At 43.2% G+C, this 111919-nt stretch overlaps 1 protein-coding gene and 1 long non-coding RNA gene across 4 annotated transcripts; one reads left to right on the forward strand and one right to left on the reverse strand.

The window, feature by feature from the left end:
• Positions 1 to 428: 428 nt before the first annotated feature.
• Positions 429 to 82854, forward strand: PTPRC (protein tyrosine phosphatase receptor type C). Of its 3 annotated transcripts, XM_053391503.1 has the most exons (31): positions 429 to 485; positions 572 to 690; positions 41017 to 41049; positions 45461 to 45589; positions 47829 to 47930; positions 52078 to 52095; positions 55016 to 55246; positions 56144 to 56269; positions 57033 to 57179; positions 57955 to 58092; positions 59280 to 59429; positions 61381 to 61580; positions 61927 to 61990; positions 62166 to 62274; positions 63526 to 63566; positions 64396 to 64505; positions 64909 to 64999; positions 65132 to 65208; positions 65330 to 65366; positions 66894 to 66991; positions 68769 to 68894; positions 70435 to 70592; positions 71623 to 71758; positions 73306 to 73455; positions 74188 to 74278; positions 74406 to 74542; positions 75419 to 75553; positions 75778 to 75900; positions 78942 to 79123; positions 80421 to 80556; positions 81387 to 82854. In XM_053391503.1, exons 2-31 carry the CDS (start codon positions 627 to 629, stop codon positions 81657 to 81659), a joined length of 3612 nt encoding a protein of 1203 aa, XP_053247478.1. In that variant the 5' UTR covers positions 429 to 485; positions 572 to 626; the 3' UTR covers positions 81660 to 82854. The 3 variants fall into 3 exon arrangements, with proteins under 3 accessions (XP_053247478.1, XP_053247479.1, XP_053247480.1); XM_053391504.1 differs by lacking the exon at positions 45461 to 45589; XM_053391505.1 differs by lacking the exons at positions 45461 to 45589; positions 47829 to 47930.
• Positions 17644 to 29756, reverse strand: LOC128415384 (uncharacterized). The gene is made up of 3 exons (XR_008330925.1): positions 29433 to 29756; positions 22344 to 22422; positions 17644 to 17864 (listed from the first exon to the last, which is right to left on the reverse strand). It is a non-coding gene; the product is annotated as an uncharacterized LOC128415384 (long non-coding RNA).
• Positions 82855 to 111919: the final 29065 nt, after the last annotated feature.

The following is a 111919-nucleotide window of genomic DNA, read 5'->3' on the forward strand; positions in this document are numbered from 1 at the left end:
CAAACCTTAAGTGAAGCCATTTTTGGAGAAGGAGAACATTTTGCATCATCTGGGACTTCTCCAGGTCTGTTTTAAAGCAGCGGACACTTGAGATATTAGCTATGATCAACGGTGGCCTCGTCAGTTAAGCATACTGGCATGCAATTTTCTTAACATTACCCGACATCGTTGTAGGGGTGGGACTTTCTCCACAGCCACGAGCATTTTAACTCTTTCAGCATTTGACAGAGAAACCCGTCTCAGTTCCTCAGAAATTCTGGCGGCATCTGCTTTTCAACCAGGAAGTCACAACAAGTGCAACAGCTTCAGAAAAACCTCTGACTTCCTGGAAACTGAATTCAAGAGAGAAAGAGAGAGAAGAGTGGTTTTAGAGAAGTCGGTAAAAATTGTCTGTGACATCACTTTGCTGTGAAGTGTGTGTGTGTGCACTTAGTCTCTGGGTGTCAGAGGAAGCTGCTCCCTGAATGATAAGGACGCATTGCAATGTACGTGCGCATAGCCTATTCTACATTTGATTTGGACCTTGGCAAGTCATTTTGCACAGGGCGATAACCATTATTTTGCTTTCCAGAGACTGACACACACATGCTGTTTTGTGAGGATACACATGAGCCCTGGATGTAACCATGTTTTTGTGGCTTAAACTCTTGGCGTTTGGCTTGGCCCTCGTTGTGGATGGACAGGACTCAGGTAGGTGGCCGCTCCTTGTTTGTTCACTTTGCTTATCGTGGAAACTTATTTAAAAGAACTATCCTAAACCCATCTTGACAAGATCTAAGGGTTGGGTCTAACGTCTTAGGTCTGTGTATTTCATATGCCTGAATGCCTATGATGATTGAGGTGTGTCAGGGTCTTAAGAATATCAGTTACAGCAAACTAATTTATCTGAATGGTGACGTAGTCATCATTACCACTGGGTAGGAAGAAGTTTCTGGCCCACACTCAGTTGAGATGGAGTAATTGAGACAAGACCTTCAGGTCTGTCCAGCACTTATTGACAGCTCCTGTAGTACGGCTACAGAATCCTCTGTAGTTACTTGGGTTAACAATTCAACACAGAAATAGTTTGTTAGGAGTTAGCTATTTGAAAATGACTGCTTTAAGATAACCTGCTCAACGGTAATCTCAAACACGCTGTTTGGTTTTTCATTGCCAGATTCCCTTCCATCCTGAATCTTGGGTTGTCAAGCAAGTAGTAATACCAAGTGTCCCTCTTCATTTGGAGTTTGGGTTGTCTGCGTTGTGAAAATATTCACAATGAATCAAGGCAATGCTCCTTTTGAACGTGGCGAGCAAGGATTCCCCATGATGCAAATTCTGAAATGCTTCACATTTCAGAAGTCGCAATGAGTTCAATGAGATTTGCACCCAGGTGCATGGGTATACAATTGCAGCCTCAATATATAGTTTTTTTATCTAAAAAAATAAATAAATAGATGCGTTTAGCACCCTAGTCTGAAAATGTTTAGAACTGGGACAACTTTATAAAGAATGTTTAGGATTGTAGCACTAAGTCACTTCTTTCAAATAATACATACCACTCAACAGGATTGCATTTTAACGTTACGTAAGGAAACACTTTCTTTTAATTTTCTCAGACTTTCTAAAGCAATGATATTACAGCTGGGTTTGTCTCTCCTCCCCTTTAAAATGGACTTCTCCATTGACTTCTGAGCCACTCCCTGATCTCAGATCCTGTATTCAGTTCCTCAAATTTCAAGCTCTACTGCATCAAAGTTTCTTTTTTAATGTGTTTAACTGATACTATCAGATTGTAGGTGTGCGATATTGGATATAATTGCAGATTCCCAGAGCCAGTGGTCCAGTTAGGTAATTTCAGTCCCTGGATTTAATTGTTTTAATGTTCCCCCTTTTTAGATGACAGTGTGCTTCAAATGGTGGTAATGCAATCACGCTGCATTTGTGTGTGTGCCGGTCAGGGCGGGAGGATGACTCCTGCTTATTCTGCTGAGTGGGGCCCTGGACTTAGGACCATAGGAAGCTGCCTTATCCCAAGCCAAAACACTCATCCATCTAGCTTGGTACAGTGGTACCTCGGGTTATAGACGCTTCAGGTTACAGACACTTCAGGTTACAGACTGTGCTAACCCAGAAATAGTACCTCAGGTTAAGAACTTTGCTTCAGGGTGAGAACAGAAATTGAGCGGCGGCAGCGGGAGGCCCCATTAGCTAAAGGGGGATAAGAACAGTTTCAGGTTAAGAACGGACCTCCAGAACGAATTAAGTTCTTAACCCGAGGTACCACTGTACAGTGAACATTGACAGCAGCTCTCCAGTGCTTCAGGAAAGCATCTTCCACAGCCCTACCTAGAGATACTGTGGATCGAACGATGTGCTTTTCCACTAAGCTATGACTTGTTGTTGGTGTTGTTTAGTCATTTAGTCATGTCCGACTCTTCGTGACCCCATGGACCAGAGCACGCCAGGCACTCCTGTCTTCCACTGCCTCCCGCAGTTTGGTCAAACTCATGCTGGTAGCTTCGAGAACACTATCCAACCATCTCGTCCTCTGTCGTCCCCTTCTCCTTGTGCCCTCCATCTTTCCCAACATCAGGGTCTTTTCCAGGGAGTCTTCTCTTCTCATGAGGTGGCCAAAGTATTGGAACCTCAGCTTCAGGATCTGTCCTTCCAGTGAGCACTCAGGGCTGATTTCCTTCAGAATGGAGAGGTTTGATCTTCTTGCAGTCCATGGGACTCTCAAGAGTCTCCTCCAGCACCATAATTCAAAAGCATCAATTCTTCGGCGATCAGCCTTCTTTATGGTCCAGCTCTCACTTCCATACATCACTACTGGGAAAACCATAGCTTTTACTATACGGAAAAAGCTATGACTACCTCTGTCCTAAAGTCGGGTCCTAACAGTACTGCTGCCCAGAGCTCAAGGAACCTCATTCAATCATCAGCTTCGTAATCATTGACATGTCTTGCACCCTCTTTCTCCATTTATGACCTTCCGCCTTGTGCCTTTCCAAAACAGAACCCCCACTCCCTTTATATTCCCTGTGCTGCTTATTTCCCCCCTTTCATGGTCCTCCATGCACGCTACCTTTCTCAACATTACTTGCTACCTAGTCCCTTTCCACTCCACCAAATTATTTGTAAATGCAGATCTGGAACCCAGGGCACTGCTTCTTAGCTGCAAAGCTGTTGGAGGGGCATGATTTGCAAGGTTCAAGTAACAGTCTCTTTCGCCTACTTTATTAATGGATGTTTAAGGTCTTCCATGCAAAAATACCCCAGGGTGATTCAGAAGAAGTAAATAAACATGCACTGGGGAACTTTCGCTGCGGAGATGCTTACCTGATGGATGGGCTTGGAAGAGAAAGCAACGGGGGGGGGGGAGTATGAATTAAGTGTCTCCCCTGGAAACGGTGCTCTGCTTTGCAGCAGAAAAATGGTAGCCCAGGTTTCCAGACCTGGGTTGCTGCTGAGTGCATAGTTTAGTCTTGACAACAGGGGCCTTGCAATAGTTGGAGATGTCGAAACTATTCTTTGCTTTCAGAAATCCCAATGGAGTTGTGATTCTTTGGGGATGCTTAAGCCTCCATAGTTGGTGAGCCAATGGCCAGTAAGGGAGACAAAATTGCTTTCCCTTCCACTCAGGGTTGTCCAGATGTTGCTGGACTATGATTTCCATCATCCCAGCATCACTGACCATGTTGGCTGGGACATCATCATCATCATCATTTGTTATTTATACCCCACTCATCAGGCTGGGTTTCCCCAGCCACTCTGGGCGGCTCACAACAGATTAAAAACAGAATAAAACATTAAAACTTCCTTAAACAGAGCTGCCTTCAAATGTCTTCTAAAAGTCAGATAGTTGCTTATTTCCTTGACATCTGCTGGGAGGGCATTCCACAGGGCGGGCACCACTACCGAGAAGGCCCTCTGCCTGGTTCCCTGTAACCTCACTTCTTGCAGTGAGGGAACCACCAGAAGGCCCTCGGCGCTGGACCTCATAGTCTCTCAACATCTAGGCCACCTGCCCCCCCCCAACCTGAAGGGATTGTGATATTTCTGATGGGGCAAAAGATATTGATATTTAGGAAATACCTTCACAGCTTACCACAAAATATATGGCAGGGAAGTAGTAGAGATGTATTATTATTATTATTATTATTATTATTATTATTATTATTAATTAAATTTGTATACCGTCCTTCATCCAAAGATCTCAGGACAGTGTGCAGCATAAAAATACAAAACGAACTACATAATAAAAATGAGCAAAAACAAAGCAAACCAATAGCACCCCCCCCCACACACAAACACAATTAAATAGACATAGGATATTAATCAGCCCAAGGCCTGGTTGAAGAGGAGCATTTTTGCCTGGTGCCTAAAGTTGTATAATGAAGGTGCCAGCTGAACTTCCCTGGGGAGAGCTTTCTGCAAATGGGGAGCCACTGCAGAAAAGGCCCATGCTCATGTTGCTACCCTCTGGACCTCTCTCTGAGGAAGCACATGAAGAAGGGCCTCAGAAGATGATCGCAGGGTCTGGTTTGCTTCATATGGGAAGAGGCAATCTTTGAGGTATCGTGGCCCTGAGCCACCTAAGGCTTTATAGGTCAAAACCAGCAGTTTGAATTGGGTCCAGAAACTAATTCTAAGTCTGAGATTTCTAACACTGGTGGAAATTAGTACACATGGGCCTGATTCTGCATTTTGCTAATATAATGAAACTCAAGAAGGCAACTTGTAGGGAAGTGACAGTGAGTGGGCACAGAATGCAAACAATCTGCTGGTTTTCCTGAATCTGGTTTCCCCCACCCACCCCAGTGTGGTTCACTTCCAGTTTTGAAGCTTAGCTGTGGGGGGAAAGGCAGTTTTCAAGAGAGAGGAAGGGTTAAGCACAGCATTTCTGCTTATTGATTCTCCCCGGTAAGTCTGTGTCTACCCCCTGCCCCCAAAGTTAACATTATGGGGGAAAGACTTTGCCCAGTTCTGTCCAGCAGCTACTGCCAAACGCAGTAGAATTTAGTGTTTTCTTGCTTCATATGCATATTAAAAACATACAGACACTAAAGAGGTTCTGCCATTCGTGCTCATCACTATACAGAGCAACAGCTTTCCCTTTATCAACAAAGAAAGAATGCTTTATCTTTCCGAAGCTGTCACTCGCAGTATATTTTAGATTTTCCGGATTTTAAAATGTTGCGTCTCCGTCAAATCTTAAAGCGGTCTCTGAACCAGCATCCATTTAAAACAAAGGTTCTCATTTATTTATTTTTTGAAGTCCACAATAGCGTAGAGACCAAATGTGAGCGGGGGGAAATGGTTTGTCACCGTTTTCATACTCAGGATTTATTCTTTTGAGCATTTATGCAAAGTGGAAGTTCAGACTTAGGATGCCCATTCTCAGTTAGGGTGCTCACTTCGATTTGTGCGCATACATTTCCTCCCTTATTTTTAAATTAAAAGAGCAATAAATAGAGGCAAATGGTAGCTAACTCTTGCATATGATAAAAAAACACACCAAGCTGCTAAAGAACAGGATTCTTTTCTTGTGAATTTTTGTGTGGCTGTTCTTCATTTTTATAACTGACTTCCAACAGCTGACTGCTGTTCTCCTTTCTTTAGAAAGAGTAGGCTAGGTTCTGTCTCGGCAACTCACCTCTTTTGTTACTTTATGCAATGTCTAACAGAGAAGGCATAGAAGGGGGGTGGAGGGGAGAGTGTGCGACAATAGTTTTCTTCAAAAGGCAGATTTTCATCTCCTTTGCCTGCATGAGGTAGATGCCTGGGGCATGTGCTATCCTAACTAATTGTTGCTATAGAAATCCTAAGAGTTACCAAGATTTAGGAAACGTTGCGGCGCTGAAAGAGCATTACATTATTTCACAACTGTGAAGCAGATAAGAAGGTAACTTTCCCCCTTTGTTACCAGTCCTTTTTTGAAGGGAATGTTTTTACCTAGTGTGCTTGTTCTTAAGCAGGTCAACCTGCCTTTTTTTCAGGGACTGTGTGTGTGTTTTATTCTCTAAAAATAAAGCCCTTCGTACCTCTTCCCAGGCAGTCAGACAGCTTCATGTAAAAGAGGCTTGTGTGTGAAATTATTGGCACAGCAGAACCCTATGCGTGTTTACTCAGAAGTAAACACCACAGCGCTCATAAGGGCTTATTCCCAGCCCAGTGTGCATAGGATTGCAGATGCACAGTTCAATCCCAACTAGGTCTACTCAGAGGATTGCCCTACTGAATTCTGTAGAAGTTCAGCCAGAAAAGCGGGGTTAGGACTGCAGGCTAAATTACTCAGCTAAATCATATATTAGAGCTGAGCTCAATCCCTCCACTCTGCTCTGAGAAAAATTCTGAGATTTATCTTCCTCCCCCCACTTCCCCAACTAGAAAAAAGAAGTCCGTTTTGCAGTATTTTCTTTAGGTAGTCTCTTTTTAAACTCAAATTTATTAAAGGTTTCCAACATATAATACAATAAAAACCCAAACAAAGGTAATATCTAAAGAGAGGAAAATAATAAAACGAAGAGAGAGTGGGGCAGGGAAAGAAAAAAAGAAACACACCTACACAAACACACATTTTTATATTCTATCAACCTCCTATCTTAATCTTCAATTCACAAACAGAGATCTCCATCTTCCCAGCCCCCACCTGGGACAGCTTCCATCTTTCTCAGCCTCATACCCTGAGAAATACCACTCTATTTTGTCTCTCACACAGATCTCTTCTATCAGTCTTCTCTCTGTAAGTTCATATCATGCCATTCATATCATACTTACAAGTAATATTATTGAACATTAATTAAAAATATCAAAAACTAAATAAGAAGAAAAAGCAGAAATAGAAGAAAAAGAGATACTTCTACTCTTCTATCTGCCAGTTTTCTCTAGGTATTCTCCACCATTTGTTTTGTGGCAGCTGCCATTTCCCAGCTCACCTCCCCTCAGAGTGACATGAAATCAGGGGCCTTGGAAAAAATGCAAAATGGTAGACTAGGCCGCCCAAAATGTCGCTGCTGTTGCCAATTGAAGCAGCAGCAAAGGAAGAAGAAAGGGGGGGGGGGAATAAGCTGTTGGAGAATTCCTCCTCTCCTTGGATAGCTTTGGTGAAATGGTGCTGCAAACAACTCTGCCAACAAATTAGGGTGGAGTATATCAAGAGTAAGGGACACGGGTGGTGCTGTGGGTTAAACCACAGAGCCTAGGACTTGCCGATCAGAAGGTTGGCGGTTCGAATCCCCGTGACAGGGTGAGCTCCTGTTGCTCAGTCCCAGCTCCTGCCAACCTAGCAGTTCGAAAGCACGTCAAGGTGCAAGTAGATAAATAGGTACCACTCCGGCGGGAAGGTAAATGGCGTTTCCGTGCGCTGCTCTGGTTCGCCAGAAGTGGCTTAGTCATGCTGGCCACATGACCAGGAAGCTGTACGCAGGCTCCCTCGGCCAATAAAGCGAGATGAGCGCCGCAACCCCAGAGTCGGTCACGACTGGACCTAATGGTCAGGGGTCCCTTTACCTTTACCTTTATATCAAGAGGACATTTGCACACACCTCACCATGTATATCATACTCTCCAGCATTTCGCCGATGAACACAGGGACCTCCTATTCCATAATAATAATAATTTTGTTGCTTATACCTCACCCATCTGACTGGGTTGCCCCAGGCACTGTGGGCAGCTTCCGACATATATAAAAACATAATAAAACATTAAAACTTTTAAAAAAGGCCCGATACAGGGCTGCCTTCAGATGTCTTCTAATGGTTGTAGAGTTACTTATCTCCTTGGCTCGGGGGATCGCGTGACTCCATCCCCTCTAACATTTCTCTGATGAAAATATGGACACCCTAAGGGATCAAAGGACATTCTGGGATCAAATCAGAAACTGGGATGGCTTCTAAAAATCTGGGACTGTTCCTGGAAAATAGGGACACGTGGAGGAGCTGGTATACATATAGATATATCAGCCAGCACCTCACTTCATACACTCTGATATGCTTCAGGTTTAGCACAATGGGACTGGCAAATGATCAGTGTGTATCTGTGTATGTGTGCGAGTGAGGCCTACAGTGGTATCTCACTTCCTCAATTAACTCCTTTCCTCCATCTACACAGCACACAAAGCTCTGTGTGCTTAGGGTGGCAGGGGTGATGTAGGGGAGGGGAAGGGAGATAAAGAAGTATTGTGCCCTTCACTGAGTCATTTCACCTTGTCCAATTGCATTTCTCTCTCTCCATGCTGTGTTCCAAACCCAACAAATATGGCGGAAGTGGAGAAGGCAAACACCGCTACCTCACTTTCTCTTCCTGACAAAACCACAAGGAAAATATACAAAGGTGCTGTGGAAAAATGGTTTTATTTTTAGAAAAGGGCCTGACACAACTGTTTCCAGAGATGGAAAGTAACACCACAAGCATGCCTACCTTTGCAAACACTTTAGTGATCCCTTAAGGAATCTCCCTGATGTAGGCTGCAATCCGAAGTAGGAACCTAAGTGTGAATGCGTGGCATTCTCTTGTTTCTGTACTCTCCTCCTTCCTTCTCTCTCTCTCTCTCTCTCTCGGGAGGGGAGAATGAAGGCTTCCTGGCCACTGTGTGGTCTAGCATTGTAACCCTCTCCCAAAAGTGGCAAGGTGGACCCAGCATGTTCACAGCTCTAGAAGCTGCATCCAGAAGGTGAGATTTGAGAAGATGTGCCTTGAATAGATGAAAGAGTTAGGACTATGGAGAGGTGTGTGTGTGTGTGTGTGGCGGGAAGAGCTGTGAGGGGGAAATGAACAGAAAGTTTGGGGAAGAGAGGCAGGCATCAAGCTACAATGCTAGATCATTCACCATCCTCCATGCCCATCCACCAGTTTTAGTAGCTGCTTAACTATGCACAATTAGTGATGAGCAAATCCATACTTTGTCATCCTGTGTGTAGTCTGGATTCCTTACCGAACCTCCCAATTTGTACAGTCCCATATATGAAAGTAAAATTGTTCCTGTCCCTTCCCTGTCCCGCCCCGCCCCCAGAAATTATACATTGTTTTTGCGCTGTTCTTTTCTTTAACATTTAGACACGTTCATTATATAATGAAGGATGTTCCACATCCTGTTTACTTAGTTAAGTAGATAACCTTTCGTTGAGTGGATCCCCAATTTGTTTTGTTGCATTGCCTTTGGTTGTGGGAATGTGGCTTTTGCATAACTGAAGGGTTGGTGAGGTACAAGTGATTTGCAGACATAATGGTCAGAGATAACGTCATCTGGAAGCAGTATTGTCAGCATATTACACAAAGAGGCTTATTTGCTGAGATCCGTTAACCCCTTAAAAAAAGAAAGAAAATGCTACACAGTTGCAGAATCTTGTGGGTGCTGCACAGATAGAGTGCTATATGGTTGAGGTGCACCAGCAAGGCTGTGCCTGTTCTTCACACTGTGGAGTCCAAGATGTAGCACTGACCACCAACTTTAGCTTTAAACAAGGATTGGACAAATTCATGGACGATAAGGCTTTCAATGGCTACTGGTCATGATAACCACATTCTTCTTCCACTGTCCAAAGCAGCAGGCCTCTGTCTAAGACTCTGCTGCCAAGAATCAGAAGTAGGGAAAGAGGTTCTGCACTGAGGTCCTGCTTGCTGGCTTCTCAGAAGCGTCTTCTTGGCACTGTGGGAACAGGATGCTAGACCAGATGTGTCCTTGGCTTGATCCAGCAGGGCTTTTTGTATGTTCTGCTAAGACTCGTGAGCCCCTCTCTCTTTCTTTTTTAATGCATCAACCAATCCCATCCACCTCTGCAAATTTATAGCTGTTAAGATTAAAGTCCTAGAAGGGGAGGAATTTACACCATCCATGGCCAGACCAGTTTCTTTCATTATGTAAATAATGTGCCACATTCCCTTATGTGGGGAGAAAAAGGTTTCCTTTTTTCGTGGAGCCAAACACCACTCACTAATTCACCAAGAAGATTGAAGAAGAATACAGTATAAGCTAGTGGAGGTCATTCTGGGCTGGACTTCAGGGTACCAGAACACCCCAAATCCATGCATAAATGTGGATAATATCTCCAGAATCCTCGAATGAAAGTAAAATAAATTCTACATCTCCCTGGGCCTGATCAAAGATATTTCAGGTTGTGCCAGAGATTTATTGTCAATCTGCAATTCTTTTTGGAAATTAAAGTGAATCAAATGCAATCAAGATTAGTTGCTCACTCTCTGAACTTATTCTGCCCTGTGTTCTTTCCTTCTATTTTGCTTTCTTGGGTGGGTTCAACAGAGCGGGTGAAAACATTTATAATAATTACTACTATAAATGAATTACTATTTTAAAAGTGGTGATTTGAAACAATGTCAGAGGCTGGAGCAGAGAATGAGCAGGGGCTGACATAGGAAGAAGCGACAATTGCCAAATACACTGAGAGGGGAATTGGGAAAAGCCTGCATACTTGAGAACTTTTGAAGCAGCCATAGAGATCTGTGCACTGTGTAGATGGAGGAAAGGGAGTTAACTGAGAAGGTGAGATACCTCTGTATACCTCACATACACACACTCGCACTCACACACATACACCAGATACACACTGATCATTTGCCAGTCCCATTGTATCCATATCTGCTTTTCTCCTTGTTAAAACTGGTTTGTGTTTTTGTTTTTTTTTAAACAATTCTTCGGGGTCTCTCCACCCCTGCTTATCTCAAACCTTTAAGGTGTTTAAAGCCACAATTTTTGTCTCAGTATTACTCTCTTCTCGCTTTATTCACACTTCTGTTCTTGTGAGTACAGCAAGAAAAGGGGCACACTGAAATGACTGTTTTAAACTTTTCCCTTTCATTCTTCAGCAGCCACATGCATGAGAGATAAGAGCCCTCAAATAGTCCATAGTGCCTTCTCAGAATGTATTTAATTCCTGTTACCATGTTTTGTCTTCAACCTGAAGTTCTAGATTCAGTGTAGTAATTTAGAAGAGATGTTTTATTAACAACCAAGCACGCATACATGCACAATGTCCATTAACTGAACTCCACCTTCTCTAACTGAACAAGCCAACTGCCATGCTTTGTCTCAAGAGTCTATTCATCTTAAATGATGTTGCATACATCAGCATGGGTTGTGTGTGCGCGCAAAGGGGGCTGAAGAATAGGAGTGCTGAAAAGGCATGGAAACCAGGTGGTCTGTGCACAAGGGGCAGCTGAAAGCAGGCGGAGGGGGAGGGAAGGAGCAAAGGTGAAAATGTGAGTGCAAAGGGGGTTGTGGAAGAGGGAGCAGGAGGACTGGGATGGGGGTTGAAGAGGGAAACCAGGGGCACAAAAGGATCTGAAGAACAGGAGGGGATGGTGGCTTCACAACTGGACAGAAGGTGAAAAGTTTGCTTAGCAGTTGCAATCTGTGAGAGGAGGAACATGTAGGTTTCCATGAGGGTGGTTTGTGTGGAAGGTGAGTCGAAGGCATGGGCACGGGCTTGAAAGCAAAAACATGGCAGGATAATAACAAAGAAGATTTAAAGAAGGGACTAGTGGACACTCAAAGCAGTAGAAATATGAGATGATTGGACCCCACTGAACCTGAAGCATGGAAACCCCCAACAAAAAAATTATAATTTGGCAAAGTATTTGGACGCTATGATATATATTTGTATAATTTGGAATATTTAATGTGATTTGATTAGATTGTTAAAATGGAAAACTTAATAAAAATTATTATTAAAAAAAGAAAATGAAAACAGGGCTGTAGAATAGACGAGAGAAGAGGCTTCAGAAAATGGGTTGGGTTGGTGAAAAGTGAGCTTAGCTGTCACACAGGGTGGGAAGGGGAAACACTTGAGGGTTAATACGGGGAAGTTGGAGGGGGCTGGCAAGGGGGGTGAGTAGAGCATGGCCTCAAATAAGAATATGGTATGAGCCTGCCGGGTTGGTCCAAGAACCCATCTAGTCTGAGAGCCAGTTCTCACAATGGCCACTCAGATGCCAATGGAAAGCCAAAAAGTTGGATCTGAACTTTTGAACGTTTACAGTAAAAGAATGAAGAGTCCTTCGAGCCACATTGGTGGTTACCTTGGTATGGGGGATGCAAGAGCAGTGGGTATGAAGAAACGGAAGTCGAGCATAATTTCCTTCCCCTTTGCTGTGTTTCATAGCTTGCATACTTGAGAACTACTGAAGCAGCTATAGAGCTTGGTGCAATAATATTTATATATCATACCTAGTTTCTGTAAAGTGTGTGTGTGAGAGACAGAGAACAAGAGAGAATAAGGGAAAAGGAGAACCAGAGAACAAGAGCTATGTCAGGGAGTGTGTGTGAGAGAGAGAACAAGAGAGAATAAGGGAAAAGGAGAACCAGAGAACAAGAGCTATGTCAGGGAGAAGCCGAGGCCATTTGTCCCACAGGAAATAGTGGGAGAGAAACTTCATTGTTCAGGATGCTGAGTAAAACAGACACCAGGCATAATCTGAGGGCCACAAATACAGCAAAACAGTACCTCATGATCAGAGGGCCACAAATATAGCCACTAATAGTGACCGGGAATGCAGTTCTGACAAATATTTCTAGCAGATTCCACCAAAAGAATATATTTTTCAAAAGCAGAAGGAAGAAAGTGATCTTTCAAAATGGTGTTGGGGTGTGTAAAGTAAAAGCTAAAGGGACCCCTGACCATTAGGTCCAGTCGTGACTGACTCTGGGGTTGCAGCACTCATCTCGCTTTATTGGCCGAGGGAGCCGGCGTACAGCTTCCGGGTCATGTTGCCAGCATGACTAAGCCGCTTCTGGCGAACCAGAGCAGCGCACGGAAACACCGTTTACCTTCCCACCGAAGTGGTACCTATTGATCTACTTGCACTTTGATGTGCTTTTGAACTGCTAGGTTGGCAGGAACAGGGACCGAGCAACGGGAGCTCACCCCATCGCGGGGATTCGAACCGCTGACCTTCTGATCGGCAAGTCCTATGCTCTGTGGTTTAACCCACAGTTGTAACTAAACACACTACTGCCACCTCTGCTCTTGGTATCTCACCTCCTGATCCATAGGTGCATCACTGAGATACCCAATACTTTGCCTCTGTGGAGCGTGAAGAGAGAAAGCTGAAAGCGGGAGCATTGGATTGGCTCACCTGAGGGCAAAGCTCCTCATAGAATAACAGAATTGTAGAGCTTCAAGGGACCCTGAGGTTCATCTAGTCCAATGCAGGAATTTCAACAAAAGCATCCATGACAGGTGGCCATCCCGCCTCTGCCTAAAAACCTCCAATGAAGGAGAGTCCATCACTTTCCTTGCCCCGCCCCTAGCCCTCTTGGTAAGCTCAAGCAACCCAGTGTCTTGGAAAGCAATTGGGCTGCATCCATGCCACGTCATTGGCTGCTGTTAGCTGAGCCTGACTAACCCCTAGAGTCAATGGCCAGCTTTCAATTCCTCTAGAATTTGTGGGGCCCTGCATGATACCTGCTCTGGTCTAGTGATGTTAAAAGGTTTCCTTGTTGGTCCGGCTCCTTCCCTGGTGGCCCCCTCCTTTAACTTGGTTGTGGTGCACAGGCTGGAATGTCTGTTGCCATGCTGTGAGTTTAAGTCCCAAAATCCACGTTTAGAAAAATAAGTGTTGGGTCAGAAGGTCAAATCTTTCTGGAAACAGTGATTTATGATCAAAAAGCTCTTCCCTATGAGAGACAGAGATTTGCTGTATTGTTCTAGTTCCCTGGCATTGAAAGCAGGTCCTGGAGTGGAGACTTAGGGAGTCCTGCTTGACACGAAATACAATTTGTCTCAAATTATTATCTTATGGCAATGCTTACACCAATCCTTATACCATTATTCTCTAGTCCTACATTGTATAGCAGTGGCTGAGGATGTAACATAGGACTTTGAAACCTAACGGCTTGCTTTGAACCCAATGGCTGAGATGAAATTGGAACCAATACCCTTCCATCTTATGGTTAACATGCGCGCGCATACACACACACACTTGAACAGAATATATACAAGTAGTAGACACTGCTTAAGTTTTGCACTTCCAACACCCATTTTTTATTACAGCAGAATCCTCCACATGCCTACTCAACCAGTGAGTCCCATTCAGTTCAATGGGGTTTACTCCCAGGTACATGGGCATAGGATTACAGACTTAACCACCTGATGACATCACAAGGAGTAAACCAAATGCTCTTCTTATCTCCACCATTGTCAGGGTTTATGATGGTAAGAGCTGCATTACTGCATTTGCCTCTGATGTGCAGCAGAATTATTTGACTTTCAGACATTTTGCTTCTCTTAAATAAGGGGAATAGCCTATAACTTTTTCTTCTTTTTTAATATACAAATTTCAATGCCAAAGTCACACGCCTTTGTGCAGTGGTGCGAAACTCAGGAATAGCAAAATATAGAATTGCTAGAAGGTGTGTGCATATGTGTATATATCTATATAGATACAGATATTAAATGATGGGAAAGCTGCCCTTTCTGGCTTTAGGAATTTTATATTTGCAACTAGTGCTTTTTTCTTAAAAAAATGTTTAGTGGGTATTCTCATTTTGACTCAAGAGGAGGGGAGGTTTAGGTTGAATTTGGGAAATAAAATAATATATGGGACAGCATAGGATATGATAGATTCTTATTGAATAGTAATTTATTGTAACCTGAATAGAAGTTGGAAAGGGGAAGTGAATGTATTTTTAGTATTTTCATTATTGTAATAGTTATTATTATTTCTTATTGGTAAAAGGCAATGTTAATTTAGGCTTCTTCGTTTTGCTGTCTGTATAATTTTCTTAAGTCAATAAAAAACCGCACCATTTTATATTTCAAATTGGGAAAAATAAATACAGTAAATGAACAAAAGTACAAAGATTAACAAAATCTTCAGGGTGGTGTTGGGGAGATGCAGGCAGATTTCCTGTGTATCTCTCAGATTTCCATATCATTTTAAAAAATCATCCTGTTTATTAACTTTAAAGGGGTTTTCTGAGTCCAAGAGAAAAGGCTGTCATAAGATACAAACGGGAAAGCACAGCTGGATAATAAATTTCTAGCGAGAGGTGCCGTCTGCTGAGTTCCAACTGCATATATCAATAAAACAGAACCCTTGCAAACAGGTCATGCTTGCTGGTCTTTCAAGAACTGCTAAACCATTTATCTATTTTCAGACATTTTCTCCAGTCTTTGAAATAAAAGCCAATTGTGGCCCCGGGTATCAGGATTTAATAAAAAAAACTAGCTGTGAGTGTTTCAGACCAGTCCATAATGTACATAATGTTATACTGAAAAAGGAGCTATTTTCTAGCTTTCCTTTTGATAATTCCCTCTTTCAGTGTTCTGTGGTTGCCATTATTCCCTCTGTGTCAACATGTCCTCAGTTGGAATGCTTGCTTGGCTTCTATTTTGTAGATTCAAAGACTTATAATCCTTTTGCTCCTCATTCACAACTCTACAGAGAAAGTTATTAGCGTCAGCCATATCTTTTATTGTATGTAGGGGGCATGAATTCTTCTCTTTTTCAAAAAAAAAAAAAAACCACACCAAAAAAACCTCTCACAAAAAGATAGATTCTGCAGAGCAATTTTTTAAATCGCCTTTGAAATATGCTTTATTTGACAAATGGTGGAGGGGAAAGAAAAAAACCCAGACTAACATCCGAAGAACTGGTAGGTGAGGAGAGAAGGCCAGCAGATCAAAGCCATGTTCTGTATTACCTATAGCAACTAAAGTTCATTAAATGAACTAGATGGATCACAAAGCAAAATGTTATTAGGGAAATTTATGCTGGGAACACAATTTGCTCCTACCAAGATGGGTTTGTAAGAAGAACACAGATATTAATAATGCTGTTTCTGGGAGGTTGTATTTTGATGGACATCAGTAGTGAAGTGTGTTTTGAAGTAATTAGGGGGAAGGAGATTGGTTGGGTTGTCAATAAATTGAAGCGCAGAAGGATATGGTGTCATGCTCTCTGTTTAGGGCTCTTCCAAGTTTGGTCTGATCTTTTGTAAGAAGCAAGAGCCCACTCGCAAAACCAAAATTTGAAAATTGTTCCCTTTGGTTCCAACATAGGATTAGCGTGGCATGGATAATGTCCAAAGGGGCCATAGAAAGCAAGGAATAGACGGTCATTTTGGATGGAGTATGCCGGAAGAGACCACAGACTGTCTCTTTAGATTTTCCTTTCCTCCCAGCCATATGTGGGGATATGGAGAACCAGGCCAAACTGTGTGTAAAGCTATCTTTAGGTACCTGCATCTAGTGGATGGAAGCTAGGGATATGCCTGCAAACTTTCCCCAACAATCCTCATGTGTTTTGTCCAGGATGCTCAGTCCCTGATGTTCCCATGGGGTGTACTAATCCGTCAATTTTGGTTCCCCAAATTTCACATTTTCCCAGTCATAATTTCAATTCCTCACATTCTGTAACAATTAGTGGGTTAAAAAAAAAATCCCCGTGAAAATTCACCAGCTAATTTCTCCTCATAAAAACACTTTTGTATGCAGCTATTTTCACAAATATATGCATTTTTATGCACAACCGCTTGGCTGGAGAAGCACACTGCCAAATTCGGAGAAGTACAAATTTCAAGGCATGGCTGTGCTTTGGCTCACAAACTGTTTCAAAAAGCGTGGATTTGGCAGATTCACCTGTGAACCGAATGAAATTTCTCCTCCGTTGCTAGTTCAGCAGGGCCTGAAGACACCTGGTGTTATGGTGTGTGGTTGCTGCGTCTCTAACAACTTGCATGCCCGGACTCAAGGAGGGCATAATCAAATAATGTCTCATAGCCAGAAAACCTTGCACTTTGTGTGATCATTGGAGGCAATTTTGTACGGCCATCAAGTCATCAAGTGTGGTGGAGCCACCCATTACTGCAACTGCTGAGAAACTGCATTCCCTCTATACTTATCACATGATTGGTTTGGTAATCTCAGTTCCTCCAAGGGCAAGTTGCTACCAGGCAGTTAATTATAGTATCACAGGAGACTCACAGCTTCATAGCTTCCTCTGAGCTTTAGGTCTTTTAGTTTCTTCCTTTGCTTTTCTCTGCCTACTGATTGCATAGATCGCACTTGGTTGTTTTGAGCTGGTTAAGTCTTAACTGACCGTGCACCAAGACATTTTTGAGTCCAGCTCAGCCTCCATAAGGTTAGGCCTTTGTGGTTTCAGACTTGCTGAGTGTCTGCTGAGCTCGGATGAGGTCATTCTTTGTGGGCTTCCCAGCTTCTGAGTCCTTTAATGCACTTCCTGTAAACTTCTCAAGCTATTTGAGATGAGCACCGCAGAAGGAGAAGTGTTGCTGTCCCGACAGAGAGTCATGGCACAATAGACTCCACAATATGCCAACATTTTAAATAAGGAAATGGGATTTAGCATATATGTGCAAGGCAGTGGGGATCTAATGATTTTATATTGAAATGGACAACAGGAAAGACGAAATGGCTTTGTAGGAAAAATAGTGTTTTGGACATTCAGGTCAACCAGTCACACAGTCTAATGAGGGAAGGTTCTTGTTTCGTGAATTTATACGAGGTATGTACATTGTGTTGTTTTCAAGGTACGGAAGTTGGCAGTTTTACTGAGTAATGAAAAATGGCCCAGACATCCCTTTTGAGTGCAGCAGAGGACATATCAAACCCACTGGAACTTTGCATTAGAATCAGGAAATTCATTTACATCGATACAGACAATGCTACAAGAGTCAGGAGGTCTTTATTCTTAAACAATAAAGAAAAGGAATAAAAATGCTGAAGCTCCATTTGTCTTCTTTTCATGATTAATTGTTGACTTCAAGATTGCTCTGGTAGTGAGACAGTATATGCTCTATTGTACAGTATATAATAGAATCACAGAATTGTGCAGTTAGAAGAGACCCCGGGGTCATCTAGTCCATGCAAGGGAGAATCTTCATTATCTGCCCTGCTATAGAACTAATCGATCCAAAAATAAATAGATAAGTGAATAAATTTATCTATATAGTACCAGCAAAAATTAAGCAATACAGAAAATAAAGCTTTATAATTCTATAATAAGATATTGCAGTGTTGCTTTTTATAAGTAAATATTTACAAGATCAATGTTATAATATTTGATCCTGCCTGATCACTACCATGTACAAGGATCAGATGGAGAAGTGACTTGTGTGAACAATACATTCACCATACATTCAAAGCACATTTAAATAACAGAATCCCGGCTCAAGTAGTTTGCCCCTCACAGTACTACAATTCCCAGCACCCGTAACAAACTACCGCTCCCATTATTCTTGTTTTGGAGGGGAGAATGTGATTTAAACGGATGGCGTGCTTGCTGCCTAGAACTCCCACAGATGTACTCTCACTTCTGTTTCCATGAGCAGAGCACTTTCAGAAATGATTCTTCAAGATAACATATGTTTCTTTGACAATTGTCACATTGGCTATATTCACCCCATGCTTTCAAAGCACATCCCCACTCACTCCCAAAGAATCATGGGAAATGTCATTTGGTAATGGTGCTGAGGATTTTAGCTTCCCAGAGAAGCATAGCCTGGAGTTCCCAGGATTCCTTGAGGGGAAATGTGCTTTCAATGACATGGTGTGCATGCAGCAGCCTGCCTCCATCAGTTGCGTCTAGTCATTGATGGGGTACCAGGGTGTTATCTATCTATTTTTACAGGAGGCATGCTTAACATTTTGCATCCCATGCCTGACTGATCTTCCCAGACCCTTCACCTCAGCCACATCGAGAAAGCGCAATGTGCAAGGGTGTGTAGGGCTTTACATAACACCCCAAAGCAGTGCTGACCTTAGAAAACACTACTTAGCTGCATGGCTTGGATTGACTCCATCTTTCGTATCACAACTATCAGGTTTAGCTTTTCAACTTTCCATACGTTTGTCAGGAAAAGAACATCTGTATTTCTGTAATCTGGCCTATGTGACAATGCTCCGTTGCCCATGACCCCTCATTTTGTTTCCCTGACCCTAATTAGCATAGTCCCCCCCCCCGATATCTTCCTAGAACCCTTCTCCCTGACATCTAGTTCACACTAGGGTTTAAAGCCTAAATCAATTAAGCCCAAAATATCGGAAAGACCACCTTCTTTCCTATGTTTTATGAATGGTAGAGGGGACCCTCTTGGTAGTTCCACCTTCCTCAGGAACTTGGGGTGGCGGCGGCCCAGGAGATGGCATCCTCTGTGGCAGCCCCTAAGTTGTGGAATTCCCTCACAGAGTTATGACTTGCATAAATCAGTTGGCTCATAGTAAAGCAGGGGTTTCTTTTCGTTTTTGCATGGGATAAGAGCATTGAATCAGGTGAGTCTGACTGAACGCAACCCAAAAGAGTCCCACTTACAGACTAGTGAGCTTCCTGTTCCTGCTTTAACGTCATGCTACTTCCTGTTCTTTTCCGTTCCTTCCTGTTTCTGAATGTTCCAAAGAGAAGATGGGGAAAGCCCAGTCTCTCCCATCTTCTCCTGAAATAAAACTACTGCCACTTTGCCTGCACTAGAGCGATATCGCCAAGAGCCAAGCAATGGTAGACCTTCCATAGATATTTTTGCCTAGTAATTAATTTGACAGTAGAGTGGCCCACATATTAGGGCACTCTGACTAGTGTGATTTTTGCATCCAAGGGTCCTCATTTTAAGATTTTTAAAATGCAAAAGAATGACTCATTCGTGGCTGAGGGTGCTACTTTGAATATTTAAAGAAGAAATGAATTGCACTGGGTATTATGAAACCATTTTAGCGCTCACATTTCTGCTTCGTGTGCTAATCTCTCCCTTTTTGTCAGCCTGACCCCCTGTATTAAGAGATGTCCATAATTTAAAAGAATCCACCATTCCATAGAAAATGATGAGCTGTCACAGCTCAACCATGTCCCCTATTTTAATATAACATGGTGACAGCCCTATGAGTATCATACTTCCCTTATAGACATATATTTATCCAGTACTAAGGGCATGACATTTCTGTACTAAATCTAGGTTTTGGAAATTTTTGCAGCCCCGGAAAGTACCCACTATCATCACATTGTGCTCCTAAGTCTCTGCCCTGCACTATTCATCTATTCAAGAAGACCACGATATACCATACCCCAAATGGGTCTCCTGCCCCCATCCTACCAATAATAACCTCAGGGATACAGGGTACATAGGTATAGATAAAGGGACCCCTGACCATTAGGTCCAGTCGTGACCGACTCTGGGGTTGCAGCACTCATCTTGCTTTATTGGCCGAGGGAGCCGGCGTACAGCTTCTGGGTCATGTGGCCAGCATGACTAAGCCACTTCTGGCGAACCAGAACAGCGCATGGAAACGCCGTTTACCTTCCCGCCGGAGCTGTACCTATTTATCTACTTGCACTTTGACGTGCTTTCGAACTGCTAGGTTGGCAGGAGCAAGGACCGAGCAATGGGAGCTCGCCCCGTTGCGGGGATTCGAACCGCCGACCTTCTGATTGGCAAGTCCTAGGCTCTGTGGTTTAACACACAGTGCTACCCGCGTCCCTCTACAGGGTACATAATACTGCACTAATAACAACCCAATGAAAAAAGCCCATATTTCATATTTTAGTGGGTTAACTATATGGCAGGTATGCAATTAGTCACTTGCCTGGTCACCTGGAGTAAGTGGGAAAATATTCCAGGTAACCAGACAGACCCAATCCCCACCACTAGCAAAAAACCATTTCCTCCCCCCCAAAAAAAAGTGTTTCCCAACCTGTAGGTCACAAGCAAACCCAAATAATTATTGCCTATAATCTTAAACCGGTAGGATGAATGCCTCTTACAACTGTTTGTTTTGTTGGCATATTATAAAGCTGTGTTGCCACTTGTAACCGAATCTCAGAAAGGCTCGAGCCTTAGCTTTTAAAAACCAGAGAACGTTCTCCAGTGGTTGGCAGGAGAGAAGACCTAAGGCCCAAAATTCACATGACTAAAATCCGATGGGTCATTGCATGAAGTAAATTTGGGCTTGTGGGTCCATACCAAAAGAGTTTGAGAATCATTGTCCTAAAGGAGCTTCTGGAAGCTTTCAACCAAAGGATTAGTGGGCCAACTCATATTGTTTTTTCCCTCACCGACCCCTTAGAACAGGCTCACGGTATTGTGAGTAGCGTTGTATTGACAGTAGAAGCAACAACCGGCAAAATATTTCTGTATAGAACGTATATATAACATACCTGTGCCCTGTTCCCTACCTGGGCTCCAGTCTTCAGTTTTGTAAACTTCCCTTTCTGAAAATAGCACCAAGCTTCTGCTGTCTCTGAGTCCTATGCTCAGTTTCGTTTGGGCCCTACTTCCTCCTCAGCTTTCTGCAACACGGCTCCACCTTAGGTTCCTGATTTTGAGGGCACTGCCAACTTTGGCCCACTTGCTTTAACTGCAGTGCCTCAGCCTCTGTGATGTTAGTGCTTTTTTGTAACAGTACAGAATACTGCCAGCTCCATTTTTGTTGTCTGTGGCAGTCATTTTCTGCTGCTGCCCATGAAGCTTTCATCAAGTACTCGCACCAAATTTTATTTTTTTTTACTCACAAAAAATGTTGTTGTTAAGATTTCTTACCCACCCTTAAGTATAGGGTCTCAGAGCAGGTAACAATAGTTCATAAAAACACATTATTTAAAACAGTGAAAACAATTTGCAACCAGAAGACTAGGGTTGGTCCTAAAATCTCTCTTTCTCTCTCAGGTGTAAAAGGTACATCTTCAGCAAGGAAGGACAAATCTGTCGATTTTTGCTTCTTTTAAGTTTCTGGGGTCCCCCCCATCTTTAGTTCAGATCACATTTCCACATCCCTTTGTGATTTTAAAAAAATAAATCCTCATGAAAATTCATCCACTGAAATTTCTGAATATACACATTTAGTACGCAACATTGCATATTTCCCCGAATATTTCTATTTTCCCTAATATAATGCAATTGTGTATATTAACTTTCACTCATACATGATTTTTAATGCACAGTTCAACTAGCATATGCTTCCATGTGCACATTACTTGACTGGAGATCTGCACTGTGAAATTTATAAAAGTGCAAATTTCTAAGGTTGCTTCACAGCGTGTTTCAGAAAGTATGAATTAAGTAGATTTGCCTTTACGTTTGAAGTGAAATCAAATTTCTGCCCAATCCACCGTCTTTGGCATATGACAACAGCTATACAATGTAATTGGCTTTCTTACAAAGGAGAAAAGTATTGCACCTTGCTTTTAAAACATGTTGCTTCCCCCAAAGAATCATGGGAACTGTAGTTTCTGAAAGGTGCTAGGAATTATGTGTGAGGGGAAACTACAATTCCCACGATTCTTTGGGGAAGTTGTGTGCCTTAAATGTGCATTAGAGACGCTTTAAATGTATGGGCTCTGTCCTAGGCAGACTTGCCTGGAAAGAACCCCCATTTAACACAGTGGAAATTACTTACAAGTAGACATGCCTAGGAATGTGGTGTAACTCTAAAAACGGCTTTAAAATGTTTTCTGTGTGGTTCCTCAGAGCTGTATCTGTTAAGAAAAACATAAGATAATCATAAGTAACCGTAAAAGCAAGCAGCAAGCAACTGTGATTTATTGGAATGTATTTCTGTCACACAGATCAGGCGAGGGGAAAAACCTTAAAGAATCTGTATGGTTTGTTAGCATATATCTGAGACTGAACCATTGCCAAGTGATTCAAAATCAGGCTGTTTCGTATTAAATATGAAATAGCAAAACTAAAAATACATTATTTGGTGAAACATGCAGATTTAGGCCTAGAAAAATTCTTAGTTCTGGCAATTCAGAGCTGAACTACACGCGGTGCAGAATCTTGATCTACAGTTTTTCTTGGATGTAATCTTTTCAGATGACAATGAGTGGGTAGGAGAAGGGAACTGCTGTTCCACGTAGCCATTATTCCCCACAAAACAAAACCTAGTATGAAGGCTGGAAGGTTCGTTTCCACTACATGCTAGTTTATTGTATGGGGACCATTTATTCATACATTCTATTTCTAGACCATACATCAACCAAAATTATCTGGTTTCAGTAGTTGAAACCCAAGAAGCCATATGAATTCTGGGAAGGGAATGTGGCACTGAATATTGGAAAGGCAGAAATGGTAACATGCACAGGATCCAAGAGAAGACAATGACAGTGCATAAAAGAAGGAAATAAATACATAAAAATCAGGCGGCCGATGTATGAATGGGTCTCATGATTCACTTCCGTGAAGGGCCTCATGTTTTTTTCTCCCTCCAATACTTCCCAGACCTGGTGTTTGAGTCTGAAATGGCCTCAGGACTGCCAAATAGCAGTGACAGCTGCATCTTCATGTAGATACTTCCTTAAAGCCACATTTTCCTAGATTTGCCTTGAATGTGTGTCTAAACCACCAACAACAACAACTTTCAGCTTGTTTCAACAACACATTTACCTGTTTTAAAATTCAAATATTGTGATGTAAGTGGGAGAAGTGAAGGAGCTGTTGCTACAGGGCTTGCACTCCTTTCCTTTCCTTTCCCCTCCCCATTCCTCTTTCCTTTTGTATCATTACCAATTTGATCTTTTATTCAGAACTGGTCCGTGGCATTTTGCTTCCTGAAGCAAAAGACAAGAGGGAGCCCATTCTCAATTCCAGAACAATTTAGGTAGTATAGAAGTGTGAATAATAACAAGAAACTAACAAAACAACAAACATAACAAAACTTTGCTTGCATGACTATTTGAGTACTTTGTGATCAAAAAGTCTTCCTCTGGTTTATCAAGTCAGGCATTTTTTCTGTACCTGAATGATAATGGGTTGTTGTTTTTGTCACTTGATAGATACTGTGATAATGTCAGACAAATAAAGCTATGATTGCTTTCAAGAAAGTGTGGGTAGAACAATCCTGCACCTATGATTTTCATACAGGAAGGATGTAGGTGGCACATCTAGAAACCTTCTGAGACCTCTGCATGGCAACTGTGCTTAACTTTTCAGCAAAATGTGCCATAGTGCTGCTGCTTCGACATGCCATACAATGCCCAAATCATCAATAATGTACTTTAATGCAGCAAACATTTGGAAGTTTCGACCTTTGTCCAACAAGAGCTATTTTGGTGAAAAGGCACATTTGAAAGAATGTCATAATGCAAGTCTCCACAGATGGAGTATTTCAGCAGATAAGCAGTAACTGCAATGTTTAGAAAGAGGGACACCCACCCGCCATGATACAGTGGTACCTCGGGTTACAAACACTTTGGGTTATAGACTCCGCTAACTCGGAAGTAGTACCTCGGGTTAATAACTTTACCTCAGGATGAGAACAGAAATTGTGCACCGGTGGTGCGGCGGCAGCAGGAGGCCCCATTAGCTAAAGTGGTGCCTTAGGTTAAGAACGGTTTCAGGTTAAGAACGGGCCTCTGGAACAAATTAAGTACATAACCAGAGGTACAACTATATTAGGGAGGGACTATAGAATGATCTCTGACCTGGAAGTTCCTCCTTTCTTAGTACATCCTTCCTGCGACAGATTAGAGAACTGTCAAGGGTCAGAACTGTGTGATCATCCCACGATAATGATAAAATACAGTGGTACCTTGGTTCTCGAACGTAATCCATTCCTGCACTCAAGTGGAAGCTGTGTTGGACGTTTGGCTTCCGAAAAACGTTCAAAAACCAGAACATTTACTTCCAGGTTTTCAGCGTTCGGGAGCCAATTTGTTTGTTAACTAAGCCATGCGAGAACTTAAATGAATACAGTATTTTATATAATGGCTTCACAACATGAAGTGTTTTATTTGTAATGCTACATCATCTCCTCTAAGGGGGTCATATTGAAGATCTGGGCTCAGACTGAGAGAAAGCTGTCTCCCTAAGACCACCTAGTTGAATTTATTTTATTTATTTCATACAATTTATGAAACCTGTGATAGAGCTTTGTTTGTTTTGAAATGCTGGAAGATTCAATCATGTGAGCTCCCACTTAGAATATGAAGTGGTACCATCAATATACAGGTTTTCCATCTCAGCTCCCATTTGTGAAAATGGGCCTATGTCACATCCTGAAGTTGTTCATGATATTATTATAAAATACCCCTCACATTCTGCTTGAAATGCAGTGTAAACCATCATATAAACCCTCCTAAATTGTAACATTTAGCTTTAACTAAACTGTCTTTCTTTCCCAATTTTCAAAAGCTTCCCCTTTAGATTTTAGTACAGTGACAGCTCTGGTTACGAACTTAATTCGTTCTGGAGGTCCATTCTTAAGCTGAAACCGTTCTTATCCTGAGGCGCACTTTCGCTAATGGGGCCTCCCATTGCGCATGCACCTCCAGCGCACGATTTCCATTCACATCCTGGGGCAAAGTTCGCAACCAGGAGCAGCTACTTCCGGGTTAGCGGAGCTCGTTACCCAAAGCGTTCGTAACCAGAAGCGTTCATAACCAGAGGTACCACTGTACTGGGCTTTCTTGCAGCTTGATGGCATGCCTGAGTTGTTGCTTTGTCATGCCTAGAGCCCCCAGGAACCCAAAAAATCACCCATTATTTCCACATTTTCTTTTGTTTCCCCCCCTCCTCCTCTTTGCTTTTTTTACTTTCTGTATCAGGTTGCCATAAAAATGGTAATCGTGTTAGGGAGGAACTATACATAGTCAGAATTGTTAGCATGGTCACTTGATGGAGTCCAGAGAGAAAAGAACCTGATTATACATTATTGGGTAAATTGAACAAAAACGGTATATAATTTGAGGTGACAGGAACACAGAGGTTTTGTCTTTCTTACTTCAGGCCTTGTACGTAGCAGGAAGTCATTCAGCCAAACACACAGAGAGGAAGAAGCCCCCAGAACTATGCAGCCAATCAGGGCATGTGCCACTTCAGTACGCATCACGCCACTCAGCGTGGTTGCTAAGCAGCAGCCATTCTGCTCTTAGCTAGTTGACTTTAACACATTCAAAATTAACTGTTAAGTTACATATGTAACCATCTCTGGTGTTGCACTTCTTACAAGAACTATGTATTTCATTGCATGGACAGGGGTTGAGAAGGTGCAATTGATCAGGACTTCCACTGTGTTTATACCAACCATCACATGGCGTGAATAGCTTGTAAGATTCATGCTGTTTTATTCCTGGACGCCCTTCTCATGAAACCTTAAAGTGCTGGCGCACTGCAACAATTCACCCGTCTCGCTGTCAAAGATATTTATTCATTTGTGAGCTTACAAGCAGCACAATGTGGGAATGAGACAACGGCTTGCTAAGGACTACAAGCTGACACATGCTCTTTACGACTGCGTAGGGTCTGCAAGCGGCAGATAAAATTAACATAGCCACATCCGGCAGCCCTTTGCCGCTTGAGCTAGAAGTCATGTGTCAGGAAACAAAACCAGTTCACATGCGAAGAACCACATACACACATATGAAGCTACATTTGCTTCTTCAGTACGGTGTTCAGTGAAAATGAAATATTCCTCCATTTGAGCTCCTCATTTCACTTTTTTCTAAAGTGTCCCACTTTATATTTTACCCAAATATTATTTTCATTTCATATCTACAGTAATCTAAGTAAGCTGTAAGAATGTGTGTGTATCTTCTGTTGTCTAAATGATTATAGAACCCACCTGCAGGTGATATCTCCCCCCCATTGCTTTTTACCGAAATGCATAACCCTTCCCCTGTTTATTTACATCTGGGCAGCGGAGCAGGACTTCCTTGTACTGTGCTCAGGCGGGAACTATTTGCAAAAGCTGCAAAGTGATTTGTGAACTGGTGACGTGCCAATGGAATTCTTTCTTCTCTTTCTCCTCCTCCTTCTGCAAAGCAAGGCCAGAGCTTTGCAGAGCAGACAACTGAAAATTTAAAATATCTTCCTGAAAACTTAAAAAGTTTGAGTAATGCTTGATTGTCCTCTTTAGTAAGCTTAATCGGCAGAGGAAGAGGCTAACTCTCAAGGTGACTCATCTCAGTAGGAGATGGGACTGGGCCCCTTTGGCAATTTTTTGGTTGTTCCTTCTCTCAATTTTGAGCTAAGAAGAAGAAGAGGGGCGATCCAACCAAAGTTAAGCACTTGTAAGGTCCACTGACTTCAAAGAAAGAAGGCATAGCCAACCCATTGAAATGAATGGGATTTAGACAAGAACATTGGCTACGTTGTAGTCTATACTGCTAACCCTCTTACTTGTGGAGTTGGAAAAGGAAATATATAGGCAAGTATCCTTCGGGAAAGATACTTCAAATTGCTCTGTGCCTGGCACTGAATTGAAATATTTGTTTGATTACAGTTATTTAACTTGAAGCCATTTGCTTGTCTGCTTTTTAATTGTTTTGCACTGACTTTTGATGGCATTCCCCATCAGCACCCAGAACACCCAGCTGAATACCAGGACCAAAATAGACAGACGAGGGAGTGGAGTGTTCAACATTGGTGAGAAGGCCTGTGGAACTCCCTGCTGAACCTCTATTGTCCCTTTCTCCATACAACTTTTTGGAAAACCATATCATTCAGAAAAGGCCTTGCAACATAACTTTTCTCTTTTTAACGAATCCGTATTTATTGACGTTTTATTGATTTCTTAAAGTAAGGTTTCCTGGATACATTTTTGCCAATTTCATCCTTCTATGTTACAGACCACCAGGATATATTTTTTTATGAAAGCGTAGATTGCAAATATGTAAATGAACTAAATCAATACATAAAATCAACTAAGCCATAGGCAGGCTGCATTTGGAAAATACCTTTTCCTTACCTGATAATTTCTGAATTTTGTGCAATCTTTCATGCAACATGACAGCCGCTTCTGAAAATTTAGTGAAAGTTTAGCACTCATTTCTGTGTTGTTTCCGGGGGGGGGGGGGAGAGGAACGTGTTTGCAACCCCATTAACTCAGAAAATTGCAGTGTTTTCATGTGATCAAATTTGGGGTGATATACTGGCACACGTTTCTTTACTGATCAAAAAGCCATTGTTCCGTAACACAACAGATTACTGGCAGTGGTGTGCAATCAGTGAACTAGGGGAATTAGGCTAGTCCCCTTTAATATTCCCTTGGTGCCTCCTTCCCAAAGCCCTGGAAGCTTCTGCCCAGCTTAGGGAGGGAGGTGCAATGCTCTGACATGCTCAGGTGTGCGACATCAGGATGTCACGCACGCAACGTCCCCCTCCCCCAATTGCCCTCGCAAACTGGGACCTCTGGCCCTAACCGTTCCCCTATGGGAAATTTCACTGCACGCAACTGGATGCTGCAGTGTACAGTGGTACCTCGGGTTACATACGCTTCAGGTTACATACGCTTCAGGTTACAGACTCCGCTAACCCAGAAATAGTGCTTCAGGTTAAGAACTTTGCTTCAGGATGAGAACAGAAATTGTGCTCCTGTGGCGCAGCGGCAGCAGGAGGCCCTATTAGCTAAAGTGGTGCTTCAGGTTAAGAACAGTCCTCCAGAACGAATTAAGTACTTAACCCGAGGTACCACTGTATTATTATTATTATTATTATTATTATTATTATTATTATTATGCCTCAACTATTTGTCTTTCAAACAGAACCAACAGGTGTGAGAGATCTCAAAGCGGACTTATCAAACGAAGCAAACAATGCTGTTAAAAGCAAATGCTCAAAGCCAGAACAAATAAACGGCCCCAAAGGTTAAGAACTTTGCTTCAGGATGAGAACAGAAATCGCGCTCCGGCAGCGCGGCGGCAGCAGGAGGCCCCATTAGCTAAAGTGGTGCTTCAGGTTAAGAACAGTTTCAGGTTAAGAACGGACCTCCAGAATGAATTAAATCCAGTGGTACCTCAGGTTAAGTACTTAATTCGTTCCGGAGGTCTGTACCTAACCTGAAACTGTTCTTAACCTGAAGCACCACTTTAGCTAATGGGGCCTCCTGCTGTCGCCACGCTGCCAGAGCACGATTTTTGTTCTCATCCTGAAGCAAAGTTCTTAACCTGAAACACTATTTCTGGGTTAGCGGAGTCTGTAACCTGAAGCGTATGTAACCTGAGGTACCACTGTACTTAACCCGAGGTACCACTGTAGAAGGGACCTTAGGAATCAGGACAGAAGTGCTAGCATTACCATCAGCAAAAGTAACCCAATAAACTCCACCTCAGAATGCAGCCACAGTGCACCTGTATGGCCTGCTGGGTGTTTAACATCCTCCCCGCCCCCTGGTTTTTTCCAGTGCTGAGCAAACAGGAAAAGCAAGAGTTTTATCATTTCCTGGAGGAGGCCTTGCATATAGCAGCTCACCAGTTCTGCAGGCCTGCCCTTTAAGAGCAAAGCGCTCGCTTCTTCACCGAATGTTCCCACACATTCTTACTGGGAACTAACACAAGAAAGATTTGCTTGAAGCTGTTCCCTTGAATCAGAGTGGCCTGCAGTCAAACCTCCTCAGCTTTAATGAAGAGAAGCATTGCAAGTCCATTAAGACGAGAATTTGTAAAGAAGTGAATATTTTATATATATGTGTGTGTGTGTGTGTGTGTGTGTGTGTGTGTGTGTATATATATATATATATATATATATATATATATATATATATATTTACCTGCTTAGGATAGTCAGGAAAGAACTTTAGTCCTCCACAGATGTTCCTCTGCTGTTTTATGGCAGCATTTTATCAGGGTTTATTTTCTTGGCAGTCTTACCGGTAGCGCTACTGCCAAACATTTAGCTTTGTAGCTACAAACCGAGGTTTGTTTTGTTGATAAAACAAATAGCACTGATGTCCTCTTCCTTGTAATAGTTTGCTTTCTTTCTCTCTCTCTCCCTGTCTCACCGGTAATAACTGAAATGCCACTGTACACCTCTGAAATAGCTTGTTGTCAAGGTCAGGAAAGATGTTTACAGGTCTGTAGAATTCCCTAGCTCACGTACCTCAATGCTGTCTCTGAGACAGGAGGGTAACTGGAGCATGTAATCACATGTTCTCCCAGCTATTGCCCGAAGGCTTTATCTGGGGCCTAAAGTATAGGCTTTTTAAAGTCCACAGCTGACTTTCAAAGACTCGGCCACTCTTACAGATTCTGTACCTAAGTGGGCTTTAAAAATATCAACCTTTTATTTTCCCTCGCCTGCTGCAGTCTTTCAGGCCAAAGTATGGAAATAAACAGTGTTTCCCCCCCCTAAAAAAATGTTTAGGGGGTACTCTCATTTTTCTACTCGTATTGAAATACTGCTCTTCAATGAGGCCAAACTTAGATTCACAAAATGTTTAGTATACCTGCACCCCCCAGAAAAAAAGCACTGGAAATAAATAAAATGCAACTCATTGGCTAAGATTCTTAAGGGAGTGCAGCCCAAGTGTGCTTTTTCTTCTTGTTAATTGCTTTTTATCAGTTAAGATATATATATATGATTGAACTAGTAGCTACAGTGAGTTTTAGAAAAAGTTTTTTTTTCAAAATAATTTTTGTGACTGTAGATATCTATATCTCTTTATGGAACAATGTCCCATTAATTGCAATGAGAAATATTTACACACACTATTACAGACCCTCCAAGAATCCCTATTTTCCAGGGACAGTCCCTGGAAGCTGCCCTGGTTTCTGATTTTATCCCGGAGTATCTGACTTTTCCTTAGGAAAAGTATTGGTGGGTAGGAAATGTTAGAGGGTATGGTGTTAATGCGACCCCTGAGCCAAGAAGATAAGTAATTGCGCGTCAAGGTCCCCAAGACACCCCAAATAAGAACACAATGACACTTGATTTTTGTTTAAGGTTTTTGGCATAATTTTGGCCACAACTTTATTAAAAATACAGCAATGTGAGTGATTGCTTAGGCATTGGTAGAGACTAACTGACCCCGCATGGTGAAAGCTCTGACATTCGCACCCCCCGCGAAGTTAGAAAGGGTAAGTCACCTGGTGAGAGAGACGGGACTGGGAACCATGCCTCACCTCTCCCCAGAATGCATGGCGAACCCCTGGGTTCCTTTAACGGAAAACCCTTGAAGCAGCAGCATTTTGGAGGGTCAGGCACAGCCAAATCCATACCCCTCCACCAACCAATTCCCAAACCAATGCCTAACTGCAACCTTACAAGTTGTGACGATTTGCTACGCAGTAGGCAAAAACCAAATGGCACCAGCCAAATGGACAAAATTCCTACCCGGCCCCTGCCCCAAAGCAGACGACCCCATGACAGGCATAGCAAGGTCAAGCAAACAGCCTAACATTAGGGAGGGAGGGCAGGTGATCCGAAGCATGCAGCGAAAGAGGAAGCTCGTCACTGTGTGCAGTGTATTTAACAAACAGGGCTGTCAATCAATAAATGGCAACATATAAATCCCCCGCCCCTGCTTAAAGATGGCCAAACTCTTTTGCCCAGCAACAGTGAGGTGTCTTGTCAGCCCCCACCACAACACATGCTCTCTATGAGGGAGAACACGCTTTATACAACTGTTAGAAGACTTCTGTTTTATTATGTTTTTCTATATGTTGGAAGCTGCCCAGAGTGGCCAGGGCAACCCAGCCACATGGGCAGGGTATAAAAAATAAAGTTGTTGTTGTTGAATAGGATGTCCCTATTTTCATCGGAGAAATATTGGAAGGTATGCTATTATACACATGCTTACTTGTCTCACTGAAATCCATGAGAAGTAGAAATGATTTGCTTTGACTGGTTCATGCCCATTTCATACCCTCCAACAATTCTCCAGTGAAAATAGGGACATCCCATTCCATAATGATAATTTTACTATTTATTCCCCACACATCTCACTGGGTTGCCCCAGCCACTCTGGGCAGCTTCCAAAGATACATAAAAACATAATAAAAGTTTAAACATTAAAAAAAACCTTCCCAATATAGGATTGCATTCAGGGGATGGGATAATTCCATACCTTCCAACATTTCTCTGATGAAAATAGGGACATCCTAAGGAAAAGCAGGACATTCCAGGATGAAAACAGAAACTGGGACGGCTTCTCTAAATCAAGGATGTCCCTGGAAAATAGGGGCACTTGGAGGGTCTGCCATTTATGTATTTTAAGGCAAAACCCAGAAATTTGCTGCACTTGGTTTGCTCTGGCTGAGAAACCTAGGATGTTTGCAAGAGGGTAAAATGATATCTTTCCTCCAACCCCATCACTGTGCCCTTGTATGAATGAGCAGGTGCTAGATATCTATCAGCCAGCAAAGGTTAGGTACTTTCTTCAGAAATCTGGGTCATGATAAACAGAGAAGACTGGCAATGTGGTTTAGAGAGCCCGGTTTCCTGGTGACACGATGGCTGGGAATCAGATGCAGAGACGGCAAAGGCTGCTGAAGGTTCCATTAAGCTCAGAACAAGAAATGGTAGGATCCCGAGTGACAGCTTGTTGGAAAACAAAGTTCTTGTATGAGCCTTGCTGTAATGGTATCTTTATTGCGGTTGAGATCATTCCTTGGCTGCTTTGGACATTTCAGAGCCTTCAAAGGATTACAACAGGGAGAGGATTTGCATTGTTGCAGAACAGCAAAGATAAGTCTGAATTGTCTGTTCAGAATGAAGACTGCCATGTGTCCCCCATCTGACTCCTCCTCTCCACTTTTTTTACTTTTTTACTGCACAGACAATGATAAATTAAAGAAGCTGTACTGCCTGTTGAATCGGTGCAGTCCATTAGCAACACAGAGACCGGATCTGGCCCACAAAGCATTTTATCTGATTCCAAGTGGCTCTACTAAAATTTAATTAAGGTGTGGTTAAAGTTCACTCACACAGCAAAGAAAATGTTTCATAATGTGTGTGTGTGTGTGTGTGAGAGAGAGAGAGAGAGAGAGAGAGAGAGATACCATCCTGTAATGTTACCAACCTTCTTTTAAGTATTAAAATATAAAAAGGTAAAGGGACCTCTGACCATTACATCCAGTCATGGCCGACTCTGGGGTTACGACGCGCATCTTGCTTTATTGGCCTTGCTTTATTTATCTGGTGAACCAGAGCAGAGCACGGAAACGCCGTTTACCTTCCCGCCGGAGCGGTACCTATTTATCTACTTGCACTTGGATGTGCTTTTGAACTGCTAGGTTGGCAGGAGCAGGGACCGAGCAACGGGAGCTCACCCCGTCGCGGGGATTCGAACCGCCGACCTTCTGATCGGCAAGCCCTAGGCTCTGTGGTTCAACCCACAGCGCTTAATTACATTCTTCCTTCAAAGCGTTTGGAGGCAAGGTACATAATTCTCTCTCACCCCTCACACTAGCTGAATATGCAACATACACTCAAAGACATAATTTAAAGAACTCCGAGAACAGTAATTTAACGCTCACAGAGCTGTGATTTCCAGCACCTTAACAAACCACAGTTCCCAAAAGTCTTTGGGGGAAGCCATGTGCCTTAAATGAATGGTGTGTGTGCATGCAGCCCATGTCAAGTGACTCTAGTTTAGATTGGTGACTGGCCTTAGAGCACCCAGTGTGGCTGATTGGGGATTTAAATGCTATTCTTCCCAGTCCTAGGCCAACAGTCTAGCCCAGGGGTTGTGGAAACTTTTCTGCCTAGGATGACAGGGATTACCAGGGTTTCATACAGGGGCCATTCCCAGCCCTACCTGAAGATGCTGGGGATTAGATCTGGGACCTTCTGCATGCAAGGAGATGCTCCCCCACTAAGCTACAGCTGATATTGTTAGAATTTCAATTATAGCTGAATATTGTTAAATAGAATGTTAGTTCAACAAATATTCCATCTTCTGAAGTTATATTCCAACAGAATATTAAAACAGGATGAAACATCACACGTTAAAAACATCCCTAAACAGGGCTGCCTTCAGATGTCTTCTAAAAGTCAGATAGTTGCTTATTTCCTTGACATTTGATGGAAAGGCATTCCACAGGACGGGTGCCACTACCGAGAAGGCTCTTTACCTGGTTCCCTGTAACCTCACTTCCTGCAGTGAGGGAACCACCAGAAGGCCCTCGGAGCTGGACCTCAGTGTCTGGGCTGGACGATGGGGGTGGAGACGCTCCTTTAGGAATACTGGGCCAAGGCCGTTTAGGGCTTTAAAGGTCAGCACCAACACTTTGAATTGTGCTCAGAAACGTACTAGGAGCCAATGCAGGTCTTTCAGGACCAGTGTTTATATGGTCTCAGCGGCCACTCCCAGTGACCAGTCTAGCTGCCGCATTCTGGATTAGTTGTAGTTTCCGGATCACCTTCAAAGGCAGCCCCACGTAGAGTGCATTGCAGTAGTCCAAGTGGGAGATAACTAGAGCATGCAGCATTCTGGTGAGACAGGAGGCATCAGGAGCCAGTAAAACGCCAATAATTATATGTACAGGGGTACCTCGGGTTAAGAACTTAATTTATTCTGGAGCTCTGTTCTTAACCTGAAACTGTTCTTAACCTGAAGCATCACTTTAGCTAATGGGGCTCCTGCTGCCGCTGTGCCGCTGCTGCACGATTTCTGTTCTCATCCTGAAGCAAAGTTCTTAGCCCGAGGTAATATTTCTGGGTTAGTGGAGTCTGTTACCTGAAGCGTATGTAACCTGAAGCATATGTAACCCAAGGTACCACTGTGTTTATGAAGAACAAAACAGCAGCTATGGCTTCTTACCCCCGGCAAGACTAAAGGCCAGTTCCCATTGAGCTCTGGAGGAAACAACAACCAGAGAGGGGAAGAGAAGTTTCTTTTACAGGCTAGGCAACACACACACACACACACACACCACAGGCACAACAACATAGGCCTGGTTTAAATAAAAACCAGTATATGGATCCACTCTTATTCATCTGGGCCTGATAGGGCAACTTACTGTCATCTGAGGTACAAGCAAATGTAGGTAACATAAATGCTCTGAGTTTGCAGCACAGGGTTTGAATCAGGAAGCTCGCATTTACCCTGGAGAAGTTGTGGTTTTAGCACAGAGTGGGTCGATGCCTTTAGCATGCTGGTGCTATGGAAACCGAGTTTCGCCACAGAGAAGAACTCGCGTACTAAACCACAGAGCGCTGCACACCCTCTTCCTTTTTTTAAGCAGCCTCCCGAAGAAGAAAAACAGAAGTCGGCAAAGCGAAACCACAAATGAAGGAGGCCTTTGCAGCAATGCTACGCTAATTGCCTGATATAATGGGGGTCAGATACTGGGAAACTCTCACAATGGACACGGGGTTGCAACAGAGTGGACATATAATTTCAGTTCCTAAGAAAAGGGATGGCAGCCAGATGCCCTAGTGTGGAAGTTTAAATGCTTAAGGAAGATCGGAGCAACTTGTGAACCTCGAAGTCAAATACGGACTGTCAGTCATGTACAGAAGGCTGCCGCGCCCCCATTTAGCCCCGCCCCTGTTCCGCCTCCTTTTTCTGCCACTTCCATAGCGATGTACATGTGCTATGGTTGTTGCCTGTATTACATTAGAGAAAACTGCTTTCTGAAAACGTGTATATTAGGCAAAATTGCATGCAAAAATAAGTTATATTTTCTGAAAAGCCGATGAATTTTCATGAGGACTTCTCTCTTTTTTAAAAAATCAAAATCTGATGGGGAAACGTGGAGACTTGAAACTAAGGTTGACAAAGTGAGAAGCTGAGAGAAACTAAAATGGACACTGCCCATCCCTAGGGCCAGGAGAGTTTTTCTGGGGTGGACACTCCATAAAGTCCTATCTCTGTTTATGTTCTGCCCGGTAGTCCCTCCTCCATAAGGACACCTGTGTGCAGCAAGGATTAAGACCTTCCCTGCAATTACTCCAAGGCTGTGGATTCCACAGCGTGGAATGACTTTCCTGATGAAGTTTACAACTGCTCTTGACTTGCAGTCTATCCAAAAAAGGCCCACAACTGCTGAGCAGACACTGCTGTTGATTGCAGTGTATCTTGTTAGCTTTGTTTCTTAAAACAATTATTTGCTTTTATCGTGTTGTGTTGTTGTTTTTTAAATGTCGCTTTTCTGTCCAAAGCCCCTTTTGAACTTCAGAGTGGTGGGCTTCAGAATGTTCTAATAAAATAAAGAGGTGATCTGACTGAGGGGTTGTCGCCATGGTTGTGGAGGTGCTGCGCTTCCAGATTTCAGGAGTGGGGATGTGTGTTTGAAGCATGAATGTCTTGTGAACGAGCACTGGGCAGCATCTACAGTAGGTATATTGAATGTTATCTACTCTAGCAATAATCTTTTGTGCATGAATGAGAGCAAAGCATAAAAAAATCTCATGATTGACAAATGTACAATGCTTTGTGCCAAATCACTGCTTACTCATCAAAAGAATTTAATGTGGTCATTTTCTTATTCTAATCTGAAAATATTGATGTTGATCAATATTCCTGATTTCCATCTCTTTCCTTAATCTCAGTGAGGTGAGCTTCCTTCCCTCTCCCCCAGTTCTGCTATAAGCATAAACATTCTTTTATATATTGCATGCATTATTATAAATATAATATTATGGGATATATGTCCAGGTTTTCAAAAGTAACCATAAGTATGCATGTAAGGCATTTTTGCTGAGGAAACATACTGCACCGGGTTTGACTCTTTTATATGCATCATGCATATGATAAACCTTTTTGTATACACATGTAATAAAACAGGCTTTTGTTTTAAAGATCATGCGTCTCAGAGGCAAGTGGGCTCTTGATGTAGGAGAAGGTCTGATGTAAGCATAGCTCGATTGGGTTGGAACGCCATGCAATGCCTAGCACATATCCAGCAGCCAAATTCTGAGTATAAACACGTTTATAAAAGGATTCCTCCTCTGTCCGTAGTTGCCAGGCGTTGAGCTCCATTCAGTCCTCTGGTTTGGCTTGGCTTCTTCTCAGCATTCCCTGCTCACATCCTGGACGTTTAGCATTGAAACACCTTGTTTGGTGTCTTCCGCTGGGTTTCTTCCCACTCCACGAACATATCCAAAACACTACAGCTGGTTCTGTTTCCTTACAACTTCTGCAGACTGAGATTTAGAACAAGAAGGGTATAGATAGATAGATAGATAGATAGATGATAGATAGATAGATGATAGATAGATAGATAGATAGATAGATAGATAGATAGATAGATAGGATCCCATTATTCATTATTTTATATTATTTATTACTTATATCCTGCTTTTCCTCCAAAGAGCACAAGCTTGCTGTCCAGATGCTGACAGTGGCTCCCGGCTGGTTGCCCAGGAAAGTATAAAAACAAGGGAAGGTTTCTTACCGTCCTTTTTTATTCAGTATTTACAGAGAGAGGCTATAGAACCCAGCCTCTTGGATAATGGCACTGTCCTGAGTGAATCTCCACCCCTGTCTCTCCCACGTCCTCATTCATCACTTCTAGGGGTGCTGCTACGTGCCCTGCCTTTGAGCTCTTTGCTCTCCTACTTTCAAGGCTCACCGGGTTCTGGGAAGGATGGGGGTCTGGAAGGCTTTCCAATGACATCATGTCCATCAGCTGTCACCCCACTTCCTCCCCCCCTCCTCTCCCATTATTTCCCAACTTTCCCCCTCCTCTGCCTCTGAGCTGTGACCTCCCGCAAACCACTGTTGTAAGTCTATATTGTCTTCCTCTTCCTCCTCCCTGGAAGGTTCAGGGTGGGGAGGCGGTCTCCACCATTCCTCCTCTGCCCAGTCCTTGCTAGCGCATGTGCCCCTCTCTGTTTGATTCTCTCTCCCCCCCTACTCCATGACCCTGTGAGATAGGGTAGGCTGGAGAGATAGGGTCCAGGGTAACCCAGTGAGCTTCAGAAGGATGACTGAATATTTGAACCCAGATCTCCCCAACCCAAGTCCAATCAATACAGCATCGTCTCCCTCCACCTTTTCTTTTTAAAATGTCAGAAGCAGTTGTGTGTGGAAGCTGACTTATAATAATAAATAATAATGATAAATTTTATTTATACCCTGCCCTCCCCGGTCAGAGCCGGGCTCAGGGCGGCTAACACCAATAAAATCACAGTAAAAAAACATAATAGGGGGAAAGAAAAAAAGAGAGAAAACCAATTTAAAATACAGGTTAAAATGCAATTTAAAATGCAGCCTCATTTTAAAAGTAGCCGATAAATCAAGACCATAAGGGGAGGGAAACATAAGGGTCAGACTGAGTCCAAACCAAAGGCCAGGTGGAACAGCTCTGTCTTGCAGGCCCTGCGGAAAGATGTCAAGTCCCGCAGGGCCCTAGTCTCTTGTGACAGAATGTTCCACCAAGTCGGGGCCAGTACTGAGAAGGCCCTGGCCCTAGTTGAGACCAATCTAACCACTTTGCGACCTGGGACCTCCAAAATGTTGTCATTTGTGGACCTTAAGGTCCTCCGCTAAATGGGGACAATACCCCACCAACTTCAGGATGGCCAAAGTCAACCCCTTGCCATCTTATTTACAACCAGTCAGAGGGTGGCTCTGCTTGTCACTGGCTTTGCCTGCACCATCTCCCCATCTCCCAGGCATATACCCAACGGGCACTAATCACTCCTAGTGATCATGAAGAACTGATGCTGATTTAAGAAGGTAGCCAAGATGTGAGCTGCTGCAAAGAAGGTGCCCCACACCAAGATGATCAACAAAGTTCTCCGCAACTGGTGCCCCTACAACAAGCTGCCTGCAGATTCAATGAATCAGTCCAGTTTTCCTCCTGCAGACGAGACACACTTGTCTGCTTGCCATATGAGGAGTTAAGTTCTCAGCCTCTCCCCAATAGCACATTGCTGGTGGTGTTTCTGCTGCAATAATTTAATCTGCAGCGGTCTGTGCTGAAGCAGCAACCAGCAAACTGACCTCAAAGTGTTTGAACACATAACAGAAAGCAAGAATATTCTCTTTTTTAAAAAAATGCAACGTTTACTAGAAGGTTTTAGGCTGTGTTCATATACACACACTTGGCTGAGTATATGCTTCATTGCGCCTCTCTGACAATACTGAGCTGGGGGGAACCTAGGTTCCTGTGACATTTGATTAGTGTACATATCTTCACTCATTCTCCTTGTTTCTCCAGTCACGACAGTCCGCATTGCCCTGCATGGGAGAAACCAAGTAAGACTAGGAATGTGGCTATAAAAATCCAGATGAGCACCACTGATGAACACAGATAAAAAAATTGCATGATGATAATATAACATTGGTGACTCTGGATTGTGGAAGTGCTGCCATTCCTTTACCATTAGTACTTTTGAAGAAATAACCATGTAACCTTCTGTGGATAGGAACAGCCTAGGTTTTGTTGTCTATGCTCTGGTATCTTCTAGGTTAGGTTACTGCAATGCTGCTTCTGAAGGTGTTTCAGAAATGGTAGCAGGTGCACGTCCACAACCAGATTGTTGACCAATGCAAAAGGATCTGAACGCACATCACCAATTCTGACAAAGCTGCAGTGGCTTCTAAATGGTTTCCTGGCCCAGTTCAAGTTGCTGGTTTTCACCTATAAAGGCTTCTGTGACTCAAGACCTCAATGACTACCTCTCCCCACATGAACCAACCGCAACCCTGCACTCATCACCCAAGGTCCTTCTCCATGTTCTCAGAGAACAGGCCTTCTCAGTGGTGGCTCCCTGCTTGTAGAACACTCTTCCCAGGAAGACATCCCTGACTCCATCATTACCTGTCTCCAGGTGCTAGGCAAAAATGTTCCTTTTCTGCTAGGCCTTTGGCCTTCAATTATCTGTGGCTTCCTTTGTGGGTAGAGTGAGTTAATCCTTCTTTTTTTAGATATAAATATGGATGAGTTTTAGCTTTTACTCTCTTTTAGTTTTATGTTGCTTTTAATTTACATGCTGCTTTTTGTAAGTTGCTCTGACTTACTTTTTGTAAAATAACTAAATAAAAAAGTGACTCCCAAGCTGAATTAATAATAATATGAATAGAAAGGAATAGATCATAGATATGCAATCAGGTGCCCTATGGTTTTTAAGATGATCTGTTCGAAAAAGGACTTCTCTTCATTTGACTTGGTGCCTCACCATTACCAGGTTACTATGGAACGGATATTTACTGCATACAGTTTGGTAGTGTTATGGTGCCATCTACAGATTTTTTTCTAAACTTTCTGTGCATTGCAGTACTGCTATACAGTGTATAATTGTTACTTCTTGGTACAGCTTTATTATGTATGCGGCTAAAAACAACAACAACAAAACAACAGAGGACACCTTTCTATCATGAAACTCTTTGGTTAGCTTAACCTGTATGTTGCCTTCTGTACAAATGTTTGTCTGGGACAGGAAATAATGTTATTTGGATGGTTCCCCCCCCCACCAATGTATTGCCTAAACTTCCTCTTTCGGACAAGAGTGGGATATTTTGCTTTATGTGCATAGGATGTGGTATTATGTTGCAAGAATCTAATCATTTATTATTATTATTATTATTATTATTATTATTATTATTATTAAAAAACCTATTATACTGCACAGCATAAGGGAAGAGGTCACAAAAGGATCACAGACACTCACTTGAAGACCTACAAGTCCAAGAAAAGGCAGCTCAAAATAAATGCCCTGTCTTTTGTAACTCTTGAGTTTTCACCACGAAAACCTCCTGGCTGGTTAAAAAAAAACTGTTTCCCATGCTTATTCTGTCCAATTTTATTATATATAATAAATATATAATCACAACCAGTATATTATGATTTACTTTTGCTGATAATTCAAATAATAATAATAATAATAATAATAATAATAATAATAATAATAATAATTTATTATTTATACCCCGCCCATCTGGCTGGGCCTCCCCAGCCACTCTGGGCGGCTTCCATAAAAACCAAAAATACAGTAAAATATCACACGTTAAAAACTTCCCTGAACAGGGCTGCCTTAAGATGTCTTCTGAATGTCAGGTAGTTGTTTATCACTTTGACATCTGCTGGAAGGGCGTTCCACAGGGCGGGCGCCACTACCGAGAAGGCCCTCTGCCTGGTTCCCTGTAGCTTTGCTTCTCGCAATGAGGGAACCGCCAGAAGGCCCTCGGCGCTGGACCTCAGCGTCCGGGCAGAATGATGGGGGTGGAGACGCTCCTTCAGGTATACTGGACCGAGGCCATTTAGGGCTTTAAAGGTCAGCACCAACACTTTGAATTGTGCTCGGAAACGTACTGGGAGCCAATGTATCTCTATCATCTATCTCTATTTCATCTATATCTGTAAAATTTAAATACACCAAAGGATACAAAAGCCCCCTGTGGGAGAAAAATCAAGAAATTGCATCTCAAACTCTTTTTTTTCTTCCTTTCTTTCTTGAAACAGTGGCAAAGAATCCTACTGCTCCTACTCCCCAAGGTAAGAAAAGTTGTTTATCACATTTATGTTAAATATTTGCTATAGATGGGTCATGATCCAGTTCTATGAGTGGGGTGGGCAGTGGGGAGGGCAATAAGTAAGCCGTGAGGGATTGGGTCAGCTCCCTTATTTGCAAGACAAACATCCAGAATATACATCACAGGCGGACTGGGTTCAGTTACATCTTACAGAGAATGAATATATCAAGAATATGCTGTTGAAAATCAGATTGCCAACTGATTAAAAATAAATTGAGTTTCGTCAGGAATACAACTACTCACTGCCAATTTTGCTGTGCAAGCCTATAACTATTCCTTGTCCAACTCTTTTTACAATTTTGTTGGGTATTCTCTCTCCCATTTAACCTTTGACCTGCTCCTCAGTCCTGGGAACTATATTTAAGACTTTACTTGGATTAATTGTGACTTAATTGCTTTTTGTCACTTTTTAGTTGTCGTGAATATAGAGCCAATATAGAGTTGGCTGTAGGCATAGTCATGGTTAGGGGAGACCTCTTGAAATTAATGAGATTTACACTGATCTCTAACCTAGGTCCCATAGAATTCTGTTCTGTTCTAAGCATGATCTGGATGTAACGCATAGTAATTAGGAAGAACTTCCTGACAGTAAGAGCTGTTCGACAGTGGAATTTGCTGCTAAGGAGTGTGGTGGAGTCTCCTTCTTTGGAGGTCTTTAAGCAGAGGCTTGACAACCATATGTCAGGAGTGCTCTGATGGTGTTTCCTGCTTGGCAGGGGGTTGGACTCGATGGCCCTTGTGGTCTATTCCAACTCTATGATTCTATGATTCTATTCTATGATTCTAATTAAAGAACAGATTTTCCCTCATTCATGTTTCAGACTTATTTCAGTTCAAACATCTAGTTTAACTTCCAGAAAACTTTTTGAAAGAATGCAGCATTAAAACTTTTTGAAAGAATGCAGCATTAAAAATACTAATGGAATTAATTGCACAAATACACAGGTTGCCCTACAATGCATTTTATCAGGGAAGTGTTCTTAATCTGGGTTAATTTTAGTAGCAAATCCAGAACCTAGCAATGGAAATTGTTCTGGATTAATTAGCAAAGAACACGAGGACTTTTGGGTGGGCTCCTGCCACTTCTTCCATCTTCCATACAGTGTCTAGCATATTTTCAGCCGCAAGGTATTTGTCAGGCTTTTAAACTGCCACTTACTTACCTGACAGCCTTTAGCAAATCGGAGTTGCCAGCAGGCGGCAACTCAGCTTAAGTTTGGTAAGATGGGAAGTGTGGGTCTTTTTTGGTTTCTTTTGGACCACCCATGTGCCTCACATCACTATAGATATGTACATATGATCAAGAAGGCTAGTGACATTTTTCGAAGGCTATTGCCATCATGGCCAGCCATGTTCGATTTTTATCCAAAGGGTGTGTTTAGCAGATAAATATCCTTGAATTTGTGAGCTGCACCTGGCAAAGGTAAGAAGTCATGCTCAGTGCTCTTTTTTCTAGGAAAAAGAGGTGCCGGAACTCACCATGAATATCTCCCTTGTTTGCATGGCAATGGCGGCCACTGAGTTCTGGCTGAAAAACAAGCCCTGGCCTTCCATGAGGGGTGTGCAGGCCCTGTGGGTTACCCGAGAGGCGAGGTCCAAGTCCGGTCCATGGTCAAAAGTGCAACATGGAGGCAGTCCGTAGTAGCTGAAGCTGGGTGCAGGGCAGGGAGTCGGGTGAAGTCAGGAACAGGCATGCAAGCAGGGAGCCAGGGTGGGTCAGGAGCTCTGGCAGGAAAGCAGGACAGTGTTCAGGTAGGAACTAACAACCAACAATGTTGCTCCCCCAACTTGGGACTGAGGCTGGCCGGCTTTATCTGCCCCGAGGCATAGGGCAGCCCTGATCCTCTGGTGACTCGGCTCTCCTGGCTTGGAGGTGAACACTCCTCCTTAGTTCCCTCTGCCTCTCTGCCCTGAGCCTCTGCAGCTCAGGAGAGGCTGGAGGGTTACCGGACCCAGAGGCAACCTCAGCTTCCTCTGGCGGGGCTGAGAGTGGAGCACCTGCAGGCAATGGGTCCTCCCTCACCTCAGGAGCCAGAGCAGACTCAGCTGATGCCTGCACCTGAGGATCCAGCACAGGTGAGGACCCTTCAGGCTCAAGCCCCAGCCCTGGCTCAGCTGGTTCTGGAGGCGGGGAATCCTGTGCAGGCTGGGATCCCTCAGGTTCAGCCTCCGAGTCTGAATCCCAGGCCATCACAAGGAGTTTTGCTGGGATGCACTAGCTAACTGCCCCCTCTTGCTATGGGCTGCCTCCACTTAGAAAAAAGGTTTGCAGGGAGGAGCCTGTTGTACTTCTTTAGGCGTCCAGTTGCAGATCTCCACCGTCACAATACCTTGAGGGAAGAAGACCAGGTGATGGGGACATGTCAGAGGAGGAGGGGCCAGAGGGTGTGGCCTTGCTCTCCCCTCCTTCATTCAGCACTGAATGTCTGAATAGAGCAGGGATGCGGAACCCGTGGCTCTCCAGATGTTGCTGGGCCGCAGCTCCCATCAGCCACAGCCAGCATGGCCAGGGCTTGGGGCTGATGGGAGTTGTAGTCTGATAACATCTGGAGGGCCACAGCTTCCCCACCCCTAGAACAGGTCTTCGTACTGAGTGCCGGTCGCAGATACACATCTCTACTGAGGGCTTGCAAGGGTGGGTATTCTCCAGCCTCCAACATGGCATACCTAGTCCGTGTCCCATGATATCTGAAGCTAGAGATTTTGTAAACTTGGAGTTGAACTACACGAGACATGGGAGTTCCTTGCTTGGAAGACAAAGGCCCAGATTTGGAGGGTTGAAGTCTACCCTTTCCCCCACACCCCAAGCTGTTGTTATCCATAGAAAGTGAAATGTCTGTGAGATTTTCTCCCTGGGGCTAATAGTGACTTTGGAAAGCGATCTGGATTTGGGTTGTTGGACAAGGGCACAGGGTTAGGCACCCCCCTCTTGCAAAGCATGGCTGTTCCAGTTATGGCACTTTCAACACCATAGCCTAATCCATATTCGTAAGGATGGGATGCCAGACCCCTGGAAGCATAATAGTCCTTGTAATTTTTTCCTGGTTGAACAGACTGCTGGTGCCACTCTGTTTAAGACTCTGCTGTGTAACATGGCTGATTTGTTTATTGCCCTCCCCCCTCACGTGCTCACCTTAGGAACTCTTCTTGGCTCTTCTCCCATACTTCCACGCACCACTCCACCCTCACCTGCAAGCACCTCTGAAGCAAAGCCTGGCTCTGCGACCAAGGAGGCAGTGACCCCCACTTACCAGGCCTCCAATGCTTCCGGGATACCTGTTAGCAAAGCAACTGCCACCCCTGCGACTGCTGTCTCTGCCAACATCACAGGTTTGCTTGGGAGTTTTCTGATAAGAGATTGTACTGCCCCAGGAATACTGTCCTCTCTCAGGAGAGTGGTGGTGGGAGGAGCCTCATCACATAACATGGCTGGAAACTTTACTTGAATAAGTATGTGAAGTTGCAATGCAATGGATGGTGAATGGCCGACTCTACAACCACAAAATTAGAACAGAAATTAGGAGAACAGCCATTGGGGCAGGGGGCTGAGAGGTACACATGGACAGCTGCTGAGGACAGGAAGCATCTCTGTGTTAGCAAGACTGAAGCTGGCTTTGTGGCTCACTTCACTCATCCTTGCAAAGTTGCTCACACTGGGGAGCTGATCCTGTTATGACCCTCTTCTGCTTGGCTAGCTACATGAATGAAGGGGCATGCATGTGAACTGGGCCAATTGTACTAATGGTAGGCTGTCCCCCTCCCCTCCAAAGCGTGGTTAGAATCAGGCTTAAAGGTAAAGGTGAAAGTTAAAGTTAAAGGATCCCTGGACGGTTAAGTCCAGTCAAAGGCAACTATGGGGTTGCGGCGCTCATCTTGCTTTCAGGCCAAGGGAGCCGGCGTTTGCCCACAGACAGCTTTCTGGGCCATGTGGCCAGTATGACTAAACCACCTCTGGTGCAATAGGACACTGTGACGGAAGCTAGAGTGCACGAAAATACCGTTTACCTTCCCGCTGCAGTGGTACCTATTTATCTACTTGCACTGGTATGCTTTCAAACTGCTAGGTTGGCAGCAGCTGGGACAGAGCAATGGGAGCTCACCCCGTCACAGGGATTCGAACCACTGACCTTCTGATCGGAAAGCCCAAGAGGCTCAGTGGTTTAGATCACAGTGCCACCCGCGTCCCATAGAACCACCTGGTCAGCCCACACAGTTGATGCTCCAGGTAGCAACCGCAGCATGTTTCACAGTACTGCTTTGTAAGAGATCAGGAATACTGATTCCTTCTCTGAAGGGTACCCGTTAACCAGTTAATGTTTTGCTGTTGTATCGTAACAATGGTAATAAAAATTATTGCACTTTTGTTACTACAGAGATTGTTCCAACAAGCAGCTCATCCTTCCTCGCTCGCACGGACTCAAACTCTTCCAGCACGCAGGCACTCAGCAGCACTGCTGCCCCTCCTTCACTCTCTCCCTCCACCGTCACGCACGCACCACCAGGTTTGCCGTGTTGTTCTTTGCAGTGCCTCTGAGCAATGTCTTAAGTACTCAGCATGAATATTCAATTTGTGAGATGGTTAAGCATTATCAGAATGCATATATGTTTTGCTTGAGGTTTCTAAGCTGAGGCTGGACAACCACCTCTGAGGGATGCTTAAACATTGAATTCCCTGTACAGTCAGGGATGTAAACCAGGTGATTGTTGAGGTTCTTTTGAAATCCGGATATCTTTAAGCTTTTAATTGCATTATAAAGCTGGGTAGTCATTGGATATTTAAAAATATCAAGTCAGTGGCCAAGTTAGTACATTTTGGACATCTAACCATGAACATTGACTTCACATGATCTCCTAAACAGTGTCATGATTTGCTTGGAAACACGCTATAAGTGCTGGTTCACACATCATGCTAAGTCAACGCTTAGCTCAGTTGGTTAGAGTGATCCGAAGAAAGGAGGAGTGAAATGACAGCTATGTTTGTTCACATGGGTTATGGCTTGCCGTGACACGTGAACACACCCAATTTGTCTTATAGAAGAATTCTCACCAGTTATTCCTGCCCCTTGATACATTAAACCAGGCATGGACTTACCAAACAAATCAATGTACTAAAAGCTAGGATCCAGTGAAAAGGATCATTGGGGGACAAGTTACTTGTATGTATCTTTTTCTGGTGGTGGCGGAGGGTTTCCACATCACTTTATCTACACACTAAGAAAAGCCCCACCTATTTTACCATATTATAGTGGTTTCAAAGACTCAGAAGCAGGGTGAGAAAGAACATTGGGAACTCTACATGAATAGCAAATTCAGGAATTACTTTTGCCAGTGTAAAATCTTCCTGGAAGTGATTCCATGTGCAGATAGTGCATTTTAAATGTTAAACTTTTGAAAGGTTAACCTTAATTCCAGTTTTTAGGAAGCAAGGACATAACAAACAGGGAGCATCTCCTTTGCAAACCTGTTTTACACATCCTGTTTTATATGTCTATAATGGTAGGAACTCCTTTAAATGAAATAGTTAACTAAATAAATGCCAGTGGTTCTTATGTAGAATTATGTTGAATTTTCCTGGAGCTTTATGACTCGAGAGTCTAGGCTGCTTTGAACCAAAGAAAGGTTTCACAGCTGTGAACAAATATATTATGAAGTTGCTGTTGTTTTTAAGGCCCAATGTTGTCGAAGTCAGCATTTAATACTGTGTAGTTGGGTAATAAATATTTGCTGTACTGAGGCCAAAATGTAAGAGTCACATTACACACACACACACACACACACACACAGAAAAACCCAAGAGATGCTGGCCATTTCAGCCATTTCTAATTAATACCACATTTGCACTGATGTTACGAATTTGTATAAAACCGGGACAGAGTTAATTTGTCTTCCAGTATCTTACAATCATTTAGAATAGAAAACATTTTTCATTCTCAATTTTAATTGAGTTGATAAGAACACATACAGTTTTATTTTTATATGTATAGTGAGGGAATAATGTGAAAGAAAATAAAGAAGAAGAAAACAAACAAAAGAAAAATTGACATCGTGATACAATTGAGTATATCAGTAATACAATTCTTCCAATAAATGTAGAATTACTCTTGATAAATGGATTCCATGTATTGTTATATTTATCCAGACACAATCCGTACCCAAAAGAATACCTATAGATTTTAAACTAACCAATGATCTCTCCACAAAAAGGAGCCATAATCCAAATGCATGCCCACCCACTGTGGTAGACTTGTAAAAATGAGGAAGGAAGGAAGGAAGGAAGGAAGGAAGGAAGGAAGGAAGGAAGGAGGAAGAAAGGAAGGAAGGAACCTTTATTCATATATCAAAGTGAAATGTTTTGTAGACATCTGAATTATCACTTCTGTTCTTCATTTCGAGTAAGAAATTAAGACTGCAATCTTGTAGATACTTTTCTGGGATTAAGTCCTACTGAACTACTGTAAATGGATCTTACTTCTGAGTTGGTATAAATAGGGAAGAACTGCTGCAGCAGCATCTGATGCAAACAGCCTCAGAAGTAAGACCCACTCTCTTCAGTGGTGCTTATCTGCAGGTCTGCGTGTGTAGTACTTTATATTCCCATTAAGAAGACTAGTTTTCCTTTTTACAGGAAAAGGAACACATTTTCTCAGCTTGCAGTTCTGCTTCAAGGTTCTTCCCATTCATGGGAATATGCCATCAATAATTGCTGAATGTAACGCTAACGTTCTGTTTATTTCCTGGCAGATGATGGGGATAATTCCACCACGCATACCAACATTTCAGCGTCCTCTGGCACTCCAGCAAACATCCCTTCAGCTCTCTCAGAGACCACCCTTGGTCCAATAGGTGACAAACCTGCACACATTTAAGAGCATTGCTAGCACCACATGCATGCATGGCTTTGAATGGCATCCAAATTCCTTTGAGAATGAAATCTTTCCTGTGCAAACACAATTGAAATGAATTGGGATTCGTGCAGAAATTATTTAGTAATTCCAATCCAAGAATCTGGTTTAAGAGCCAAGACTGACATCTGGCATATGAGAAGTGGGATACTGCTTTATCTAGATTGGCATATCTTACCCCAATTCTAGAATGCACTGCAACAAACATAAGAACTTGCTACTTGAAGCAAATTATCCATTTAATTTAGGTGGCTTTCTCAATAGGCAGCACTTTTCAATCTCTGTTACTGTGTATTTGTCATAAAATTTCATTAACAGCAGAAGACCATAGCACCTGGTCACCAGTCATACTGAAATGTATTGTAACAGTGATTGGAATTGAGGATAATATGAATATTCAAGATTTCACAATAACATCAACATTATAATAAATTGTAATTTATTTAAATTTATAATAAATTTATTTAAATTATAATAAATTATAATTTAAAAAGGAATTGATCTAAAAGGCTGCTGTTACTTATTAAGGAATGTTTTGGTAGTCATAAAAAGCATACAGCAAGGTGACTGAACAGAAAATAAATGAAAGCAGACCAGGAGCCAGAGGCGAATGAAGGCGTCGTGACACCCCGGGTGGGGCATTGCTATGTAGGGCACATGTGTGACATTGCTATGTACAACGCGTAAAACGCGGCAGCGCTCCAGAGTCATACAGACGGTGCTGGGATCCTCTGCTCACGGCTGCAGCCGCGAACGGTGGATCCTCCACATTTGGCTGTAGCGGCGACAGAGGGATCCCACCGCCGTCCGTACAGTGCTTAAGAGGCGCCAATGGCAAACCGCTATGTACAGCACATGTGTGGCATTACGTACAGCGCATGCATGTGCTGTACATAGCATTTTGCTGCCAGCACCGCTCCTCCACATGCAGCTATGCCGGCGCAATGGCTGCTTGCGCTGCCATGGCGTGCCTTCTTGTCACCCCTCCCCCCCAGACATGGCACCCAGGGTGCACCACCCCCATCCCCGTTGCTATGCCACTGCCAGGAGCAAATAATAAATAAAAACAAAAGCAGAAAATAGATGACAAAAATTACAAATTGTAAACCAACTTGCTAGCGCTGCTAAAATAGAACTAAATTGTAGCCCTGGTGCCTTACCCAATGCAGCAGCTCCACTCACAGAACAGACTTTTCTATGAGAACAATGGAATGTCCTTTTCCTTTCCTCTTCCCTGCAGTTCCCCACACACCCTCAAACAACTCTGGAGCAGATCTTGGAGGTTAGGGGAGAGGAAAGGAAGCAGAGGTTCCATTGCATGAACAGAACTCTGCTCACGAAACCCTGGATTTGGTCACTGCTCTGATGGAAGACCATTTAAGACTCCTAGATTTCCCACCTTGAATTCCATCGTGAAAGAAAGGTGGAGCAGGACTATCATTAAATGTTTTAAAGTGTTGGATCCCCTAGAAAGTGCTACTGGGCTACACTGCTGAACTACAGCTCCCAGTTCACCCCAGCAAGCATGGCAAACGCCCTGGGATGATGAATGGTAGGTCACCAGAATGTGCAGGGACAAAGGGTTCCTCACACCTGATTTAAAGGCACATTTTCTTATGGAAGCAGGACAGAACAGTCCTATGTGTACACACTTTTGAAAGTGGCAAATAGACCAATTCATCCATCCCCAAGTCAACGAAAATGTAGGAAAATGTAAAGAAGAATAACTGCCAATGGAATGAAAGCAGCGAACCTCATAACTTCACAAGAAAGTTCAAGCGATAAGTCAAACAAACATCACAAACCAAAAATGGAATTACTGTTTTTTCCCAACAATAAATGTAGACAAACCCCACATGCAGCAGGCCTGCCCCAAGATCAGAGAATAGGGAGGCAATCAAATAAATGTTTGGCTATCTGACAAGCCGTTGAATTAACCTCAGACTGTATCAACGGTTGCAAGCATTTAAATAGCTTATTAGGGAAAATAATTTACACTATGTCAGAAACTGTCATCTGAGGACAGTTTAATAGGAAATAGGAAACTCAGAAATAAAATCAACTTTTAAGGCTAAGATTATAAGTAGGCAGTTTCATTGGGAAATTGCTAGTTTTGCAAAACATTTTTAGCCATTTTGCAGTGACCTAAGTTGTGTGTTCAGACCTTTAAACCTCCCCCTTAAATAAATTCAGACAAGACTCAAATTTTGGTTTGGTTTTTGGCAGAATTTGGGCCACAAGTTTATTGATTACAGCAAGTGAGTGGTTGCATAGGCTCTGGTTCGGCTAGCTCTCTGCACCCTTGCAGGTAGCGCTGACCCAGGGCACCAGCATAGGTCAGCCTAGGGTGAGCACCCGGATAGGCCGGGAACAGGCTATGTCCACCACCCAGATGTCCCCCTGGACTCTGGCATGGTCACAACCCCCTCACAGGGTTGACCAAACCATTGAGTCCCTGGATTCCTTTAACGGAATACCCTTCACATAGGGATGGCGAGAGCGTTCTCCCATCCCTATCACATGAACCAGAGCCTATCCGCAACCTTACAAGTTGTGACGATTTGCTACATGGCAGGCGAAACCCAAATGGCACCAGCCAATCAGCCAAGTGGGAAAATTCCTGTATAGGAATTCCGGCATAGCAAGGTCAAGCGCACAGCCCTAAAAAATTAGGGAGAGGTGGGCGGGTGTTCCAATGCATGCACCGAAAGAGGAAGCTCTGGGTCACGTGCATAGGTATATATAGGTCCCTTGGTCCATTTAGGCTGCGTCCCATTGGCCTGATTAAACCCTGCATCAAGGGACGTACCAATTGGGTGTTGTGGCTATCCAATCATACCCACCCACAACACAGGGTTTGGTTGCCAGGTCTCACCACAACACATGCCCTCTTTAAGGGAGGACCTGATTTGTCACGTCGTTTTGAACTAGTATGACAAGATACAGCAAGGATGCAGGCATGTTTGCTGAGAGGTCCCACTAGGGAAAGCTTGCATTAGATTTCAGCATTAGTAATGTAAACTATTTGCCCAATGATATGATGTTTTAATTTACTAGACTTTAATGTAGCACAAAGAAGTCAACAGTGTGGGCCCAAGATTAGGTCTTCTGGAGAGGGTACCACCCCCAAAAAGGCTCAGATGGTAGTGGAACTCAGAGATGGGACTTAGCCATACAGAATCTCTGTAAGGTGCAGGTGCAATATAAAGTCCAAATAACCACATTTTGAGACTTAAGCATCGGCAACACAATTCAGGTGCTCTTGCATATGGTCTAATTTCATTTCAATAACGTTTGCACAGGAAATGTTTTTTGGGGGAAACCAATAAAAAAATGTTGTAGTTTTGTGGCTGTAAGAGTTTGCTCTGAAGATGCTACTGCCCTGACATGATGTCTACCCCAATATAAGAACAGACAGGCGACAGAAACTCCCGGCAAACACCAAGCATTTGTAGGGCTCAAGTTACCATGGCTCAGTTGTGGGGCAACCTTTACTGAGAATCCTGCAACTGACTAGGACCGCTGCAACCAGTAGCAGCCCAGTGTAACAAGGCCTTGGAGGCCGTTCAGCTGCCAAGAGACCAACTGCAGCAGATCCACAAGTGGAGGAATACTGTCTTCTGGACGCTGTATTAGCTGTGGTTGAGGTTTGCTGGTGCCTGCATGTGTTCACTGGGCCTGGGGTGCATATCATATCAGAGCAGCAAGGTCTGTAGGCCACACCTCAAGTACTGTATACTGCATTTACCTCCACTTGAATGCTATTTCATTGGTCCCCAGTAATTATGCAGTATTTCAATTATTCAATGCAATGTATAGTTAACTGTGTTTATGCTTAAATACCATGAAAAAGATCAAAACCATAGTATAAAAGGTACAATGTTATATAGATATTTTAATGATGGAAGCTTATATTTTAATGTCTTAACGTAATTGGTTTTTATGTTTTGTAAGACACTTAGAAGCTTATATTGGCACTAAGCAGTATATAAACACACACACGTATACACACTGTATGTGAATAATTATTTTCTCTTTGATACATTTATAATGAAGAGCCTTCTAAGATTTTATCTTCTTTCTTACAGCTACTCCCGTGGACTGCAGTAAGTTTTAATGTTTTCTTGAAGATAGAACCCAACTTGTTAGACATCGCTTTTGTTATTCTCAAGGACACAGATAATTCTCAAGAACGATAATGAAATACAGAAAACCAGGCATTAAAAATGTGCCTGTAAATTGCAAGATTTGGGAGTCACTAGCAAATAATGGGACCATTGACATATATGACTCATGCATACAAGAAATATCTTTGAATATCCATATAATATGTAAGCTAAATATGTAGCTAAAAATCGACCGTTCCTTTTCATTCCCTGAACTTCATGAAGATCAACAACTGTGGCCTCCCAGGAACTCGAGGTTCTCCTTTATTTTGCAGCCCCTCTTACACAAACAGCAGTCAAAAGATCAAAGGGCTATGAAGCACAAGCAGTGGCAGATCTGAGGGCTTCAAATTTCAACGATGCCCTGTGCAATGCCAAAATTTGGTGCCCCCCCTCTCACCTTCCATTCTGCAGCATAGTTACGTACGGTGCCCCTGAGGCTCTGCACCCAGTGCAACTGAATCAGTCAGGCTCTCCTAAATCTTTCCCTGGCGCAAGCCAAACTTGACAGAGCTGCAAGGCATTCCCCACCATGCAGGTAGCTGCTGAATCAACAGTCTTGCTTTGTTTAGTGGCTGGGATGGCAGGACAGGAAAGGGCAGAGACTGGGGGAGAAATGTTACAAATCAGAGGTTCGTTTTTAGCTGGTTCTTTAGGAGAAAGGAACACAAGTAGACCCAGAGAGTTGCAACTCAACAAAACGTATTTATTGTATACATTACAATTGCAGTCCCTAATACACACACACACACACACACACACACACAATCTCTTGTAAAGGTGTTATTAGTATTCCAATATACCCCCAATAGTAGCCAAATTATAATAATAATTAATTCCCAAATTATACAATTATCAAAATGCCAATCAACTTCCAATTATACATTTTAGTTAAAGTGGCTCCCCGCATGGTGGATTGAGTTCATTTCTGATCTTATATCACTGTGTTCTATAATCTTCATATCAGTTACATTTCAGTTATAAGTCATACACACACACATTCTCAATCATACTCACCAACTTTACAGCAGTAGCTGATCAGTAGCTGATCAGTAGCTGAACAGTAGCTGATCTCCAACTTCTCGAAAGATTCCATCAGCGGTGTCTCTGAAAAATCTTACACATCACTTGGGAAGACAGGCAAACTAATATCAGTGTACTGGATGAAGCAAAGATCACCAGTGTTGAAGCAATGATTCTTCAACATCAACTTTGTTGGACTGGTCATGTTGTGCAGATGCCTGATTATCGTCTTCCAAAGCAACTATTCTATTCCTAACTTAAAAATGGAAAGCGTAATGTTGGTGGTCAACAAAAGAGGTTTAAAGGCTGTCTCAAGGCAAATCTTTAAAAAATGTAGTATAAACACTGACAACTGGGAAACACTGGCCTGCAAGCACTCCAGTTGGAGAACAGCCTTTACCCAAGGTGTCATGGACTTTGAAGACACTCAAACTCAGAATGCAAGGGAGAAACGTGCTAAGAGGAAGGCATGCTTGGCAAATCCACACCATGATCAACTCCCACCCAGGAACCAATGTCCCCATTGTGAAAGGACGTGTGGGTCCAGAATTGGCCTCCATCGTCACTTACGGACTCATTGTTAAAACCATGTTTATGGAAGACAATCTTACTCGGCTACGAGTGATCGCCAAAGGAGAAGATATCAGACATTACAGCTCTGGTGATTCACTGCCATCTGTTCATCATCAAAGTTGTTCATCACATTCCAGAGTTCATCACACCCTTGTTAGTCAATCTTGCTCAACACCTGTCCTTCATTATCAACCTGTTTGTACGTCAGGTCTCATGAGTTCAGCACCTCTTCCTCACTTCGCTTGCCGACCTTATCAGTTCCACAAGTCTTAGCGAGACTCCATTTTAGAGTGGTATTCTTCAGCCTAAAAAGAGGCCTACACTCATTCCTCCATTAATACCATAATTTTCTAATGAATGTGATTATTATACTCATTACATATTGCCAATTGAGTTTGCATTTAAGGCTGAATCACTCACATCTGCTCTTTCCAAAGCAACGTGAGAACTGAAACACAGCTGTCCTTCAAAAATCCAAATTTTGCAGTGTAGCACTCCAACTGACTGCTGCTTACAACAACACAGATACTGGGTGTGGGTTTCGGTGTAATATGTGTAGATTAGTCAAAACTGCATAGAAAGTATGTGTTTATTAGGATAAAATTGCACTAAATTGATCAAGGGTTTTTCTTTTAAAACCACAAACTGCTGAAGAAATGCAGAGAACTGAACTTACAAAAACTAGAAATGGAGACAACCAATATTGACAAGTCCTTCCATGCCTAGGAAGGGGACAGGATCACTGTGCCAGCCTGGAGCTGCTGCACCAATTGGGTCAATGGATTCCAGGGCCTTCTGCTGGCTGCTGTTGTTGGGGATCCTGCCAGGGGCACTTTTGCCTGTCTGTAGATGTGTGTGTGGAGAAGTGCCAAACCAATTGAGTGATGCTGGCATGGCTGGCAGAAGGCCACCGAGGCTGTGCAGGGGGACAGCTCTGCCCAATCACATTCCACCACCACCACAGCCTGATGCCAAGGTGTTCTGATGGGCCATTATATATACTGCTGATGAGCTGCGCCTGGCTTGGTGAGTCACACAGGTTGGGCAGATCTGGTTAATGAACTGAAATATTTCCAGTATGAACTGAAGGAAAACAAGCAGCTGCAAATCTAAGTAATCAGCAGAAGAACAGTTTGTCTCACCTGTAGTGCACATACTGTGCCTCTTTTTAAACTGTTAATGCACATTAAACATTATTTGTGGTTTGCTTGTTTTTAAAATGTTCCAGTGCAACAAACGTTTTAACATTGATTTGTTCTCTTAGATCGTAGAACCATTTCAGTGGCTCTTTATAAATACAATTCAGAAGGCGTCACTGCAGAACTTACAGTTACAAAGAAGCCAGAGCTGCAAAATGTTAGCTGTGAAAATGCCCACTGTACTTGGGACAAGGACCAAAGCACACTTGCTGGACTTCAAGAATGTGACGAATACAATATAGTAGCATCTTTTAATGGATGTGATGATTTCACATTATCAGTTCATGTCCCCCCTGGTAAGATCAGATACTTCTCATTTATTTAAGCAAAATCTGCCTTATTGTTTTTCAGCCACTCTGATGAGCTGTCCTCCCCCCAGTGCTAAGCTATTGGGAGAACGTAACCTGGGGGTATGTCAGAGGGCAAGAGAGGGTGCAGGAAGTCAGTTTTAATTTTTTTGGTGTCAACTAATATACTGGTTTTCAGTTTTTGATGGTTTCCAACCACTGTTAATCGCATAGTAACTCTGATGGCTTCTCTATGTTATTTAGAATAAAAGAATGTGCAACTAATAATCGGAAATGCTGTTGTCATGTTCCACCAAAATCGAAGGGATTTTCTTTCAAATTATCGTGTTCAGATTTGTATTGGTTTTATATTGAAAACAGCAAGCAGTTGTGCCCCTTGAGTCATGAGCAATGCCAACGAAGTGAATGCATGAAGCTGGCAAGATGTGAAGGACTGTGGTGATTCTCGAATGATGCTGTAATGATTAGAATTAAGTGAGGGACATAATCCACAAGCACCACTAAATCCCATATATCAAAGAGGGAAATTTTAAACCTTTGAAATCTATTGGGATTTTAAAATGCTCAGCTGTGGCTGAGTTGTGCCCAGTGCTCTTGGTTCAAGTCTAGATGATTGATAATTCACTAGATTTCTCACAATAACAGACTAAAGCTAAGCAATGTTTTTATTTCTCCTTCCATCGTATCTCATAGTCATGTAACACATAAAAGTACGCTAATTCAAAATGAATAGATGAACACTGAAAACTGAGTTAGATACTCATTTGGGGGTAAAATGATGCAACCCATTAAGCAATATATTATCCAGCATGCTTTTAAAACTGAAAAAGAAGTACTGAACAGAATGTCATTGTGATATTTTTCTCCTTTTTCTTTATTTGGAAGAAACCAATAAGTGGAAACTAGAAGAACCTAAAAAAAGTAACACCAGTGTGACTTTATCTTGGAACAATCGCAGATATGATAAGCATCATTGCCATTTAAGATATTACTGTCGCTGTCATCCTCATGGTAGGAGATTTTGGAAGTTTTTGCATTTCTGTCTTTATTGGCTGGAGAATTAAATGCACTTTATTGGGGACCTCTGTTTTTGTGTCCTATGTATGGACGTATTTAGAAATAAGTGTAGAGAGGTGGAAAGGCAAGCAAGTCTTGTAAAGGTATGAGTCTCTCTCTCTCTCTCTCTCTCTCTCTCTCTCTCTCTCTCTCTCTCTCTCTCTCTCCTCTCCCTCCCTCCCTCTCTCTCTCTCTCTCTCCCTCTCTCTCTCTCTCTCCTTAATGAAATAGCAAGAAGAAATACCTCCTGCAATAGGGAATATGAAATCCAGAAGGATCTTACTCTACACGAGTGGCTGCAAGTCCCTAAAAAATCACAAGTTGTTGATAGTTACTCCAGATTTAATTACTGTAGATAACAAGGGTGCAATATTTTGTGTGAAGCATTAGATATGGATGGTGCCAAAGAACTGCTGGCTAGGGTGGACCTAAAACACATAGCTACAGTCAAAAACAGCTCAAGTGGAGGTGAGGTCAGGGGAAGGAAGAGGGATCTTGTCAAAGTGGCTCACCATAGCTCCAGTTCTTATCAGCAAGACAGTGGGGTAGCATGTTCTTGACTCTTTGTCAATCAAACTAACCTACATGACCCTCCATATCTTCTTGGACTCAGCTCCCTCAAGCAGCATGGCCAATGGTAAGGAAATTCCCCATCCATGGCATAGATGCTTCTGGATGCCTGAAGTACGGAGAAATGATGTTTTGCAATTTCTTATAGGTAAGAATTTTCCGACCACTGAAGAGCAGAATGGTTGTACAGTGACAGGTTTATCACCCAACAAGAACTACAATTGTTCATCAGAAGTATGGTATAATGGCAAAAATGTGAAAACTGGCAACAAACAGCTAACAACAGATTATGGAAGTGAGTATGACAACATGATGCTTAGTCACTTATGAACTTGCCTTCATCCCAGAAACTAAACTTTTATAACGAAGAAGGGTATCTATGTGCACATATAAATAAAAGCATACAAATAGGATTCAATGTATTACCGTGATAGATTATAATCTGGGCAGGAGTGCCTGATCCAAGTTTGGAGGCCCTTGGGTAAGATGTCCATTGTGGGCCCCTTCTCCAGCTGGGTCCACCTTCTTCTCCCCACTGTTTATTTTCTGACCTTCCTGATCTGAGACAAAACTGCATGATAAACGAAAGGGAGCCACAAGCAGAGTCTCCTGCTCTTTCTCCTTACTCCTGCCACTACACATTTACTCAGAGGACAGGTGAACTGACAGTAGGGATGGACAGATCAATCATAAGTCCATCCTGTTTCATCCATCCATCCCTAGCCCTGCCTACTGCTTTTTAAACATTTTTATATCTTTAATTGCTTAGTAGTTTTTGAACTGTTGAACTGTTAAAAATCAGAAAGAACCTTCCACCATTAAGAACTGTTCCACAGTAAAACTCTGACTTTCTCGGAAGGTAGTGGACAACCCTTCACTGGAGGTTTTTAAGCACAGGTTGGATGGCCACGGGTCATAGATGCTTTGGTTGAGAATCCTGCGTTGCAGGGGGTTGGACTAGATGACACCCAGGGTCCTTCCATCTCCATGATTCTGTGATTCTATGAACTATCACTGGGTTCCTGAATAATTTTTAAAAGAATTCCCCCCCTGCTGAATTCCTACATCAGCGCCTGGCAAGCCTGAAGATATTTCATGGAATTCAAGTAATTCTTCAATAGAAATCACGTGGAAGAAGCCACTATCTGAAGAAAATGGCCCTATTGATGGGTACATGGTCTGCCTCGGGGACCACTGCAGTGAAAAAGGTATGTACATTTTGCATCATTTTGCCAGAAAGCATATTAAGTCCATTTGTAGATATTTGAGGTGTGTGTGTGTGTGTGTGTGTGTGCAGAGATCTTCTGATCTGCTTTGTGGCCCCTGGATCAGGCAGACCCATCTTGTGATTCTCTGGGGGGTGACCCCCACCACTCTGTCCCACATCCAGTCCTGTATCAAGGAGGTGGGGGGTTAATCTTGAATCCTAATTAAACAGATGGGATGGAGGGGAGAGCAGTGGGGTTAGATTTTGCAGGGTGCTGCTTGCTTGTGAGTTCCTTCCCTGCATTGAAGCCCTTAGCGAAGATAGCAGCACCCTGGGAATCATTTTTAATGTTCTGAGAATGACATTTATTTTGGGGTGAGTATTTTTAGATCATTTTAAAACTATTTTACTGGGGGTGTGCTTTGAAGAGTTGATTACAAGCCAACAGCCCTGACCCTCTTTTTTCTAAGTATTCCCCTAACACACAGGCTGCGGGAAAATTTCTCCATTGATTTATAGGGGTTCACCAGTGATCAGAGCCATTTTCTGATTGGGAGGTAAATACCGTATTTTTTGCTCTATAAGACTCACCTTTTCCCTTCTAAAAAGGGGAAATGTGTTGTGCGTCTTATGGAGCGAATGCAGGCTGCGCAGCTATCCCAGAAGCCAGAACAGCAAGAGGGATTGCTGCTTTCACTGCACAGAGATCCCTCTTGCTGTTCTGGCTTCTGAGATTCAGAAGATTTTTTTTCTTGTTTTCCTCCTCCAAAAACTAGGTGCGTCTTGTGGTCTGGTGCGTCTTATAGAGCGAAAAATACGGTAGATCAGCTCATTTTTGAGAGAAATGGAAATCAAGGAGTGCTTGCGCCCATCTCTGCCTTCTTGGCTCTGAAGCAGTGTCTCTTCTCATATGTTCCTCCATGTGCCTTGAGGTCTATTCCAAAGAAGGCCTATTCAATATTCTTTTTATTTGTGCAAAGAAAAGCAGTCTAGGAATGTTGGGGTGGACTTTTGTGCACACCCCACACCCCACTTCCAGTTTAACTTTCCACGTGTTCAAGCAAATGCCTGAACTGTAATGTTATGTATTGTTGAAAGCTGGCTATTATCTGTATTGATGGTTTTATCTTGTTCCATTCCATGTAATTTCTAATCCTTTAAAAATGTTTTTTTTAATTAAAAATACAGATAATGTTTCAAAGAATACCAGTTATATATGGAATGACTTAAAGCCCTACAAAAATTATAGTGTCTATGTTTGGGCATACACCAAAACACAGAATGATGCAGTACTGGAAGGGCAACGAACTAGCAAGACAATTCCCACTAAAGCAGCAAGTAAGTTGTGTTCTCAAATATTGTGCTAACGCTATGACTAAAAGTCCGTCCCCCCTATTTAAAAACTTGCTACATACAATCTTCTACTGTATGCATTGCAGACTACATATGGGCAGCTGCATCTAAATTTATCTATGTGGAAATCATTCATTTTCAACATTTAATGCATGAAGATTTATAGGAATGATTGGAATAATTTCCTGTGAAATAAATTGTTATTTCCCCACCCCCTTGGTTATAACCAAGCATCATCTGACTTATCAGAATGGCTCGAAGTTATTGATGATCAGAGGTCTATAACCTACACGTTCGTTCTCCATTACGTTTGGTGGTTGTCATATTTTGTCCCAGACTATAGGAAAGCATTTATACTAATTTGTCTAAATGTTCTGTCATCAGCTATGTTGGAAGAAATACTTGTGCCATGTAAAGGGGGGTGTTTGGGGTGACTTTTGGAGGAATGTTGAAAATAAGTTCATTAAAAACAAAGGAGCAAGCAAAAACAAAAAGGCCTGTATGACTTGACAGGAAAAAGACTTTTTTTAATTTTTCCTGAGTGGACTAGAGCAGTTTGTTGTCATGAGGCGATAATGAAATGCCTCTAAGAGTGCAAATATTCTGGTTGGAAAAATGGTCAGGCTAGTCCTTTGCTTACTAATAAAAGCTTCCTCTAACTCTAAGATGGGTGGTGCTGTGGGTTAAATCACAGAGCCCAAGACTTGCTGATCAGAAGGTCGGCGGTTCGAATCCCCACGACGGGGTGAGCTCCCATTGCTCGGTCCCTGCTCCTGCCAACCTAGCAGTTCGAAAGCACGTCAAAGTGCAAGTAGATAAATAGGTACCGCTCCAGCAAGAAGGTAAACAGCATTTCCGTGCGCTGCTCTGGTTCGCCAGAAGCGGCTTAGTCATGCTGGCCACATGACCTGGAAGCTGTACGCCGGCTCCCTCGGCCAATAAAGCGAGATGAGCGTCGCAACCCCAGAGTCGTCCGCGACTGGACCTAATGGTCAGGGGTCCCTTTACCTAATTCTAAGACATTTATTTCATACAATTCATATATCACTTGATTGAAAGAAGAAGAAGAAAACCCTCAAAAGCAGTTTATAAAAAAACTAAACAATAGAAACAGTTAGAAACTGCTATTTAAAACATTCAAATAATTAAAATCAGGAATAAGCGAAAAACAGATCGAAACAAAAATGTTTTTATCAAGCATTGAGAAAAGAACCTTTGCCTGATGTCCCTAGGCAGGGTGCTCCAAAATGTCGGTGCAGCCACACGAAAAGATGGATCAACTACAGATACAGAAAGAGTGTTAAGTTGACTGTTTTTAGTGTGTTACACTTCTGAGTCTTCTACTGTTTTACATTGTGCTTTGTCTGCTGTTTTACTGAACTTATGCAAGCCACTCTAGAAGCACAGCATATTGAAGGGCAGAATATAGATCTTTGAAACAAATGGATAAGTCATATCTGTGGCAAGAGGTGAGCTTTCCTGCCCTCTCGCTACTTCACTGGCTGCCACTTGTGGCAGGAAAACTCTGAGTGCAATGACTTCTTGGCTAGCAATTCAAAGCCTACAACATTTCTAGGGGAGTGAAGGAGAAGATCTTTTGTTATGGTGTTAATCCTTGAAATCTTTGATTCATTAAAAGCAGTTTGTCTCCAAAAGCCTATTGGACCAATAAATAGTTCACCTGCCAGTGGAAGGACAAGGAGGGAGCCAGTCTGGCTTCTCCAGGGAGAGAGTTCTGGGAGCAGCCACCAATAAGGCCTTTGGTGCTTTGCCTGCTGATGGCATTTGTTGAATCCCACTGTATAATTTGTTGTTTTAGTGTATTGTTCATTGCTTTGGACATCAAAAGCAGTATATAAATGAATGACATTATTATTATTATTATTATTATTATTATTATTATTATGCCTCAACTATTTGTCTTTCAAACAAACAGAACCAACAGGTGTGAGAAATCTCAAAGCGGACTTATCAAACGAAGCAAACAATGCTGTTAAGATCAAATGCTCAAAGCCAGAACAAATAAACGGCCCCAAAGAAGAATATATCTTGTACCTGGAGGATGAGAATAAAACGAAGAAAGATTGTTCTTTTGAAGTTAAAGACCTGGCTTATCTGACAACATACACGTTTAAGGTAAACTGCTTAATTCTGATGTTTACATTGAGATATAGGTAGATGCATTTAATTCATTACCTCACTGGGTAATGGTGTTTTCCCTTGTGGAACACAGCAGGGTGGAAACTGCAGACAAAACTAGAATTAGTCAGCTCTTCCTGCCACTGGCTTTGGCGCCACCTAGTGCTGGGCTCTCTGTCTTCTGCCCTACCAGTCCCAATGGGCAATAGCCATTTGTGTAAAAGTAGCTCTTTTGATTATTGCATCTTCAGTTTAGATGGAAAACCATTTAGGATATTGTTTGTCTTCGGTGATGCATTTTTGACATATCAAAATAGTATCCGCTGTTCTTTCTGTTTATTAGGTTGGTTTTAGCAACGGGAATTATACCTCGGAAGCCTTGGCCTCTAATCCAGTAACAACCAGATGTAAGCTAAAGTTTCAACCACTCCTATCAATTTACTGATTAATTTACATGTTAAAACACAAGAGCAGGACTTGACATAAGGTTTAGAAAGCGAGTAATGGAACAAACTTTTGCTAGCATTTCTTAAACCTTTTCAACATAGCTTCTCTCTCCCTTTGTTCTTTCGAATTTTGCAGATAATTCTCAAGCCCTGATTATATTTTTGGCATTCCTCATTATTGTGACCTCTGTGGCTTTGCTCCTTGTTTTGTATAAAATCTACACTCTTAACAAAAAACGATCATCGTAAGTAACCCCTCTTCCTTTCTTCTCTTAAGTATATGAAATAAAATGAGAAGACTTATCGCTATAATGTAGGATGGCATGAGATTTCTTTCTCCTTTATTTACCTACTGCATTGCTCCAAGGAGTTCGTGGTTCGTGTACGTGGTTTAGCTCTTTCCCATCTTGCAACAACCCTACGAGAATCCTACTCCAACCATCTAACCTCTGCTTCACAGTGGCTTCCTTTGGCCATGGTTTGTTGGTTGCATATTTCTCCGGTGATATCTATAGGGAACCACATGTCAGGAAGTGTAAAATAAGGTAGAGAAAAGTGAAGATTTCTCATGGGGTGGTTGGACAGGAAGCTACATCAAGCCACACAGGGCCTCCCATGGAAAGAAAAGTCCCTACCAGAGAAGAATGGCAGATTAAATTGATGGATTATGCTGAAATGGCAAAAATGACCGGAAGAATCAGAAATCAGGAAGACCAACATTTTAATAAGGAATGGGGAAAATTGATAATTTATCTTGAAAACCACTGTAAACAGCTAAAATCGTTAGTAGGATTGGAATAACACTTGTAGTTTAATGGTGGCTTTGGGACATAATGGAGATGTAAAAGTTTTGGATTATTATAAAAGATGCAGGAGGAAATGACTAACAGTAGGACCCACGAAGGGGAGGGGAGGGAGCCCAGGAGATTCTTTGGAACCTTGTCTTTATGTTGTATGTTGGATATGGGATTGTAAAACTTTAATCTGAAAAACCAGATAAATAAATGTATGTTTAAAAAGACACACATGGCCCCCCAATCCGCGCCATCACTGCAGCTTACCAGAAAGAAGAGGGGTGGGAGGGTCAAGGCTGTGCAAATGCACTGCTGAAACCAGTTGGGCACCACCAGTGCGTCTGCAGGGACGACCTCCCTGCCACCTCACCCCTCTCCGTCTCTATAAACTACAGTGGCACTGCTGCTCAGAGGCCAGGCGAGCCCTTTGCCCCTTCCTGCTGGCCACTCCTGATTCCTTCTCATGCTAAAGTATCCTCCAAGGGAGTTGGGTCACATAGGAAAGAGTTATATTGTTATTCCTTGACCAGCACTGCTTTTATTACTTTTCCTAATACTGGAGTGACATAGGACCAAACCAGACACGAGCCTGCGGATCTCACTCGTAAACTTTGCTGGGTGTACCTTAGAATTTGGTTGCAGAAAGCTTTGTTAACATGGAGCGTTGCTCTTAGGCTTCATAACCGTTTGTGTTTCTTACAGGGATCCAGATACAGGTATGCAGCCTCTTATCATAGGCAGAGGTTGGTATTCTCCAGCTTTGGGCAAGTGCAAGCATTTAATTGATATTTTTGTCTAGTTCACCATAAAGCCTTTGTAGCAGTACTGAACCCCGAAGCATGCTTCTTGGAGTCGTAATGTAGAAACTTTCTTCATGGACCTTTGTAGGCTTTATAACTATTGGGGTAACAGGATTTATTACCTTTCGGTTAACCCTTCAGTACACAGAGTATGTGGGATAACCAGCCTCATATAACCAACATGATTCAGTCTACTTAATGGATGAAGGGGTTAATGCCATAGAGTAAGCTGTCTTGCCTGGCTTAGCCTATGTCACTTCCCTTCACCTTGGGAGGAAGGTAAACAAGCCTATTGTTCGTTTGAGAAGCTCAATATGTGAAAATGCGAAACCCTGTTCTCTAAACTGTGTTGCATCCAAACTTCCAACAGTAACATCAGGGAATTCTTGTGACCTGACAAATCTTCCAGACCTAACTCTGTAATGCTGTTAAATGTACATGTTTTAAGGATGGGGAACCCATGGTCTTCAGATATTGGATTCCAGTCCCCATCTGCCTCAGCCAGCATGGCCAATAGTCAGGAATTATGGGAGTTGTAATCCAACATATTTCTATGCCTGCTTTAAGAGAATGTAATACTCTTAAATAATGTGAATTATTTGGTAGTGCTTTGCCGAATGTCATTTCATTGCACTCAAGCTGTATAACTTGATTGCAAACCTATAACAAAACTATAGGAACCTAAGCATGTGTTTAAATATGGATTGCCTTTGCGTGATATGTATTAAAAGAAACAAATGTCATGACATATGTTTTTCTATGTGTTTTAAAGATGATGATAAACATCTGCTGAACATAGACCCAATTCCTGCAGAGTTGTTGTGGGAAACATATAAGAGGAAGATAGCAGATGAAGGAAGACTTTTCCTGGATGAATTTCAGGTTGGTGCCCCATTAAAAGACATTAGCCAAGTGTAAATCAGAAATATGAGTAATGCTGGTGGCTGGCTTGCTTTTGTTATGGGGTAAGAAGTTCCCAAATTCCCTGAAGGGCTCAAGGTTGGGGGGGAGGGAGAGGGGGGAGGTGCAGAGCACAGCTGTGTAGCCCAGAAGGCTAGAATTGCATTATAAGAGATGAGTCTTGCTGAATCCTTTGGCAGTTAGTCCTTAGTAAATGGGAATTGGCTTGCAGCCCTGAATGTGGATAAACTGGATTAAGGAGTGCAGTTGAAATGAATTATGATGTGAATAGTTTTGAAGAGCTAAATATGCCATTTATCCCTAACTGTGGTGGCAATGGTTTCACATAATTCTTTTTGCTGAGGTTGTTGTTGTCCTTTTGCAGAGCATTCCCAGAGTTTTCAGTAAATTCACAATAAAAGATGCACGCAAGTCTTACAACCAGAACAAAAACCGTTACATTGACATCCTCCCTTGTAAGTACATATTGCAAATTGGGTTCTTCGTGAGAATCCTTTATCCTTCCCCCCTCCCCCCGAATTTATATCAAACTGAAGATAACCTTTGATAACGTCTTAACCTTTGTTTATGACTGTTTATATGAAAAGATGACTACAACCGTGTGGAGCTTTCTTCAATACTCGGGGACCCTGGATCTGACTACATAAATGCAAGCCATATTGACGTGAGTGACCACTGTTAGCAAAATACCTAATGTCAGATTGAAAACGTTATTCATAATTATTCCTAAGAATGTGCAGATATTAGTTTGTCTGGGCATAATAACAAATTACTTTATCTTGTAGGGCTTCACAGAACCAAGAAAATACATTGCTGCCCAAGGTTGGTATTTTGGTATTACTTCTTCTTCTTCTTCTTCTTCTTCTTCTTCTTCTTCTTCTTCTTCTTCTTCTTCTTCTTTATTGAATATACCACAGAGCCTAGGGCTTGCTGATCAGAAGGTTGGTGGTTCGAATCCCCACAACAGGGTGAGCTCCTGTTGTTTGGTCCCTGCTCCTGCCAACCTAGCAGTTCGAAAGTGCAAGTAGATAAATAGGTACCGCTCTGGTGGGAAGGTAAACGGCATTTCCGTGTGCTGCTCTGGTTTGCCAGACGTTCAGTGATTGGATAGTTTTAGAAAATGGCAACAGTTACATTGTTCTGGAGCTCTATATAAGCAGGCTGACTGAGCTCCTCAGTTCAGTTCTGTTCCAGCTTACAAAATAAAGAGCTGCTTTGGAGAAATTGCTGTGTCGTCTGCTATGTCAACCCACAACTTAACAGTCATGCTGGCCACATGACCCGGAAGCTGTACGCCAGCTCCCTCGGCTAGTAAAGTGAGATGAGTGCCGCAACCCCAGAGTCGGCCACGACTGGACCTAATGGTCAGGGGTCCCTTTACCTTTTACCTTTACCGCCCTATACCCGGAGGTCCCAGGGTGGTTCACAGAATAAAATCAAAATACCACAAAATACATATTCAAAATAAGAACAACAACCCAATAACCTCCCCCCCAAAGCACACATTTTCTTTTTCCTTCCCTTTCCACCTTAAATCATTCAGGAAAGTAGTTTCTCTCTCTTTCTCCGTGCTCATACATATGAGGGGCTGCTGCCCCAGCTTGCATTGCTAACCAGCCCCACCTCCCACCCTTTCCAACCCTATCCCCTCCCTTTACCCCTCACCCATGCTTCCCATAGCCTCATAACTCCATCAACCTCCATCAATATTCTAACATCTCCTTTATTCCTCCCATATCCACACAGCCCCTTCAATCCCCTATATTTTCACAGCTCCTTTAAGCTCCAGTCTCTCATCTATCTGCCACCTCAACCTCACCTACCTGCCATCGTCCGCTGCAAATCTCCATCACCTCACAGCTTGCTTGCCCAAGGCTTCCCCATCTCCTCACAGCTCACCCCAATCCCAAGAGGACGCAGCTACTGCCAGTCACAGAGGAGGGAGGAATGAAGAGGAGACAGTCTCTTCTCTGTCCTGCCCTGACAGAAAGAAGTGTGGATTGTGAAATGCACACTTCCTTCTGCCGATAGCAGCAGTGAAGGGGAGAAAGACTTTCCCCGCCATGGTGGTAGCGACAGTGGAGAGTACTTGAAGGCCTGTGTCCTCCCCTTTCTCCCAGACTACCCACCCATTCATTCACCTGATCAGCTGGGCCACTCACTTGCCCTGTTCCCAGACCTCCTTCACCCTATTGTGCATGGATTTGGCCTGACCTAGCCAAAGTTAATTGCTTTTAAGTTTCCTTGATTTCTGTGGGGCGTGCGTTTAACTCTCTTTAAAAGTGCTTCTATCTTTGGCTGGGTCATGCCCATGGCAATCACGCCAACTGCTTAAATATTTCTGCCCAGGTCCCAAGGAGGAGACAACGGATGATTTCTGGAGAATGATCTGGGAGCAGAAGGCAACCATCGTCGTCATGGTGACTCGCTGCGAGGAAGGAAACAGGGTGAGGGAAAGAGGCGCACTCTCCTGTTGTGGCTACTGTAAAAATATGCATGACTCTGCTTACTTTATTCTTACACCAATCCGGTTAATTATGGGAAACCTCTTTGGCCACAAAATACCCGAGAGGATGTACAAAAGCTCTGTTGTGGCTCTGTGGTGGGTCATAACTTCTGCTAATGAATCTGTGAGCCAACCCAAATTCTTCTGGGGAGACACGGGTAATCTGGATGCAAGAAATGGCTACTGACTTGATCAGCAGCATGCACTGACTTGTCCAGCCCCCGCTGCCAGTGTATGGCTACTTCAATTTCTTATGGTTTGCCTTGGCCAAGTTTTCCCAAGAAGCGCGTGCTTACCATTTGCTGGAATGGGGGGTGGGGGAAAACTGTTTCTCCTCATACTGTGCACAGGGACTCCTGAGAAGCATCAGGCAGGCCATTGTGGAAAATGAGAAGATGGACCAGAAGAACGTTTGGGCTGACCCAACAGTGTTCTCCTCTGTCTCTCTTTTAAAAAAAGCAACACAAAAAACAAAACCGTTTCTGCGGGGGTTGCATTCCAGGTCAAAGCTCATGTTGACAGAGCATGCATAAGTCCACCCCACCCCATTATACCTCAGCGGCACCCCTGTTCCACTCCATCCCTTCCTCTTCTGGGTCAAAAATGACCCATGGCTTCAACTGGAAATGCCTAAAATGGACACCGCCTGTACGTGTGGTGTAGTGTGGTGTAGTGGTTAAGAGCAGTAGTCTCGTAATCTGGGGAACCGGGTTCGCGTCTCCGCTCCTCCACATGCAGCTGCTGGGTGACCTTGGGCCAGTCACACTTTTCTGAGGTCTCTCAGCCCCACACACCTCACAGAGTGTTTGTTGTGGAGGAGGAAGGGAAAGGAGAATGTTAGCCGCTTTGAGACTCCTTCGGGTAGTGATAAAGCAGGATATGAAATCCAAACTCTTCTACTCTTCTACGTAATTTTGTTTGTATGCTGCCTTTTCAAATGATGCTCAAGGTGGCTTATAACATGAAAGCCATACCTAACTACGGCGTACCAAAAGTTGTCGTAAACAATAAATAAAACAATTTTTTAAAAAAAATATAAAACCAGACTGAACAATTTCCAAAAGATCTAAAAGAAAAATACAAAAAACCAACAGCAACAATACCCCAGCCCTAAAGTCTGCCCAGCAAACCTCAGCTTTTGTAGCTGGAGTCAGTCAGGCCCTCCCCTCCAAGGTGAGGCGGAAAAATTCCTTCAGGGAAAGGAGCAGGTCTTCCAGGACTCGCAGCCAAGATTACATCTGACTGTAAAATTGTTTACATTTGTATCTCACCCTATATCCAAGGAGCTCAGTAACATTCATGGTTCTCCCCTTCCTCATTTTTTTCTCCTAACAACCCTGTGAGGTTGGCCTGGGCCGAGAGTTGATTCCTGAAGTAACCCAGTGAAGTAACCCAGGATTTGAACCCTGGTCTCCCAGGCCCTAATTTGGCACTCTTAACTACTATACCACACATTGGAGCCATTCCTACTCAGTCTTACAGAAGAAAGGGTTGAATTGCAGTACCAGCTGGTTTATTTTATGCCATTTTTAGTTTGATAATTTGAGTTTTAACGGCTGGATCTCGGTTACTTTTATGTCTGCTTTTTTATTTGTAAGCCATTTCGAGCAACTCCAATGTGGAGGAGAAAATCAGTGTATACAATTTTTTAAAGTAAACAAATAAATGCAAACCTGTGTTAGGGCTGGTTGCAGTTGATGGTCCTTGCGTTTCTACAGGTCAAATGTGCCAAATATTGGCCATCCATGGAAGAGGAGACTGCATCTTACGGAGACATCGTTGTGAAGATAAACGAATGTAAAGTGTGCCCCGACTACAACATTCAGAAGCTGCACATCACAAACGTAAGCACAGCAACACTTGCAGAGCTTTGCATAATCTTGCCTTTGCAATCATACTTGTGTAAAAGAGGTAAATAAGTAAAGCAAATAGTGGTTTTCCAAGGACCACCAAGCAGGTAGTGTGCAGCAACAGGAGAGGGGAAGCGCTGAGGCGGCAGGGAGGTTGGCATGGTGCGAACATGCCACCTGGAGGAACAGACTGGCTCTGCTGGTGCATTTGTACCATGCCAACCTCACCACCATCCTGCCCTCCCCTTCCTAGTGGGACCCTTGTGGTCCCAGGCCCTAAGGAAATTAGATTAGCTTCAACCAGAGCCAGGGCCTTTTCAACACTGGCTCCGGCCTGGTGGAACGCTCTGCCTCATGAGACCAGGGCCCTGCAGGATCTGATTTCTTTCTGCAGGGCCTGTAAGACAGAGTTGTCCCTCCCCAACCTGGCCACAGTGATCCATGCGACGGTCACCTCCAGGCTTGACTACTGTAATTCGCTCTACGCAGGGCTGCCCTTGAAGCTGACCCAGAAACTCCAGCGGGTGCAGAATGCTGCAGCGAGGCTCCTCACGGGGTCTCTGCCATGGGAGCATATTCACCCAGTGCTTTTCAAACTGCACTGGCTCCCGGTAGAGTACAGGGTCAGATTTAAGGTGCTGGTTTTGACCTTTAAAGCCCTTCACGGCCTAGGACCCTCGTACCTATGGGACCGCCTCTCCCAGTATGCCCCCCGGAGAGCCTCAAGGTCCATAAATAGCAACACCCTAGTGGTCCCGGGCCCTAAGGAATTTAGATTAGCTTCAACCAGAGCCAGGGCCTTTTCAGCTCTGGCTCCAGCCTGGTGGAACGCTCTGCCTCATGAGACCAGGGCCCTGCAGGATCTGATTTCTTTCCGCAGGGCCTGTAAGACAGAGTTGTTCCGCCTGGGCTTTGGCTTGGAGCCAATTTGATTCCCTCCCCCTCTTTCTTTTTCCTCTTTCCTTTCTCCTCCTGTGATGAGGCTGCATTTTAATATTTTAATGTATCAATATTTTAATTGTTGTATTTTAATCTTGTTTTTAAGTTGTATTCATTCAACTTGTTTTTATTATTGCTTGCTAGCCGCCCTGAGCCCGGCCTTGGCTGGGGAGGGCGGGGTATAAATAAAAATTATTATTATTCTGATAACCCACAGTGATGCCAGTGACAAGAGGTAAGGCAAGTACAGCAAACCATGACGGGTGGAATGTGTCTCACTTCCCGCTCTCTTAAGCACTACACTTCGCCTGCTCTTCTACTAAGAGGTTTTTGGTTTGAAGGAACATGGCTCATGGTGCTGTATAAATATGCCACTGGAGGAATCCTCTCATGAGGCTTAATCATAACATACGTCGCTCAAACAGACCAGTGTAGAAGGCCATCCATGTTCTCCCTCCATTTCTGGCTAAGCCCAAAGAAGCCAGAGAGCTTTGTTCACCACTTGGAAGGTGGGCAGTCCCACTCTTTCTTTGCTCTTTATATTTGCAATCGAAACGACACTGGTGAATGTTTACATGTACTCCTTTTCACCCAGAGAAGAGAAAAGACCACAGGAAGAGATGTGACCCATATCCAGTTCACCAGCTGGCCAGACCATGGAGTCCCTGATAATCCCCATCTCCTTCTCAAGCTCCGACGCAGAGTTAATGCTTTCAGCAACTTTTTTAGTGGCCCAGTTGTGGTCCATTGCAGGTAAGAATTAGCTCATCCTCTCTGCTTAACTGAGGCTGGGTCTATAGGTGCAGTAGAATATGAAGTGATAGAATTCTAGACTGTGCTACCTGTATTCAGATGACAACAACAACAACAACAACCTTATTTATACCCCACCCATCTGGCTGGGTTTCCCCAGCCACTCTGGGCGGCTCCCAACAGAATATTAAAAACACAATAAAACATCAAACATTAAAAACTTCCCTAAACAGGGCTGCCTTCAGGTGTCTTCTAAAAGTCAGATAGTTGTTTATTTCCCTGACATCTGATGGGAGGGCGTTCCACAGGGAGGGTGCCACTATCGAGAAGGCCCTCTGCCTGGTTCCCTGTAACTTGGCTTCTCAGAGGGAGGGAACCACCAGAAGGCCCTTAGAGCTGTACCTCAGTGTCTGGCCTGGGACACTTTGGGATACTATTTCTGAATGCTCCTCAAACTCCCTGTAAGTAAAGCAGACACATAAACATCAGAGGGAAGGATGCTTTAACACATTCTCCCTGGTATGCTAGTTAACTGTATGCAGGGAACTTTTTTCATATACTTAGGAGAGTATTCGAAAATGTGATTCTCACTCTCAAAGGTGCAAGTCACTTCTGGAATTTTACAGCCTCATTTCCATGTAGTTCTCTTCCCTATCTGAAGTTACAAAGAAAACTGAATCAGAGAACATTATCACGTGTGTACACTTCTGCAAGTACTGCTATCTAAACAAACGCATACACACACAGACACAGATTTTGCCCTGCCCCTCACAATTCTTACTGCTGTTAACCGTACGCACGTACTACAGGAATGCACATCTGATCTTGGTCAGTGTTTGCTTATTTTCCTCAAATAGCTTTAAAAAGCGAACGTATTTCCCTTAAGTCGCATATCTTACAGCAAAATCCAACACAAGGATGCTGGGAAGAAAGCCCCATTTATGTCCGGTGGTCCTAACTCCCACATAAGTGTATACAGGATTGCAGCCACAGTTATCCGCAATGTATTGTTTTCTCTCCTCCTTGTCAGTGCTGGTGTTGGGCGCACTGGAACCTATATTGCAATTGATGCGATGCTGGAGGGACTAGAGGCTGAAGGAAGAATGGATGTCTATGGCTACATTGTCAAGTTGCGGCGGCAGAGGTGTCTTATGGTGCAGGTGGAGGTATGCTGTCAGAGCTTTGTTTGTTGACCAAATATACATATATATATATGACTCATTATGGTAACCTTGGAATAGCCTACAGGTGATACCAAAACAAAGGATCCACTGTTTCTTGTATGTGATTACTAGAGCCTGTTGATGATCCATCCGGTAGGAAGATTGATTCACTCAGAAAATATTTTGGTAGGGTAAAAAAAAAAGGGGGGGTATGGATTCACACTGGGACAGGTGCTGGCATCTCCTTCCCCATATATTGTGGGCCTCTTTTTTAAAAAGTTTTTTTCCCTTAAAGCTTGGAAAACAAAGGGAAAACAATATACAGAAATGAACATCAAATGTCAAGCATTTTTAACATAAAAACTAAAAGAAAGTAAATAAAGAAAAGAAAAAGACTTCCGTTTCTCCTTCTATCAGCCTTAAAAATGTATGCAAAACTCTTGCTCCAGAATAACATCAATCTTCTATTTCCAACCTCTTTTCAGTCTTCAAACCTAGATATCACAAGCTCATTGTCCTTTTGGTGCAAAAAATTCCATAAGGGGTTTCCAATCATTAAAAAATGTCAACTATGGTTTTTATATAATTAAGTGCGGCAACTTTGCCATCTCAGCCAAATCCATTAATTTCAATAACCATTCTTCCATAGGAGGTAATAATAAATCCTTTCATACTTGTGCATATGACAATCTTGCCTCTTGATTGGAGCAAGTGGTCCATTGCAGTCCCATCCCTTCTCAGTTATTCCAGCAGGAGTGCATCTCTCTGCTTTCTGGATTTCTTGTGATAAGAGTCTAGTAAGCAGCACCCTGCTTTCCATTGGTTGGTGGACAACTCAAGCAATATATTTGCTCACTGGTAGGTACTTTAAAGAGCTCACTTGAGTGGTCCATTCATCTGTATGGCATGACCACACAAGATGGCAATTCCCCAAGTGCTACAGAAACAAAAGTAGGGATGGGGAGGACATTTTCTCTTCCTGAGACAATATGCTCTTCTTTGAAATTTGCACTTCTCCCAATTCCCCCATCACCAAATTATGTCTATAGTGTGCCTATATTAGTAAAGGTAACAGCAGGAGAAATAGCATACAAATGTCACCTACAGCCCTGCCCTTTCCTAGATTAAAGGGGTGCATGCATATTGTTCTTGTTTGTCATTTTGGTATGTATTTTTGTGTGTTGTTTAAATTGTAAACTGCCCTGTGATCTTTGGATGAAGGGTGGTATAGAAATCTAAATAACAACAACAACAATAATAAGGAGAAATTCACAGTAAGCTGGTGCAGAAATGTGAACTGAATTTAAGAATAGAGGAATGAGGAAGACTACCCCAAAGTATACACTTGGCCCTTATGGAAAGTGCAACCTTATCTAGAGCAAGTCATCCTAGCCTACAGAGGCATCAACTCAAAGAGCCTCTGTCTTGTCAGGATTCAGTCTCTATTTGCTCTGTATACTGCTGTAGTCATGGAATTGTATCTACATTTCTTTTAACTGCAATTTTCCCATCCTGCAACTGGCATAATCTGGAATCCTGGGGAACATTAGTCACAGTACATCTTGATCCATCAAGCTTTGGTTGAATACATCCAGTTTGGTGAAACAGAGGTCAATATCCCAGAACTACACAACTGCCTCAATTACCTGAAGAAGCGAGATCCTGCCAGTGACCCACCTCCACTGGAAGCTGAATTCCAGGTAAATTGCTCTCAGTAAAAGTTACCGTATTTTTTGCTCTATAGGACGCACTTTTACCCCTCCAAAAGTGAAGAGAAAATGTGTGTGCGCAGAGAACTTCCACTGTGCTCCGGAGGCTTCAGGCAGCTATCCGCAAGCCTTCAGAGCGCAGCAGGAGTTCCCACCATGCTCCGAAGGCTTGCGGATGACCGCCTGAAGCCTGAAACCCCCGGAGCGCAGCGCGAACGCCCACTGCGAACGCTCCAGGGGCTTCAGGCAGCTATCCGCAAGCCTTCGGAGCACAGCAGGAGTTCCCACCGGGGTCGGTGCACACTGATCACTCTTGCTCTCCAGGCTTCGCTTCGCTGGAGAGGCGCTGCACAGTTTTCCCTCTCTGCGCAGCGCCCCTTCAGTGAAGTGGGAGGAGAAATGGAAGGGGCTCTGTTTCTCCTGCCGCTTTGCTGAAGGGGCGCTGAGCAGAGAGGGGGAGAATAATTTTTTTTCCTGTTCTCCCCCTCCTATGATCCGATGCGTCCTATGGTCCGGTGCGTCCTATAGAGCAAAAAATACGGTAGTTGAATACAACCCTCTGCCTCTCAACAGCTTATTGTGGGCCCATTTCATTTTGTTCCTCCTAGACTGAAGTTGGGAAGATGATTGCGGAGCAAAACTATGTAGCGTAAAGAGAGAAGAACGCTGAGTGATTATTTAGCATTTCTACTTAATAATCTCTTCTATATTTAATTTCTTTAGCGACTGCCTTCATACAGGAATTGGCAGACACAGAGAGCAGCTAACAGAGATGAAAATAAAAGTAAAAATCGGAGTTCCACAGTCCTTCCATGTGAGTATTTGAGGAGGCAGAAATAACTGTAGATTTCACACACTTGGTTTCTGTGACAGAGGGTTGACATTAACTCCTTGGAAACTATCTAAATGGCATCCTTTGTTCTGGCTTTCTTGCCCTGCAGATGACTCTAACAGAGTTCTGTTCAAGTGTGAAGAGGAGGGCAGCCGAGAGAGTGAGCACGATTCCAACGATGAGGATTCAGACGAGGAGAGCGAATGCGAGGAGCCCAACAAATATATCAACGCTTCCTATATAACTGTATGTATGTTTGGATAACATATCCGTCTCATAGATTTTAAGTCACATTGATGTAACTATTGTCCATTGGAATAGCGTATTTTGGTGGCGCTGTGGATTAAACCACAGAGCCTAGCACTTGCCAATCAGAAGGTCGGCGGTTCGAATCCCCGCGACGGGGTGAGCTCCCGTTGCTCGGTCCCTGCTCCTGCCAACCTAGCAGTTCGAAAGCACATCAAAGTGGAAGTAGATAAATAGGTGGGAAGGTAAACGGCGTTTCCGTGCGCTGCTCTGGTTCGCCAGAAGCGGCTTAGTCATGCTGGCCACATGACCCAGAAGCTGTACACCGGATCCCTCGGCCAATAAAGCGAGATGAGCGCCGCAATCCCAGAGTCGTCCGCGACTGGACCTAATGGTCAGGGGTCCCTTTACCCTTTACCTTTAAAGTCATTTTAAACACAGAACCAGTTTTTAAGTAGCAACCAAGAGATGAGGTCTGGGTTTTGGTTTGCATTTTAAGTGCCAGCTTTATAGCCAAGGTTCCATTCCAGCTGCACAAAATGATAAGTTATTACCACTTACTTTTTCAAAACTAAACCACAACGTGCCATTAAAAAATAAACAAAACTAATGGCAACTAAATGCCTGACATGCAAATGAAGGTGCAGAACAATATGCAAGTTTTTAAATGTTTTCTACTGATCTCTCCCAACTGAACTACAGATGACTATTCAGCTGTTGCCCTGAATTTGGTTTATATTACACAGAGGAAAATTAAAAGATTGGATTTCCCCCTTAACTTGGTATGAAATCAATCTCTGTGTGGCGTCATGCACCCCACCACCCATTTATCTGCAACAAATTCAGGTCTTTCTCTCTTCCTCTCTTTTTTTAAAGGGTTACTGGCTTCAAAATGCAATGATAGCAACCCAAGGGCCTCTCCCAGAAACCATTGGTGACTTCTGGAACATGGTGTATCAAAGAAAAGTGAAAGTTATCGCTATGCTGACGGAGCTGAAAGATGACACACAGGTTAGTCTTTATGAGTCTGCAATATGGCATGGTGTCTCCTCCTAAGAAATACCAAAACTCATTTTTTTTCTGCTACTCTCACCAAAGGCTTTTGCTTGTCTTTTTGGGACAAATAGCAATGGAATACTGATTTGACACTCTCATCTCTTCTTTCCAAGTGCATCCCCTACATATTCCTATAGTGCTGGGAACCAGTGATTTTTTTGCTTTTCTTCGTTTTCTAGGAATTCTCTGCACAGTACTGGGGAGACGAAAAGAGGACCTATGATGGTATTGCGGTTGAACTGAAGGATGTCAACCATTGTTCCAGTTATACTGTCCGTACCTTTGATGTAACACACGTTAAGGTAAATACACAAGGACTGGATTTCTTTCCAATTCCCCCTTTTTGTTTCACTTTCAAAAAATTAAGAGAGAAAATGAAAAGGGCTGCCATTCACTTTCTCCTGTGCGCCAGGCTGTTGCATTTGTAATATAATTATGCCATTCTGAACCATATTTCTGACTTTGCAATAACAAAATAGGGGCATACCTGAGCCATATTCTCATTCCTTACACCTGCCAGGCATTTGTCTTGTGATGTGGAAGCTGCTCTCTATGGTGAGAAGCCACAGCACAGTGGCAATGCCTAAATGCAAAAGCCATCTGGGACACACAAATCGTGTTCTCCCTCATGGAGAGCACGTGTTGCGGTGGGGTCTGCCAGGCCACCCCTCTGTTGCTAGGCAGGGTTAGAAAGATTGCCTGGGGCAATAATTGGATGGTTGGGTTGCTGGGGTAATTTCTATGTTGCCAATTTGGTCGGAGGGATCAAAGCTTTTATATTCTGTGCACACGGCTTTGAGCTTTCTCTTTCACTGCGTGCCCCAGATCACCCGCCCTAATTTCAGGAGTTTTGCACTGACCTTGCTATGCCTGTCATGGGGTTGTCTGCTTTTGGGGCAGGGGCCTGGTAGGTATTTTGTCCATCTGGCTGATTGGCTGGGCGATTTGGTTTTTGCCTACTGCGTAGCAAATCGTCACAACTTGTAAGGTTGCGGTTAGGCATTGGTTATCAATTGGTTGGAGGAGGGGTTAGGATTGGCTGGGCCTGCCCCTCCAAGGTTGCTGCGGAAAGATAATTCCATTAAAGGAATCCAGGGGCTTGCTGTGCTTTCGTCCGAATCCCTGGAATGGGGCTAGGGCCGGCAAGGCCCGGGGAGCATGCGGGGAGAGGTGAGGGCCTGTGGCTCAGCTCCATTTCTCCCCAACATTGTTTTCCCTTACTGGCTTTCGCTGGAATCCAGAAGTCAGTTCTGTCCCAAGGCAGGGGGACAGATAGTCTTAACCAATGCCTAAGCAACCACTCACATTTATGTATTTTAATAAAGTTGTGGCCAAAATTATGCCAAAAACCTTAAACAAAATTCTGTGTGAGTTGTGAGTTATTTGGGGGGGTGGTTTGGGGACCTCGACATGCAAAGGATGTGGCTGTTGAGGTCCTGCCTGTGCAGCTTCCTCTAGGTATCTGGTTGGCCACTGTGGGAACAGGAAGCTGGACTTGATGGTCCTTGGCCTGATCCCATTCAGCTGGGATTATTTTATGTCCTGATGCTCCATTGGTTCCACATGGAATGGAGGCAGATCAAGTTAGAAAGAGAGTTTTGAAAGTGGTAGTCAACATTTTCAGACATTCTTTTAACAGCTGTCTACAACGTGGGACCTATTCTTCAACTTAATTATGTGAAACAGTATAAAGCAATAGAAGAAATAGAATGACGGTACTCTAGACTATCAGAAGTGACCCCGCCTTCTCACTGACTTTAGATTTCTGGAGAAAGAGTCTCTCTACTTCCATGTTACCCATATACAGACAGCAATAACAACTTTAAAGCATAGCTGATTACTTTTCAGAAGCCATTTGCCCCCCAGGTAGAATTCCCAAAGATGTTTTCTTGTTTTCTTTTAGAAAAGAGAGACATTTGGTAGAGCTTTCTTCAGATATTTCCCACGGTTTTTCTTTATGCCCCAGAATGACACTGTGTCTGGGACATTGTGTAGGAAGCAAAATGGGAATTAGGCTTTCTGCTGCTGCTGCTGGCATTAGCAGCAAAAAAGAAAATAAAAAGGGAATGTGTGAGAAATAAGCTTTGCAACGACCACTGCTAATGGTGAACCCCATACCCAACAAGTGCTTGGAGAATGCTTCATCTCTATAGAGAAATTCTCTGAAATGTTCCCCACAATTTCTCTACCCACAAATAGGATTTGGAGGCATCTGTGCATAGCTCTACCTTAAGATAAGGAACAGCAGGGCATTTTTAAGAAATGTAATAAACCTGGCCATGCAACTATGGAATTAAAAATCACCCCTTTAGATGGCAGTTCCCCGGAATCTAACTATAACCATAGGTTTTGGGTGATCTATGAAATCTTTTGAGGCCTCTTGCTTATCAATCTTCTTAAGGTCCCTTACTTTTCCCGCCCCGACCTGGCCACAGTGATCCATGTGCCGGTCACCTCCAGGCTTGACTACTGTAATTCGCTCTACGCGGGACTGCCCTTGAAGCTGTCCCAGAAACTCTAGCGGGTGCAGAATGCAGCAGTGAGGCTTCTCACGGGGTCTCTGCCATGGGAGCATATTCACCCAGTGCTTTTCAAGCTGCACTGGCTTCCGGTGGAGTACAGGGTCAGATTTAAGGTGCTGGTTTTGACCTTTAAAGCCCTTCACGGCCTAGGACCCTCGTACCTACGGGACCACCTCTCCCAGTATGCCCCACGGAGAGCATCAAGGTCCATAGATAGCAACACCCTAGTGCTCCCGGGCCCTAAGGAAGTTAGATTAGCTTCAACCAGAGCCAGGGCCTTTTCAACACTGGCTCTGGCCTGGTGGAACGCTCTGCCTCATGAGACCAGGGCCCTGTAGGATCTGATTTCTTTCCGCAGGGCCTGTAAGACGGAGTTGTTCTGCCTGGGCTTTGGCTTGGAGCCAATTTGATTCCCTCCCCCTCTTTCTTTTTCCTCTTTCCTTTCTCCTCCTGTGATGAGGCTGCATTTTAATATTTTATTGTTTCAATATTTTAATGTTGTATTTTAATCTTGTTTTTAAGTTGTATTCATTCAACTTGTTTTTATTATTGCTTGTTAGCCGCCCTGAGCCCGGCCTTGGCTGGGGAGGGTGGGGTATAAATAAAAAATATTATTATTATTATTATTATTATTATTATTATTATTATTATTAGAATGGTGGATTAGCTCAATATCTCTGGAACAAATCCCCAGGTATCTTTCTGCACAGGAGTGCAATTAATTTCATTCTCTAAATGGTTCTCAGCCAAATGACTTCCACTCCCTCCGGGTTTGTTTTGTCATCTTTTGAAAAACCTCCCCTTTTATCTGTTTCTTGCAGAGGAAAGAAACCCGAAAAGTGTTTCAGTACCAGTACCATAAATGGAAAACCTTTGTTCTACCAGAGAACCCGAAAAGCTTAGTCACCATGATCCAGGACCTTAAACAGAAGCTCCCACCACCAGATGTAATAGCTGAAGCAAATATGCGGAGCAGCAATGTCCCCCTTGTTGTTCACTGCTGGTAGGTGTAAACTTTGGAGATATCGCAACATGCTTTGAGGCTTGATTTCCATTTTTTCCTCTCCAATTTCTCTCAACATTCTATATATGGTATGGAATTCGGTTTGATTTGTCTGTAGTAAGTCCAGAACTCTCGTCTCTTTGGTTTGGGCTGGGTCACACTGTACATTTTCATACCTTGTGGTCACACCTGGAAGATTATAATTCTATGTGCCCTGCCCCCTGCATCCCTCGTAAGGTAAGAATAAGCATGGGCAGTGGGTTTATTGTGATGGTATTCACTGGCATGGAGTACCATCACCTCTTTTAGTTTTTTCTCAAGGCAGCCATTTTGTACTGGCGCCCACGGCACTGTTATCATGATATGAGTACCAGAACCTCATTTTTTTTTCTTTAAAAGGACTGAGTGCAGATCTTTTAAGGCTGATCTCACTGGTTACATAAGCTAAGATAAGCAGAAATTTGTAAGCAGAATTTTGCTGAGAAAATTAGCGAGATTTTTCTTTTCCCCCTCACCCTTCTCACACAGAAACCTCAGTGAGGGGCTTTTTGACACCCCAAATGTCATTGGAAAATGCCAGAATCTGTTGTGCTGTGTTAGGCTACAGATGCAGCCAGTAAGAAGATGCGACAGTAACACTCTGTGTTGGCCATACTAGACAATTGGTTTTCATTTCTCATCTTGAAAATGTGTTTAGGTATTCCATGCTGCAAAAAAATATATATAATTTAACATTCTTTCAATAACTGGCTATATCCTTTGATGTTCATATTTCAGGCTTTGACCTGAAAAGAATTAATAAAATAAAATGTAATCTCAACCAGGTAATAGTCTTTCCTAACTTAGCCTAGTTACATTACTGATATTGTACTTTGGCTTGTATTAACTACACGTGGCAAGATGCTAGAGCAAGTCTTGAGATTGTGCATAGTCTATTCCTGCTCTGTATGAAATATCACAATTCCTTGTATTTCCAATATTCTGCCATTGAGTACCATTGCATATGTAGCCAAAGAGCATGGCCTAAGTACAAGAGGATCAATGTTTGCAGAAATATAACTATTTGTTGGGGAGATATCCCAAAACAACCAAATGACGCCTGAGCAAGCTCTGTGGCCACTAAATGCTGATTGTTGAGATGGAAATGCAGAAAATTGGTGGTTGTGGCGGTCGTGGTGTCCGCAATATTTGGCTGCAGGTCCCACTTATATCATACTATTTAAAAGCATTGCTGAACTTTCTGTCATATTGCTTCTGTAGACTAACACTGTTGATTTCCCGGAATATCATTTTGTAGTGATGGTGCCCAGCAAACAGGAGTATTCTGTGCTTTGCTGAATCTCTTGGAAAGTGCAGAGACTGAAGGCGTAATAGATGTTTTCCAAACCGTGAAATCTCTCCGTCGAGCCCGGCCAGCAATGATTTCCTCCTTTGTAAGTGGATCAAACTAAGTTGAGTTGTTATTTGGGAATAATACTACAGATATCACTGCAGTTCAGCAGATGGATCGAGCTTTTCTTTCTTTCCTTCTTTCTTTCTTTCTTTCTTTCTTTCTTATAATAATAATAATAATACTTTAATTATATCCTGCCCTCCCCAGCCGAAGCCGGGCTCAGAGCGGCTTTCTTTAATCAATCAATTAAAATATTCATATCCTACTTTTTAAAGTAAACGATTTAAGGTGGCTAGCAAAACTTGGCTTAAAACAATAAAAATAAAATAATTAAATGTGAGTGCAGTGAAAATGCAGACTGGCTCTGTCGGCTTAAGTAATTAAGTACTGTGTTTTAATGTTGAAACCCCATATTTTTAAATGCTATAGATCAGGCATGTCCAACTCCTAAGAGACTGCGATCTACTGCCACTATAAAAAAACTGGCAGTGATCTCCCTATTGGATTGACCAAAGTCGTTGAGCTTTTTGAGCTTGCCTGCTATAGATCAAACAATGCTAGATTAATGCAGGGAAAGTTGGTAGTGAGAGTCTAGCTGTCTTCCAAAGAGGCGTATCTGCCATTGTTTAAGGAACCCATGATGAGCTTCCTAGGAAATTGGGCGCCCTGTAGTTTCATTTGATAAAACCCACTGTTTTACACCAGCAGAATTTGATGCTAAGAAGCCCAGCAACCACACTTTGCCTGTCTCCCAGCCTTCGTGCCCCTGCTCAGGGAAACCACTTGAGATAGGAAGAACAGTATAGGACACCGTTGTGCTGATAGTCATTCTGCTTTCTCTTTTCCTTCTTTGAATCCCTTCCTTTTTAGGAGGATTATCAGTTTTTGTACGATGCTATTGCCAGCGTGTATCCCGCCCAGAATGGACAACTGCAAAAAAACCAAGAACACAAAGTGAATATTCCAAATGATGTAAAGGAAGACGAAGGGGCTAACTCTGTTACCGTTGATCTCTGCCTTCCCGTCCAGACAAGTGGGAATAATGTGGAAAAGCATGAAGAATCTAAAGCAAAGGATGGATCAAGAGAAGCAGAAAGTTCTTCCAATGGACCCACAAACCCAATTTTAACTGAAATAGCCTAAAAGCTTATTCTTCCCTTCAAGGCTTCTGTACATCCCACAGATGGTTCATTCAGCAGCAAATGTTGGGGGAATGTTCTCTCTCACCACACAATCCCAAACTCTTGTTTTCTTTAGAGAAAGGTTTTTTTTAATGAACTCCTGAAAAGATTGTTTCCCCGCAAAGGTACGCAATAGGTCACTTGAAACTTGTAGATAGCTTCAGCATACTGTGAATTGTGCAGGTGCGTTTGTGTGTAGAGTTGACATCTTTAATTGTTTGGTGATATTTGCACTCTTTGGGGTGTGTGGTGTTTTTGTTTTTTTTAATTGTATAGTATCAAGCTCTTTATTTTCTTTTTTACAAGTTGGTATTTTACATAGCACTGAAAGAGGAAAGGAAATCTTCACTTGTTTGTGTTTGTTTTGACAAAAGAGAAAAATCGCTAGCACAGTTTAGATATGTATCACCAATCATATGCAACTACAGATTTAAATGTACAGGCAGATAGTCAAAGCAAAGTGCAACACTTCTAGATTAAAGAGACTCTTAAGACAAGGTTGGGATATGGCAGAAGAAAATGAAGATCAAAGTGTGTATAGGTTTAGAAAATTACACTGGGCACCCCTAGGCACTTGTTCTTTGTTGGTGTCTGTCTGTCTTGGGAGACAATGGAGATGAATTCACCTTTGGGGGTGAAGTTAAACTATTGGAAGGGAGAGACATGTAACAGCTGGAGCAGATGAAGGCGTAAATTATATGCTGTTTGGGGAATATGCCCTCCGGTGAGCAGATGGTAGCATTGGTGCATACACAGCACAATGCCCATTGTAGACATTGAGCATTTTCTAATACTGAAGTAACCGTACTGCTGCAAGATCCTATTTTTAAAAGACTTGCATTTCTCCAACCTGCCTCTAGATGTCACTGTGTTCATAGATATCCAACTGACTGTTCCCCTTAGGATGTGCAAAAAGGTTGCTTGTAAGTTATGAACACTGAATGTTTTGCAATTTGCTAGACAGACATTAGTCAGTTTACTTGGTTTCCACGTGTTATCACACCTGAAATATTACAAACACACACACACACACACACACGAGTTTTCTCTGACTTGAATGAAGCTTTTCTTAAAATAGGTTTTCTTTTTATTCTTGTATATGCTACTCTTTCTGAAATTACGCAAATTTTATATGAAAATAAGTTTTATATGTTTTATTTCTATTTCTGCTTTGAAATAAAAATAATATATCAGATAAAAATAACCCCTCAGAAATTATTCTGAGGCATAGAAAAGGTTTGGCATCATTGTAATAAACAAGGTGGGTTGGAATTTTATTTTTACAGGTCATCCTAAATTGATGTCTTCTGCAACACAAAATGTATGGTTTTTCAGGGCCAAACTACATAGATGTTACAGGGTTATTAGCATTTATTAGTCACTCAAAGCAACTTACAAGTTGTAGTGTGGGCTGTACAATTCGTATTGGGGCTGTGGCACTGAGGAAAGCAAATAGTATGAGTGGCGCTCATCTCGCTTTCAGGCTTTCCAGGTCATGTGGCCAGCATGACTAAACTGCTTCTGGCATGACAGTACACTGTGACGAAAGCCAGAACTCATGGAAATGCCGTTTACCTTTCCACTGCAGCGGTACCTATTTGTCTACTCGCACTTTCGAACTTCTTGGTTGGCAGGATCTGGGACAGAGCAACGGGAGCTCACTCGGTTGCAGGGATTCGAACTGCTGATCGGCAAGCCCAAGAGGCTCAGTGGTTTAGACCAAAGCGCCACTTGCACCCCTTGTATCTAAACCTAAATCACTGCAGGCACAAGGCTTCATTTTTCCTTCTACAGATGGTGTGCATTACTCCAGCACACTTTTGCTAGTCAGATTGCTAAGATGATGATGCTTCCCTTAATGTTCTTGATATTTGCCATGAGCAGAAAGTAAAAAATGAATGTAAGCCTCCAGGTATAAAGGTAAAGGGACCCCTGACAGTTAAGTCCAGTCACGAACGACTCTGGGGTTGCAGCGCTCATCTCACTTTACAGGCTAAGGGAGCCAGCGTTTGTCCACTCTGCAGACAGTTTTTCCAGATCATGTGGCCAGCATGACTAAGCCGCTTCTGGCACAATGGAACACCAACACCAGAGCAGCACACAAAAATGTCGTTTACCTTCCCGCCGAAGTGGTACCTATTAATCTACTTGCACTTTTTGGCGTGCTTTCGAACTGCTAGGTTGGCAGGAGCTGGGACCGAGCAACGGGAGCTCATGAATGTAGGCTTCTGGGCATAGGGTGGTGTATAAGTTGAATAAATAAAGAATAAATAAAATAAAATAAAGCTTAGGAGAAAATTGGTGTCAACTCGGGTTCCCCTACCTGGAAAACATCTTCACTAGCCCTGACCTCTATCCAGTGCTAAGAAGAGGCCTGAGGGCTAAGAAGAGGTAGGACACCAAACATCACAGCTTGTCTAATAATTACTTTATGGTAATTTTCTCTGGGTCCCTCTCAGGAAGGGAACAACAACAAAACTTTATTAGCAAAGCCAACAGGCCACAGCTGTACAAGAGTTAAAAAATAAAAATAGAGATAAAAGGAGGAAAAGAACAGGCAAAAGATGGTCCGTCGGATGAACAAGTCTGTCACTCAGATGGTGGCCCTCAATTTCGCAGCTCTCTCGATGTACCTCGCGACCTTCTCTGTTATCTGACTTTCCGTATCAGATAATAGAAAATACAGTGTAATGTCTGATGAACGGCCGGGGTTGGAGAGAATGAGTGGAGTAATAATCTCATTCCTTAGGTCTTTGTAGAGGGGGCAAGAAAGAAGGACGTGAGACACTGTTTCCGTGTTACCATCTCCACATGGGCAGAGTCGTTTTTCAAATGGAGTCTTTTGGTAACGACCTTCGAGTACAGCAGAGGGAAGAACATCCCATCTAGCCAATGTAAAGGCACGTCTGTATTTCGGGATGGTTAGTTTAGACAAGTATGAAGCTGGAGAGTCAAAATGAGAAGGGGGAAAGTAGGTATACCATGGGCACAGTTTCTTTAAGATGGTCAGGTTGTTTTGTCGTTCGATGTCTTTCAGGCGCTGGCCTATTAGACTCTTTGCTTTGATGAGGCCCATTGATAATAGGGACTGTGAGTGCAGACCGCATGTAAGGAGTTTTTGATGCACGGTTTTGAACCACTTGCTTTTGTGAGAGTCTTGCCGAGCTGGGACAAAGGAACTAATCCATCTGCAGTTATACCGCCCCAGAGTCCTCTTATGGCCAGCACAGAATCTGCAGACAGAGGTGAGCAGGCGACCCAAACTATTGAGGGGAACCACTCCTCCCAAGTTCGACAGATGTTGTGTCCCAAAAGAGAATGGAGTTTAGTCCTAATCCCACAAAAGCTTGTCTTTGCTAACTACCCTAAACCGCATAGATTTTATGCAGGGTTGGACCGTATAGACCACTTTTTGTCCATTATAAGTGACATTCTACCGGGGGTAGTAAAAGCAATTGACATAGCCGCTATAGAGTATCTACATCAAGATGATTGCTCGGTACGAGCATTGATTACTTTTTTAGATCATAATCTGGCCAGTTTCATCTTTAGAGCTAAAAACCTATTCAAAAAAGAAAGAATAGTCCTATTAAGATTATTTGAAAATAGAGCACCTGCAACCTCTCTGATGGGGCCCAAGAGCATAGGAATGGAAGTTCACAAAGGGGAAAAAACCAACCACCAAAACCATCGAAATAGAAAGCATAAGCTCCAGCAGGATCATCCCCACCAAACAGCACCAAATGAAAAAAAGGAAGCCTCTCATCCAACTAGCGTCGGGCCTCTCACGTGGGATAGTGAGGACTCCGCTTGGGAAGAAGAACTTTCGCTGATAAAGCGATTTTGGTCACTGCATTCCCCAGCTCAAACTGAGATCCTGAAAAGACTTGATCTACTTCGAAGCAGACTAGAAAAAAAGGATGATCAAGGTGAGACAATGAAGGACCCTTATGTGCAACCCATATCTCCCAAATGTCTGGTGGATAAGAAGACAGTGGGAGGCACCTTTAAATGTGTAGACGTGGAATTACAATCTGAGCCCCCTGTGATGTACAATAAAGTAAGACCAAATCAAGGTGTGAAACCTCAAAGCTCCTGGCACAGCTATCTTAAATTGTCTCCGAGTGAATTAGCTTCCCCTTCAACTCCAAAAACTAGCCCCAAATCACCAAGAAAAGAGGACCACTACACTCTCTCCAAGCAGTCAGCCCCGAAAAGAGCCAACGGGTGTGTTTTTTTAGACACCAAAGAATTGCTGGACATGGTGGTGTCATAGATCCAGCTCCCCGAAGGGCCCGGGGCCTAAAAGTGCTGTCTTGGAACATCGCGGGTTGGCACGCCAAGAAAAATAACCAACAATTTTTGTGTTACCTTAAGCAATTTGACATCATCTTCTTTCAGGAGACATGGCAGAATGACCCTATATTTCTTAATGGGTATAACTGCCACTACCTGCCTGCCTCTCCATCTCTGAGGGGCGGCAGATCTAGTGGTGGCTTAGCTTGCTTCATTTCCACGGAGCTGGCGCATTCTCTAACAGCCCTACCTAGCTGCAATTCTGTAGCAACAGCCGCTCTACTTAGCTTCAAGAGAACTACTCTCTTGCTGGTCAATGTCTATATTCCCCCAGGCCAAAAAAACCCCGTTGTCAAGGCTACATGGGCTGAGCTAGAGGCGTTTTTAGAGCCTCTCGAATCTACTTACCCGTCTGCCCTGACCATTGTGTGCGGAGACTTCAACGCTCGCATAGGAACAGATGACAACAGTCTATACACTCATTTCAACCAATTTATGGACCCCGAAGAACTGACGGATATTGGCGTGACACGACTGTCCAAAGATAGCAGAAGTAATTTCTCAGGTCTCTGCTTGGTGCAGGCTGCCAGACGGAGGGAACTGCTGATATTAAACGGCAATATAGAGGGGGACCGCCCCGGGGAATATACCCATTTCTCCAAGGCTGGGGGAAGCGTTATAGATTATATCTTAATCTCAAGATTTGCTCACAGCTTTGTAAGGAAGTTCCAAGTGGGCCACAATATTCTGAGTGATCACCTGCCTCTAATTTTAGAGCTTGCAGGTCGGCCTTTTGACTATTCTCAGGAAGGGATGTGTGACAGAGAATTGTCCCTGGGTATGTAGATAGTCTAAAACCTGTGGAAATAGCAAGGTATCAAATATTTTAATGGTGATTTGGCAGGAGCAGAATTAGGGTCAAGCAGCAGATGAAGGAAAGGTGGGGAATTGTTTCACAGCAGGTGGGGAGATAATAAAAAAATATACTAAGAGGGACAGCAGTCCGGCTGTTTCAGGTGCCCAAAGGTTTCTCACTAGGTTTCCATACAACTACATAGTTTGTCCACTAGGCTGTGCTAAAACATTTCAAATAGAAGTTAATCTTTCAAACAAAAAGTGCTTTGAGACAAATACTTAGGCAGCGGCAGTAAATGTCTGCTGAAAACTTTTATTTCTGCAAACCTACCCTAGCATAGAATTTAGCCTATGTTTGTCTTAAAAGTTTTACTGATTTTATCTGTTTCTATTATTCTCATGTCTTAACAGTGCTGTAGATTTCAGCTGTTTTATAGAAAATTTTACTGTGCGTGCCACTTAGAGATTTGAGATTAAACAGGCTGTACAACTTTTTTCCCTAAATAAGTAAAATAATACGGCAAGAAGGATGAAACCTGTGGTTCTTAATTCATGGCCATTGGTGCAACTGACAATGAGATTGAAGTTGCACCCTAGCCCCACTTACCTGGGAGTAAATCCCATTGAATTCAATAGGACATACTTCTGAGTAGACATGGCTAGATTGCACTGTAAGCCAGGGAGGACTTTTATGGTGCCACTAAACATTTGCAGGGTCTTTGCTTCACATGGGGGTGGAGAAATTGAGGTCTCCTTCAGCTCCCATTAGCCGGCATGGCCAAAAGTCAGAGATGATGGGGTTTTTAGTCGAACAACAGCTGAATGGCCTCAGCTTCTCCATCCTTGGCTTAAAGGACAAAAATAGTTTCACCCTGTTTTCAAGCTTGGTGGGTACTATCTGGCTGAGGGACTCACACCTAACTTTAAGCTGCTACCCCACTGTGCAGGATCACGGCTGTTGTGTGTGCCCAGTTTCCCAAGAATCAAAGCATTTCCATAATGAGACTCCCAATCTTTTTTTCAGAGGTCTGCCACTTGTTCTTTTTTTTTTTCCCCAATAGTGGGGGTTAGCCCCCCCAACTCCAGTGCCTCCTCAATATGTATCATACTTCCTTCATGACAAAACAATACAGGTGCATCTATATGTATAGTGGTACCTCGGGTTACATATGCTTCAGATTAAATATGCTTCAGGTTACAGACTCCGCTAACCCAGAAATAGTGCTTCAGGTTAAGAACTTTGCTTCAGGATGAGAACAGAAATCGTACTCCGGTGGCGCGGCGGCAGCAGGAGGCCCCATTAGCTAAAGTGGTGCTTCAGGTTAAGAACGGTTTCAGGTTAAGAACGGACCTCCGGAACGAATTAAGTACTTAACCCGAGGTACCACTGTACATTAAATGGAGCGTGCTGCCAGGGCCTTGAATTTCAGTTTGTGGTCACTGCTTCCTCTGACTTCATAAATGTAAGATGGAGGATAAGACGAGGAAAGCTTTTAGCTACATCTCTGCTGAGGATGGCACTGTTCTGATGGCCACGAGAGGAGACGAGGAAGTTAACTCACTCCCCGTTCAGATATTTGCATGGGCTTCACAAAGACTTGCACGATGCTTGCCTTTGTAAGGGAATGTGCAGAACATCTATACCTAGAATCATAGAGTTGGAAGGGTTCCTAAGCACCATCTAGCCCAACCCCCTGCAATGCAGGAATATGCAGGTGACCCATACGGGGATTAAACCTGCAACCTTGGCATTACCAGCACCTTGCTCTAACCAACTGAGCTCCAGTGTGAGGCTCTAAAACAGGTGAGAAAGCCCCTTAGAAAGAGCCCTGTGCCAAGCCTGGTCTGGCCTGGCCTTGCTGCCGCTCCCCCAGCCTCCTCGCTGAATGGCCACCCAACCAGAATGGGGAGGAGGGTTTGCACCTGCCAAGTGCTACATCGGCCAGTCGGGCTCCCCACTGAATGGACTGGCAGTGCAGCATGGCCCCATGAATCCTCTGTGCCCTGCGCTCATCTGGCAAGCGGCAGCAATAAGGCTTGGCCGATGCAGTGGGTTTTGTTTACCCTCTGTGCCCCGGGCACCAGCAAAGGACACAATGCTGCTGCCCTGTGGTGTGCTTTGAAGACCTCACAATAACAGGAATGGGGACCCTTGAGATGTTTCTGGACTCCAACTCCTGGTAAAGGTAAAGGTAAAGGGACCCCTGACCATTAGGTCCAGTCATGACCAACTCTGGGGTTGCAGCACTCATCTTGCTTTATTGGCCGAGGGAGCCAGTATACAGCTTCCGGGTCATGTGGCCAGCATGACTAAGCTGCTTCTGGCGAACCAGAGCAGCGCACGGAAACGCCATTTACCTTCCCGCCAGAGTGGTACCTATTTATCTACTTCCACTTTGACGTGCTTTCGAACTGCTAGGTTGGCAGGAGCAGGGACCGAGCAACAGGGGCTCACCCCGTCGCAGGGTGAGCTCCGCCGACATTTCCGATTGGCAAGTCCTAGGCTCTGTGGTTTAACCCACAGCGCCACCCGCGACCCCCAACTCCTGGTAGCCCTAGCCAAAAAGGCTTGCAACATCTGGAGGGCCACAGGTTCCTCACCCTTGCCTTGCTCCTTTGGGTCTCAATTTATGGAGCCCCTCAGCCCCTGACTTAATCCCTAGCCATTCCATTGTTGTTGCCCCCAACACCTCTTTCCTACAATGTCTTCTAGGACCCCATTGCATGTTTCTTAACATGGACACATTTGGGGCTGTAGCAGGTCACCTACAGTAGACTGTCCCTCCCTACAATTTAATCACATAGTATTTAAATGAGTTTAGAGATCATTTGTAAGCAGTCCATCACTCCTGTAAAGGGTGACTTTAAGCAGCAGGACAGAGAGTGGTGATCCTTCAGTCCTTTAATTTTCTATTGAACTGCACAGTAAGGCAATTTCAGCCTGTGGAATTCTTTGAATGCACACAGGGCTGGCTCTAACTTTCGGCAGGGTGGAGCGTCTGCCTTGGTGATCAGATTCTAAGGGACAGAGAGCAGTGGTGAGGTGTTGGAAGATGGGACTGTGTGTGCGTGTGGCGGGATTTGTGCCCTCTAAACTAGCCATCTGGTATCTGGATTGGTGGAGGATGGTGGCCAGTGCCAATTCCCAGATTCAATTGCCAGTCCAGTTGGCTTCTGTAAATGGAATGGGGGGGGATGTGGAATGTTGTTGTTGTTGTTGTTGTTGTTTAGTTGTTTAGTCGTGTCCGGCTCTTCGTGACCCCATGGACCAGAGCACGCCAGGCACTCCTGTCTTCCACTGCCTCCCACAGTTTGGTCAAACTCATGCTGGTAGCTTCGAGAACACTGTCCAACCATCTCATCCTCTGTCGTCCCCTTCTCCTTGTGCCCTCCATCTTTCCCAAATCAGAGTCTTTTCCAGGGAGTCTTCTCTTCTCATGAGGTGGCCAAAGTATTGGAGCCTTAGCTTCAGGATCTGTCCTTCCAGTGAGCACTCAGGGCTGATTTCCTTCAGAATGGATAGGTTTGATCTTCTTGCAGTCTATGGGACTCTCAAGAGTCTCCTCCAGCACCATAATTCAAAAGCATCAATTCTTCGGCGATCAGCCTTCTTTATGGTCCAGCTCTCACTTCCATGGATGTGGAATAGTGGGGCCTATTTCCATCTGAATAAACATGCACAGGATTGTGCTGTACAGCCCACACCTTCAAATGTTAAGCGCAGATGCAACAAAATAGATTTGCAAATGTACATCGCGAGTACACCCTTCAGGGAGCAGTGATCAGCGTACTTTCCATTGAAAACCTAGATTTGCCACTGTGCAATGTGTGACTCATGGGATGGGATTCGTTCTGTCAAAACAGGCACTTCTGTGCTCAAATAGAAAATCTAATGCCAACAAATCCAAGGTAAACAGTTGTAATGAACCAAAACTGAAATTAAAACCATACTCCAAAAAGTAAAGCAAACAGGAAGGTGGATATTTTATATATATATATATTTTAAAAAACGTATTTGAAATGTTTATTCACCCCTATTGGCAACATTCTGAAACTGAACCATAAACTACAGTGATACCCATGTGCTGCAACGCAATACTTTTCCACCCAGAAAGAAGAATGGCAACAAAGAGAAGTGCAATGATCTCAGGCTTTGAAATAATCCAGTGCAAATTCAAGTCTGTTGCAAGTGGTTTCAGGATAAAGACCACACAGGCAGGAAATGTTTTTTTTTTTTTAAAAAAAGGAACCTGGGCTAAATAAAAACAGAAACGTAAGAACAGGATATAGTTCGAGCTGGGCCAAAAACAGAAAAAGGAAAAAGAAACTCTGTCTATGCAGGTGTTCATCTGTTAGGCTGCTGGACGTCTTTGGGGGGAAGTGGGCATGCCAGATTAAACAACAGACGCTGCTGCCAACCGTATGTTTGCACAGCCTCGTTTCAGCAGAAACTTATATAAGGTTTTGCCATCACAAGTGCAAAGCTGATAGTTTTAAGTCATGGATTTGTGCACAAAAGCTTGCTTGGACCAGTTCACACAGAGTAATTTCACTCTCTCCATTGGCATGACTTTTATTTTAATTAACAAATAAGAATAATAATTTTAACCACCACAACAAACCACCGCCAGTTGACTTTAACAGTAACAATATCCCACCAGTCTTGTTTTAAAGGTATAAAACTAATTCAGGCAGTCCAAATAGGTGTCTCAGCAAAATTGAGCAATGATAAGTCCTGCATTCATAGAAAGGGTAGTGAGATCTTGAAACCCCTAAGAGAGAGAGTGTATGAGTGTATGCCCTTCCAACCTTACAGCGTGAGCTACCAGCAGGGTTTCAATTATTATTATTATTATTATTATTATTATTATTATTATTATTATTATTTATACCCCGCCCATCTGGCTGGGTCCCCCCAGCCACTCTGGGCGGCTTCCAACAAAACACTAAAATACAATAACCTATTAAACATTAAAAGCTTCCCTAAACAGGGCTGCTTGAGATGTCTTCTAAAAGTTTTCTAAAAAGTCTTCTAAAAGAATCCATTTTTGTTGTCCTTCTGTTAGTCCCCACACCACAGAAATATAATTTAAGAGTGTGCGAACATCCACAAATGCAAAGGATTTCTATCAAAGTTGGCATCTGCAGTAATCTCTGCCCAGAGAGAAAACACTACAGGGCATTTCCACATCCAGTACCTCAAAGAGGCGCTTTCAGCACAACTTCTCCAACATTTATCTATCTAAACTAACCAATTCCTTCCCATAAAGCGCTATTAGTTTTGGCCCAGTTCTCCAATCTGTTAAGGTCACTCTGAACCCTGATTCTGTCTTTGGCAGCACTGGCTACCCCTCCCAGTTTGGTGTCATCTTTCAAACTGGATGAGCATCCAGCCATTTGTGAGCACTCTGGGTTTGGTCAGTCAACCAGCTCCAAATCCACCTGTTACCAGCTTCTCCACAAGAATACCATGCTTAAAATGTATATAGGAAGTGCAGTGTAAGTGATGGAAGTCAATCAATGAAATTTTATTATTATTTTCATATTGAGATATTTGTAGAATAAATTTGGGAAGAAATTCTTCCAACTTTTCTTCTTCTTCTTCTCTCTTTATTTTTTCTTTTCTTCTTTTTTCCTCTTTTTTCCCTTTTTTCTGTATATGTGCTTATTTGAAGTGTATATGCGTGTACGTATTTGCAGTGTTTTGCTTATAGTTTGTAACAATTATGTTAAATAAAATTTAAATAAAGAAATATCCCGCCCTCAAAATAAATAAATAAATAAATAAATAAATAAATAATACCATGTCAAAAGAATATATTGTCAAAAGCCTTACTGAAATCTAGTTATTCGCTCGCCCTCCTGCACACACACACACACAGGCTGGCACACACTCTTTGCTTGACACAGGACCAGTCTTGGGAAGCCAGCCATAAGTTGCCAGTGCTCTTGACATAGAGTAGCATTGACAAAGGTGGGGAGGGGGGTTTACATAGGCCATTTACCTTCTGAACCCAAGATTAATTTCTCAATTATATGAGTGATGAGGTGCAATTGCATTTAGCCCCCCCCCTTTTCCAATGCCCAAAATTACAGAATTCTATTACTAAATCAAATAGACCTTGATTTTGCATGTGTGTGCTTAAGGGCAAAGGAAAACCAAGTCAGACTAATATTTGGGGTGCTGCGTTCATTTTATATGTTATTGCTTTAATAATAACTAGCTATGGTATCAGTTCAATGAAACATTCCCTCTTAAGACCTGGCAGAAGCCCTGTTTGGGTGTTCAAGCAACAGCTGGGGGGCAAGTGTGTAAGGAGAGAAGAGTTGTGTGTGTGTGTGTGCGCGCGCCAGCCCTCTCCCCAGCAGCTCCAGCCCACGTATGTCTCCCAAGCCATGCTGTGATGGGCAGCAAGCTCTGAAAGGAAGCTTTTAAGTGTGTGTGGATGGGCACGCTAAATTCTCTGAACGTTCCTGTGGGGGTTAGAACATGGTTAGAAGTTCCCTACCTCCTCAGTGCAAGAAGCCCTGTGGTTTGGGATTGGGTCTTGCACACTGTGCCCCCTTCACACAAACACTTTGAACACTGGTGTGGGACTTCTGTTATTCTACTGGCTACATTCTGTATTGCTACCTCCAAAGGGTAGTTTCATCACACAATCCTGTACTGCACATTATACCATCTCATCTATTTAGACTCAGCACTATGCATCAGCACAGCATAAGATACTTTTCTTATGCGCAGGCTGCTTTGTGTTCAGACCACTGTTCCATTTTGTGTAGCTTCTAAGGTTCATAACAAAGCCCTTTACAGTGGTACCTCAGGTTAAGTACTTAATTCATTCCGGAGGTCTGTTCTTAACCTGAAACTGTTCTTAACCTGAAGCACCACTTTAGCTAATGGGGCCTCCTGCTGCCGCTGCACCGCCAGAGCCCGATTTCTGTTCTCATCCTGAAGCAATGTTCTTAACCTGAGGTACTATTTCTGGGTTAGCGGAATCTGTAACCTGAAGCGTATGTAACCTGAAGCGTATGTAACCCGAGGTACCACTGTACACATGAGCTGTTCCCCCCCCCCCAAAGGCTTGTTAAAGTTCTACCTTAACGAAACTGGAATCTGTTTGCTGTTGCCTATCAAGGAATCCTGCACAATCACTTTCCATCTTCTGTTCCAATGTCCTCCCCACCACCAGCGTGCATACACTTTGTATATAGTGCTTCATTATAAGTCTGATGCAACAGCTGTTAGTGACCATGTGACTGATATGGTTTTCCAACAGATGTACAAATGATAACCCATCTACGAGAATGTCTGCTGACCTGCCCAGATCTTCACCCTCACCCTCTCTCTCCCCAATGGATCCTCAGGGTTCTTTAGAAACCGAAGGACTTACCTTCCAGCTCAACACTAACTTGCCAAATGGGAAGTAGCCAGGCTGCTCCTATAGGCTAGGAAAATGTGGCACTGCCTAAGGGCAGAATTATGGAGGCAGAGGCGGATAAGGCTAGACATTTCTGAATCATCAGGCATATTAGCTATGAATGTACAGGGAAAGCAGGCTGATACTGATCTGCCTTCACTGTAGCCATGTGGCCAGCAAAGGGATGCCTGCCCCTGGTCTGGCCGATGAAGTTGCGCTGGCTCGCCCTTCCCTCCATGAGGGCTTCAAACCTCCCCACGCCTCCGCCCCAGCTGCCCAGTCCAGCAGGGGGGCACAATACTTGCCCCACCCTGGACACCAGCAACCCACCCTGCGCCACTCTGTGTGTGCACCCAGAACGTGCACCCTAAGTTAAATCAGGAATGATAGACTGGGCAAGAGATGTAGGACACAATATAATGTTTGAAGATTGGGAAAGATTGTGGAGGAAAGGGGTTAAGTTCACTGCATGTACGATATTAAAGGAAAATATTATGAAAATGATGTATAGATGGTACTTAACTCCTGTAAAATTAGCAAAGATGTATCATAATAGTGATAATCTTTGTTGGAAATGTAAAGAAAAAGAAGGTATCTTTTTTCATATGTGGTGGACCTGCCCCAAGGTGAAAGACTTTTGGGAGAAGATTTATAATGAGCTGAAAAAAATGTTGAAATATACATTTATTAAGAAACCAGAGGCCTTTCTTCTTGGAATAACTGGATTGGAATTGTCCAAGAAAGATGTTAAATTATTTTTGTATGCCACAACTGCTGCTAGAATTTTATTAGCCAAGAATTGGAAAACACAAGAAGTACCAACAGTGGAAGACTGGCAGATGAAGATGATGGACTTTTCGGAGCTAGCCGACCTGACAGGAAGAGTCCGCAATCAGAAGGAGGAGGATTACCAGGAAGAAAGGAGGAAATTTAAAGACTATTTAGTTAAATATGTTAAATAAACTTAATTAGACAGCTTGCAATTATCTAGGATTTAAATATTTGATGTGATGAATTAACATGTTTAAAGTTGAATTGTTTAGAAAGAAAGATGATAAGTCATTAAGTTAATCTTTTAAGAATTTAGGTGTTGGAAAACCGTTAAAATGATACATACTGAAATCCAACCAGGGGAATATGAGGAAGTCACTTAACAATGTTATGAAGTTTGATTCAACTATGGTGGAATTTTATGTTTGTTTGTTTGTTTGTTTGTTTGTTTGTTTGTTTTGGGAAAAAAATTCTGTGGAAAATCAATAAAAAATTTTTTTTGGGGGGGGAACCAGAATGTGCACCTTAAGGCCCCGAAGAAGGCTGGCCTAAGAAGTTGCAGACAGGTCCAGCCAGGTAGGGTCCAGGTGACTAGGCTACGAAAGCAACCAGTTGCTAGAACACTACAGTCCTTAGCTCTCTGCAATCCAGTGAGCCAGTGTGGTGTAGTGGTTAAGAGCGGAGGACTCGTAATCTGATGAACCGGGTTCAATTCCCCACTCCTCCACATGCAGCTTCTGGGTGACCTTGGGCTAGTCACACTTCTCTGACATCTCTCAGCCCCACTCACCTCACAGAGTGTTTGTTGTGGGGGAGGAAGGGAAATTTGACTTTGAGACTCCTTAGGGATAAAGTGGGATATCAAATCCAAACTCTTCTTCTTGTTGTTCTTACACCCTGATTGACCCCTGGGCCATTAGAACAGATTTCCCCAACCAGCTTCTTTCCAGATGTTTTAGACTTCAACTCCCACCAGCTCTTTAGCTATGCTGGTGGAGCCGATGGGAGCTGTAGTTCAAAATATATGGAGATTAAGCAAGAGGTAGGGGAAACCAAGTGTAGATAATAGTGGGATAAGATGGGCGTGTAACCCCACCTGTTATGAGGCTCCTTCCTGTGGTCTTGGCTTCAATGATAGTAAGATTTTTTACTTAACTCACTATCTCTAACATGGTGGATTAAAATATTTTACTACAGTGGTACCTCAGGTTACATACGCTTCAGGTTACAGACTCCGCTAACCCAGAAATATTACCTCGGGTTAAGAACTTTGCTTCAGGATGAGAACAGAAATCATGCTCCGGCGGCACAGCGGCAGCAGGAGGCCCCATTAGCTAAAGTGGTGCTTCAGGTTAAGTACAGTTTCAGGTTAAGAACAGACCTCCGGAATGAATTAAGTACTTAGCCCGAGGTACCACTGTATATCCATAATTCTTTTTTAATTAAAACATTTAACACAATGTCCACAGAAAGAATAAGAGACATATACCGTATTTTTTGCACCATAGCACTCACTTTTTTCCTCCTAGAAAGTAAGGGAAAATGTCTGTGCGTGTTATGGAGCGAATGCCTGCGGGTGGCGGGGGGGGGGATCTGCTGCAGTCGTGAGCAGAGGATCCATGGTTCCCCTTCCTTCCCTCCTCCGTGGTTACAAAGCATGGATCCACATGGATCCTCAGTATTTTTGCATTGGGCTACTCTAAACTCACTGTCAGATCACATGTCTGTGGCCACAGCATGAACCACAAAAATCATATATCCACTATTTCGTTTAGAATTTTATTTCTTGTTTTCCTCTTCTAAAAACTACGTGCATGTTATGGTCTGGTGTGTGTTATAGAGCGAAAAATACGGTAATTAAGATTATAATTTCATTTTACATCATCTTAGTTGACGGTCAATATAAGGAACTAGGTAGCAAATTTCTCCCGCCAATCTCAGAAACATGTCTGTGGAGAGCCTATATGCGTAACTTTTTGAATGTGTCAGCTCTGTTTTGCATTATGTGGGCCATTATGTTGTTATGACACTTGCCATGTTTGAAGTTCCTTGGGGCGGGGGAATAGGACTACAATTCCAATTATTTCCACTAATATTTTTCCCCCAGCTTGGCAGTGTTTGTGGGCTTCTACAAGCGTCCACTTTCTCTTTCTCTCTCCCAAATTTCCTCATGTGAAATATTACTCGGGCGATGTTTGCCAGCAGTCTCTGGCACTTGCGTCATGAGGGAATTCGCCTGCAGCAGGGCTCTCCCCACACAATGGAAGACCAATGTTCCAAGAAGTCAGCGCCTCTCATTATGAGCTTATCTGGGGTGAGTGAAGGCAGCTGCTGAGTTTCACTGGCTACCCTCATTAGGCGTGTGAGAGGGTTTGTCTGCGGGAGGGAAATGGGGGAGGACCTGAGGGGGAAAGCTTTGCATAATTTCATGCTTCCTTTAAGGAAGCATAGACTTCACAAGCAGGAAGGTAGAAACTGAAGTGCAGATAAAGCCAACCGCCCCTCCTTCACACATCCCCGCCCCCCAAAAAACCTGCAAAAGGAGGGAAGCAAAATACAGACAGCTGTAAGAAATACAGGAAAAAAGAACCCTTTCTGGGGGAACAATGATATCAGTAGTGATGGTCGAAAAGGCTGGTTCAGTATTTTGAATCCCATACAGATGATATATGGTGATGATCGCTGGTTATAACTAGGAAATGGTTCGTTCAGAGCAGAACAGACTTGTTGGAATAGGTTTGCTATGTGAAATTGTTTATTGAAATGAGTTTTTGATTATGGCGGTGGTGAAGATTAAAAGAAATAAGCCTTTCAGTTTTCCCTCATTCACATCTAATGTGTTTGTGTGTGTGTGTGTATTCTGATTATTTCTGACAGAGCCGTTAGTCGATGAAAATTATAGGATTATAATCTCTGTAAGATTGTAGCCCTGGCGCATTGTTCACCGCCACAAATTTCATCACTACCCGCATCCATTGTTTGTTTCCATTGCGTAAGGACTGCTATGTAGTCATAGCCACATCCTCATCCAAACTGCTCAAGTCACGTATCTGATTAATTTGAAATTTACAACATGGAAAAGACACACTGTAAACTAAGGGGCACATATATGCTGTGCATAGTACAGAATCTTTTCCCAGGTATCAGCAATAACAACCTGACTTTTTAAAAAACACAAAAATTATTCCAAGCTTGTATGTGTAATTCTTACAATAGGGGACTTATTGGGGGGGGGGGGGAGGGGAGACCAAAACAAAACTTGCTGACTTCTTCTTAAGTAAACATATCCCGATGGAGACACAAGACTGTTGATAGGCTTCATAGTTAAATCTCTGGTAATTTTAGACATATGTTTCTGTCTTTAATTGCATTCCTTATAAAATATATACTTTGTACAGTTATTACTAACAAGCAGGCAATTTCTGATTTACGGCCTGGAATCTATGCCTTTAATAGTATTTCATGCTGTGTTCAAGTAATTTATAAAGATACCCGGGTTGGTGTGTTAACTTAGATATTTAGAGATGAAAGTGCTGAAATAAAGCAAGCCCCCAGTCCCGCTTTGTTTTTTAGCAGTCATACTGTCTACAAATGTGCAGTGTATAAGCAGTTTTTGAGACACCCAGGCACCATTCTTGGGAGCTTGACTTCTTGCTATTTTTTGGAACAGGCAGTGAGGGAGGGTAAGTCTAGTGGAAATGTGTGAAAGATTGCTTCAAGGGCTGAGGTCTCTGGTTTCCTGATTTGAAATGCAACAACAGCAGTGCCAGATTGAATTATTGGGAGAGCTGATCCGGACATGGTAGCCACAGTTTCAGTGCAGTGCTGCAGTCACTATGTGGAAGTTTTTGCCCATTTGGTGAAGTTGCAGAAGAAAGAGATCCAGGAACTTTATTACATCTTTTCAACATAACCAGGTTCCAATGCTGTTTAAACTCTGGGTGAGCGACTGAGACCTTGTTGATTGGGTGGCCAACAAATGTTCCAAATGAATAAATAAATATGTGAGTGAGCCATCATATAAATGTGGGGGGAAATATCCTCATTAATTATACTTTTAGCTTTTCTCGAGTTCCTCAGGCGTTCTGCCTAAGCATGAGTTTGTACATTGTAGGAAGAAAGTGACATGAGAAGTCACTTGAGAATGTCCCATGATTCTCCTTTCCTATTTCTAGAAATTTCTTCTTCTGTTTCTTATTCCTCTCACCATTTCCCTCTCTCCAGCTCACCTCTCTATTGCTGCAATCCTCCTTGAATCATCATGGCCGGCCTTACGGTTTTAGCTCTCTAATTGACAACAAATTCTGAAGAGGCAAAAGGCTTGGAAATGTGGGTACTGCAACTCATTAAAAGCTGAGTAATAACAGCTTGGGGGGCCGAAGTATCTCAAGGGACAGTTTCCCCCTCTTTTATTTATTTACAATGTTCCATCTTTTGGGGGTAATCTGAGGTAAATAAATGGTTAAATCCCACCACCACCATTTTTTCACAGCATGGGATGTGCCCAGGTACACTGTTTATGTGTATGGTTCCAGATTTAGTCCCAAGAATTCCATTTCAAAGTACTTCAGGTAGCAAGACTGCCTGAAAACTTTTGTTTTGTGTTTTGTTGCATTACGAGGAAAATGGGCAAGGATTAGCAAAAAATCGAAGTGGAGAGGTCTGCTCAGATTCCAAAATGGAGGCCTTATTTGGACTAAAGTTGAGGTCCCTTCCAACTCAGCAAGACTGCTTTCCACAGATTCACACTGCATGTTGGTTACTCAGCTTTCAGCAGGATCCTCACTGCGAGAAAAGTATTGTGTTTGGGCAGTGCTAATTCTCTGGAAAAAGAGGTGCTGGAACTCACCACGAACACCTCCCTTGTTCTCTTATAATGGCAATGGTGCCCACCTGAGAGGTGCCGGAACTGAGTTCCAGTGAATTCTGGGTGAAAAAAAGCCCTGTGTTCAGGTAGCATCAAAACAGGCAAGAGCCAAGCATCCTATCTGCAACAGAAATAACACAACACCATGCAAAGCTCCAAAAAGCACTAACATTGGATCACAGCTCTCCCTGATATACACAGGAAGTTTCCCTGCACGAACATTTGTGAAATGAATGGTTATTCTCTTGTGTAGTGTCCACTTCAGTGAAGTTCCTACATGAGGAGTTCCTACTGAACTGAACTGCTTGTTATATTCGTACCCGTAGCACCCACCATAGTCTGAAGTGGTATATTCCACCTAATGGGTTTCATCATCTCTTTCTAAGGTTTGCATAGAAAGCCAGGACTGGACCAAGCTAGAAGGGAGATACATCCTAGTGTTGCAAACAGGTTCGCTATATGAAGCTGTGTAAAGCACAATTGCCAAATGATTGCAGTAGCCTCTTCTTCACATATGTGAGCACATACCTAAGTAGAACTGGAGAGTTAAGTTTTTTTTCCTTCCCCTTGTGTGTGCCCCCAATAAAAAAAAGCAATAAAAAACAAAACACAGCTGCTTTTCCTGATCTATGATTCGGAAAGGACTACAAAATTGATTTATTGTGTATCAGTGCTTGAAGTGCTAATGTATAGGTATCAGCACCAATATTTGTCCCAGTAGGGTTATACTTTGCATCCCCTACTGATGCCAGTAGGGACCATTAATCACACATATGCAAAATTGGCATTAATTAGGCTAACAGGATAAACATTCTGCACGAACATTTGGGATCTCAAAAAGCTTTTTCTTCTTCAGAAAAGTAAACTAGTTCCCTACAGAGAGTGATAACCACTTAAGGGAGCAGAGTATTTTTTAAAAAATACTCTTGATGTGCTGAATATCTCATATTTATATAAATACTTCTTTTGAAAAAACAATTCCCACCTTTTGGCCTGCAACCTCTTGACATAGATAAAAGCAGAATAAAGCATTTTACAAGGTAGAAATAAAACACCCCAAGAGCGAAAAAACCCACAGAGCAGATAAAACAGGCATAGGCAAACTCGGCCCTCCAGATGTTTTGGGACTACAATTCCCATCATCCCTGACCACTGGTCCTGTTAGCTAGGGATGATGGGAGTTGTAGTCCCAAAACATCTGGAGGGCCGAGTTTGCCTATGCCTGAGATAAAACCAAACAATTGTGGGGCAGGAGGCGGGGGTCACATCTCAAAGGTCCATAATAATAAGATAATCTTTGCCTTCCTATGGATGTTTACTTTCATTTTTTCTTTGTCTCTCTCTCTCAGTGATCTCAATGGTGGACAAGATAACAACAACAACAATCTTTTTATTTTTTATTTTTTTGATAGCTGGGGGCTGCACCTGTGTGCTGCTTTTAAAAATGGCTTGACATTTCTCTCTCTCTCTCTCTCTCTCTCTCTCTCTCTCTCTCTCCAAGCAGCGTATTAACAAAGGCAAGGTTATTGGAGCAGAAAATATCCTTCTGTGGACAACTTTTTCCTCTTTTCTGTGATCTGCACAGCTTGAAACACATAGCTGAGGTCAGGGTGTGAGGGCTTTTAAGGTTAGTATAACGACCTCTCTGTTTTCTCCTGTTTTCCTTCTCATAAGGGTACGTAATGGGAGCGGGAAACTGTACTGAATGGGACCTTTGCACTGATAGCCGCAACAGCACCTGTTGGAAGCTGGGAATGTCAGTGCAGAAAGCCTTCCCTTCCTGTGGTGCAGAAACAGACACAATATATATCTTTGTTCTGGATAGCTTTTATTAGGGCAACAAATGGCCTTGTTATATATTACCCACTGATTTCTTCAGGGCATATTCTTCATGGTGCAGAATACTTTCCGGCTATCCCACATTAGTGCTTTGCAAATTTGCCCCTTTCAACGGAAGAGCCCCATGTGTTACCGGCATAGAACCCTGGCATGTTGCAGAGGATTCTGGGAAATATCCCAGGATGCCAAGTCATTTCACTTGCAAAATGGTAATATTGCCAGGACTCACATTTAACCCTAGCCCTCCAACATCAGGCCCATATTTCTACTGTGTTTGTCTGTCCTTACCCTTGTTTTTAACAACTGAGAGAGCAGGATCACTGTCCCTTAATAGCAGCATATTTTTAAGAGGATTTTTGACAGGCACAGCTTGTCAGATAATAATAATAAATGAGAATCTGCATCTGCCAAATTCCCCCCTTATTTGCAACTCTTTACTGTTCTGTCTTAGACAGCATCTTGAGAAGTAGAGACGTCACCTTGCCAACAAAGGTCCGTATAGTTAAAGCCATGGTTTTCCCAGTAGTGATGTATGGAAGTGAGAGCTGGACCATAAAGAAGGCTGATCGCCGAAGAATTGATGCTTTTGAATTATGGTGCTGGAGAAGACTCTTGAGAGTCCCATGGACTGCAAGAAGATCAAACGCATCCATTCTTAATGAAATCAGCCCTGAGTGCTCACTGGAAGGACAGATCGTGAAGCTGAGGCTCCAATACTTTGGCCACCTCATGAGAAGAGAAGACTCTTTGGAGAAGACACTGATGCTGGGAAAGATGGAGGGCACAAGGAGAAGGGGGCGACAGAGGACGAGATGGTTGGAGAGTGTTTTTGAGGTTACCAGCATGGGTTTGACCAAACTGCGGGAGGCAGTGGAGGACAGAGGTGCCTGGCGTGCTCTGGTCCATGGGGTCACGAAGAGTCGGACACGACTAAACGATTAAACAACAACAACACTGTTCTGTCTGTGTGTTGTTTTCTCCCTTTGGCTCTCTTTTATAATGCTGTTTTCTAAAGCGATGTGGACATGCCACTGGTGCAGCAATTGAGAGCCCTCTGCACAGTGGTGAGTAGCTTTCACCCCCTCCTTTTTTCACACTAGCATGCCCAGACTTTTAAGGCCCACAACGAAAAAGCTTCCCCCTCGTATCTGAAATAAGTGTAGCTGCAGAGCCATATAATGCTGAAGCAGTGGAAGCAAAGAGAGCAATGCACTACACAAAAGTCAACAGACTAGCTTATATGATGCAGAACGGGCTGCGTGGAAGACACAGCGGTGCCCTCCAACACTTCCTTGCCACTCCCTGCCCTGCAAGATCCAATTCATTCTGAGAATCCACCAGAAAAACAATCTTTCAAAGGACCTGCTGATGGCATTTTACCATTGCACTGTGGAGAGTGTGTTAACTTATGGTGTGTGTGTGTGGTTTGGGAGCTGCACAGCCAGGGAAAAAACAATGCTGTCCAGGGTTGTAAAGACTGCGGAGAGAATAATTGGGTGCACTCTTCCCACCTTAGATCAAATCTATGCTGTCAGGTGCCATAAGAAAGCTGCAGAGATAGTGCAGGATAGTACACAACCCGAAAATGATCTCTTTCAGCTTCTGCCTTCTGGAAGAAGGTATAGGGTTATAAAGGCAACCTGAGAAACAGTTTCCAAGCAAATGCAATTCTGGTTCTAAACGCAGCCTAAGGAGTCTCTATAGTATATTGTATTTTAAAATAGGGTTTCAGAGTTTTTAGGGGTTTTTGAATGTTTTATGTAGTTTTTCAATGTCATTGTTCTGTATGGGACAATGACAATAAAGATATCGTATATATCGTATCGTATATCGTGAAGTGACCACCCTGCTCTTCCTATTGGCAGGCCCAGCTGTGGTCCTTGTTAGAAATGTAAAATTTATGGTGCTTGATTTCCATAGTTAGTTAGCAACAGAGCCGTCTTTCCCATTGGGTTTACTGGTGTGTCACACCAGGGCACCGGCCTCTCAGGGACGCCCCAGCGAGTGGTGGAGCTGCACGGCTTTGCCGGCGGCCTCCCCTTTCCCTCCTGCACACCCGCCAGTTCCGTCAACCAAATGGCTGGCGGGCGGGCAACTTGCCTCCCAAGCCCCCGCAGCAGGAGAGCGATCCCTGCAGAGGCTTGGGAAAAGGTCAACAGCTCTGGGAAACAGGGGGTGGGGCACCGGAGGGATCTTTGCACCATGGCGCTGGATATGCTTAAGAAGGCCCTGGTAATCAAATTGCATACTGCATTAATCAGTCCGCCCAAAATTATGTAAATTGTGATATAGTGACTTTAAGCTGGAATGGACCTAAATTTGCGTCTTGGAACTGACCCCGGAAGCACTGGTTCTGACATGTAGGCTAATTCTCCTGCAGGAATAACTGTGATGCTTGGATAAAATATATTATGGCCGAAATCTTTCAGTGTGCCACATATCAATGGGTATTTTGCCTCTGCTTCAGAATGTTATTTAAATGCTTCTGGTTTAATTATCAAAATACACGAGAGGCAAAAGCTACTGACCTAGAATGTTGCCTTCCAGCTTCTGAGCCTGGCTGATCATGGAATGATGTAAAAATGACATGAAAGCCAAAGACATAATTGCTCATTGTCGATCTCTTGTTTTTCTCTCTCATGTTAACTCTAAAAGATGAAAAAGACAGTTGTTTATTTTTGGCATCGTTTCCCTTTAGCCTAAGAATGAAAGAAAAGGGGGGAAAAATCTCACACAGTCTACATCCCCCCCGAACCCCCATTTGTGGAAGTAAATTTCAATTAAATTCCTAGGGATTTTTAAAATGTCCTTGTAGAACAAAATGTAAAAATGACTTCTGCCTGAGAGCTAATTCAGAGCTTTCAGAAAGTTAGCCCATTCTGTAAAATGTTCTGTAAGTGGGGAAGCCAATTAGCCAGACAGAAAGAGAGTTTATGTTAGCCCAGTTAACCTAAGATAAAGGCAAAAGCTGTAGGCATACTAGGCTAAATAAATTTACCTACTGGTAGAGTTTTAATTGTTAATTTATATTTAAAGTAACAGCAACAGCCAACCCCCAAATGCCACCATATATTGCTTTCAGGAAAACAAAGCTGTAGCTTCCAAACACTCAATGTTTTGAAGGCAATCTTCTCATCTTCTTTGTTTTTAGCAAACAGTGGAGAAAAATCATTTTTTTAAGTTTAGCAACAGCTGGTTTGCAAAGATTTGTGTATAGGCTTCCACCAGTATGGGAGAAGGAGAAGCCCTTTGGGCAAGGCTAGGAGTGGTCTGACTACCACAGCTGACATTCTTGGCTGATCCAGCTCTTTAGGGGAGCAGCTGCTAATCTCAGCTGCAAGTGCCGCCAGCTGCAGTTTGACAGGATGCTGTCCCTGGCCTCATTTCATGTGGCCTTGCCTTTGGTGTTTCTGTTCCTTGTTCGCACATCTGCATGGCCACTGTGAGGCACAGAGTTGAGCACGACAGAGGAGGAACTCTTACGATTAAGCAACTGACCATGCAAATATCTCTGATAAATCTATGGAGCGGGACCTGTTCTGCTGCAGGATTGTAGCCTACCATCTTTAGGGCAGATATACCAGAAAGAGGCAAAACATCCTGGTATTTTGTGCATTGTCCAGTGTTTATCTTGAGTACTTAAAACAACATTTTGCATGTAAATTTGTATCAAATACAACATGTGCATGTTAAACCACTATGGTACCCTCCTGCAATATTCCTCAACTTAGAATCAATATATGCTGTTGGAGTGCAGGTCCAATCCACAACCAGCTTGGCCAATGGCTGGGTATGATGGAAATTGTAGTCTGTGGCCCAAGTTTGAAGAATACTGCCCTACTGGACTACCGGACAATTTCTGATAGACTGACAGGGACAAGGCAGAAGCAATCACACCAAGCATGTTGGAGTCAACTCTTCATTAGCAAAAACAAGATCTGCACAGGCACCCAGAGCAGTGCCTCTGAAGCTGCCCATCTTATCTTGTTTCAAGGGAGACAAGTAACATGTTTTACAAAGTCTGAATGGACAGTTGGATGTCTTGCTGTGTACAAGAGTGTATTGAAAAGGCACTGCTCATCCCTCTACTTCTGGGATCAAGAAAATGAGCTCACGTTGACATAAAGGCATAAAGAAGCCATTTCAGAGCTTGCTACATGACACCTGCCATTGCATGGTAAAGAAGTTGCTAGCAGCTTCTGGCCTTGTGGATGAGTCCAGGGTTATCAACTCATTCCTTCACTAGATTTGTTATTTTAGGCAGCTGTTCAGAGCAGAAATGGTGGATTCAACTTTGTATTCAAAAGCAGCAGATAAATGCTTCCCCCGCAAGATGCCTCCAGGCAACCACAAACAGGTAAGAAAGGTGAAGTTGTGCTTCTGTTGTCTACTCTCAGCATCTGTTATTCTAGTTTACTGCTTCTGTACATGGACGCTCTGTTTTTCTTGTCTTAACAGCCACTGATAGATCTTTCCTCCATGAATTTGACTGATCCTGTATAAGCTAGTGGCCATCATCACATCTTTTGGCACTGAACCCCATAAATTGATGTTTGCATTCATAGGAATAAGCTCTAAGCCAGTGAGATTCAGTGCTCAATATTCGTCCAAATGCCTTGCCTTCCTATTACTCAGTGTGTGTGTGTGTGTGTGTGTGTGTGTGTGTGTGCAAAGCCAAAACGTTCTGCCAGCTAGTTAAGAATCTGAGTTTGACTAGGCTCTGAATTCCCCTGACGCACACCTTTGCCTGCCAAACAGCTTCATCGTGTCGGCAATCGTTCTGTTGCAGCAGAAGGCAAGGCTCTGCTTTTTGTTAAGACGGGAGGAAACAGAATTTCTCACCCAGTAAAAGGAGCACAAGTTAAGCCTTTGCTACTTTCTGGTTGATTATCAGTGATCCTGAAAACCACCTGTTTAAAAGTGCCACTTTCGGCATTGCAAAACAGCAACTCTCCCAACAGAAGTGAAGATGTTCAAAGAAGCCCTGTGAAACTAGATAGATGATAGATAGATAGATAGATAGATAGATAGATAGATAGATGATAGATAGATAGATGATAGGCCTAATGTAGTATGAGGATAGTTAGATTTCGTCAGGGGCAATCGCACACTGTGCCTTTGTGCACAAAGATTTATTGCCTGTGCGAGCTATCTTGACTTATCTCCCCTGACTGAGACCTATAGCACAATTATGGCAGCCAAAAGAGTTAGTGAGAAGTTGCCTATTTTCTAAATGTCATGTTTCACGTTTTTGTACACTCTTTGCTGATCCACCTGGAATCTTGACGCTGCATGGTTGCACCCCATATCCCTGCCCAATTGTGTAAAGCAATGGAGGACATTAAGAATACAGTGGTGTAATTAATCTCATAATTTAAGCAGGATTCACGATTCACGGATCTGGAGATTTGTTTTAATATTGCTGGTGCAAATCCAGAAAAACACTGAGTTGCAAGACGGGAATAGAAAAGGAGTTGTGTACAGACCATCCTTTTATCGCAACTAATTCTCAGGACCAGCCCAAATCTAGAAAAAAGGCTGGGGTTTTTTAAAGGTCAGAGTTCCTGAGCTAGAAAGTAGTCCTCTGTTGACCAGTCTGGCCAATCTGAGTCTTCATACACTCAGGCAGCTGGTCACAAGAATCAACATTATACACTCCATTCAGTTCTCTCTCCTCTCCACTTTTTGTGTGAATAATGAGGTGCCAGTACTTGATAAAAGTGCTGTGAGTGCCAGAGCAGAATGATTACCTTGGACGGGGGGGGGAGGGGGGGAGAGGTGACAGTATCTTGTACCATTGAAATAAATAAAAAATTGTCCAGTAGCACCTTAGAGACCAACTAAGTTTGTTCTGGGTACAGTGGTACCTCGGGTTACAGTGGTACCTGGGTACAGTGGTACCTCAGCTTCAGGTTACATACACTTCAGATTACAGACTCCGCTAACCCAGAAATAGTACCTTGGGTTAAGAACTTTGCTTCAGGATGAGAGCAGAAATTGTGTGCTGGTAGCTAAGGTTAAGAACGGTTTCAGGTTAAGAAAGGACATCCAGAACGAATTAAGTTTGTAACCAGAGGTACCACTGTATAAGCTTTCGTGTGCATGCACACTTATTTTGACTGCGTCAGACCAACACGGCTATCTACCTGAGTCTTGTACCATTGAGTACCACCACACATAAGAAGTACTGCTCCTATTATTTTTCTGTCCGAAGGCAGCTCTGAGCACTGGGTCTGTACAGTTCACAACAGCTCCCTCTGCTGAGGCCTCATCTCAGGCTACCAAGTTTCTGATTCAATCTGTGGAATCCCTAACTCAAATCCCCAGGGACATGCCAGTCCTTAAACCAGGTTATGGCTACTGTATAAGGCATTACTCCTGATCTTCAGAAGACACCAATAAATGCTTCCTCATGTGCTGAAGGGTAACTAGCTCTTATGACATTGTGAGAGCTGCCAGGGATCTAGCCTGGGTATCCAATCCAGCCAGTTCTTACCAAAGCAGAAAATGCAAAGAAAGCAGTTCCATCAAACTAGGGGGTCTATTTCCATCAATGGGCCAAAGAGAGAAGGTGGTGCTCCCTGACTTCTGTAAGGGCTTTCAGGTAAGCTTTGCTCATCAGCCTGAGCAGCAAAGGGATTTTGCTCTGGATGCTCTATGCTGGACTCACCTTCACCTCCACAGGAGCCATTGCCAAGTCCAGCATGTGTCATGTGGTCCTACTCACTGTGTAGTTTGAGGCATCAGAGATTATTTTTAAAAGCAAATTCCACAGGAGCAAGGATCTTGCTACGGTTCCTTATTTCATCACAAGCGCATCAATTAGCACGGATTGTACTTGATAATTAAAATGATTTACACGTCAGATGGTGTCATTGACATTTGGGGCAACCACCTGTGCCATCTCATTGTAGTCAGAAATTAATACAAGTGGTGGCTTCTCCCAACCCCCATTTACTGTCACAAGATGGAGATTCATGATTCAAACCCATTTTCTTAGATCTTGAGGTTTCAGATTTTTTCCTATTTGGAGTGGCATATTACTTCAAGGTCGTTCCCCCCCACCACCAATTGACAAAGCTCTCTGTCAGTTTAAGCATTTCGTTCCTGGAGTGTTTCCAGTTCGGAAGGAAAAAGGTAATACTGATACGAATATTTCTTTCTAGGCTTTATCAGCCTGGAAAACAACAACAACAACAGCTCTGAATGCTGGCATCTGAGGAGTAGAAGACTGGCTCCATCTCAGTTTTCCCCTCCCTCAGCCATGGACTCCTACAGAAAAATGTTCAAGCTTTTTTATAAAAAAGAAATAGGGGGAAATGAATGGCTGCAGGCTTGTAATTTTGACAGGACTGTTATTGTCAGTGAAAGCTTCTCTCTCTCTCTCTCTCTCTCTCTCTCTCTCTCTCTCTCTCTCTCATGTGTGTGTGTTTCCTGCATTTAAACTCCAGGGTACATTTGCTTGCCAGGGGGAGGGGTCAAAAACGTCTCCCAAGCCCGGTAAACAGCACAACCCTAACCCTTTTGACTCAAATTAAGTCCCGTTGAGTTCAAGGGGGTTTACTCCCAGGTTAAGTGGGCATAGGCTTTCAGCCTTTCAGTGCAATCCAAATCCAAGATCTGCTCAGATGAATGGAGAATGGGATAAGCAGTTCTCTGGATGAGCCTGGACTGAGCTGGCTGAAGTCCTTTATCCAAGCTCAGCCAGAGATATGCCGCGGTAACTCCTCCATCCTGGCCCAGCCAGGGCTCATCTCCACAAGCCCCAAAAAGCAGCATTCTTGGGGGGGGGGTGTATGTGACAAGGGTTTGGCAGGGGTGGGGCAGGATAATAATATATAATAATTATAATTTATTATTTATACCCCGCCCATCTGGCTGAGTTTCCCCAGCCACTCTGGGCGGCTTCCAATCAAGTGTTAAAAACAATACAGCAATAAATATTAAAAACTTCCCTAAACAGGGCTGCCTTCAGATGTCTTTTAAAAATAGGATAGCTACTTATTTCCTTGACATATTATGGGAGGGCGTTCTACAGGGCGGACGCCACTACCGAGAAGGCCCTCTGTCTGGTTCCCTGTAACCTCACTTCTGACAATGAGGGAACCGCCAGAAGGCCCTCAGCGCTGGATCTCAGTGTCTGGACAAAGGGGGATAGACCCCTATTCCAAATCCCTTTCAGTCATATGAGCTAGCAGTGGTGTAGTGGTTAAGAGCGGTAGTCTTGTAATCTGGGGAACCGGGTTTGCGTCTCCGCTCCTCCACATGCAGCTGCTGTGACCTTGGGCCAGTCACAATTCTTTGAAGTCTTTCAGCCCCACTCACCTCACAGAGTGTTTGTTGTGGGGGAGGAAGGGAAAGGAGAATGTTAGCCGCTTTGAGACTCCTTAAAGGGAGTGAAAGGCAGGATATCAAATCCAAACTCTTCTTCTTCTTCTTCTAGCAGAACTTACATTGACCCAAAGGATGGTGTAAGTCAAACTTGGTGTTTTCCTTCTGCCAGGCTTGGGCCAGTTCAGCTAGCAGTACCCTCACTCCTGAATGAAGTTTATAATTTTTTTTTTATAAATTTACACAGAGCCGGTACTGCCATTAGGCAGGCTGAGGCAGTTGCCTCAGCAGGCAGAAGCCCCCAAGACAGCCCTGTGGGTATCTCATCTGCCCTGCCGCTTCTGCTGCTGGCCCAAAGTGGCACCTCTATCGGTGCCAATTTTGGCCAGAATTGCTTCCAAAATAATATGAGATTTGATTTGGGCAAGATCTCACCTGAAATTGGCACTGATGCCAGTAGCGCTTCTCCACTAGCAGTGGAGGTGGCAGGGTGGGCAAAGAAATTACAATGGCAGTAGCAGGTATGGTGGCGGTGGCAGGGCTAGGCTGACTATGGTGTTTTATTTTGCTCCAGTTGTAAGTGACCTTCCAGTCCAAATTCTGGTTGGGGACAGATTCATCTCTACACCCTTACCTTATTCTAATTTGCTTTGTGAGAAGAAGCTATATAGACGTGACTGCTGATGAGCTAGGTCTGGTAAGTAGAATATTAGCATTGTAGATTCACTTCTAGACAACAAGAAGAATCTTTGTTCCAAGCTACTGAAGCTAGTTTGAACCTTACCTGTGATAGAACTTCCTCACTCCACAATCCGCCACAACTTCCAGAGAGTATTGCTACCCTGATACCTTTTTGAGCCCTCATCCACCCAAGAATGTGCATATATTGAGTTGTTTCCAGTCCATCCCCAGTAGGAAAATGTAACCATCAGCTGTTACAAACTTCAGTGCTGGAAGGATTTCAGTATAATTTATCAGATGTAAATGTTTAAGAATGGTTTGGACTTGCTGGAACACAGCAAAGGGGAATATGTAGAAAGCTTCCTATTTTTACTTACTTTTTGCCAGTTCTGTGGGAATACTTCTGCACCTGGCTGAAGAACACCAGAGGCTATTCACCTCAGTGGGGGTGTTAAATGTGACAATTTTTTTATTCTGATAAATCTTTTACACACCATGTTGACCAAAATTTCAGAGTAGAGCGAAATGAGTGAATTGTGTGTCAAGGCCCCCAAGCCACGCCTGGGAGAAGACACAAGGACACAGAATTTCGCCTGGCAAACTGACGTGGCCGGGGTCTTCCCCAGTGGGATGTGGGACGCCATCCTGCCCCGATGCTGAGGGGAGTGACTAGGCAGCCGGGCCACAACCCGGCCCCACCAGGAAGTGGACCCAATTTTTTTGAAGGCTGTTTCCAGACTGTTGTCATTTTGGAAGTGGGATTCAACTGCCTCCGGGAAAATTCAGGTGGTGCATTAAAGTGGGTTTGGTTCTCCTGTACAACAAAGCTCCTCTTCTCAAACCCCAACTGTATTTTTGTGGTAAGGAAAATTATGGAACATGCAGCATAAGAATTGCTAGATGTGACTTTATATAACCTCTGCACAAACAAATTGAAATGAGCGCTCAGTAAGCAGTAGTTCTTGTACAACCTCCTCACAAACCTTGCAGATTGAGGTGGATTTTGCAAAAAACCCCACCATATTTCAAATATATAGGACTCCACAATATGTCTCTAGGAACGCACTTTCTAATACAGACAGATGCCGGATAAATGCTCAGTAAACAGGTCATCTGGAAGCGACCTAATTCCTTGAATTTTTGCCTCTATTATGCCACTAG

This window comes from Podarcis raffonei, chromosome 6 (genome assembly GCF_027172205.1).
Source record: "Podarcis raffonei isolate rPodRaf1 chromosome 6, rPodRaf1.pri, whole genome shotgun sequence".
NCBI classification, from domain to species: domain Eukaryota; kingdom Metazoa; phylum Chordata; class Lepidosauria; order Squamata; family Lacertidae; genus Podarcis; species Podarcis raffonei.

What these genes read in the sequence shown, in the direction of transcription:
- PTPRC (XM_053391503.1), top strand. Translation starts at nt 627, where the DNA reads ATGTTTTTGTGGCTTAAACTCTTGGCGTTTGGCTTGGCCCTCGTTGTG. An exon ending in AGCTGAAAGATGACACACAG is followed by an intron (nt 75,554 to 75,777) that starts GTTAGTCTTTAT and finishes TTCGTTTTCTAG; the next exon opens with GAATTCTCTGCACAGTACTG. An exon ending in TTGATGTAACACACGTTAAG is followed by an intron (nt 75,901 to 78,941) that starts GTAAATACACAA and finishes TGTTTCTTGCAG; the next exon opens with AGGAAAGAAACCCGAAAAGT.